This window comes from Drosophila guanche, unplaced genomic scaffold, assembly GCF_900245975.1.
Source record: "Drosophila guanche unplaced genomic scaffold, DGUA_6, whole genome shotgun sequence".
Classification (NCBI taxonomy): domain Eukaryota; kingdom Metazoa; phylum Arthropoda; class Insecta; order Diptera; family Drosophilidae; genus Drosophila; species Drosophila guanche.
Window position 1 is genome coordinate 4,994,397 of NW_022995749.1, and position 113,519 is coordinate 5,107,915.

General features: G+C 40.6%; 9 protein-coding genes across 9 annotated transcripts; 2 read left to right on the top strand and 7 right to left on the bottom strand.

Moving 5' to 3' along the window:
- Window positions 1-10,875: 10,875 nt before the first annotated feature.
- LOC117584911 (BUD13 homolog) lies at window positions 10,876-12,629 on the bottom strand. The gene has a single exon (XM_034274058.1). It carries the CDS (start codon window positions 12,551-12,553, stop codon window positions 10,922-10,924), a length of 1,632 nt encoding a protein of 543 aa, XP_034129949.1. The 5' UTR covers window positions 12,554-12,629; the 3' UTR covers window positions 10,876-10,921.
- Window positions 12,630-24,572: 11,943 nt separating this feature from the next.
- On the bottom strand, window positions 24,573-26,325 carry LOC117585585. Its single transcript, XM_034275123.1, has one exon. It carries the CDS (start codon window positions 26,215-26,217, stop codon window positions 24,727-24,729), a length of 1,491 nt encoding a protein of 496 aa, XP_034131014.1. The 5' UTR covers window positions 26,218-26,325; the 3' UTR covers window positions 24,573-24,726.
- A 3,265-nt stretch (window positions 26,326-29,590) lies between these two features.
- LOC117585086 (intraflagellar transport protein 56) lies at window positions 29,591-31,654 on the bottom strand. Its single transcript, XM_034274354.1, has 5 exons — window positions 31,563-31,654; window positions 31,337-31,507; window positions 30,369-31,271; window positions 29,851-30,311; window positions 29,591-29,791 (listed from the first exon to the last, which is right to left on the bottom strand). The coding sequence occupies exons 1-5, from the start codon at window positions 31,563-31,565 to the stop codon at window positions 29,593-29,595; spliced, it is 1,737 nt and encodes a 578-aa protein (XP_034130245.1). The 5' UTR covers window positions 31,566-31,654; the 3' UTR covers window positions 29,591-29,592.
- Window positions 31,655-40,700: 9,046 nt separating this feature from the next.
- On the top strand, window positions 40,701-41,848 carry LOC117585048. Its single transcript, XM_034274307.1, has 2 exons — window positions 40,701-40,806; window positions 40,871-41,848. Exons 1-2 carry the CDS (start codon window positions 40,729-40,731, stop codon window positions 41,636-41,638), a joined length of 846 nt encoding a protein of 281 aa, XP_034130198.1. The 5' UTR covers window positions 40,701-40,728; the 3' UTR covers window positions 41,639-41,848.
- A 25,931-nt stretch (window positions 41,849-67,779) lies between these two features.
- LOC117585045 (mitochondrial import receptor subunit TOM40-1) lies at window positions 67,780-69,086 on the bottom strand. Its single transcript, XM_034274301.1, has 4 exons — window positions 68,706-69,086; window positions 68,312-68,637; window positions 68,020-68,244; window positions 67,780-67,960 (listed from the first exon to the last, which is right to left on the bottom strand). The coding sequence occupies exons 1-4, from the start codon at window positions 69,000-69,002 to the stop codon at window positions 67,840-67,842; spliced, it is 969 nt and encodes a 322-aa protein (XP_034130192.1). The 5' UTR covers window positions 69,003-69,086; the 3' UTR covers window positions 67,780-67,839.
- Window positions 69,087-69,872: 786 nt separating this feature from the next.
- On the bottom strand, window positions 69,873-70,925 carry LOC117585052 (allergen Tab y 5.0101-like). Its single transcript, XM_034274310.1, has 3 exons — window positions 70,757-70,925; window positions 70,280-70,680; window positions 69,873-70,220 (listed from the first exon to the last, which is right to left on the bottom strand). The coding sequence occupies exons 1-3, from the start codon at window positions 70,898-70,900 to the stop codon at window positions 69,935-69,937; spliced, it is 831 nt and encodes a 276-aa protein (XP_034130201.1). The 5' UTR covers window positions 70,901-70,925; the 3' UTR covers window positions 69,873-69,934.
- Window positions 70,926-72,898: 1,973 nt separating this feature from the next.
- Window positions 72,899-95,930, bottom strand: LOC117585422 (sentrin-specific protease-like). The gene is made up of 5 exons (XM_034274895.1): window positions 95,796-95,930; window positions 95,113-95,717; window positions 91,798-91,804; window positions 74,882-74,889; window positions 72,899-72,913 (listed from the first exon to the last, which is right to left on the bottom strand). Exons 1-5 carry the CDS (start codon window positions 95,928-95,930, stop codon window positions 72,910-72,912), a joined length of 759 nt encoding a protein of 252 aa, XP_034130786.1. The 3' UTR covers window positions 72,899-72,909.
- On the bottom strand, window positions 80,572-81,476 carry LOC117585584 (tetratricopeptide repeat protein 12). Its single transcript, XM_034275122.1, has 3 exons — window positions 81,295-81,476; window positions 80,876-81,226; window positions 80,572-80,819 (listed from the first exon to the last, which is right to left on the bottom strand). The coding sequence occupies exons 1-3, from the start codon at window positions 81,459-81,461 to the stop codon at window positions 80,603-80,605; spliced, it is 735 nt and encodes a 244-aa protein (XP_034131013.1). The 5' UTR covers window positions 81,462-81,476; the 3' UTR covers window positions 80,572-80,602.
- A 7,876-nt stretch (window positions 95,931-103,806) lies between the features above and the next one.
- On the top strand, window positions 103,807-104,701 carry LOC117585258 (tetratricopeptide repeat protein 12). Its single transcript, XM_034274673.1, has 4 exons — window positions 103,807-103,901; window positions 103,969-104,208; window positions 104,264-104,386; window positions 104,440-104,701. The coding sequence occupies exons 1-4, from the start codon at window positions 103,807-103,809 to the stop codon at window positions 104,660-104,662; spliced, it is 681 nt and encodes a 226-aa protein (XP_034130564.1). The 3' UTR covers window positions 104,663-104,701.
- Window positions 104,702-113,519: the final 8,818 nt, after the last annotated feature.

The following is a 113,519-nucleotide window of genomic DNA, read 5'->3' on the forward strand; positions in this document are numbered from 1 at the left end:
CGCTTTAATTCTGATTTCGGATTTCTTCTGTTTTTCGCAAAATGTAAAAATAAAACTTGTTTACAGCATTAGAATGAATACAACAATAATACAACAACTGCACATAGTATTTATGGGAATGAAAAGTGCAAGATAGAACAGATTCTAGCGAAAAGCGAACGTTTTTAGACGCTGACGTTGCACTTTTTGTTGTTCCCTCTCTCTTTCAGTCTGAATTCTTTATTTTATTAGTTTGTTTATAAACAACAAATGCTCAACAATCAACAAGACAAGAAATGATGACAGCAACAAGAGTTCGCGCCCAACAATATCAATTCGTTTTATCGGTTTGGTTTGGTTTGGTTTGGTTTGATTTCTCCTCTTCATATTTATATTCGCATTCGTATTCGTTTTTGTATATTTTGCCTATTCTTCCTCCATTTTGAGTTGTTTTCTTTTCTTTTTTTTCGGATTGGCTGATGCAATATATCAGTTTTAGAGTGTCATCCAACACTATGAAGAGCAAGCTTGCATTAAATGATAAATGGGGGAGCCCCTTTGGACATGGATGTGGATACAAGCACTTCCTCTTGGAAACTACAAGAAAAATTGCTCATAGATTTCATATTTATCTGAATATAGGAGCAGCTATGCAAAATAACTCTTTACTGCTAAGCTACTCTGTGTTAAAGCGTGAGCGAGGCGCAGAGGGAAATAGATTCGGCTCCAGGAGTAAAGTCTTTTTGTCGCTGGGTATAATAATGATCCGATAGCAACCAGAAAAAATAATTCTATTGATTATAATCGAACAATTTATTGTTTAAACAATTTATAAGTGATCCCTAAATAAAGTGATAAAATATGAAAATAAGTTATTCCCACAAATAATAAACAGGAAAAATACACAACAGGGTCAAGCAGTAGTAGAGGACTAACACCAATCAAATCGAGGGGAAAGTAACCAACTGACGCACGGAATTTCTCCTCTTTTTTTTTATGTTATTTTCTCTCCCCCTAGTTGTCACGGAAAATCACGACAATGTCCTTGAATGCGAAATTGCGACATAAGCAATATACAGAAGCAAAAGGCCATGTCCATGGACGGTCTTTTCAGGGATATATAGGGAGCCACAAGGATAACAGTCAAATCCCACGCGCTCAACCCACTCAAAAACAGTCATGACAACCCAAGCAAAGCACCAACATGCATACATATGTACGAGTATGTATTGGGAGGGAGAAATGTGTTAAATGATTGTCAAGGACGTGGGTGGCTCTTAGCTTACTTATTTACAAAATATTCCCAACATGCCCGACAGCGTCAGCGTGGGTGTGTTACATCTAATACACTGTAGCAAAATAAAAATGATATAGGATCCAAATTATGAAATAGAAGTTGCATATTCGTGGTATTTGTTCACTCAGACGTGACACAAAAACAGGTACCACATGTGGCGCGTATTTACAACATTTTCCAGTGTACTTTACATACACAACCATCGAGACTACGTAGGCGTCTCGAACGGCCCAGAGACAGTTTGGGTTTCATAGGGCTTGGCCCTGAACTGCGCTGCTCTCTCAGCAACCCATCACCTCATCACCCCACCCTGCCATCGACGCACTTTCGCTTTCTCTTTGGGTGGAAGTTCAAGGCAGTGCAAAGCTTGCCAAGACCTTGAATAACAAGCGCTCTGCCTATTTGTGGGCGTTGTCCTTCGCAGGCGCTTGTCCTGTGGGCGTTGCCTACAGTCCCGTTTATTTTATGCTAAGGCGCGACTTTCTTTTCTGTTTGTTCTTTCTTAATTTGCTGGCGTGGCATTGCATAAATATAAATTAATTAATTAGAATACAGGGACAGCCAGCCAGGGAGCACTTTCTTTTTAATCACAAACATCTGGCAACCCAATTAAAGCTCCTCTTTGCGGGAGCTTTTCTTCGTAAGCCTTTCCCTAAGCTTGCTTGGGTTTGTGCGTATTTGCTGCCACTCTCGTTGGCTGATTTTCGATGCTCATTTTGTTTTTGTTATGAAAGTGCAGAAGCATAACAAAATGCCAATCATAGCAGGCAGACACTCAAGGACACTCTGCGAAGTGGCGCACCGAGAGAGCGCGACAGATAGGGAGCGAGAGGATCCATCGTTTGCTTAGGCATACATATCCAGCCTAGCGTAAATTCTGCGTCGTAATTTTCTATCATGGCTGGCGCTCTCTCTCTCTCTCTCTCTCTCTCTCTCTATCTTTGGTGGCGCTTTGCGTGGGGGCCAACCGGCGAATGTGTACACAAAGCTCGTTAGTCTATATACTGATGCCGCCGCAGTCCTTCCAAGTCTCTCTCTCTCTCTCTCCTTTTTTCCACTTTATAGACGTTGTTGTGACGCGTATCGATTTGTTTATGTTTATCATAAGGAAATTGGCACAAGAGGCCCCCCCCCAGACGTGCCCCAAGAGGTGCCGTACCTAAGAGGGGTGCGGATAGGCTTTGGATTTTAACAATAGAAATATATTTACACTATCCATAGCTTGCTCCCTCCCTCCTTCAGCTTTCATTTTGTTTTGTGAAAATAGGTAAAGCACCCCCTTCAGTTTTTCACATCATAATTCTTAGAACTTGGCGTCTATCAGGTAATATGAAGCCCCGGCTAGGGATGAGCTCGGTAAAGATGTAAGGGGTCTTTTTTCTCATTAGTTCGCAGTATTTTGCTTTGATATTTGAATCAGGGGAATTTTATGAATTTCTTATTCAACTTTAAGTTACAAAAATATACAGAAAATGACAACAACAAATTCTGTTGAAGGAAAATGAAACTTGAGAATTTTATAAACCTATTTTTAGGCTACATGTATGGAATCTCTGGTTAAGATTTAAATAACATTTTTGCTCAAAATTAAAGTGCAGTAAATAATTTCTGTGAGAACAATTAAAAAGTCCACATTTTATGGAATTTCGTAGGTTATGCGGCAGATCCCCTCGGTCGATCTGCGACTTCCCTTAGTATCTGTTAAATTTACCTCTTAAAAATTTTATAACTGTAAGAAGTCTTAAATTTCAGCCTCAAAATAAATATATTTACTATTCTAATTGCATTTCCCTCTAATACATAGAGAGGTCTTATAGAGGCCAAACGTTTATAGAACACTTAGGAAGCCCATAATGTATCTGCTTATTATTTTTTCTGTGCTAGATTATAAATAGACAACATATTTGGCACGTCATAGTATGAATATACCATACATTGGTCAACATGCTCCATTAAAAACAGGCCGGAAACATTTTTAGTGGCACAACTGGCTCAAAAATAAGTTTCTATATATTGACATTAAAAATATATATTAAATATAACATTTTATAAGAAAGATGAAGTCAAAGTCTCACCGACATGGAGCTTCTTTTTGGCTATTCACATTTAATTCATACGATTTTAATACCCCCTTTTCCTTATCTCTTTGCCTACCGCTGATCCATTTCCCTTGTTACTCAAACCCCTCCAAAACGATGGAATGCTCACATGCACTTTGCATGTGATAGGAAAAACAAGAATAAAACAAAAACAAAAACATTTAACCATTTTGCTAGCTCATATAAACAATTTTTTCTTGATTTTCGCATTGTGCTTTTCCAACCCGAACCGCAACACTTTTTGCTGATTTGCCGTTCATTGGCCCCAACAAAGTGGCAACAACAAAAAAGAATCTGATAAAATAAAGCAGCACAATATTTTCAGCAACTAAGCATTTATTATTAATATCGGACCATAGAGCTGTGGAGGCATTGACTTTCTTACCCACCAAAAAGCGCCACTCAAGTCAAGTTCAGGGCCAATTGCCAGAGGCTACTACTTATTTCTTTATGGTCATTTTTTGTGGCTGCTTTGTTGCTATTTTTTTGGTGTTGCAGTGAGGCATGGCTGGGAATTATCATTATCTAATAACGCACGTCATTGCGAGGCAGAAATTGGACAAAGCTCAAGTCTAAATATAATCAATTGATGAAAATTAAATGTGTGTGCAATTGGGATGGAAATGTTTTAAGGAATTTGTGGGAAATGGTGGGCTTAAGTTTTAGTGCACTTATCAGCAAAATTTTAGAAAACAATTATTTATTTATTTGCATATGCTTTGGACATATTTTATCTCTACTACTTCCTAGAAATTAGCATTACGCGAGGATGACTGTAATAAACCCAAGCCATTCGAAAATGAATAAAGTTTCGGACTAATCATTGAGATGAAATAATAACTAAACCGAACTAAAAGTGTTAATAAAAATGTACCAAGTACAAATATATTTTTATTTATGAATTCAGGAAGAGATGCGATAATGTTCGTAGAATAAAATCAATAACAATAAATTTCTTTCAATCCCCTCACACATAAAATAAATTTGTGTACCAAAACTATTTTTGTGTGTGCCTTTCCACACTCAAACAAAAACTTACCTCTCTAACAAAAATTACTTTTTGTAATTCTTTCGAAATGTGTTGGTAAATTATTCAATGCCAGACCTGTAAATGGAATAGGCAAAACAGAGAACAAATTTTAATTTCAAAACCAAGTGGAACTTGGAAGTCTTACGTGTAAGAGTACAAAGTGCAAAATGAGTAGCCAAAATGCAACCAGAAATGTAGTTTTAAGTATAGAACTTTGTGTGGGTTTGGTTCATTGATGGCAGACGACGCCAGTATATATATTTGTGACAATGCGGAAGTTGTTGAAATTATAACAAATCCAAAGCGAAACAAAGAGAAACTGCACCCGACAGCTATACAAATTGCAGCACTCACTGCTGTCTGTGTGGATCGTTTATACTTATATACAGCAGATATATAGTTAAATACAGCGCCTGATATCTGCTTTTGTGTAATTAATGGGAAGCACTTGCAGCCCACTGACAAGGTGAAAGGCGGCACACGGAAGACAGCAACGGGGATTTACTCCTTTCAACTTACCCAAGCACAAAAATAAAGACTTTATTTATTGTTGTATACGAAATGCGATTAACGAGAACAAACGACGCGTAAAAGAAGACTTTTGATTAAATGCAACTCTATCCTAAGGATTAGGCAACAAAACAACAGAGAACACAACACGAACGACGAAGGCGACCGAAACCCTAACAAACCGGAATAAACGCGACGCGAGCAAGAAGGACGAAACGCGAACGAGAAGCGTACCGAACCGATGACACAACCGACCTGTCTGAATTTCAGTCATTAACTGTGTCAGCGTCTAGCGGCGGAATGCTTTGAGAGTCCCCGAGTCTCGATTCAGGCAGGAGATGTGCTCTCAGGTTGCTTGGTGGCGGCGTTTTGGCACAACAGAACAACCTTCTAACCCAGCAACTTCCACCACCAAAATATAGAAGGATGAACCATACACAAGAAAGGGTCTGTAGCGACTAGGGGATGACCCTTACTCTGAGTAGCAAAGTGGAATTGATGCACAAAATTGCTTGCAAATTCTCATATTTGATGTGCGCCTCATTGGTGTTGGACTCGCGATGCACAAGTGAATTTGGCTCAAGAGAATGCCTGAGAATGATAGAAATATCTATGATTATTTTACAGAAATATTCCCTCTACCAATCAGATATTTTTATGAATTTTTAGTAAAGTTTAAAGTGGATTTTTATGGCATGATCCTTGGGCAATTTTTGTTTTGTTTAAGAGCCTACTTGTACCCTCACGCTCTACGTTTACAGGATATTAGCACGCCAGTCAATGCGGGAGAGTCGCCGGCGTACACGAGAAATATCCAGCCAAAAACCGTATCCTCGAAGATAACCACCGGCCGTAGGGTGGGGGAAACCCTCACAAAAACTAACCCTGATGCCACAAGGAATATTCTCATTCGCAAGTCTCTTCTCTCTTCTTATTTTTTTTTCCTCGATTTAACTTTTTGTTTGGCCATCAAACGACGCGGGGTGGAAAAAGCGCCGGCGGGCGAAGGCAAGAAGCAGAAATCTATGAATGAAGTGGAGTAGTCGGGTTTTCCCTTGCCCTAAACATTGAGTAATGCTTGAAAAAACGTGGAAAATGCAGCCCAAAATAGAAGGAAATAGCGAGCAAAAAAGTACAGTAAAGCTTGCAAATTTTTATGGGCTCTCTGTGGGTGGATAGAAGGTTTGGGATGGGGAATTTACATTAGATGTAGTTCGCTGAATCTTAAATATGATTATGTTTAGCTGAAAAAGGAGTGGGGAAATTAATGGGAAATGAAAGTTGGAAGATTTGTGAACTTTTTTTTTTTTTTTTTTTCTCTCTGTTTATATTTACAATCTGTTTTTAAACATTAAGTAAATTGTATAATTAATATTTAATTAACAGAAATAGCAGTTTTCCAATGAGCCCTGCTATTATATTTGTGAACTTGAAATGTAAATTAATTAATTTAAATGTTAAAGGGTTTTATTTATGTCGAAAGTCCATTAATAAAACTCTTCTAAAAACTCGTATTGTTATCCCTCATTTAGGGCCTGTTTGAGGTATTAAATTAAGTGCTATACGAAAATTAACAAGAATAAGGCCTAGATTTTTCCCTTTCTTTCCCCATTTTTCCAGCTCCAATCGCTTAACATTAACCCAAGTACAGTTGACACTCCTTAAGGAGTCACTTCAATTACATTTTCTCCGCGGCTGTTCCCCCTTTTCAATGCATTTTCCACGCTTTTGAACGCTCAATTACTGTTTAGAATCGATTGAGAATGTTTACCGAAACTGAAATTTAAATTTAAATGTGAAATCGTGGCGACAAGCGGCGTCGTTGCAGACGATTAAAAAACAGTTTATAAATCATCGAGTTGTCAGGGGCAGTTCTCCATGGAAATGGAAACCCTCCGTGGAATCTGCATATGGCTTGGCAGAAAATTACATACTTAACTGTGGGTTGCCGCATGCAGTTTTTTCTGGGATAGCAACAACCCCTCTTCTCTTGCGAGGAAAATTCATTTCAATTATTATTAAAATTTCGTATTTACATTTGCAAAGCAACAAAAGGACGGTAAAGGGGGAAAAGGAAAAGCTACAAACAAAACAAACGCAAGAAAAATGTAATGAAAAGAAAAATCGGGAACTGTTTTTATAGCCGTAACGTGAAAAATTGGGAAAACATAAAAGTAACATTAAATCGAAAAAACTATGGCTAAGGGTAGCATAGCGCAGGCGCTTCCATATCATTGTCCTTTGCTCCCTAGTTATTGTTATTGTCCTGATTCCTGCTCAGCAGATCTCTTCCCCTGCTCCTGTTGCTCCTCGAGTTGTCTTTCGCCTAATGCCTTTTGATCCAAATGTGTGTTCCCCGCGTGTGCTTTTGTTCTGCACAAACTGGAAATTGAATTTTTTCGAACGGAATCCTCTATCAGACTTCAGGATGCTTTTCATGCTTATCTAGGCCAGCGCCGCTGTCTGTCTGTCGGTCTGTCGGTCTGTCTGTATCTCCTTCAGTCTTTATCCAACTCCCAGTCCATTGTCTGCTGCCTTACACAGTTCTGTAAGCAGTTTGGCAAGTAGAACAATCTAAGCGGGAACAATGGGCACAACCCATGATTTATGGCTGAAAGCTACGAATTTCATTGGATTCAAGGCTATGGGGACCACAGATTGATCCCTAAAATTCAGCAAGTTTTAGGTCAGTTTTGGGTTTACATTTCTGATGTGTTCTTGTGCAGCTTCTATGGAGATTTTTTAAGGTACCTTTAAGGTAAGACTTCTAATTCTATCCAAGAAACGATACAAATAAACACGATCCAGCAGCCATGGCTGTCATCTTTCCTGTGCCTTAAATTTCTTATAGATCCTGAAACTTGTAGCTATGCCGTGGCCAGCTAACTAAATATTTATCACTAAATTCTGTAAATACTCAAAATAAACCCCGTCGTTCCATAGCTATTGAAAGTAGCTTCCATTTAATCCCAGCTCTCATTATAACCCTCACCCGATTGATCTGCTTTTCTCACTTGAACTCCAGCTTAAATTCTCATTTATAATCATCCAATTTTCTCATATATGATATACAATAATGCTGCCTCATCGCGACACCACTTGAACCCCCCAGAAATGTCTTGAAAAAATGCCCAAATTATACCAAAGACAAATGAGGCAAGAAAAATGTATTTTTTACATGAAAACTTTTGCGTATATTTTGATGAATTAACCTTAATTTGCCGTGTCAATGGCCCGGCGGCGTTTTGAACCCAACACTTTCACTTTGTCTCGAGGAAGTAAGAACCAAAGCAAACCAAACGAGTTCCTGTCTAAAGGATCTCGAATCTTTTGTGTAAGGAAGGATTTGCACGTGTGCACAAATTAGCGAAAACTGGTTACAAGGCAAATAAATGCCTTCTGTTTTTCCCCTAGAAAAAGAAAAGAAAAATCGAGGGGAGTGGAAACTAGTTTCCAGCAGGGCGCCGGGTGGGCATTGTTCTAAGATGCAGCCCTAAGGACACAGCATGGAAAAACCAGATGGGCAGGAAGGAAAATTATGAAAATTTGATTGTTTTTTTGGCCTTAGCGGGGTGTACATATTAGGGGGTTCTACCTTTGTCTTGCTCCCAGTTTGAGTTTCCCTTTTGAGGTAATAATTAAGGAATTAAGGAGCGTCCATTCGAATGGGAACAACTGATTGGAAGAGAGTTCCCATTGAAATTCCAGTTTGAAGCGGAATTCCTGCATGGCAACAGGCGCAGGCAGTCAGTTCCCCTTTGTGACTCATTAGAAATCCCAAAATCTAAGCACGTGGTGCCTCAGAGAGAGACGAAATTCCAGAGAAATGAGCTTCCCTCCCCATACGAACATTCAACAGAGTTGAACAAAGGGAATTTGAATACTCTTTGGCCATGTAAAGGAATTAAAAAACGCTTTAAAGAACTGGCGTTGCCACTCCACACAATGGCTCGACCCGAAACCACCCCTCAGTGAAGAAGATGGTAGCCAGCCAAGGGGTGCAGCACACACCCCTCCATCCCAACCGTACACTCTGCGTGAGATGTGTGTAAATTTCTATTACAAACCATTACAATGTCATGTCAGTGGGTCCTTGGAAGCACCCCCAAAAAAAATGAGAAGCGTCTCGGGAAAGCCAAGGAAATGCACGTCGAAATGCCAAGGACAAGGGTTGAGCTTCCGCCTTGGGGGATGTTTCTGGACCGGCGAAGGTTCGTGCTTGGGGTGCCATTTCCATAAAGTTTTCGTCTTTTTTGGGGGCCCGTGATGGAAAAACCCCAGTGATCTGTGCATCTCTGTCGCACCCACTTGAACAGGGCGATCTTTGAGGTGGCACAGATCCCCAGCGGAACCAAAAAGTTGAAGGAACTTTCTCATGGCCAAAAGAACACGGCACAGAGGCAAAAGTGGAAAAGCCGAAGCATAGATGCCCTTAAAAAATAGTTAACTACACGTTTAAGGAGCGATATTGCGTTTAATTTAATTAAATGACACCAAATAATAACCGTAAAATTGAGTGGAACTAACTGGCATGAGGCCATAAGGCTTCTATGGTAAAAGCAAGCAGTGTGAGCGAGAGAAATATATGCAGCGGCCGAATTGTACTTGGTGTGGGTTAACTTCGTCTTGGCACAAAAATTGCCACAACTCTACCGCGAAAAACACAAGATAGACGACTACCAACACTAATTTTTTAAATTCTGTTTCTCTCTCTTAATAACCGTTTAGAATGCACTTAAAAAGTGCCTGTAATATGACCCACAAAAACTAATAATTTCCCATTGAATTCGAACTAAATTGATTTATGTATTTACATATCTTCCACCCGACGACCGCCTCAACCTAACCTACATATCTTCCATCCACTGCTTATTATGCTCCTCAATTTTCGCTGAATTCCATGCGTCAAAAGCATGGTTATTTTTTTTGCAAAGTCAAACAAACACAAAGCGGAGCAGCAGCAGCATAGGAATAGGAAGAGAGAGAGCCGTGGTAGGGGGGAGTAAGCAAGCAGTGCCATGAATGAAGACATGTGCGGAAGTTTATGTATGCCAAAAAGCAAGGCACAGAGAGAGAGAGAGAGCAAAAGAGACTGACAAAGGAGAGCAAAGTGGAGGGGGTAATATACAGTTGAATGCAAAGCATGCATCTTTCGCACACACACACACCCACAAAGAGAGAGATGGAAATTGAGACAACGACAATGCATGCGCCTGCTGGCTGATTGCCTGACTGACACATTTTTCTGCAGCTGGAAAAGTTTTCGCGCCAATTTTTGGTTTTTGCACAGGCCATGGAAATTGTAGACTGCCCCAAACAACATAATCACAACAAGCAGCAGCAGCAGCAAATAAACAGGTTTCCAACGGCTGACCGACAATGGGTGAAGGCGAAGGGCAGGCAGGCAGAGCAGCAGCGAGGCGAAGCAGCAGCTGAAGCCACGGGTGCCTCCTCGCGTGTGCGTTTGGAAAATGCAAGCAACAACACGTTTCTAGCATTGTTGTTGGTGCTGTTGCTTGCTTGCTGCTGACTTTTGTGGTTACGAGCCTTTTATGCTAATTATCGGGGGCGGGGCAGACACTCAACACACACACACACACACGCACTTACATCTGGTTCTGTTACGCTTTGTTCGCTGCTGCCACAAACAGAAACAAAGCCAGCAGCAATATTTACATACACCAAATACAACTGCTTTAATTTCATTTACAACGCAACTTACCCTATTCAATTTTATGGCCAGCGGCAAACGCACACTTTCAGCACATTAATTAAATTAAATTTGAAACAAATCAAAGACTTTTCGGTGTACAAAGCAGGTCGCAGGTGAAGACTATGTATTTATTATTTTCTTTTGCTTTGCTATTCTACACACAGGGTTGCAATGGGCCAGCAGTGTTGCAGGTGTACCGCGCCAGTGCTGCAAAGACAGCTGTGGATTCAAAATAAACAATCGTCTATCGGCGGTATAAGTTGCAAATTTTATTACAAAAATTCTCTTTTTTTTTACATATCCTCCACGCTGTACTTGTACGCCTCATCCTGCAGCGCCTTGCGCTCGTTCTGCTTGTCAAACCAACGCTGCTCGTAGCCATTAGAACGATCCACGCCATCCCAGCGATAGCCAGGCCGAATGCCATAGCGATTTTCCGGAAAACTTCCCTCATACTTGGGCATCACGGGCTTGTTGTCCAGCTTATCCTGCTTCTTGCGCTTCTGTCGCATATACTCCAGCATGGGATCGTCCGCGTGCTCCTGCTCCCGCAAATGCCGATCCAAATCCTCGTCGTTGGCATAGCGCGCCACCGGCTTGGCCGCCTCATGCGCCATTTCCTCGTGGCGCACCTTCAGATCCTCAATTTGCTTCAAGCCCTTGCCCCAGCGATCGTACAGCTCCTTCTTCTTCTTCTCGTGCTCCTCCTTGCGCCGCTGCTCCGCAGGATCCTCCTCGGCCGCCTCGCGCGCCCTGCGTCCACGTCTGCCCGTGCTGCGCATTTGAATTTCCGCATCGCGGCCGGACACCTCGCTGGACATTTGCTCAAACAACTTGTGCTCTCGTCGCCGTCGCTCGTCCGACTCCTGTTTCAGCGAGTGCGCATCCTGCAGACCCGCACGCTTGCCATCTAAAGTCCTGGACGAAGTCTTCGGCTTGTGCGTGGGCGGTGGCGATGGCGAGGGCGTGCCCTTGGCCCAGCGGCTCTTGCGTCGCGCGGGCGGGGATTCCACTTTGAGGCTGCCCGAGCGACGTCTCCTAGGTGGACTCTGATCGGAGTTGCGGCGCCTGCGTGGTGGGCTCTGATCCGCGTCTCTTCTTCTGCGGCGGGGCGGACTCTGGTCCGGGTTGGGACTTCGGCGACTCCTTCTGGGCGGGCTTTGATCGATGTTGGGGCTTCTGCGACGTCGGGGCGGACTCTGATCGGAGTCGCGACGTCTCCTAGGTGGACTTTGATCCGAGTTGAGGCGCTTCCTTCGCGGTGGCGACTGATCTTCCTCTCGCTTGCGTCTGGGTGGACTCTGGTCGGGGCTGCGCCGCCTCCTGCGTGGTGGACTCTGATCTGTACTGCCGCGCCTTCTCCTGGGTGGACTCTCATCTGGCTCCCGTTTCCTCCTCTGCGGACTCTTCCCCGCAGCTGCAACCCGCTTCAAGCCTCTCCTTGGACTCAAATCCCTTGAGCTGCTGCGTTTTTCCTGCTTGATTTTAATGGCCAGCGGTGAGCGTTCCTGCTTGGTGGCCTTGCGACCCCACAGCGACTCCTCAGGCTGCTCATCCGCCGGCTCCTGTTTGATGTGCACCGCAGACACAGACGCCGCCGCCGCAGCCACAGCCTCACCCTCGTCCTGCTGCTGCTCCTCTTTGAGCTCATCCTTGACGGCAATGTTGCGCCACTTGCTGCGCACAGCCTCCGGATTGTCCTCAATGTACTCGCCCACTATTTGCGGTGCATCTTCGCCGCCCAGCAACAGATCTTCGTCCATTTGCAGGCCAACATCTTCGTAGGCATCGTCGTCGATGATTTTCACTTTTGCCGACTTTTTGTGCTTTTTGTCCTTCTTTTTCTTCTTCTTTTCCTTGTCGCCGGACAGGTACTTCTTGAGGTATGCCTTCTGGTCGATTATTTTGCCATTTTGCATGGACATTTCTATTAATTTGTTCAAAAATTAACTAAACTTGGAGTTGTTTACGTTTTTAGAATGTGCTAGGAATGGTGAAATATCGCAGTTGCGATATATCGATATTATTTTGTATGAATATTTTTGTGCGATAAGCGCAACGAGCTCGGCGGCTACCCACACACATTTATTTTGCATATAACATTTCGAGTGTTGATATAAGTTAAGATATTTATTTTCTGAAACTATAAACATTTAATTTAGATGTTTTTGTGCTAGAAATTCTATATTTCATGTAGGGAATGGAAACACAAATGTAACAAAAATGTAATAGCGCTGCCAGCTCGCTGGAAAAAGAAACAGCAGTTAGAGCTGCCATACTGTCATAAAAAGAACCAGTTTGTGGTTCCTCTTTCGACCTCTTTCTGTTAAATAATTTAAACCATTAAATCGTTGGAATGGCTTTCCACGAACACCGCCGGGTGCTTATGTCCCTGAAAATATGACTTTTGTAATATTTTTAATAACATATACGATTTACCTTCTAGGTATTTCCATTCCACAATGTATTTCAAGTATATTACTTGAACCATGCCAAGATCTTTGGAAAGGCAATATTTATATATGTATGTATATGTGTGAATGGAATAGTAAGATAAAAGTAATAACAAGCAATAGAAATTTAAAAAAGTGCGGCGAAATCCGCGCCATCTTTCTGTCCGAAAGTGGAGAGCATTGAAATCTTAAACTGTGCTTGCATGTGGGAGAGTGCGCACACAACGGGGAAGTGCAAAAGTATGCGTGTACATGTGCAAAGCAGCAAAGTTGGCAACCAAAAACATTTTACAAATTTCATCTTTTTCAAAAATTATGTTTTATCTAATATGCATTATATATGGACTTATTAAATCATTTAAACACACTTTCGCAATTAGATTTCATCACTAAGTAAACAAGTTTGCAAACGAGTTGTTTGCTTAGGGATTTCATTCAACGTAGAAGTGGCAGAGGAAGAGGAGTAGAGAGATTCGATCTTTGTCAGTAGGAAAGAGAGAGGTGTCGAGGTACCGCAACTTTCGTTTTCACTTTGCAGTAGAAGAGCAATAAAAACAAGAGCCGTTGAAATGGCAGAGCGTAGGCCAAAGAGAGCCACTTAAACACACCTCCCAACAACAAGTACGATACGGGGGCTATGCATCTGCTTTAACACCTTCCCCTCTCCAACCCACCCCCACCAAAAAAAAAAAAAACAGATCTACACACTTTTGATCTGCCTTCGTGGTGGAAGATGAAAACAGCACAGCGTTGCCGAGTGCAAGAGAGCATCAAGTACAAGAAGCATGAAGAGATCATCTACCTTAATATATTCCACTTCACCCCCTCTCGACAGAAGAGGAGCAAAGAGGTTCCATATCAAAGAGGTGGCGAGGTACCGCAACTTTCGGTTTTACATTAGGAGAGCAATAAGAACCCGAGCCATTGCAATTGCGGAGCAAAGCCGAAATAGAGCCACACTAACACGCTCCCCCCTCACCGACCGTCATCCGTAAAACACTTTCATGTATATGTGCCCACACTCTTGATCTGCCATTTTTCGTATGAGAAGAATAAAAAGAGTACAGGTCGTGGGCGAGTGTGAGAGAGCAATAAGAACAAGAAAAACGAGTGTAAAGCCGGCGGCGCATCGGCGTCGCGCTCAGAATTTTTTGACCGCTTGACCCATGGAGGTTAGTCCGCGTGTCGGTTCGCGAAAATCGCGAAAAATCGGGAAAAATCGGTCAAATTCGGGAAATCAAACGGAAAAGTTGTCGCGCAGTGAAGTGTAGTGTAGTGGTGCAATGTTTAAACATTGCAATTGGGCAAAAAAAAAGTGTTTTAGTGTAAAAAAAGTGCATGTTCCAGCGCAGCGGCAGTCCACAAGCAAAATGGCAGGCGAAGTGGCATACCAATGGCGGCAGATCGGCGATTTAAAAAAAGAGGCAATATGTGATAGTGAAGTGAAGTGTAGTGTAGTGCAGTGATAAAATATAAAAAACTGGACAAAAAAAAGTGTTTTAGTGTAAAAAAAAAATGCGGGATCCAGCTGCGGAGGCGTCGCAGTACCCACTGCAGAGGCAGTCCACGAGGTAAAATGGCGGCGAAATTGAAGGCAAATTGGCATGAGAAAATCGGCAAAGTATAAAAAATGCGTGATCCAGCGTGGAGGCGGAGCAGTACCCACTGCAGAGGCGGTACACTATGCGAAAGGGCGGCGAAATTTAAGGCGAATTGGCATGAAAAAAGCGGCAGATCAGCGATGGAAAAAAGAGGCAATATGTGAAAGTGTAGTGTAGTGCAGTGATAAAATATAAAAAACTGGACAAAAAAAAGTGTTAGTGTAAAAAAATGCGGGATCCAGCTGCGGTGGCGGCGCAGTACCCACTGCAGAGGCAGTCCACGAGGTAAAACGGCGGCGAAATTGAAGGCGAATTGGCATGAGAAAATCGGCAAAGTGTAAAAAATGCGTGATCCAGCGCGGAGGTGGCGCAGTACCCACTGCCGAGGCGGTACACTAGGCGAAAGGGAGGCGAAATTCAAGGCGAATTGGCATGAAAAAAGCGGCAGATCAGCGATGGAAAAAAGAGGCAATATGTGAAAGTGACGTGAAGTGTAGTGTAGTGCAGTGATAAAATATAAAAAACTGGACAAAAAAAGTGTTTTAGTGTAAAAAAATGCGGGATCCAGCTGCGGAGGCGTCGCAGTACCCACTGCAGAGGCAGTCCACGAGGTAAAATGGCGGCGAAATTGAAGGCAAATTGGCATGAGAAAATCGGCAAAGTATAAAAAATGCGTGATCCAGCGCGGAGGTGGAGCAGTACCCACTGCAGAGGCGGTACACTAGGCGAAAGGGCGGCGAAATTTAAGGCGAATTGGCATGAAAAAAGCGGCAGATCAGCGATGGGAAGTGAAAATGAAGTGTAGTGAAGTGAAAGTGGTGTTGTGATTAAACATACAAAATTGACCAATAAAAGTGTTTTAGTGTACAAAATTGCGTAATCCAGGGCAGAGGCGGCAAAATTTCAGGCGAATTGGCTTACAAAAGTCGGCAGATCAGCGATGGAAAAAGGCGGCAATTTGTGAAAGTGAAATGTAAAAAGTGTTTTTATTTTCTTTTTTTATTATGTATCATCTATACACAAAATATTATGTGCATAAATTATTCTTTGTATGTGCAAAAATCAGTGGAGCAACCAGCGAGTCCAGCGTCCCACGAGATGTCTCATTTTTTAAAAGAAAAAGTTAAAAAAAAAAAATGATGAGTGTGAAAAGTGTAACAAGTGGTCATGTTTTATTTTAAAGCATGCAAAAAATAAATTTTTGAGTGCGTCTTTCCTTCGTCCGTAACCTAAAAATCGTCGTTCGTCTTATTCGAATCGTAATCGCTTAAGCATACATACATATGAACGTGCATGTGTGTGTTTGTGCGATCGAACAATTTGTTTTTTCTGAATTCAGTTGTATGTCTTGCGTGGGTAAGTGTTCCTACTAACTGTTATTAGCTGTTGCTTTTTTTGTTTTTGGATTTCATAAAATATTTGCGTTTGTCCAAATTCCGTTTCCCCGTGCACACACAAACGCACAGTGGCTCTCCTTTCCCATTGCCACCACTTGCGGGTTCTTCTCTACTATGCTTCCCACTCGCCATCTCTCGTTCTTACATGCACTCATGCATTCATGTCCAATGCATACAAATTGAATTGATATTAGTGTATGAAATATTTGGGCGTGCAAAACGGGAATATATGTGGGTGTGTGTGAAGCTGTGCAAGGGCTTATGCGCATGGTGTGTTTATTAAAGGTGAGGCATACGTTCATTACATTACGCTCTCTCTCTATCTTTTTTGATCTCATTTCCCCACGCAACTAAAATAAAACGCAGTTATATGAAGAGCGATTATTCGCAGTGCCTCACCTTATCCAAATACATCTTGCTTTTGGCAGTTGCTTTCCCATCAACATCTTATGTTTCTAAGAGAGCACAAGAGAGTGACATTTCTCTTCAATGAAGTAACATAACCTATACTTTACCGATACTCGCGGTATAAAAGCGTAGGGTATTTTCCGCTACTCTAGGCGGAAACTTAATTTGAGCGTCAGTCAGCGCTTCAGCATCATAAATTTGTCCTTGGGCTGACACTTCTACTCTGGTCATGACATCATTCTCTTTCGGTCTTTAATACAGGTAGGATTTGGGTGGCCCCTACGATTGTCCGAAGGTAACCGTGGAACACAAAATGCCGTCGGGAATTGATGCAACACGAAATATTTAATTCGTGAAAATCATTAAGATCTCGGCGGCTCTAGAATTAATCTATAAGGCTTAATAATAACTAAAGTTGTACTATTTCTATGCTTCCTGAAAACCCAACAATTTTCTCATTAGTTTTGGTGTCTCAACCAAAAATTTCTCTTCAATACCAAAACGACTGCACTCTGAACTTTGTTGTTTGCCGAAAATTTGTCCCACATTTAACTGGTCTCATAAATTAGACACAAAACACAGACACGTACTCGTACTCGTACTCATACCAGCGTATTCATACTCGTAGAATTTCGTATATGTTCATCAGCCCAAAAACCGAAAACTTTTGCTTGCTGGAGAGCTAACCAGCATATAAATTTGACAGAAACGGGGAAAAGCAACGCAAAATTAACAAACCAAACGCAATTTTCCCAAGCACACACACGCACACACATGGACATGGACATGGATGGAGAAAAAGCCTCAGAACTGGCGCACATACATATACACCTTGGCATAAACAAAGAATTTTCATAAACTTGCTGCATACTATTCCGTAGCCACCACCACCGGCGCGCAGTTTTCCACAGGCAAAAAGAGGGAACCACACGAAATATTTCGTCAAGGCAGGCAGGAAGTCAGGAGGCAGCAGCCAAGAAAACGAGGCTACTGCCAGAAAATTTATCTTACGCCTCGCCGCGCTTTTGTGGAGGGAAATGGGTTGAAGACCTACCGGAGAATATTTTTTTTGTTCCTTTCGGTTTTAGCATATGAGTAATTTTTAATTAAAATTTTAGTTTGGTTTCGACTGGCGGAGGCAAAAAAAAAAGAGCGAGCAAACCACTAAAACAAACGCGCACAAAAAAAGCTGTTAAAAATATGACAAATTATTGAATTCCTTGGGATAGATAATATTTATTTATTTTAAATTTATATTGCACATTTTTAAATGTGCATAAAATATGATGTGCTAATTAGATGCCATAAACTACTTTTAAATAATGGTACGAGTGGTGGAATTTATTAGTTATTGAGAGATCCTGCAGCTCTCCTTAACTAGAAAAAGTATAATTTCCTTTTAGTCATTGTCATTTGATAACCACAACTTCAAAAATAACTTTCAGACGTTCATTTTAGGGTACATTTCTTCTTTCTAGTACGTTCAAATGTTTCATTTTTCATGCAACTCTTGAATCAGTTCAAAGTTCAGTGGGAAATTGCCTTAAAGTGGTACACGGCCCCTCCCTGCTTCATTTCCAGCATATGCCCATTTGAGGTAGTAGTTCTCGTAATTGCATGTTCGGTGTCTTGTCTGGAGTTTAGGGCCAAAAATTAAATGTAAATTTGCAAAACACAGATACTCGTGTATGTGTACGTTTGTGTGTGTGTGTGTGCCTGTGCGGTAGTGTATTGGCACTTGTCTGAAGATGCTCTCGAGAGAGGGGGCTCTGGGTGGGTGTGACTCATCGTGACAGTTGTGGACAGGTTTATAGGTACGGTGTTGGGTTATTGGCAATCGAAAATTGGGAATTTATTTGCTGATAGTTAGGGGAGTAAGTAAACAAATAAATCGAACATGTGGAATATATATTAAAGTTGGAAAAAACTTGAAAAATATATAAAATATACCGTAATCAATTAGTTCAAAGTATATTTAAATAATTCTTAGTAAATCCATTCCAACTGTATAAAATATTTAATAAATATTTGTTTTATTTTGCAAAAATCTATTTGTAATTTATATCTTCTAGATACATGGAACATTGACATAATAATCTGCGAATTGTTAACTCATTTTCACTCTCTTCTATTTGTTTTTCCATAAAGGTATCGATAAATACATATACATTTATGTCAAAAATATATTCCGCAAAGCTCTGCAATATACATTTTATATAAAAAGATCCCTAGTCTGCCAATAATATATCCTTTTATAAAATCATTCCCAAGTGTCGTACACCCCACACTTGCAACTCTGTTGGTTCATGCCACAAACACCTCAACAATGTATTGGCCAACACAAAATTAAACTCGAAAATTGTTTTTAACTGTGAAGCAAACAAGGAAAAGTGGGCCAGAAGGAAGGAGACGAATATACGGCAGAAGAGTTGACAACCATGATGAGAAGGCATCATCCCACAGAGAGGGGAGCAACCGCATACTCATTTTCATCATCTGCCATGTCTGTCTGGCAACAAATATCTGAAGGAAGAGCCATGTTGCTCCAAAGCAGAGCTTTCCCCTCTCTAGAAGCAGTATTGAAGGGACCAACAATGTTATTGATACCCTCAGCCTCAGCCAAACCCCCCCGAACAAACACTGGGAACCCTTTTGGCAAGCATTCCCTCGAGCATATTGTCTTTCTCTCACTCTCCTCCCTCCCTGATGTTTATTTCTAGAGAGGGGCAGAGAGTTTTGCTCTGATGACAATAAACCAAAACTTCCCAGCTGTTTATTAACATGTTTCTTCTGTGTGTTCCATTTTATATATAGACATGCATATCTAATGCCAAATTGACAATGATGATAGGACTTGGGTTTGGGTAGTGGAGAGTGGGGGGTGGGGGGTGGGAAGTGAGGCACCAAGTATCGCTTTACAAGTGGAAAAATTCCTTTAGGCCAAAGTGTGCATTAAGAAGATTGTTTTACTATTGTTGCAAGACACCCAAATATCTATACACAAATATCTATACACAAGCATAACATGTCTACGTATATACCACCTTAACTACATGAATATTGGATAGGACACTGAGAGAAATTAAGGGAAAAAAATCTAGAAAAAGTAGGGATAGGTTGAAGTTTTTCTTTAGTTATCGAAAGGAAAGTTCTGGTAATGTTTTGGAGTAACTTTTGAACTTTAAAAAATTCAAATTTTACAAATTAAACTAATTAAATCGATTAAATAAATTGAAAGTTTAATGATAAACTAAATGAACGTAAAGTAATATAATACATAAAACAACAGCTCCAACAACAGATTCATTAAATACAAATAAATAAATTTATTTAACAACAAAATACAAAATAAAATAAAAAATTCAAATAAAAAATACTTTTAAAAAATATCTTAAAAATTCTAAAACTTTTTAAAAGCACTTTTTCAACTTCTTATCCCATCATCAATAATCGCAAAAATTAACAACTAAATCCTTTATTTTTTCAAGTGCAGTCTACACAAAACTTGCCCACAGGCAGGATGCTGGCTCCATCGTTGTCTACTTTGGCTGTGTCTTGCTTCCTGCTACTTCGCCATGTTCCTGCAGCTCCTTCTGCCTCCGCTGCTTGGGTTTTCTCAGGCAGCTTCCTTGCTGTTGTCATTCCACTCAACAAAAGGATTCAAATTTCATTAAATCTCATACAAAAGTATCAAAATGCCATTGTTGTCATGGCACTACCCCCCACACTCACACACTCACGCTGCATTTGCCAGGGACCCCTGCCACACATAGTAGAACCTCCTTTCACACACTCTGTGAGGGAATGGAAGGCTTGAAGTCTTTAGCTATTGGTAACTGCTTTTACTTCGGGGGGCCTGCTTTTATTCGATTTACGTTTGAAGTTGCGTCCCATATGCGTGTATCCCTGGAACACAGAGAAAGGCGTCATGTGTCCTGATCGGTATCTCCCTTAATGGGAAACTTAATAGACAGGCAGGAAAGCTGAAACAATGTTTGGTTTTTTTTTTGTTCCTGCACTTTGTTTGACGTTAATCGAGGGACAGCAATTGCAATTGCTGATTATGATGCCTGCTCTCCTGTCCCTTTAGATAATCCCCTACTAAATCGAATGTATATTACTTCCACTGAGCGTGTGTGGATGGCACCTTTGCCTCTTTGGATTTGTGGGAAAATCACACCTGTCTGGTGAATATTTACGGGGTAAGCGGATTACTTTCATTTGATTGGGTTCCACAGATTTTGCGGGGCAACTGAAGATTCGATTTAAGTTTTTGGGGGCGTCTGATGATTATTGACATATGAATTTGTGGTAAAATGTATTTGGATTCATGGGGGAAATTATAGGAAATTTAATTGGAGTGCTTGGAATATGGAGAATGGAAATAGATTTCTCATAAGCCACAAGAAATTGTCACAAATCATAAAATCTACTAGGAAAAGTGTTGAAAAATCATCTGTCACAGTTTCTTAAAGCTTTTCCCCTTCTCCTTCACAGCTTGTCCCGCTCCTCCCTCACAGCTTCGCCCTCTCCCCATTTATATTTATAGTGAAACTTAATAAAACCACTTCCCTGCCATTCCCTTCCACCTGTCACCACCAGTCTGTGCGTGTCTTTTGCATTTATTTCTCAATTTACACATTTGCCGATTCATAAGCCTATTTAGCGAATGGAATTTGCCGTTTTTCCCCTCTCACATTCGCGCCACAGCGTCCACAATTATTTCAATCAACTCCAAACAGACGACAGACAGCCTCAAGAATGTTTGTGGGGTGTGGTCGGTGCCAAAGTAAAGTGGGTGAAAGCCTAATACCTAATCAGCCACCCACTTAAGCACCACTCACTCCACCGCCTACGCCATGGACAGCTCCAAAAGAACATCAACCCAACCCAACCCAAAGTTTTTTGGGCTGTTTGAAGGGAAAACTTTTCAAATTGCTTTCGCATTAAAAATCACTAAAATACGTTTTTCCGCTTCAATGACAATGTGCGGCTCTGTCGTTATGTCGCAGACTGTACATATGATTAGGTCCCTATTTCTTTGATGGCTCGTGTTTGATTTTGTTTGATGAATATTCCGACCAGTCATTGGTGTTTTTTCCTACAAAAGATTCGAGGCTACAGCAAGAATAAAACAAATATAAAATACGCTTCCAACCAAACATAAAATTTAACCAATAAAATCTCAAATCCTCAGAGAAAACTCAACAAAACTATTCCCATTAAATCTTCATCAGTCATAAACATTTAAAATAATCTTTAAATAACTAAAACCCTCTTAAAATAAACTCCAACTAAATCGAATTAAGAATTTACTCCAATTTACAAAATGTAAGCCAAAGACCGTAAATAAATTCAATAAATTAAGGCCACTCTTCATTCGTTTATTTTGAACCTTTTTCCAGCAAATAAAATTAACCCCTTCTCACAAGGCATTTTCCAACAATAAAATAAAATAATCTCATTTAAAAGTCAATCTCTTGTTAAGGCATTAGATGACCATCAAAACTTGAGTACATTTCCGCAAAAATTATTCACTTTTAAATGAACTTCGAGAGCGTATTACTGCCAAAAGCTGGGATTGAACTGCTACCCACATGGCGTATGTGTAATGTTTGTACGAGTCAATGATTTGCGGTTTATTCGTAGGGTTTTGCACAGTTGAGATTTGTTTACAGCAATTTTCTTTGTGTGGCCAAACATTTTTGGGAGCCATCATTTTGTGGTTACATTTTGGAACTGAAACTAAAAATGGCCAAGGATAATCGGTTGGGAAATTAATTCAAGTGTCTAGAACGTGTATTTGTGTAAAATGTGTGTTAAATGTGTATTATGTTAAACAATTTGTGTGTTTATTTAAAAAGATTTCGTTCTTTTCCAATAGTTCTCCCTTGAAGCAATTAAAATTGTTTTATGAACCATCTATCCGTTTACGTAAGATAATGATACCCACAATCAGATTCCAACTGATTGTCCCTTTGTGGCATTTGCTTCAATCTTCAATCATCTGCCGCCGCTTGACAATCATTATTGCGTTTGAATCCCAATAAGAAATCACGTTCCACATGTCAGCGATTGAGGAGGGAAGAGGAGAGCTAGTAGAAAGAGCCACAGAGATGCCACCAATGCGCCACGCATGCCACTAATGAGGCTCGTTAGCGTGGTCATCATCCAGCAGGTTGCCTGCCAGCTTGCCAACTCCCACCTCCCACCATTCATTCGCTCATTCAGCGGGTAATGTATGCAACAAGCCAAATTGTACAAAATGTACCAGGCAAATCGATAAAGTAATTTGGACATAGCCCTCTGTGGCAACCAGAGTGTGTCCACTGTGCCACCCACTGCTTGTCCCACGCTGCCTGCCCCACGGTGGCAGTGCCAGGCGACTGCCTTGCGTCATTCTCCTCAACCGGAATCCGCGAACATTTGGCCACATAATTTTGTTTGGCAGAGCAGCACGTAGTCGATGACGGAGTGACTGAAGCAAGAGAAGAGTGATCAGAGAGAGAAGGAGACTGCCAGAGTGAGTGGAGAAGACTGCCGCAGAGTGTGACCAGAGGAGGAGTGCTGCCACTGCCTGATGTGTACTCGTTTCGCCTAATTGCAGCGCCATCTTGTGGTTATGCCTTCTACGTGCGTTTGTCGCACGTTTGGCTAATTAAAATTGCATTTTTCCTACGTTTGCGTGGGTGGAGAGGAGGAGGAGGAAATGCCACAGACAGGTTATTGATATGACATGGTTATGTGTATGTACATGCCGCACACATACATAAACATATTTTATATATAAAGTACTCTCACGCACAGTATTTATCGTGGCACCAGTTGGCTAACGTTTATACCCGGGCAATCAGTCGCCCAGTCAGGTTTCTGTCATATTTTTGAGTGCCTCTTCGGTGGTGCTTAATGAAGTCTGCTGCAATCTTCAACTCTTAATTCCAGTTCTCTTGCAGTTTCTCAAACTTCAACTTGTATTTCCCAACTCCATGCAGATAACCCTTGGTACGAGCAGAACTGCTCATTTCACATGTCGAACACAAGCAACTGGGGTCTCTCAGCTTTCCCCCAGTTGTTCAGCTGCCCATCCACACGTCTCACTGTGATAGAGCCCCCCAGGGCGCAACTTCCTCCTTTCAACGTGTGCCTGCTCAAAATCAATCGAATTTAGTGAAATGCTTAAAAGGTTCAGGAGCTACCCCAGCACCAGTCGGTAGGCCTAATTAATTGATGGAAGATGTCCCTGGTGTTGTGCTCCAGCTCCAGCTCCAACTTAAACTCCAACTCCAGACATGGAAGCCTGCCCCACTTCTGTGGCTTGTTGCAACTGTTGCAACTGTCATAATATTGACTCATTGCTGGATGTAATTAATGGTGTTAAGATTCGCACGCCATTTTAATGCAATCCCATTGACAGGCAGCGTCCGTTTTGCGTTACTGCATTTCCTCCCGGCCAATCGCCCAGCGCCCAGCGCCCATCCCTCCCGCCACCCTTCAATCATTGTTGCCATCTGGGGGATATTGATTTCAATTATAATGATGTAACACAATGGCCAGTGGAGCCCTCCATCTCCATTGACCCCCAAAGGCATGTTTACTAATTGTTAACCTTCTGGTTTGCTGTTGCGAATATTAAATAGTAGAAGCAGTTTCCTAAAGGAAACTCCACACCATATAAATTAATTGAATCGAAAGGAAATAGACTATTATGGCCAGGCGATTATTGGTGAGTGGCAGCGTAAAAGGGGCAGAACTTGTAGCTTAATTGTTGGGGAAATAGTTGCAGAATTAAATGAGTGAGATTCGAGAGATACTTTCACTGAGATATCATGTTATTTTGATGGTAATTAGAAGAAGGAAAAAATATCAGAAAATACAAGAATATTCCACAAGTTTAAAGAAACTATTAAATAACTGAACAAGACTAGAAAATATCTGATTACTGGAAGAAAGTGCTAGGAAAATGCTTAAACATACTAAAAATGCAACGAAAATATCTGATAAATATTAATTAAAAACTACAGAATCCTCAATCATCTCTAACTATCTATAACTTCCAGAAATATGCCAGATAAGTATGTGAAAAAATCTAGCTAAAAACCATTTAATAAATTTGCTTGTGGATAAAAACATTTTACATTTTACATTCCAAAAATTACATAAATCTCGAAAATCAATTGAAAAATTTGGAATCAAAGAGAATTTGGCCATCGTTGGATATCTGCCCCAAAGATCTCCATCATTACTGGTTCTCATCATCGCTAGACTCGTCTTCGCTGTGATAGCCATCGGCCACATTCTTCTCATAACCAGATTCGCTGCTTTCTGAGCTGCTGTCCAGTTGAATGCCCCTGATGTGTGTTTCCGGACACGGTGGCTTGCTGACTGGCAGATTTGGTTCATCCTCATCGACCTCAATCTTATTCCAGAGTGGACTCTTCTTGGGTGTGATCTGAGCAGAGGAGAGCCTATTTTTGGAGCTCATCAACTTATTCAGATTCAGATTTAGACCGTCGCGGACATTCATCGGGTAATTATTCTCCGGTGGCGATGTGACAAAGACCTCGGGAACTTCAAAGGATTTTCGTTTCACAGCTAATTTGTTTGTGAATGTTAGCGATTGTTTGCTCAATGGTGGCTGCTTGGCAGTCATCGATTTCTGTTGGCTACTGGCCTTGCGTTTCTCCTGCTGATACCGCTGAAGGAGCGTCTCGGCCTTGACCTGCTTGGCATTGTAGGGCCCCTCCTCGCCATGTCCGGGCGCGTATTCGACCTCTGGTGGTTCCTGCTCAACGTAATAGTGTCTATCGGGAATATCGGAAGAGGCATCGCTATGTTCATCATAACTTGGCAGCTCATCGGACTCAGAACTATTCACAGGCGGCCTACTCTCCGGCGACTCTTTTGTTAGAGAATGAAAAAATGCCTTTGGATTCTCTTTCATTTGGGACTTGACAATGGTGGCTCTTTTCGCATGACTTTCAATCTTTTTATCGATGAGTTTTCGATTGTTTTGAACCAATTTGGGCACAGGGGTAGTCCAGTCCGTTTTGGCTGTTTCCTTGAGGGTACGCAGCGTCTCGAGACGCTCTTTGAGTCTGGTGCAACGTTCGGGTATGGAATTTTCTGGTACTTGGAGCATACGGGCAGATTTTTCTATAGATTTTTGGTTTCTTGTGGATTTCTGTGGTTCAGCGAGCTTCATGGATTTCTCTGGCAGTGGGAACTTCATCGACTTCTCTGGCAGTGGCAGCTTCACTACCTTCTTTGGTGCCACCTTCAGGGTCTTCCTTAGACAGTCCTTGGGATCCGGAGCACTGCCCTGTTGCCTTAATATTAATTGCACCAAAAGAGGCACATCCCTCAGGGGGAAATCCAGGGCAAGTGTCTGTTCAATCTCCTCGCGGCATGCAACCTTCTGACCCGTCTCCAACTTTAAAGTTTCCAGCGTATGCCTATAGCCGAACCATTCTAAGTACTCCATCATCAGTTGATTGATGAGTGGCGACAAACCGCGATCTTTGATCGAATTGTGTCCCGGAGCTACTTCAGGTCCCGCCAAAGGCTCAGCTGTGCTGCCACCTAGATTTCCCTTGACCAACTTCAGGATTTCCACATGGACTCCACTGCTAAGGGCTGCCAATGTGCCATTTCTCTCCAACTGCCGCTTCATGCTGTGATGTGTCAGCTCCTCGTAAACGCTGGGCATCAATTTGCATTTGTCCGCACTCATTGTTCGGCTCTTTCGTTTGTTCACTTAGAAAATTTATTTATTTCGGAAAATATGTAAAGAATTTTTAACTAGATCAATTTGACTTGGTATGTTTCAATAGAATTGTGATTAGAGAATGTTTTGTAGATTTTTTAAGAGTACTTTGACAAGGCTAAAGCAGAGAGTTGAATGTCAAAACATTTAATTTAGAAAATTATACAGGAAACTCATTTAATCAGGTGTTTAATTTCTGTTTTTGAGAGCCACAACAATCGCATGTATAATTCTCTTTCTTCACGCTCGAAATACTTCTTATATCGTATTCCATTCTGGCCTTTGGCCAGATTTTCTAGTAATGTCTGGAAAGTTTATTTAATTCTTTTGCCACCGCAACCACGAAACTCGTTAATCATGCAGATAACCTTGGGGTTTTTAGGCATCCATTCGGTCCATGCATACATTAGCCCCGTACAGGTTAAGGTTGAGGTTAGGGTTGAGCGTCGTCTGGGAGCATTGTTTTTTGTGCGTCTGTCCCGTCTAGCTCTGATTTTGGTTTGGTTTTCTTTTTGCAGCTGGGTCTAAAGTTAAAGTTCAAACTTAATGAAGACTGATTTAGGCGTTGTTTAACTTGGTTAAACTTTGACTTGAGGTTGTTTTTGTGTGGGTGGAAATTTTGAATTGATTTTAATATTTAATTGGGGACAATGCTTGTCGTGTTTATGTCTCCAATCTGAGAGACGTTGCAGTTGCATTTTCTTGAAATTTTCCTGCATTTGCTTTCTTTGCTTTTGGCTTTTCCTTTACGCTTTTCCCTTTTCCATTTCTCTTTCTGTAAACTATCTTTAGATCTCTTCTACTCATAACTTTCAGGCAAAATAACCTTTGGAACACCTTAATTAGCTGCTGCGCCTAATTAAACACCTCAAGCTATAGCTTTAAGTTGCTTGGATGGCCAGCAAATGACCGCCATAGGGCGACTGCGTTTGGCTATATCAGCTGCAAAATTTATTGGCACTTAATGGAATTTAAAAGTTTGTTGGCTCAGCAAAAGGCGTGGGCAAGGCAAAGGAAAAGCCGAATGGTCTGGAGTATCTGTCTGCCCTTTGACTATCTTTTTGGGCGTATCGCAGGGTCCCTAGATCCTTTTGTTTGTGTGCACAAAAGAGTTTAAGCTTAACTTAAATGCTGAAACGATAAGCATGCTAATGAAAAGTTTAACAAAAACTACAGAAAATTCATGAAAAAATGCAGAAGAAATTCTAAAAGAAAGGCTTGGTTTTAGGGCGAGAATGGCCATACCCTGCACCCTGATATTTTCACTTGATTTGAAGTTACATGAATTCATCTAAATCCCAATGAATTTTGGTTAAAAGATCTTGAAACAATTATAATATTCTTATCTGCAAACAAATATTAAATATATTTTTATTCACTTTACACAAAAACACTTTCAGGATCAGAATAACCTTTTTCTTGTCTTTCTGGAAGCGTTTCTTTCTTTTGGTTGGCAATTTTTCTTTTCATTTGTTCGTAGGTGCTGGCTGGCTCTGTCTGTCTGTGCTAAAAGTTTGCTCAGCAATTGAGCCAAAGAAATATTTAATAACTATTTTCTTTGCATCGTTTTTTATCTTTCGAGCTGGAAAAAGTTATCTTTCTTTTTCTATCTTTCTTTGCATTTGCTTTTAATTTTTGTAATGGAATCGTTGAGAGCGGAGAGAAAAGCCGAAGAGCCCGTAGCCATCGCAGCAGCTGATTTATAGCCTAGCCAAAAGTTTTTGTTTGAGTGCAAGAAAAAGAATTTGCATCAGATGCCTCAAACTTTTCCTACTCATCGCAAAACGACTAATTAGCAAAAGTGTTACAGGAGAAATCTATACATATATTTAACACTCGAATGCTGCGCCATTTCCGGTTTATCTTTCGCTCTCTCGACTAAGCAGCCAAAGCCAATTAGACAAAATGGTTGCGACACATTTCCGCTGGTCTACGGAGGAGCAATTGCCCAGGCTCCAACTGAACTAACAGAACGAATGACCCCTGCGAACCCCTAAATGTTAGTATCATGCATTGTTTTACGTAAGGGAAAAATTAGAGTAGGATTTGGGGTAGGTCGAATGTGTCATTCATTTGGAAAACATTAAACTTATATGATATTATTTTTCAAAAAATTAGAACAGATGAGTAATTGGAAAAAGAAGAACCTGGAGATTTAAAAACATATTAAGATATCTAGTAAGTTGATTTTTATTCGTTTATTGGCTCAGACAGCTTCGGGGACAGCTCACACCCTTGAGTACAAGAGAATATATCCGCTACTGCTAAGCCACACTGGGAAAATGTTCTTTATTTGTGCATGAAAAAGTATCCGATTGCCTTGATTTTTTGTAGTCCGGGTAGAAAAGACTCTTAATTATGATTCTGCTTTGTTGTATTATCCTTTTACAACATTTTCACTCGGAAAAACTCTATAAATGAATTTGTTCAGAAAAGAGTATCCCTAATTCTCTGAATCAAATTAAAGTGTCTCCTTTGTTGCTATTATCATAGTCCGTATTGTTGTTATTGCTGTCACACTTTCGCATTTTGCTAATCGCATTAATTATGCGTTTCTCTCATTTGCTGCTGGGCCGTTGGTACTCGTTTTGGCTCGGGTTCTGTGTCTCTGGTGTTGGCCCAAAGCCTGCAGGCCAGCAAATGGCCAGCAAATTGAACAAAAGCAAAACTGCAGGCAAAGAAAGAAGCAAGGCCAGAGAGAGAGAGAGACAAAGGGAGGGATAGAGAACTATAAGGATGGGGCTACATTTCAAGCATAATTGCCTCTCAAGGGAATTAAATTGAGCAGAGAATTTTGTTGGCAGGCAGCCTCAGCAGCAGCAGCAGCAGCAAAAGATGAAGATGGAATTTTATTTCATTAATTATCAATTAGTTTTTGAAAGATGTTGGCCCAGATTTATTAAGTGGACTGAGCGGACATAACTTTTGCAACATTTTCTCCCCACTGACAAATTTTCGATTAAATTAATTAGACAAAGTGTTTTTGCGGTTGCCACATTTGACTGTATTATGCATGTGCCACAAATTAATCACTAATGATGAGAAAATTTATGCCTGGCAACATTTTGCCAATAAATTAATATAATTTTTGTGCTGCTAATGACTTAATCAATTTCGGAAATGAACACGAAACACTCAAAATCAATTTGGTTTTCACTTCGAGCAGCGGTTGTGGCTATTGAAATTGGATTACCAAATATTTAGGGTTGAATGCGAAATGATTTTCGCTTCACTTAAATTATGAAAATATGTGAAACTTATTTAAATTGATTTACGAGAAGCTTAGTAAGAATATTTCTTGACTTTGATCATTTCATCTGCAGTGGACACATTTATTAATATTTATTTAAAATTACTTATATGTTTACGTATAGTTTTGATCATGGCTTCTGCCTGAGAATTGGATGATTCCCTCAGAATGCCAATGACCTCTGATATGCCACCGCCTGGGCGTCCGCGATGTGCCTTTGTGGCCATGGCATACAAGACACCCGCACAGGCACCACGTTTGCCCTCCCAATTCTCTGGACTAGGATCGAGTCTATGCAAAAAATACAATCATAGATTAATTGTGGGTAAATAAACCGAAACTAGACTCACTTTTCGAGCATATCGAATGCCTTGGCAGCCACCCAGAACTCTTCGCATTTGTAGCACTCATTGGCAATCAGCTGGAGTAGAAGAAATGCCTCTGCATTTGTGTCCCGCGTGATGAAAACATTCCAAGCGAGTTCCGGATGTGAGCAATGAATGTGGCACTTGGCCAGGATCATGCAGTATGTGTGCTGATTCTTGATATCCATATCCGTGATTTGCATAAGCAACTCCTCGGCCTCCTTGTAGTAGCCCGTGGCGCATTTGGCCTGTGCAAAATTATAGTTGAAAACATCATCGTTGACAAAGTAACTTCTTATGGAGTTCATGTACACGAGAACCTCCTCAAATTGGTGGTACAAAAAGAAGGCAGAGGCCATGCTCTGACGTCCCGGTATTGTGTCACATTCTGTGGCCGAGCTGCCAACCAAATGGAGATTCTGTTGAGCTGTTTTGATGTGTTCTTTCTGCAAAAAGAATAAGACAGAAATGAAGATGTAAAGATTGAACATTGTATGCCATACCGAACCCAATTGCTGCCCCAAAGCGGCATGCACCACACCCTTGAGTATGTATTCATGTGGGGATGTGGGTTGCAGTTCTTTCATCAAGGCATGTGCCTCCTGCACATCTCCCTGTTTTAGATAATAGATAGCCAGATTTAGTCTCGCTTCTGGCACAATATTAAGCAGTGCTGGCAGGACTCTCAGGGCTCCCTCGCCATTCCGAAACACCACCAGATTGTGACGCAAGAGATCCGCGCCAAAAGTGCCATTATCTGCGATATTTTTAATCTCCTGTTCGGCCACACGACCATTGAATAAACGAAAGCGATTGCAGGCCTTCAGATTGATGGCAATGGTACTGTCCGGATGCTGACTGAGATACACATCGAGCACCTCCTGGGACATGTCGTAGTAGTCCAATTTGTAGAAACACAACGCCAGATACACATTGATGGCCATGTAGTCCTTGTTGTCGACCAGCACGCGCTTATACACATCGATGGCCTCCTGGTAGTGTGCCCGCAGGTAATGCATCGAAGCGAGACTGAGTTGCTGCTCCACACTCGAGGAATTCTCCAGATCATCGTGCAGCTCGGCCCACTCTTCAACGCTGCCCAATTTGTGTACCAAATGGAAGAGTAATCGCTGCTTGAGTGGATTATTCTCCTCGGTTATATGCGACACTAGTTGATGGGCCTCCTCGTAGAGGCCCAAATAGAACATGCAAACGGCCAGATTGAGTTCCACATTCGTCTTTTCACTCTTTTGTATGGCTTTGTATTGCGTGAGCGCCTGTTGATAGTCCCCCAAATGGAAATTACAAAAGGCAATCCATTGATCCACTTGTCGTTGCTTTAAACCAGTTGCCGCTGCTCCCTCTCCGCCCTCATTCTCTCCCTCGTCATCGTCGTCGTTGGTGTACTACACAGGGTATTCGCAATAATAATCTTATATTTATTTAGATTAAAGTGTAATCCTGTACGTACTTCGAGGAATGCCCTGGCTCCCGTGTAGTCCCTTTTGATGATGAAATCCTCGAGCGTGGCCGGTGCTGGGGTCTTACGTTGCTTACCAGCGCCGCCTCGGCCACCGCTGGTGCTGCTCTGGCTGGTAGCATTTCTGGAGCTAGCCGAGTCAGTTTTTCCACGTGAAAGTATCTGTGTGGCAAAACGCATAAGTATCTGACAACATTTTTCAAGCGACATTTCTTACCATTTTTTGCAGAGTTTTTCAGTTTTTTCTACTACGAGTTTTTACGGTTTCCTTTTTTTTTTAGCAGCGTTCTCTGAGTTTTTTACCAGAGTTTTTCTTTCCTTTCTTTCTTGTGTTTTGGATTTTCTGCTTGAAGCAAACGCTTTGGTTACGGTCGCTTGGCAACCTACACCGCGTCGATAAAGCAGTTCTCCAGTTGCTGTTGCTGTTGCTGTTGCTGACGCTGTCCTTTGCTCTGTCTGGCCATGCCTCAATGCGTTCTGTCTGTAACTGTAGTGGCATAACCAACTGTTGATCTCCCGACAGTGAGCAACCCTTAATTCTGGGGATATATATTTTTTTCTCAATGCTTTTTGTTGTTGCTGTCCTGCTGATGTCAGCAAATGTGTTTAAGATATCTTCGTCGGGACTCGGAGAAAAGGGAGCCCAGAAAATTTGAATATTTACACTTAGATTTATAAATGTGTGAAGAGAAATTAACAAAAATTTGATTTTAATATATTTTATACACAAATTTAGATACAAAATAAATATATTATAAATAAAATTAAATTATTTAAAATATAAAAATACATAAAAAAGTAAAAATAAATACTTTTGGGCCACACAACAAATCTTTAAAATAATCTAAAGATTAAATCAGAGTGAATAATGTTTAAATTTATTATTTTCTTAATTAATTAGGCTTTATATGCATCTTTTCTCCGAGTGTGCTCCATCAAGTGAACGGGTTACGTTTTCTACCCTTATTTCGTTCGCTTGGCATGCCAGCTCTTGAACACTTCCGTAAGAAGGACTATGAAGTCCAAAGAAGGTACATTCCTCCATCCATGCAAATAACACACAGGTGATGGGAATGCGAGCGAGTGGAGTAATGTGCCTTATGGCACGCATTGTTGACACAGTTTCAGATGTTCCTGCCTGGATCGTGTAGCCTGTATTCTGGATGCAGTTGCATTTCCATTTTGCCATTTGCTTTATTTATAAGACACACACACACACACACACAAGAATCATAAATATGCGCAGCCTCCGCCTCAAGAGATATGCAATGCGTCAATCCGAGAACTCCTTCTGCAATGCTTTGGGAATTTTCTGTCCCTCTCTCTTATTTTTCTCCTTCATTGCTGACACTGCATAATGGATACTACACACAATCACAATCACGCTCGTATTTCGCATTCGCATTCATATTCACATTTCCCATTCGCATCCTGAGTTGATGGACACGTCTAGAGGTATTTTTGTTATTTTCAGTGCAAAGTTTTGTATGGCCGCCCGCCCATGGAGTGGAAAAACAAGTGCACGAAAGCAACAATCACAATAACAAATAACAAATGGGTGGTAAAATTTTTTGGAATTGCAAATAAATGTATTAGAAAGCATAAGAAAAATCAAAGACATGGGAAATAAAATGGAATTAATATTTTGCATAATTGTAATCATGGAAAATATTGAAAAAAAAAAACAAATGGTAGAACTACAATGAAAAATAATGAAAAATATTGAGATTCTTAGAATTTTGAAAAATAACACACATTAAAAATTAACGCAAAAATGATCACAAGAAAATAAATTGAAAGTGGAATTTTCGTGGGAAAATATTGAGTTTTATTTTAAATAAAATTTGTCAAATAATATTCTTCAATAATACTACAATATCTGCAGCAAATATTGCAATTTATTTCACATTAAATATTAAATAAATATTTTAAAATTCAAATCTTACAGCTAAAATAAAGAATTTGGGAGTCAACAATATTTGTCCATTTCCGTTTATATTACATGCCCAAACACGTAAAATCTTCTCTCTGAAACTCTGTCAGAGAAATTCCCATCTGACAGACAGATACATTTCTAGAAGATGCAACAATCTAAGCAACACACCGAGCTTCACCTCTCTAAAACACACAAAAGCTGCCATAAAAAACACCCATTCTGATGTGTGTGTAAGAATTCTCGTTGACTGCTTGGCACCATTTTGAACCAAAATGTAAGCAAGAAATGGCTTAGAAAAACGTAATATCCATAGCATAAATATACGTACATGTATCTAGTATATATCTATGTGTGCACGTATAGTGCACACGATGAGGCGCAACAGACCGGCAGATACTAACTTTATTCAATATTGTAGCCTCTGACATTGCCCCCCTCTCCTCACCAGCTTCCTCCACGCCTGTTTCTTGTCTTGTGTTTTATTTATTTTAAGTTTTTTCCTTGCTCAGTTTTACTTTTTTTATATCTTGTGCTTTTTTTTACACCTCGATTGCTGCCACGACATGCACTTTGCATACATTTTGCTTTTACGATCTGACGGTGCGTTTAAATATTTAGTAGATACTAAACTAGTATCTGCTCTAGCCATGTATGTGCAGGTGAATGTGGATAGTGGCTAGCTGAGGTGTTGCTTTATGTGTGGCTGTTGAAACATTTTTTAAAATAAACCAAAACGTATGCCAAAGCATCGAACAGCGGCCAAAGAGTTGAGAGAGGTGAGTGCTTGCTGCTGCAGCTGAAGAAAATGCTAAGGAAAAGCGACAAGATAGTGAATGTTTGACAGCAAAATTGGTAACTTTATTTGGGATATGTTTTTTAGTCGATATATGCTCTGAAATGGTGTTTAAAGATAGTTAAAAGTGGCACAAAAAATGAGCCTGGAAGCAGGTTTAAAGACTCAAAGAATATTGATCAATATATAACTCAAAGCAGGATTGTGTGGAAAAAACTCGCTACCCAAAAGAGCTTTCAGCTTCAATTCCCGTGATTGTGTGTGGTCACACCCATTGCTAATCAATCTGCACACACGAAATATGCAAAATATTCTCTCTGGCTTTTCACACACTAAACTAAAACCGATATTTGGCGATGGCGATGGCGATGGCTTGGCTAACACACAAAATTTATGTTTTAATTAAAATATGTAAATGCGACAAATCGTGTAGAATCTACCCAAATCCGGTCAAGAGGGGTCTCTCGAGAGAGACAGCCAAAAATACATACATTTCACACATTTACTCATACCAGAATAATGCAATTGCTACAAAAATGAAGAGCAGCACGCTTGAGTGCGTATGCATCTGTGTGTGTGTGTGAGTGGTTTGCTGCCATGCATGTGTGACTGCGCTCTAAACAAATTTGAAAATGGTTCTCTTCGGTCTAAAGCTACGGGAACCACGAAACAATTTAGTTTATTTGCTTCTAATTGCAAACAACAGTTTGTCTGATTTGTATACTCTTTTTTCTTTCAGAGAGACGCACATGCAACGACCAGGAACCATGGTTGGGTAAGTACAAAAAATATCAAAAATTCCTAATAAAATTATAACAAAATACTTATAAAAAAATACTTTTGTTTTTTTTGCTATATCTTCAACAAAAAGGGTTAAAAAAAAATGCTACAACTACTAGGGGAAAAAAAAAACAATAACATCGGAAATATAAAACTGAAATTTCGGGCCAAAAATTATGGAAAAAATACTGCAAATGTTCGCTTGTATGCCTATGTTCCCTGTAAGGGCATACAAAGTTCGTTTTGTCACAAACCTCAACAATTATTTTCCTATTTTTGGGATCACACATACAAATGTACACATGTTCCCGCATTCGCGCTCCCGTTGCTTTCTCTCTCAATCTACTATTTGCATTTTTATTCCCACCACCAAGCAGCTAACGAATTTATTTTGGACCAGCCTGTGGGGAGTGTTTGCTTTAGTGAAAGTGCTGCATGCTGCATGCTGCATATTTTTCTCTCTCAAGGTTAAAAGTGCATGAAAAGTTTATAAAAATGGAACTCGAAGCCAACACAAATCTTTAACAAATTCCCCTCCCCTCCCCACGCAACTCTTTTTTTATGCCTGTCCGAAAACCCAATTTGAAGTTGGAAAAGTGGAGGTTCAGTGGCCCATTATTATGCATGCTTCAGTGGCATTCAACATTTGTGCTAAGTCCTTGTGGACTGGACCATCATCATCATCATCATGACCAATAAATTCGCCCAAGATGTCCACTCTTTTTTTTATTTATTTTCGCATTTCAAGTGTTTAGTTTACGCTTGAGAAAATCGCCATTTTCTCAACTTCATTTTGTAGAAATATTTATATATATTCCACTATAAATATATACGTATATATTTGGCCCTACAGGATAAAGCCAAAGTCCGACAGAGCCTTATCGACAGGAAAAGGCTCTGGCTCTGGCTCTGAGTGGGGGGAAAAGGGAAATCTTGGGTGCAAAAAAGCAGCATTAGAGCGATAGAGAGAAGGACTCTGTCATTGCCATTTCAATTTCCGTTTGAATTTTGCACTTCATTTCGCAAGTTCGCAATTTTCTTCTCAGAAAAAATACACACAATAAAAAAGAGTAAGGAAAAAAGTGGGAGTGGATATAAAAAATGGTAACGAATCGGGAGATACCTTAGAAACTTTCTAAGAAGAAATATTTCTCCTAAATATAATCAATAAATAATCAAATTAAGTGCTAAATTAATTAGGAAAATAAAGAAACAATTTTATTTTGTAGAAGAAAATACTAGATTTAAAATTCTTTAAAAATTTGACAATTTCTGGACATTTTTCTACTGCAATTTTTGGATATGAGAATCTTATTTAACCACAAATTTTGTGTTTAAATAATGCTCTTATCCCTTAGTGGAAATTCCCCTCACAATGCAGAATAAAATCCATACCAAATCTTCCTTCTTTATGCTATCTGTTGAGCCAATTCAATCCCACATGCCCATCACTAATATACCCCACACTCTCAACGAATAAAATACACAAAAGCAGGGGGGGGGGGAGGGAGGGTGGGAGAACAGAAGGCAATGCAAATACGAAAGTGTATAAACAAAACAAAACAAAACAAGCGTGCGTGGAGATGGAGATGGAGGAGAAGGCAACACTCGAAATGAAAGAGACGATGACAATAAATTGTCACAGTAAAAAAAAAAAAAAGCGATGGAAGATACCCAAAGAACTCAGCTTCTGCTCTTCTCTCTCTTCATGATAATGATGGAAAATCATGGAGCCCAAGCCGGAGACAATTGCACGTAACAGTGACTCCTGTCGTTCTGCCGTGCCGTCTTGCCCTTCGTCAATGGAGGGCCTGTCCTGGCCCTGGCCTGGCCTGGCCTGCTGTTTATTTGTTTGACAAATAACGAGGAAAGCCCCATAATGAAGGAGGTGCAAATGATGTTGGCATTGTTTATTCGACTGCGAAATGTAATAGGCGCCTTCCAAGAAGACTCCTTGGCAGTCCTGTGGGGCGGGGTCTTGACTCCAAGATCTGCGATGCTCTGCTCTACGCTGCTTTGCTTTGCTTTGGGCTGCTTTTTTATGGCTGATTTGACAGGAAACGGAAACGCGAAATTGCAAAAGCGCAATAAAGTGTAGCATAAACAAAGGCGCACGAATGCTGAATGAATCTACCATTCAGATAGAGGCTAGGATATAGGGGCCTAGAGACAGAGATAGAAGAGAACAAGTGGAATGTTTCAACTTGAAAGTAAATTTGTTTGCCCCTCTCTTTGCTGCTTGTTTTTTTGCCGCACATTTGGCATTATGCTTTATCTGGTTTTCCCGTATTTTTGTTGGCCGCCACTCGAAACAGATTGTTGTTCGTTCTTCCATCTTTTATCTACATTTTTATATTCAATTTGTTGCGTGATTTTTGTGTGGTTTCCGATTGTACAGATTGTTATATGCATTGAAATGTCACCAAAAGTTTGAGTTGCAAATGGGAGTGGAATATGCATGTCGTGGGGTACAAACTAGATTGTAAAATATTGCAAAAATATAAGCAGTGGATAAGGGAAAAGATAGTTAAAGCATTCTTGTTCTCTGGTTACTATACCTTTTTTTTAAGGGAATTCCTCTCCTTCCCGAATCAACCAATGCCCAACTAGAACATTCAAATTAACGCTTATCGGCGGCGGCACAGAGACTGTACATACGCAATGCATACGATGATGCCATGCAAACATGTAGAGGACACACAAAATTTCTTAATTTCCACTCGCTAGCTCCTATATTTTTACCGCCCCACTCTTATAGTCGTTGCCTGTGCCCAGTCGATGCTTTTTGGCAGAGATGTGTGCAAAATAAATGGCACAAAAGTGGCAAAGCCGCAATGTGTCTGGGTGGTACTTGGTCTTTCGCTCACACAAGCAACCTCACTCGCTCGCACTCACTGTATGCGACCACGTCCATACAATCAGGCGCCCATTTATGCACTAATTAAAATTTTATCGTTAAATCTTGTTTGCATGCATTGGCTTCGAGTAGAGAGGAGCAGCGAGCGAGGCAGAATCGAGTGGAGCAGCGAGGAGTATTGCCAGCGAAGAGTTCCATTGCTGCTGCTGTTGGGGAGGAAGTTCTGGGAGTCCTACCAAAGCAGGAGCCACAGCATTGCATGCATGGAAAATTGCAGAACCCAACCCAACCCAACCCCTGCCGAAAATGTATGCAATGCGAATATTTTTCGTTTCCAAAATGTTTGGCAACAGTTATTTGCACTTGCCCTTCCGAAGGATGCTGCCCAGTGCCTTGTACCAAAGCGCATTTTCATTGCATTTTCATATTTTATCCCTCGATAAGTGCCCCCCCTCCCCACAGTACGTTCCGCATGGATGGCTGGCATAGAACGGCTGATTCATGGTTTGACCTTTGAGCAGCATTTAAAATCGTGAATGTGAATTGCATGCTAAAACAGCTATCACTACACAAAAATCACTGTCATTGCCATTTTGTCAAGCATTTTCAACAAATTACATGCCCCTCCCCCACCGCACCCACAGCTACCAGATTTCATCTAACGCCAACGGGCAATGGAAACCGAAATTCAATTTTGCCGAAACCAAATTTTGTGAAACCAAAATCCAAAAAGTCGGAACACAACTTTTTCCCCAGCATCTCCTCTGCCTCTCTCTCTCTCTCGCTGATAACTTTTTTAATTTAATATATATACTACACTGCGTATGCGTAATTTTTGTGGCTTTAAGCGGCAGCTGTCTGTCGCCTATTGCCACGGCGCAAATGCCACAAAAAGTAAGGAAGCAACAAAAAAAATTTAATTAAAACGTTGCATAAATGAAATAGAAATTCAAAACTCGAAATTGCACGCAAAATGAATAATTGAATGGACACACGACAGTTGGTAGTCACCAACAGTCACCGACAGTCAGAACTAGTCGACTGTTATTATACCCGGTAATCAAAGAGTAAATAGGGTATATTGTATTTGTGGGGAATAACGGTTGTATGTAACGCACAGAAGGAAACGACCATATTCTTGATCAGCATCAATAGACGAGTCAATAGAGCCATGTCTGTCTGTCCGTCCGTCCGTCCGTCCGTCTGTCCGTCTGTCCGTCTTGTTTGTCGGCTAGTTCTCAAAGACTATAAGAGCTAGAGCCACCAAATTTTGCATCCAGACTGCTATATGCTCACACTGAAACCAGTGTATTTAAAAAATGAGCCACGCCCCCTTACGCCCCCACAAAAGGGCGAAAACCTCCCAAATGCACAATTTTGAATATAAAAGAATATAATTAATTAGCGTAAGAAGCGTCTCACACGTCCCTTCTCGTTTTTAGTTAATTTTTCGTCAACGCATTTCGGTTGATTGATCCCCAACATTGATTCCGTGTGGACGAGTCGAAATCTATGCTCTTGATAGTTTTTGCTGCTATATATCATTACAGTGACGCAGTTAGGGAATAAAAAGAGGGAATATAGATTAGATATTACACGGAAATTTTCCTGGATATGCATGAAATGGAGAGCAGAGAATACTGAGAACTTTTTGCACGTTGAATAATCCAAAAATTGATGGAAAAAATAAGAGAAATGCTGAGCATGCGGCAGACTATTATTCCGATATTATTCCCGGAATATTATTCCGCACCATTCACTGCGTGTCATCCCACTGTACACAGCATTAGCTGTTCATTTTCTAGTCAGTAAACAAATCAACCGCAAAAACAAATTACTAATTTAATTTTCATTGCACTTTCAGTATATTTGTTTGTGTACTTTTTTGTACAGCCCCATGTATATGTAAATATATTCTTGGTGGTGGTTTGTTGGTTTATAAATCTCCTTTATGGCTGGTCGCAAATGTACCCGAGATTCCAGAGATGACTTTTTCAAGTTTATGTGCTTAAGAGCTAAGCAGTTGGCAGGCCCACAGGAAGGGCATTGCTGGCTCACAAAAAAATAAGAATAAAGGGAAAGGTTCAAGTTTATGTTTCGGCTTAAGAAATACTCTGCAAATAAGTTAATTTCTGATGGAACTAAGAAGAAAATTATCTAATTGGTATTTAAAAGCCTCACAACTCTGAAAGGTTAATTTTTGGCTTAGAGAATATTATTTTTCTCAAGAATTGATTTACTTTTTCCTGTCAATAATGCCTCACCGACAGCTAGAACAAATTGTACAAAATCGTTATAATTGTGGACTAATCTCCTTAGTTCTCCCCAAGTGCAACTTGCCCTTACACCCTTACATTCACGGGGTATCATGCTAAAATAAAGACAAACTTATTTATTACCTTTGTTTGGAGACTTTATATGACACAAACGCGCCGCCTCACCGCACCGCACCGCACCTCTCCTCACCACACCACCCGCGACAGAGGATGGCACTTGAGAGCAAATGACATTAGCATTGTCTTTGCCTCTAACCCCCCTACAATCTCAGCACCCTCTGTACACCCTATAGATATAGGAATATCCTCATATCTTGCCCATATAGTTGTTGCTTCTGTGGGGGTCGTCTGTTGCTTCTTTGTGGCCTCTTGGAAAGTCTGCCCAACTTTCTTATCGCGTACAAAATGTTTTTATTCTCTTTTCGTTGGGTGTATTTTGCAACTGATTTTGTTTTTTTTGTGGCTGATGTGGAGTATGTGTGTGGGAGCTGGAAGCCAGTGTCTCGTTTAATCCATGGTAATGCTGCCTTCACTTGAGTTACTTTAACTTTTTTGAGGGGGCAGACGATGGCCTCTGTCCTTTCTTTTATGAATTAATTTCGGTTCACTTTTTATTGGCCAATTTTGTGGTGATTAATAGATTTTGCGTATATGAAGTGGGGTTTTGGGCTGAATTCCTAGAACCATCTGTCATTTTCCATTAATATTTCTTCCTAAAATTTCAAGTAAAAATTGTACAAAATGTGTGAAATCCCTGAAAACTTTGTTACCTACGATATGGTTCACAATTTACGCGGCGATAAAAGTAAATTTAAAAAGGTAACCACTCAAAAAAACCTCCAATAAAAATCGAAAAATATCTCTAAACTGCGATCCCCCATAGCATCGCGATCTGCGACCCACAAAATACTGGCCTGGTGCGCGTTTTATGGTTGTCTGCAAAAATGGGGATCTGAATACGGCCACCTATGCCGTGGCTGGCTTCATGCAGGAGCCCTTTCAACTATTTCCCTTGGCCACGGTGGCCGTGCATAGGTCGATACGCGATGAGTTTATTGCGATGGTCAGGAGTCGTTTCAGGCAGCTGAAGCCGCATGTGGCCAATCATCCGAACTATGAGAGATCGCTGAATCTATTGCAAGATGGCCACAATCCGGTGGACTATATAATTGCCGATGAGAAGGATGCTCCTGCGTGTGCAAGTCCCGTTTTGGTGACGGGTGGCGTTACACATTTATATTTTCCCAGCGGTGCCACGGGCGTCACCACGTTGCACACCTTCGAAACGATACACGAGGCGGCGGAAATCTTTTGCAAGGAGCAGCCCAACTTTGATGCCGTTTACTATTTCGATGAGAGTATTGCTAGTGTCTATACACTGGCGAAGCACATCAAGTGCGTGCAGATTTATGTGAACTGTTTGGATGCCTGTCTGCTGGCCATTATGCCGTACTACACGTCCAAGGTGCAGACGGTGCTGTACAAGAATGGTTTCCACTACGAAGTGCTCAATATCGGTGGCAGTTGGAAAATTATTGTATTTCCCTATAGTTCGAGTATCCTGCGACCCTGCTGCTGTCCTTTGGGCTACTGCCGCTGCTATGCCATGCATACGGTGTGCTGTCAGGATCATTTGAATACACAGTTTTGAAGAGTCCTCTAACTTCCGCTGCTGATGTCTGCCGTTTCCAATGACTACTTTTGCGGGAGACTGTGGGCCACACATGTGTGCCATAATTTTCGCGGTAGTTGGCTTTTGGATTGCCACAACTCAGTCTATCCTGCTGCTTTGCCTCACTCCTTTTTTGGCCAACAGACTGTCGCCGTTTCGTGGCTTTTAATAAAAGTTGCTGAGCACAGACGCCGCCAAGTATTTGCCAACAAAAAAATAGCCCAACTGTGGATAAAACTCTTTCAGAGTGGAGTTAAGATGAGGCCAGAGATGGTAGATGGAGTTGAGAGAAGTTCGGGGCTGAGCTGGATGAGAAGTTGCCCTCGAAATTAGGGGATGAGACTTCTGCCCAAAACGAAGAAAAGTCTGAACAGCCATTAGTTGCGGCTGCTTCTGAATGATTGCGGCATGCGACTTTGCCCGCTTTTCGGGGCTATAGCCAAGTTTGTGTATGCCAACTTGTTAATGAGTTTGCTAGGCAAAATGCGCCGGGAAAGTATTGGGGGGCAGACAGTCGAAAGAGGCCTCTATTCAGCACTTACTTACCTTCACAGAGATTTATATTTTTGGCAATGAAATGTTGCAATCACTGTGGCATCTGTCCTGTCTGCCTGCCTGTCTGTCATTCGTGGCTGCAGTGCAGAAATCCTTTTTGCCCTTGCCCCTGAAAGCGTGACAGAATAACTGACTGAAGGACTGACTGCCGTCGTGGCTGACTGACTGACTGACTGTTTATTTGTCAGTCTTGTCTGCAATTTTGATCCCCAGACTGACATATTTTGGCCGCACTTTGCAACCATTTTCGTTTTGCGCGACTAGAAGTAGTTTTATTGTGGCAATAAAAAATGTGAGGATGCCAAAAGGATGTTCCACAGACGATTTATGGAATTAGTTTGCTCTTTTATTTCTTTCTTTTCTTGACTGATGGTGGAATATGTATGTTAAGAAACTTAAAATAAAAGAAGAAACAAACAAAAAAGTGCGCAAAGGCACTGTGGACCAGAAGGTACAATGGGATATGCAAATTGGATTAAAACTATACAGAAATGTAGGTTTTTGTATTAAGTTTTTTATTAAATTGTATTGTATAACGTTTAATTGCTTAAGTAAATGTAAATAAGCAAATAATAGCCAACAAAATTTTATTTAAACTGATAAATATTAAAAAAAAAGATGTTCTCATTTTCCAACGTTTACATCTTTTTTTAAACGATTTTTTTAAGAAATAGTTGTCCAAAATACGATGACAGGCCATTCAAATGGCTGCCGCTGCCACTGTTACACCCGTCTGTCCTTTCTGCCCAAAAACAAACTAAAAAAAATAAAATAAATAAATACCTCCTCATGGCTGCCGACTTGAGTTATTTGTTTCACCCGTCCATCTGTCTGTCTGTCTGTCTGGGGCGTCAACACGACATAAGTTCTGATTTATGATCCGGGCACGCCCACTTGTTGACCGCTTGCGGTGCGGTGCCATTCACAGCAGCAGCTGCTAGACGCTCTAGGACTCTATTGAATTCAAGGGCCAACAAAAAAATACTTGAGGTTTTTTCTATGTACTCGTGTTGCAACATTCTCTGTGTGGCAGTCACCCTCGAACATAACATTTTCGTGTTCGTGTTCGTTTATGTTTATCAAAAATTTGTGTGAACAATCAAGTGGGTAACCAGGCTGCCCCCCAGCGGTTATGTTCCCCGTAACAAAATGTCTCTCAAAAAGTGACCGCAACAATTTGAAAAACATTACCCATACGACATGTATGACATACCGGAGGGGGCACAGCGCAGGGTGTGGGTGGGAAAACCAACTCAACCATAGAGACAGAGACAGAGCCAGTGCGCCAGTGTATTTTCAACACCTGCTGCTGGTCAAACAAATCGTGTTCATTTCGGTACAAACACTAATTTCGACAAGGTGCAAACAAGCTGACGATACAGTGGGAGAGAGAGGGGGAGAGCGCCAAGCTTTGGGAACACAAACCATACACGGACAATGGCAGGAGGAGGAGTACAGTTACACATAGAGAAAAAAGCGCGCTGAAATGAGAATATTTGCACTTAAATTTTAATATTCTTATTTAGATTTGAATATTTAAACCAACAGATTTGCATCCCAGTGCAAAAATTGTAAAAAGAAAGTGTTTTAAATCTATTTCCAACATCAAATAAAATTTTTTTATGGATATAAAAATATATATAATATTTAAAATATTCAAATAAAAATGGGAAACAAAAAATTAAATATATAATAATAAATTTAAGGTACTTTTAAAAGGTTTTTAATAAATTGATATATGAACAAAAGTGAATTTATTTTAGTTTAACTATTTTTTGTATTTAAAAACCAAATATTAATTTAGTTGCACTATTTTTTTTTATTTTTAAAAATATTTTAAGTTTTTGTGTTACTTAAAACATTTTTCTCTGAGTGTAGAAACAGCCACAGAGGAACAGAGGTACAGGAACAGAGACAACGGCACATGCATGTCACGTGCAGTGACTGTACAGGTTTTCGGGGGTCCCATATTGGGGCAGAAGCTGAAGGTGGTGGCGTCTCACAGTAGTCACAGCGGCGGAGTAGAGCAGCAAACTCTCGAAGCTGCTCTGTGCCTGGTCGACGACAGATAAAATGCTTTTTACCCTGTGTGAAAAATGTAAAATTGCATTTGTAACCGCATTTCATTAGAGAGGAAGAAAGTCAACCGTCAGGTGGCAGGGCAGACACAACGCGCGTTCTCACAGGACAGGACAGAGTTTCCACCGGTGAAAAGTTTCGGGAAAACTATAGACGTGGCAGGGAGGGGTGTGGAGTAGGGTACAAAGTGGCAACAAAGTTAGCAGCCGCGTTCCGACGAAACAAGCGTCACGGTCAATGGTGGCAACAACGATGCAGGAGACAAAACGGAAAGCAAACTATGCATTCCCTGCCAAAAAGGGTGTTGGAAATCGAGGACCCTGTCCTGTCCCTGTTCTGGCATTGCATTTGTGCCGGGACATAAACATGGATTCTGTCTCCGTCTGTCTGTCTCTCTGTCTGTGCTGCGGCGGCGGGCCTGTCTGCCCTGCTGCATCTGCATTTGCCTGCTGCATGTGCCTCATCCCCCTCATTGTCTGCTTGTTTAGGCCTTTAAATGTCCCGACAGAGTCCGCCTGAATGTTGATACGAGTGCCCAAGTTCTGGGTTATCGATATGGCAACACATTTCAGGGATATAAATACATAATGGGCCCGGGCTTTGAACAGGGAAAACTACTGTATATGACATGGGGAGAGGTGTGTTTGGATTGATTGGGTTTCAGATATTCCAACAGCAAAAAGGGTGCCCAAAAATAGTGATACATTGCATAGAAATTTATAGAAAAAAATAAGCTCAAAACAGGCGCGTAAGAAGCCCACAAACACTGCCAGAATTTCATCTTTAGTCATGGATTTCCCGACATTAAAATCGAAACAAATCCGTAAGCGGTCTGTAGTCTTATTTCCCAACCCTTGATCTGCCATTTATTGTTGTAGAAAACGCATGGAATTTCGTAGGTTTTATTTATTGCGAAATCATTTTTACAGTTCTGATGATGGGCTCATCCATAAATATAATTTGTACACTCGTTTTTTTGTCGCTTTGTTCGACCCGTAAAGCACAGCAAAGCATCTTTGTGAAATCTCTAAATGGTTTGCAAAACTTTATGTCAGCGACAGACGACAGAGATAGCACATCGGGAAAAGCCTGCTGCTGCTGCCGTGACCGTGCTTGTGCCCGTGACAACTTGACAAATGAATGATCGGGGCCGCCGCATAGCGGCCAACCTCAGACATCAGGCTGCGATGCTGGACTGCTGGACAGAGGCCGTTGCAGCCAGGAAAACGAATGAGGGTTGGGGCCCTGACGCGTCGACAAACCGCAAAAAGCGAAACGACGGCAATCGACCAACCGACCCAACCAACAACATCAACAAAGGGCAAAAATGAACCACCGCCAAAAACATTTGCAGTGCAAAAGCACCGATTACCGATCGAGGGGGAAGCCATGGAGGAACGACCCATAGGCCCGCTGAAAGTGCTTTCTTTTTTTGCTGTGTCTGTGTCTGGCTGTTGGTTGGTGTCTGGTGCATAAATTCCATCATATGATATCAATTAGTGATAGTGCGGTGCGACTGCAAATGTCATTTGCAGAAAATGCGCATATTTTAAAGCGTGACAGACAGGCAGAAGGACCTCTTTTTGGGGAACACCAAACCTGCTGCCCAACGCTAACAGAGCGAGAGCTCTTTTGAATGCGCTATTACGGGTGTAAGGGGGTGTTACGGCTACGGGAAGAGATATGAGGAAAAAAGGAATCTTCGAATGAATACAACAAAATCGAATGAAGAGAATGAGAGAGTAAATCGGAATGTGTGTTTAAAAGCGGCAGAAGGCTAGCTTCTATAGGGCCTTAGAAATGTTGCTTTGACATCTGCGGGGATAAGGAAAGATCTATTGCCCATACTTGAATATTCTAAGAATTTTCACCCCTCCAAAAGGGCATTCAAATATCACCTTAAACGACTCCCCACTCAAAATATTGTCTCACTTGATTTTGTTGTTTTTTGTGTTTCATGGAGACCATAAAAACCAAACAGAAAATGGCCAAACGTGTACCAAAAAACCTGCCCTGCCTGAATGCGCCGCGCTGCTTGGTCAGCCACATAAAAATCAGCTCTTGCCCGCATCAACTGCATGAAACAATGGGAGGGCAAGTGGTGGCAGTAAAGGCAAAGGGATGGGGACACAGTGTGGCATATGAATATGCAACGAAGCTCAGCGATGATGACCACGAAATGAGGGTGTGGAGGGGGAACAGGAAGAAGGCCTGCAACGGATATGGCATGCAGGTGCAATCTCAAACAGAACTTACCACGAGAGGAGATGCCACAAAAAGGGTGGAAACAAAGGTTGAGCGAAGCTAGAGATGCACTAAAAAATATACAGAAAGCTGAGCTACACTGGGAGAGAGGCAGATCAGTCATAAAAAGAGGAATCTTCTGGCGAAAATTGTAGATTAAAAGTTAAGCCACAAAAAAAAAAACCCACCCATAGCTCAAAACTGCTTCCTTTTCTATCTGCCACACAAACACATCAAAAATCTTAAGACCTCCATTAAAAAAAGTGTATCAAAATGAATGGTTTGAAGGGTAAGGAGAACATGTCACCGTGTAACCAGAAAACGGATAGCCAAGGCCAATAAAACGGCAGCCGCAGCTGCAGCTTGATGCATTCAGGCTGAAACGACGACGATTTTGGTGGCTGGTGCCTGGCCACACAAATTGCATTTTCAGTTTTTTATCTCTCTCGGAAATTTAATTTCAGTTTTCTCATCTGCTTTTTTTTCTGTATGATTTTTCCCGAAAATGCCATCGAGTGCATTATTGCTGGCTTATTGACACTCGTGGGAAAATGAGGGAAGTGGGCAGTGGGAAATGGGATATTAATGCCAGTACAAATGTGAAAATTTGCTGCCAAAAAGTGTTGTTGCCATTTGACATTTTTGCGGGGTCGGTTCGTGTTGATAAGCCAAGTTTTGCAATTGTTTTTACCGGATTTTTGTGCGGCTTTTGTTGTGCAGTTGTTTGGCCCATATAAACCTAGTATAAATCGACGCAAATTAGACGGCGCTGACCAACATTTGGCAATGGTCCCGAAACCAAACAAACCGGAAACTATCTGCCGTGTTTTTCCAGTGCCATTTCCTGTAGAGAAATTGGTGGAAGGAAGAGTTTGTGGGACAATGTTGACTGGTTTTTATATGGGGAATATTTTTGGGGAGCAAATTTGAGCATTGGCATTGGTCTTAGAAGCAGCGGACTCAGTTTTATAGTAGTTCTCGCAGAGATTTTCTTTCCACTTGCTAATGAATTTGAAGAGGTATTCAAATACTAAACTAGCCCCTAATTTTCATACCAATTAAAGCTTCAACTTTTGAGTTTTCCCACGAATTACTTTCCACAAATTTCACTTAGAATTACTTACAGTTTTCGGCTTAAACTTGGTTTATTTATTTCCCATTTTATTTCATTTTTTCCTTTAAATGTCGCCGCCCCTCAAATGATTTGCAAGCTTAAGCGTCAAGTGGCCTTTCCATTAGCCTCCTTCTGGTGGGCTGACCTTCAACCTTTGCGGGGTACATTGCTAGCGCTTACTCATAAAGCAAACTCCTGGAACTGCCCCCGCCCCGAGGCCACTGTGCAACCTCTGACCGTTTTGCTTCGTTAAATATTTCAGTAATTTTTTCTTGATTTTTTATTATTTGCTGTTCGCGAAAATCTATGGAGTGAGAAATGAACATAGGCTTTGGGGCATTTTATTGTGTGGCTTAAAAATTGAGTGCTTGGAATAACGCCTTTTTTAAGGGTCACAGGTCATAATGGAGATGGAAGTACTGAGTGTTTTTTGTGGTCAGTAGATGGAAAAATAATATTTTTAGATAAAATAAAAAGTTTGAAAAATGTTTGATTAGTTTTTGAAAATTTGTACTTTTTAGTTTTTGATTTGTATTACTGCTAAGCCACATTGGAAGAGAGGTTGAGCGTTTGTCCGGGTTCTCACGCTGCCATCTCTAGAATGGAAAACCTTTCAAGGTTTCTTCTATAGCTAAAAGGTGTAAATAGAAATGAAAAGCTTTATGTAATTTTTTGTATTTTTGCTATTGACATTTTTGTATTGGTTGGAGCATTTCATTTCAATTCATTCAACGAAATGCGAGAAATTAATCAGGCATGGCTTAGGGGCGAGCGGCATTGCCACAGCCATACGGCTACTTGCCCCAGCCACCTGCCAATGGCTTATTGGTGTTGCACAATTCAAAGTTCCATTCAAATCTCAATCAATTGGCAATAAAATTGAAATTAACTTTGCTACAAAGGCATAACTCTGTGGTGCTGCTGGCTTTCCGCTGGCTTCTGTTCTTTCTTTTTTTCTCTCTTTTTTATGTGCCACCTTCTCGCTGCCACTCGTTTGACATAAACTTAATTTGCTGCAGAAAAAAGTGTTGCCTGATTGCTCCCAAGGTGGGCAAGGGGGAAATGTGGATTGGTTGATGGCTAGAAGACTTTAAGCCACAGGTAGAAACGGCAAAACAGTTGATGAAGTTTTCGTTCAGAGAAGTAGCACAAAAAAACACAGCAACAAAAACGTGCGAATGAAGGAAAAAATGCAGGGAAAAATGAGTTTGTGGTGCAGAAAATGTGGATACCCTTAAAATACGCTGACTGCTAAGCCACACTGGGATAAAAAGAGAGTGAGCGCAAAGTGACATATTGAGATGATAGTGATTTTGACACCGATTAATATGCATAGGTTCTAGGTCTTCAAAAGTGTAAGAACTTTTGTGTGTTTTCGATGGAAAGTCCCACTGGAATAGAGATAGAGCTGGCATTGTTCATTGTTCATTTTCAAAACTTTCTTTAAACTTCTTTAAAAGAGCTAAGTAGAAATACTCGACGCCTCGGCTATTGTGCCTTTTTTCATGCTAATTCTTCTTATAAAGTTACCGAAAACCACTTAAAAATCAGCATACACTCTCCCCTAAAAAGTGTATACCGAAATGCAGGAACAAATAGAGGTACCACCACACACTACACACGCACACATCGGAACGAAATAAATTGAAAATCGAGTGAGCGGCAACCACAACAACAACAAACAACACAACTTGCCAGGGTTGTCAACTGCATAGAAGGAAGGACAACAACAAAATACATACAAAAAAAACTCTGAAAAATGTGGTCTGAATAAAAAACAACAAAAAGTAGCAGAAGAAAAAAAATGCTGATGAAAAATAAAAGAAAAAATCTAAGCTCTGGCATTCCTTTTGCTTAACAGCAAAAGTTTTTCCATTATTTGAAGATTATAGACTCTAAACCCGCCCCCGTACTCACTCCACCCCTACCAAAAAAAACTTGATATGAGATGAGGGTAAAGGGAGAGCGCATGTGGCAAGGTATGATGATGATGTCTCTCCCTCTGCACCCCTATTCGCCCTTAGATATCATTGTTGCTGGATGATGTCTTTGCATTTTTTTCCCCCAACTCTCTCTTTCATGGATGATGACGTAGCTGCAAATGTTCCACACTTTTTATGACAGCGCCCAGCGTTGATAAGAAGTGTCGAGGGGCACACAATCTCTGATAGAAAGTACAAAAAAAAAAGAAATGTTCAACTTTTGCTTTTGTTTTAGACTCGACTCGACTGCCATTTGTGTGTGGCATTTCTGTCTTCTGAATGTGGAGGGTTGCATATCCTGATTATTATTATTATTATTGTCCTTTGCTGGAATTGTTGTTCAATGATTCAATGTGCTTTTTCCATGTGGCATGTGGCAAACAGTTGTGGGGACATGCACAAAGTGCAGGTGGCAAATGTGTGAATAGGAAAACTAGGAGGAAAAGGGTTAAAAAAAAATGTGAAAAAGAAATTTATTTCGATGCAGAAATCAACCCTTTTCTAAAAAGTTATTTTCTTATGATAAAACTTGATCAATCCTTTTTATTTCTGCCTTTAACTGTATATCGAATTTTTGCCAGTGTATTTTTTCTCCCACAAAATATTTATGAATTTGTCTTGTTTTCTGTTTCTTTTTTTTGTTTTTTGCATGTCAGGAATTGTGCTTCTATCTACTGCTCTTTTGCTGATTTTCGCTTTGTTCTCACAATACCCAATCAATAAATTCGTAGAAATGCAGCCAAATAATTCCACAAAAATACACTTCAAAACAGAAAGAACTCAGAACTCAGAAGCTCCATCCTTTTGGCAGGATGTGAGACTTACTCCCCTGTGAAGAGTTAGATGAATGTTTGAGGTAGAAAACTCTCTTCAGCTGCTACGCCGCAACCAATATGGCATTGGTGAAAAGTCAGCTTTTCACAGACAATGGTAAACATAAAACGACAGTTGTGGGGGTGGCGGGAAAATATGCAAAAGAAACTTTTCCGGCTACTAAAATATGGAAATTTCGAAAAGTTTTGCAGGCCAAATCAAGCGCGTTCATGCCAGGGGACAGACAGACAGACATACGGACAGGCAGGTGTCATTTCAATGTCTGGGGGGGGTTGTCCATGATTTTGGATTATTGTGTTTCGCATTTTGGTACTGAAAAGTGCTGGTCAGCTCAGGGATCCAACGAGTAGTGTGTGTGTAAAAATCACCTAAAACTTACTTTACGTTTTAGCCGACAGCCAACAAGGCAGATGAAGTATGAAAAGGATGTTGGAAAAGTTTTACCGCCCACCTTTTCCATTTTGTTCTGCATTATTTGTAATATTATATGAAAAGTTTTTCATATTTTTTTGTTGAGCGCACTTGAACATAATAATATACAAATTGATGGTAATTTTCATTTCATTTAATACAAAATATTATTGGTTGAAAAGTTTTTACTGTTCATTTGAAAAGTTCGTTTTGGTTTCGCAATGACTGAGGAAGTGCAATCTTTTGGGCGGAAGATAATTAATTAGGAGAACGCTGGTTTCGGTTTTATTAGATGGCTAAAATTGTTGATAAAAGTTGAGTCGTAAAAATTAAATGGTATACAAAAATTCGAGCAAATAACAGGCACAACAATAGAAGGATTTTTGATAAAGAAATGTGCGTAAAGAAATATATTCTTAAGTATTTCTTAATAACATTTATGTTGTGTTTTTTAAATTTAGTTTTTTATTCGAATTAAATAAATATTTAAATATTTGATTTAATCTTAAAAAACCGAAACGCCATAGACTCAAGCCAAGAGTTTTGCGTTCCATTCTTTCGCCTTTGAATTCTCTCATATCCCAGAATGTTTTGTGGTAAAAATGTCTTACGGAAAAATACTGCACTTCGCATCCTTAGGATTGGCCTCGTATCTCCTTTGTAGACAGCCACTGCCTCTGCAATTGTCTCTTTATCCCATTCACCATTCATCCCCTTCCTACTTGCTCCACACTCTGTGGGAAAAAGTTCTTTCCCTCTTCTTTCGCCAGAGTTGCCAAAACAAGTGAAGCGCATTAAAATGCAAATTTCTGTTGCCTTTTCCTATGCTCTCTCCCTCTCCTCTTTTTTCGGTTGTGATTTGTGTGTGTGGATTGCTGTCTGCCGTTTTTTGTACCATTTAGTTGTGGGCGTGGCAGAAGGCAAAACGCCAGAATGAATGCAGCAGGCAACAGCAGAGATCCGATCCGATTTTTCCGCCATGCATAATCAGGTTTGAATTTTTTTGTTGTATTCATTTATATTTACGCGCTTTTCATTTTGCCATTTTTGTACGGTCCTCGGCCTGTGCCTTTTTCTCTCTGTCTCTCTTCATTTCTCTCGCCTCATGTCTCTGTCTCTCTCTACTCTCTCTGCCTGTCTTTTTCGCTGCACTCTTTCTTATTTCGTTTGTGATTTCGCTGTGTGGGATTCCCCTTTTATTTTTCCTGCCGCTGCTTTTTGAATACCCTGTAATTGTACAGCACGAGGGTGTGTTGTATTTGAGTAACAGAAGAGATAGTGAGTGGGTGGGTAGCCTTTCCTTGTGCTCTTTTCTACCTCAGCAGCTAAGACACACTGTGAGAGGGAATATCCCAATAATCTAATCTTTAGATCTGTATAAAAAGCGCAATAATTTTGGCATCTTACTTACTCCATAAAAATACTGAGTACACCATGCTTCGACTCCACACATCTCTGTCTTCCTCTCTTCCCCTTATTTTTATTTTTTTCCTCTGCTGTGTTTTGGCAGCACATAAAGTAATTTATTTCACTTGAACACATTTTCCTTTTCCGCCTCCGCCTCCGCCTGTTTTTGTTTTTTGCCTGCGACTTAACATTCAAATGGTAGAAACAAAAAAAAAGTGGAAAAACTAACAAACGATTTTTGACTGAACATTTCTTTCTTGTTTCTCGTTTACGTATTTTCCGTGTTCATTGAGTTATACATTTTTAAGGCATTCATTTGTGTGATTTTTTTGTTTTTAGTTTTTTATACTATTTTCTATGGACCTTTTGGAATTGTGCATTTTTCATTTGTGTTTCAACCGCATAACTAGAATTTGTTGTACCACCAACGAGTTTTTGACAGGCATTCGTTGTAGGTATTCAAGCGTGAGAGACGAAGAAACAAAATGTATTTAAAACAGATGAATGGTCATGAGCAATAGAGAACAATTTTTATATATTATGTTTTAATTAAAATTGTAAACTAAAAATAAATATTACTAATTCATACAATTTTCTTAAGCTTTATGGAATATTTTTCTTTTACTCCTTTGTAAGTTTGGAATTTTTCTTGTATTTTGAGTCAATATCATCCAAAAATGAGCATTTAAATTGCTTAAATAATCCTACAGTCTAAAGATATAAAAGGTTATAATTAAAATAAAACGGAAAAACAATATTTCTCTTTTAACTCGTGTCTCATTCTTGGTTTTATTTGTGAGAAAAATCAAAATCCTACATTGCATTTTCTCCATGAAATATTAATTTTTAATCTCTGAACGTGTTTAATGCAATTTAAAATTTCACACATTTAAGTGTTAAATATTTGTGCCACCCCCGCCCGGCTCCAAAACAGTTGTCATTGTCAATCATTGGCACCTTCTTAATTCATTTGATTGAGAAATCAATGCTAGATGCCAAGCATCAATTATCCAATCATTATACCTCTCAGCTCTCTCGGCAACTATCAATAAATGCCAAACTCAAATAGCCATAAGCCTCGAAACTAATCAGCAAACGGCAGCATCAACTCATCGTGCCACAAGAAACTTGCCTCTTGGGGCCAACTTCATCTCTACTTAGTTTTGGCTATGAACTTTCAGTCGACGAATGTCAATGGCAGTCAAAACTTTGCCTAAGAACCCAGACAGGGGGCTGTGACGCGTTCTGGATTTGAATTTAGACGAACATTTATTGGACTGGGAAATAAATTCTTAACAGCTGTTTCAAGAACATTTTCTTACACCTGAATCGGTTTTATTTTTAAATTAATTTGATAGACAGTCGAAGTGCAGCTTCACATTTATTTTGGACCACCAATAGCCGCCAGGCAGCATCAACTTTTCAAAGATTATTCTGTCTTTCCATTTCTCTCACTTATGCCCTATTGAAGTCCTTGCTACAGTAATGGAAATTCTTGGCAAAATAATTGTGTACGCTTTGCGGTTTGCTACACTTTTGGCAAATGTTTAAATAAAATTCGAAAATAGAATTGACCCAATTACAGAGGCTAAACGGATGGCAATTTCACAAATCAGCTAACACAGACAGACACAGACACAGAGCCAGAGATACACTAAAAGCCGCGACCACCTTTGGCTGGAGGCCAACAGCAGAAGAATTCGACATTTCTGCGCTGCACTGAGAGGGAAAAATGTGTGGAAAAAATTCGTAAAAATATTTTTTTTTTTTTTAAACTTTTCTGCAGCAAAAACCTTTTTGTTTTTAGATTTTTCATACCAAAAAGAAAGTCCTTGCTTTGACTGAAAGACGCTCATATTAGTCGTCTTTTTATCAATTTTTGCTCATAAAACCCACTTCAGCCATGGATTTCCAACTTATTTATTTGATTTTGCATAATAATCCCATAATAATTTCCAACTGACTTTGAAGATAATGGCAAAACATTTTTGAGTATTATCTTATTCAGGGCGTACTTTCGTGTGTCTTTTATGGTCATTTAACTTGATAACTCACTCAGCGAGAGACGGGGTTAAGGGATGGAGAGAACAACAGGATCCACAAAGTCTTCTTATTCGCCTTCAACTCTGTGACACAATCCCAACCCTCCGCCCCGCTTCAACCATTTTTCAAACCATCTTTACGCCCCAGTGTCGTGTCCTCAATGATGCCTCGCCAGTAAAGTGTTTGTTAGCGCATTATGCTGACTTAGGATGCTGGGATTCACACCCAGCCATGGCACAGCCATTCCTCTGCTGAGCCCAGCGCTGCCAGCTTCCCTAGAACCACTTTTACTTACTACTGACTACTGGTCGTGTCCTCCTGCTTGAAGGTCCTCTCCAGCTCGTCGTTGTCTTGGCTCGCTCGCTGGATCGTCTCCAGTTCTGGCTCCTTGTGTGCCAAGTGGCGTGCTGACAGCCAAAAAGGATTTTCGCTTGGCGTTGCCAAAAAAAAAAAATAAAAATAAAAGAAAACGGAGCGCCCTAAGCCTTTTAAAGCCAAAAGCTAATTTTCCTTAAAGATTTCCACGTCGCAGGGAGAATGCATTTCGGGACATTATCCGTTTGTGATTAGATGTGTTTGTGTGTGTCCTGACATGCAAATGTATGTTTTGGGGATAAAGTCCTAAAGCCAAGCTATCAGTAGACCATAAACCCTACCCCGCAGAAGTGGGCCATGTCTTCGTGCAATTTATATGCACCAACCAACCAACCGACCGACCGACCGACCCACCGACCAAATTTTACGTTTTAGCCAATTGCCAAACAAAAAAATAAAAAATGTTTGCCCAACTTTTGTCGCCTTTTGTCGCTGCTGGCTGGCGTGTCTTCGAGCAGTCAGGCACCTGCGCTCCTCTCGAGACGTAGCCAAAGTAATGAAAACTTTTCCCTCCAAAATAATAAGTATCATAATTTTCCAAGGGGGTTTTTGTCAGGGCAACAAAAAAAAGAACTCTTTTAATTTATGTTTTGCCATTTCCCGAACCGAGAGTCCAAGTCCAAGCACAAAAGTCCCTGGCTAGAAAATCAACATAAATAAGCCAAAAGTTGTTCAGGCTACAACCTCTTTATGCACTAGGTAGGAGAGAGTACTACCTAAGCCTTGTAGGAAGCCCACTCCAGCCGCTTAAACTCCATCAGCAAGGACCAAGTTTGTTTGTGGGATACCCTGGAAGAAGAGGGTGTTTAGGCTAATTTGGAGAGGGTATAAGCAGGAAATGCAGAAAACCAAGCGATGGGAGATGCTGCTTAACGCGTTTTCTGAGCTCGAAAATGATAAACAGAAGATCAGAGAGCAGCTGAAATGATTCAGAGCTCATTTAGAACACATTTTTAAAGTACAGTTCAGCAATTCAATCGCTCAAATTATAGTTTTTTTTATGATTTCAATTGCATTTATATTTATTCCTACTTAAAGTTGAAAAATAAAGTGTTTTTTAGAGTAAAAGTGACTTCAAAAATATCTATTCGTGATAAATTATTGAATAGCTTAATGGATCTGTTCGTAGCTTTCCTGGAACTAATCTATAAATATTCCTGTTAGGGTATCTCTACATTCGACACCCAAAAGCTGTTTGCTCTCGCCCCTCTGTGGCATTGCCGTTCGTTGTGTTTATGGGGCAACTGTGTTGGCAACTCTCTTACAATTGTGCCTAATTTCATGCTTTACTTTTGGGCTGGCAAACAAATGTTGCTGCCACACCACCCCACTCCTAACTTTCAGGTAAATAACTTTATTAAAATAATGACAAGCCAGCAATGGAGCCAGTGCCAGCAGCCATTGCCAGTGCCAATGCCAGTGCCAGTCTGTTGCTTGTGGCAGGAAGAATGGTTGCGAGGTTTTTTTTTTGGGGGGTTTTGGGGTTTTTGCTGCTTTTTGAGCGGGTTTTGCTGTTGTCGTTGGCTTGCGGTGAGAGGTGATCTGTGTGTGACATTGACTGTTACTGTTATGTGGCCAGGGGCGTATGTGAACGTGGGGGTAAACAGCTTTGTTAAAGAGAGAATGTTATGGGTGTTTTCTGTGGCTAAGTGGGGTTTATTTTTATGAAATTCTTCAATTAAAAAGGTCTTGACACAGCCAATTGTCATTTTGGGCTCAAAATAGGTTCATAAATGTGCAGAAAGTGCTTGAGAAAATCCTTTATCAGTGTACCTTAAGCATTCAGAATTATGTTTCCCCATTCCATGCACTTTTCTTGAAGACTACACCTCTGTGCTGATTCTCTTGGTGCATTCATTGTAGCAGCAGGCAGCATCAACAGGGGGAAAACTTGCAACTTTAACTGCTGCTGCTGCTGCTGTTGGCCAGGTTCTGTCTGTCTGCCTTTTGGGGCATAATGCACAGCGAGTTAAAATGTTGTCTCCTCCGAAAATGTGACGCTTCTAATTATGAAACTAAGCAGCTTGTGATTTGTTGAAGCGTGAAAATGGCTGTCGACAACAGACAGAGAAATTGGGTGATCCAAAAAGGGGGCAGCAAGGCAGTGCAAAGGCAAAGGGTACCAAAAGGGGCGGCGGCAGCAGTAAAGGGAAAAGTTGTGATGGCGAACGAGGAGCGAGGGTCGAACTTTGTCTCGGGGCATGCAAAATATGATGGCAACTTGTAAATAAGCCGCAGCTGCCGACAACGCTGCCTGCCGACTCCCAAAGTCCTGGATGGCATACAACACAGCAGAACAGGACACACAGCCAAAGCCTCTGCAGGTCAGAACGCGGCCATGGTCTAGCTCGAGCAGCAACATCAGCGAACAAGAAGTTAATTTTGGATATGAGTAGCGAAGCAATTGATACCCTTTTAAGGGAGATTTTTGTAAAGAAAATGGAAGGAAATCCTCTTATTTTTTTTTATGCAAATTAGGTGTTATTTGTGGTGATATTTGGAATATTTTTGATGAAATATTCAAACTGGTTTGAACATTTAGAGGAATAAGAAGTTTTTTCCCCACTGAAACTAGTCCTTTGAACGGTTGTTCCGTCAGGAACTCAATTGCAAGCATTTTTGGAACAGTAAAATAAGTTTTTACATTTTAAGGATTATTCCACCATAAAAAGAGACAACTGTGGATGCTTCACTAGACCTTTTCCATTCCCAAAATCTATTCAAAATCATGCTACCTTCGCTGACACAGGGTATAGCCGAAAAACCAGCAAAGCCAAAAGCAAATTTCCCACCCAAAATTTATGCAAAATTATTTCGTAAAGTTTTTTTGTTTTTTTTTTTGGGGTATGGTAGACTGCGACTGAGATGCTGCTTAAGCCTTTTGATGATGGCTCTCTACACTCCGCTCTTGATTTTCTGGTCTACGCCTCAGAAACCCAACTGTCGGCTCTCTCTTGCTCTCTCTTTTTAGCACTGCCGTGGCTCTCTGGCTCTCTCTTTCTAGCACTGCTGTGGTGCGCCTTCTTTCATCATATTTCTGGCTGCTTGTTCGTGGGGTTCAGCGTCATCGTTGGGGCTTGTGGCGGCGTGGCGGAGCTGAGCGCCTGTCGACGTCGAGAAAGTTTAGCATTTTGCGCGACAAAGTGGCAAACAGTTTAGCAGAGTTTACGACAACACAGAGAGAGTAGAGGCGCTGCTTGCCTTCGCGCTGCTCTGCTGCTCTGCTGCCTGGTGCCTGGTCCCTGGCACTGGCATTGCGTATACGCCACAGCGGTCGCAGCCACCGCTCTCCTACTCCGACTCCTTTGAGTGTGGACTATTTAATAGCAGCTGCCAGGAGGCGGCCATGATGCTAATTACAGTTGCCATTTAAGTGGTTGCAACAAAATGACGGCCCATTTTTTTTTTTGTGTAAGCCACCCCTTTTGCCGAGCTGTGTGTGTGTGGCGGCGCCTCCAGTGGTGGCAGTGGTGTGGGGTTTTAGGTGCGGAAATTGTTAGACGAGGTGACAGGTTGGCCACAACTTTGAGAGTAGCGAGGAGATTCAGCTGGCGAGGGGAAGGGAACGGAGGAGATACTGCTTGTTAGATTAAAGAGATGACACGTTATTATATCTGCTTCAAAATTGTTTGCAGGCTTTGATGGCGCAGTGCTTTTAGCAGTTTGAGTGTTTTAAAATGGCTTAAAGCAAGTTTATAAGCAACGCTCAGCCACACTGGGAGAGTTGGGCAACGGTTAATAATGCGCAGATTGTCTAGAGAAAAGCAGAAACAAGACAACAATACAGAAATTAAATAAATAATAACATTAAAAAATAAAAATATAAATAATAATTACAATAACAATATAAATATTAAAAAAAACAATAATAGGAAAAATATTAAAAATAGTAATACAAATATTTAAAAAAAAAAATAATAAAAAAAATAAAATAAAATAAAATAAAAAAATTAACAAAATAAAATAAAATAAAAAAATTAACAAAATAACAAAAATAAAAAAAATAAAAAAAATAAATAAAAAATAAAATAAAAACTAAACAATTTAAGAAAATGAATAAAAATAAGGCAATGTATACAAATAGTAATACCGGCAAGACTGTGGGTCGATCAGTTGCAAGTTTTCTGTGGCTCGTCATGCAAACTACATGTATTTTGTTTCTTAGTTAAATAAATCTCGTAGCAGTGGTAGCAGCTGGTAGCACAAATAAATCCTAAACTGTGTACAATTTTCTACAATTTTACTTTTTATTGAAAACAAAATGTTGCCCGCACAGAAAGCGAGAGAGTGGGAGAGTGGGAGAGTGGGAGAGTAGGAGAGGGGGAGAGATGAAGAGATTTAACGCATTTCTCTGTCAACTTCAATTACCAGAAATCTCGTTTGTTGGTGGCAAAAGGACCACTCACAGTGAGGATTCTCCTACGTTCCATGAGATCCAATCAAAATCGAATGTTTATTGTTGGCTTAATCGAAAAAGGGTGCTCCCCTCCTGCTCCTGCTCCTGCCCCTTCTCTGTGCTGCCTGGTCTCATGCATCAAACATACCAAAGCATCGTCGCATTTCGTTTCGTTTACGTTTCAGGCTACAATTTCTCAACAGTTGCCTCTCCCCGTGAGACATGCCCCATGCACACCCAAAATCGTTGGATCCAATCTTTGCCGCATTCCCTAAGTCGCTTCAGCCCCGTGTAATGCGCGTTTAAAAAGTTTACAAAACTTTTGCCAAGTTTTTCGCTCTCTTTTCTCTCTCGTCAAGCAGCGACTGCTGCGGCACAGCATTTTTTCCTTTTTGTGCAACTTTGTGGCAGAGGCTGGCGCCCCAACCCGCCTTATGCAACACGCGCCTGTTTACACTTTTCGCGCCCTGGCTTTGATGTGTTTTTCAGGTGCCATGCCTCGTGCCGTGTGGCGCTTAAACTGAAAAACGTGACCATTTAAAAATGCGCCAGCGAAAACCCGCTGCTGGAAAAGCGACCGAGAAAAACTTTTTGCCAATGCGTCTCGAACTTTGCCAACCCGAAAAAGGGGGTGGTGCGCAAGAAAGTGGCAAGAACTTCGTGACGAAAGGTGAAAAGAGCAACAACGCAGGGGCCAGTCACATGCAACTGCTGCCCTTGCCGATTGCCTGCCGCTGAATGTAATATTTATGAAATTGATTTTTCTCCAAAAACGGACAACTTAATGCCAAAAAAAAAAAAAACGGGAGGAAGGAAAGGAAAGGAGCACAGAAATCCTCTTAATGACATTTTGACTTCGAAACGTGCCAGACAATTTTAATAGAAGCATCAACGTGGAGTTTGTGATGTTTTCTGGTGGCTACCGAGCACCGCCTCTACGTGAGTGTCACGCACGCGTGTTGCGAGTAGAGAGAGAGACTCGGTTGATGATGAATCGCGAAGGGGGAGTTTTTGTTTAAAGAACGAAAGACGGTTCCAGTTTACGGATAAAACCTAAATTTTTAAGTTTTACCCTACTAAAATAAATATTTTTTTGAAGTATTTATGACTAAGAAATACTTTTTGTAAATGGTTTGGAGATTTATTGTGCTCTAAAAATAAACATTTTCCATATTTCCAAACCACAGAAACCTATTTTTAATGACCTTTTGTTTTCTTGGTTGACTAATGAAGAGTTTTTATCTTAAAAGCATTCCCAGATATTTATTTTTTATAGGCACGCTTCAAGATTGGATTTCCACTATTTTGTAGGTCCAATTTCAGAGAAAACAAGAAACAAATGCTGCCTAAATCCTTTCTCTATTTCTATTTAATTTCTTTGAAATTGTTCACTGCAATTTATTTTATTTTCTCATTTAAGTATTTGCCGTCTCTTCTTCTAAATTTACTTTAATGTCAATTGAATTTCGATTGGAAGAGCAATATTTTGCCACCTTACCAAATTGCCAGAACATCTCGTAATGTTTTTGTGTATTACTTGGCGATAAAACAGTTGGCATCAAACTACGTGACGAAAAGAACAAAAAAAAAAAAAAAGAATATGAGGGCCTTTACAGGAGGTTCATGGATTGCTGCTGGTCCTGCTGGTCTGTCTGCTGCTTCTGCTATTCCATCTGCAGCCATTCCCCTGTCTCCCGCTGCTGGTCAAGTTAATTTTCTATAGCACGTTGTTGTCATTCAGCGCTTTTATTGGTGGCACCTCCCATGCCATTTGGTGCTCGCTTTAATTGAAAGGAAAACATCGACAGTGGGAAAACGCGTTGCGGTGTACGTTGGCTGGGGCTAATTCGGTAATTTGCACGCAATTGCATGAGTTGTTGTTGACCATATCTATAGGAAGAGTGGATTTGTGGCAGCAGGAGCTAGGGAGACAGGCGACGACCACCTCTACGCACCTCTCTATGTACATTTTACTGGGGTGAAGCTGTGTCTGTGTGTTGGGGTTTGTTGACTTCTGGCAATTGACTTAAATGACAGGCAGGGCAGGGCAGAACAGGACGGTGGGCAGTGGCAGCGGCAGTCAGCCTTTGTTGTCCACAGGCATGACATGCGGGGCCATGCATGGCGTATGCGTAATGTTCATTTGATGTGCGTGTAGGCTGTAGGCATCCAAACTGATGAGGCAAGCCGTTTATTGGAGTTGCCAAAATGTGTTTTACGAGATGTATAGACTATTGGATACATTTATAGTTTTGTTGCACGGAGGTAGCCAAGAGGAGGAGGGAACTTAAATGATGTTTATTACTTGTAAAGGATAAGAGAAGAGAATTCGGTAGCATTTGCCAGGCAAAAATTGAACATAAGTACCCTCAGAGCATGTAAAGAGTTTGTAAACATTTTAAAATTAATTTTTGCTGAAAGAACAATAAAATTGTCATCAAAATTCCACCATAATAAAGTACGGTGCACTCTTTTTGTTGCAACTTTTTCAATTGCCAAATGAAAATGCTGATGGAATAACGAAGTAGCTTTTTGGCCGGGATTCGTTTAAGGGCTTGCTGCAGATAGGGGCGGTTGCCTGATACGCCCAGTCAACTTTTTGCGCACTTTGCCACTTGTTTATTTAACGCTCCGCCTGGTTGGCTCTCCCCCTAGCAATGGCAGCACCCATAGGGTATCCTGGCATGCCCCTGCAATCCCCCCTCTCTCGCTCTACTGTGCACTGCTCTGCTCTCATCTCAGTTGCGGTTGCAGCTCATAAACGTTTCGCACTACATTAAATTTTATTTAGCACTTTTACCCCGCCCGTCTCCCAGCCAGCCTGGCGATGGCACATCTAACGTCTCTCGCTCTCATGCCCGTCGCCCGTCTCTTGGCTCTTGGCTCGTGTGTCTCCCGTGGTCGTGCCCGCATTCATATTCATTTGTGTTAAACGCAGCGTATCCTAGACACACACACACACACACACACACCCATAGTCAGGACCCTCGCCCTGCCCTACCTCTGTCTTTTGCATCTTTTTACCCCTGGAATTTTATTTTTAAGAGCATTTCAAAAGTTTTTGATTTTGAGCGAAGAACTTTAAGCTGAAACTTCATTTCCAAGTTGCTTGGATCATCGAAATTCGAATTTTGATTACATATGCACTCTCAAGGGGAATTTAAAGGGGTTTTCCAGAAACTTAAGCGATCAGAAAAGGTATTGGAATTCATTAGAAAATTGTGCTTAAGTTGTAAGAAATCTTACAACTTTGGGGGAACACCTAGAGGAATAGTTTTTAAAATTTCTACCAAAAGGTTGTTCCGAGAATGCAAGTTGTTCGATTAAAATACATTTCTTAACCAAAAGAAACATTTTTATATTTACATCAAAACGATTTGCTACAAATTAAATATTTTTTAGCTAATTTAAAGTGTTTTTTATCAAGATAAAATATATTTAAAAGACTTTTAAATCAACTTTTGTTATTTTCAATTTATTTCCTAATTTGTTTGTATTCAAATTACGATTATTATAGAAATATGCTATTAAACATGGCTAATTACGATGGATCCAGAAATTGTATCACAAATTTAATATCATTCAAGTGAATATCTTCCAGAACTTACGCTAGATCAGATCAAAAAGTCCGCATATTTGGGTGGAATAACTGCACTTGGCAGGCCTCGAACAGCACCTCCGTAAAAGTTGATTGAATTTAATTGAAATATTTGGAGATCTGCACAGAACATAACTCTCTCTCTCACTCTATGTAGTTTGCACTTCAATTGCACAACAGACAGAAACGCCACAGAGGGAGAGAGAGAGAGAGAGAGAGAAGCGAGCGCCTGCAGCCCCCCCATACTCCGCTTCAAACGCTGTTTGATTTTCAATTTAAATATGGTACAAAAAAATTGTATGCTGCATATCAACTGCATTTGGCATTGCCATTGCCTCCTCCTTTTTTTTTTGCTTTTATTTTCGCCTCTGGAAATTGGAGAGAAGCGGGAAAAGTCTGCTTTTCTGCGGGTAATTGACGGGTGGCGCCCCTCATGACATTTAAATTATTTTTTATGCTGCGGTTAATCACAAAAAATATGTTGAAATGCAGGCTTAACCTTTTTCTTTTATTAATATTTGCGCTGCAGTTGCCGAAGGTGGAATCCGAAGGCCAACCCGAATATGTTCTGGATTTTATGGAGTTCCAAAAGTTCATGGGAAATACCTCAAAGAAAGGAATGGGGAACGTATAAACATTTCAGATCTCTCCCCATCCTTACAAGTGCCAACAGCCCATCCAGACATGCCACTTAAACTGTCCAACTGTTCGTACCATTTCCCTTACAACATCAATATCGGGGGGCAAAAAACGCGCCTAACAAAGGGAAAACTTTTACACACGAACACACACAAACGCGCTGCGTAGGCCTGTAAGAAACCGAAAGCAGAAAAACGGCACGGAACCCATAGACAATTTCCGTTTCCTGTTGTAAGATGAACAGCTGCTGCCAGCCAGCCTGCGGGCTTTCTCTCTGTGTCTCTGTTTCTGTGGCAAGGACTGCCGCTACTTTCTCACGTTTTTTGCGTGTTAGTAGAACAGAAAGTAGAGGCCTTCTGTTGCTTTTGCTGTTATTTAGGACAGGAGCCAAAGGTAATAGAGCCAATAAAGGTGGTCAGCAAATTGGCCAGCGCATGTGGCTAAAACTTTGGCGAATTCTTGGAAGAGTTACGTGCTGCTAAGACATACTGGTTAAAATATGGAGTATGAGCTGCTTCTGCTGCTTAAAGTGTCTCAGTTTTGAGTCTTAAAAACGATAAACTTCTATGATTTTCCCATCATCTTGAGCTCATCTTTACGCAACTGATTGAAACCCACTCTCAGACTCTCCCAATCCCTCACACATTATCCCACATATTATGACGTAAAAACCAAAGCTAAGCAGCCTTAGTCAGGCACTTAGTGTACGCTACCTTCATATGAGCCACCTTTATAGCACAGGCAAACATCCTTATGCGATGGTCAAGCATTTTGCCTGCCTTTTAATGCGTTTAAGCGCATTTACTTGGCCTAAAGAGACAGAGAGAGAGCTACTTACTTACTTGGAATTCAAGTTGAAAATTGTGCCAGAGTGCCACAGACACTCAGACCATGGCCACTCTGCCATACTCTGTGCTGTGCCAAGCTGCCACTACCATCCCACACTTTTCCCCCACTTGTTGCCTGACTTTCTCTCGCCTTAAGACACACTAGCACCCACAGCCGCACCGTTGCCCCTTCAACCACCCACATGTGAGAGCTGATTATGTTAATGCGTGGACCCGTTTAATGCGATGCCAAGTCAAATGGCATTTTGTGGTGGCTGGAAAATTGAATTAAAACAGAAAAAACAACAAGCAGAAAGGGAAAATGTAAGATTACCACTGACGGGACGGTTCGGTGTTAAAAGTTCACTCGCATCTCGCAATTAAATTAAAAGTTGGCCAATTTTATTACGATTTTATGACTTTCACTTCAATTTAAAGAAAGCAAAATACAAAATAAACGAAAAGGTGAGTGAAATTACCATCAGGTCGAGAGATATACTCCAGCTCCAGCTCCAGCTGTGTGCTTGTGGGCGTATGTCTGTGCTCATTACATGGCATTTGCTTTTAAGGTTTTCCTTTCTGTCTTAATGAAGTCCAGTAAAAAAGGTATACTGAGGATTTTTCAGGTGTTTTGGCTGGTAAAATCAAATGAATTACAAAGAGATTATGTTTTATGTATTTAAAATTCCGTTTTTAGTGCTAAGACACACTGTGAGAGAGCAAGAAATGCTTCTGCAGGATTCTAGTTCGCATTCTGAAGCAGAAATCCATTGCAAAAATTATACAAAAATCTATTGTACCTCTCTCTCACTGTAACTTACCAGCGAAGTCTGGATAATGCTTCAAAGAGCATTCAATCTTCGTACACAGCACAGTCTGCCTTTAGTCGGCCTTTTCTTCTCTTGTTTCCCACCAGCAGGTCCTTAATTTTTACTTTACCTTTCCTTTTGTTTGCTTTAATTTCCACTTTTGGCCTTCTTATCACGAGTAAATGAAAAGCCCCGAGTTGACCCGCATTTTAAAGCTGCTTAAAAGGCTGCTCGGCTCTGCTCTGCCCCGCATTGAAATGAATGAATATTTTGTCTTGCGGGGATCGACTAAAGGGGGATGAAGTGGGGTAAATTGGGCGGCAATTTGCGGGCAGGGCAGCAAACAAAAATTCATTAAAATTTTGCATATTTATAAAACTTGAGAGTGACCGGAGCCCGAGCCCGAGCCCGAGCCCCAACTCCACTACTTGTTGGCGCCTTGGGGCACTTTTTGTTGTTTAAAGCTCTTGCAACCAGTTCAGGGTCCAACAAAAAGATATATTTTTATTAACAGGAGAGAAGTATGATGAGCAGGGGAAGTAATTTAATAGAAACAAATACTTCTAACAAAGGCAATAATAAATAGGTTAAAATAAATAAAATAATTCACTGATACAATACAGAATATTGCCATTAAAGCTGTGAACTTTCCAGAGGGTATCTAAAGTTTCGTTACCTGAAAAAAATGTATGTCTGGCCATTCATGTTTATGCCTCGTAATGTGGCAAAGCTTAAGAGTTTGCTAGCCGAAAAGTATGCTGCAAAAACGAGAGAGCGAAAAAAACTTCCTACCCTCCCCCAGGCAGCCACTCGAGAGTTGGGTGGCTGACTGGCGAGTGGGTGGGAAAAGTTTTTAATATGCGGATAGCTTTAATTAAATATGTTTTCCACTCGGCGAACCCAAAAACGCAAAAGAAAAACAAAAGAAAAACAACAGCCCAACATTTTGTATGTGTTTGTTGCTTTTTTCGAGGTTTTCCGCATTTTTTCCCTGTACTCAAAACATAAACATAAATGTTGGCTGATGTGGGCAAGCAAACAAGTTTTTTTCCCCTTATTTTTTTGCTATTTATTTTCATCTTTTTCGTTTGCGTTTTTTCCTGCTTTTGCTATTTAAGCAGAAAAACTTCTTGCCCGAAGGATAATTTGTATGTTTATGTATATATTTTGTGCTGCTGCTGCTTCTTGTTTACGCAACTTGTTTTACTTTAGTCGCTTCTAATTTTGCTGTTGACTTACTTTTCCCTTGGTTTTTGGCATACATTTTCTTTTGTTTTGTTTTCTATGCATATTTATGCTTAAATGTGGGAAATGGCTTTATGATGGGAATCTATTTACAGCAGAAATTCTATCGGAATTTTAGTAAAATATTTTCGAGTAATTAAACATCAATAAATTCCTCAAATTTTGATTATTTTTGATAAAACCAAGCTCTAACAAATTTTGCAAGTAAAATGTCTTTAATTTGTGCCATCATATGTTATGGTGCTTGTAAGAGTAACTAAGAGACTGTTTAATCAACGAATTGTTCAAGTTTAAAGCAGGAAAATTACTCTTTCAACTTGTTCCTCCCTATTTTCCTCTACCATTCAGCGAGCTCTTTCCGTTTATTAATTCCATTCAACCCGAACCGAAACGCCTTTCCATATAATTTATTTAATATGAAATTTCTTTCTTTCTTTCAATTTTTTCCTTTGTTCTTTTTGCCTCTCCTTCCCATTGTTCGACGATGATTTTTCCGCCTACAAAGTGAAGTTTAAATAAACATAAAATGGGCGACGACACGTTCTGGGGAATATATCCTTTGCATATGCATGACTTCCCTCCTTTCCACCCCATTCCTCACACTGAAAGGACGAAAACAAAACAAACAAATTGACATGTCGGCGGCCGAGTTTCTTTATTTATTTTTGGATGCTGCTACCAAAAATTGTTGTAGAATTCATCGGATATGAAAATCTAATGATTTGTAAAGGCGTCGATAAGCGGCACAGAGTGGGGGTGGTGTGGTCGGTGCCCCAGGGCCTTGTTGAGAAAACTTTTACCCCCTTGTTGGAGGGAGGGGTGCAAAAAAAGGATTTGCAACATTTATTGAAATATTAATATTTACTCAACTCGTGTGTTGGAAACTTTTTGGGAGGGACACAGGACACACACAGCCATGTAAATTTAAAGGCAGAACAAATGTTTGTCCAAGAATTTTCCATTGGCCAAAGAAGGACCCAATCTGAGACCCTTTTTTTGGACAAACATCAATTGAAAGTTATGGCTGCTTGGGCTTTTGTGGTTACAGTTTTTAGTGGTTATGGAGTTTCCGATTTTTTATTTTAAATATAAAATAAATTCAATTCAAAAATCTACAGCTAACTTTCGCTTGGTTTATGGGTCATGTGTCAGTGGAGAACCATCTGTGTTCGCAGATTTTCCAACTCCATGCTGGATTAACAGCCATTATCTTTTTGTTGTAAAAGACTCTCTGCTCCAAATGGAGTGTAAATTTATTGTGTAAATTGTATTTATATAAGATTTATAGATGGCATACAGAAATGTGTGTGTGCGGTGTGTGTGGTGTGTGCTTCTTGAGAGCTGAGATTTCTGTTGGCATTAAAAAATATTTACAGTGTCTAGACTTTGCGGAGCATAAATCAAATGCATTCGAGTGGGGAAAAACTTATGCGTGTGTGTGTGTGTGTGTGTGCAACGTGTGGCAAACAAAAATTGAAGCCAGAAAAACTCAAAATAAAACTTTAATTTTTGGCATAAAGTTGAACTAGTTTTAATGTCTTTTGAACTACAAACTCGATTGGTAATTTGGTTAATTAAAATTTAAAATTTAAAAGAAATACATGTAAACAATACATAAAGAATTATTCGCTAGAGCGATAGCCACTCGGATCGACAACGAAACGCATGCCAAATGCAAAACGATCTGTCGGTACGCTCAAGACCACACTCAAGCCCATTTCTAGCGGAAAATTGCTGAGATATCTGTAAGGAAAAACATGACAGAGAGAAAGAAAAGAAAATTCCTGAACTCTGAAACCCACTTGGTCCACATAACGCCCACAGATGCATCCGAATCGATCATGCCATGCACGGCAGCATCCCAAAAGTTCCATTGATAGCCAATTGTGGCTATGGCCTTGTTTGTGATATAATTATAGGCCAACACATTGGCCATCTGTATCTGTGGATAGATGCGCTGCCAGTAGCTAATATCCACGCCATTACGCGACGCAGTGGCCGACAGAGCATAATTGTGATGCGAATAACTAAGAGGGAATAAGGACAGGGATTAACCTAGAATTAAATGCTCACTGGCAATGAAATATATCTTACCGCGCTGCTAAAGCATAGTCTGTGGATAGTTTCTGTGGCGCATTCCACTCCAATAGCATCTCGCCGCCCAGGGCCACATGTGTGGTGATGGCGCGCATCAAGGACAATGTACAGCGGCCGGTCTGCTTGCGAACACTATAGAAATTAGCAGACCAAGTGTCACAGGGGCGTGTCAATTCGACGGTCAGTTGACTGTCCACGGGCGTATTGTCCCTGCCCTTTTGCAGGGAGGCCTCCATGCGAAGGCACTCGAATGGGTAGTAGAGTATATTCAGATTGGCAGCTTGCGTTGAGGGATGTATATCACCAATAATTGTGGGTGTGCGCTAAGACAACACACACAGAGGAGAGGTAGGGAGTTATCTATGGGAAATGGAGAGGGTCTTCCACTTACCATGACATCATTTGTGAGGCGAAATGTATAGAGACCGCCAAAGCGAAAGCCCGCCGCCTTCATGTGACTCAACACCCATGAGGCTGTGACATACTTGTGCGGTGCCAGGCGATGCACATAGTCCAGTTCGAGGCCATCAAAAAATTTGGGCATCACTTGCTGTGCCAAGCTGTGAATACTTGCCACATTGCCGGGATTCTTTTTGGTGCAGGCACCGCGTACCCACTGAAAGCAGCGTGGAAAATTTATGCCAGATTTATCATGTTCATCATAAGGCGGACAACCTTTGCAAGACATGGCAATAGAAGATCAGAGAAATATCTAAAATCTGAACTGTAACGTTTGTAGAATTTGGTGGAGTTTTGATCTGTTTTGTTGCTGAGTTGGAGAGGATTGAATTTCGTTCTCCAATGGAAAAATGACAGGCCATGCAAATGCTACATATATTCGGTGTGATTTTGTGTGTTTCTGTGGAGTTTCTATGAAATATTTATGATATTCGGGGAATGGTTAAAGGGGAACCCAACCCACTCAAGTGAAAATATCATCAGCTGTCAATTGTCATTTTATGCGCCATTTCATATGGCTCCTCCAGCCGGTTGTGGTTTCTGTTTCTCTTCTTGGCACACCATTAGGCGCATTTCACACTTTTTACATTATTTATATGCGCTCCAACGTCCTTTTTGGTTTTTATTCCAACTGTCTGTCGTTCTGTCTTTCGGCGATGCCACTGTTGCTTCTGTTTCTGCTGCTCCGTTTCATGAAATATTTAAACATTAAGTCCAAGAGTCATGGCTTTTAAAGGATAAAGCGACGACAGCAACAACGACGACGACAAGGACGATAAAGATGATGATGATGATGATGCATGAAGACACGCTATACGCGTGTCCATTGAGGTTCTTTTTAGGGTTTGAGGCGATTTATAGTTGGAGCTGATTCCAGACGACAAATCATTGAATGGGCAAGATGCTGAATTGTAATTTAAATGAAATTTGTAAGAACGAAAATTTAAGATATAATATTGGAAGCTGTGTTGAAATTTAAAAAAAGAAATTGGTAAACTTTTCTTTTTGAAAATTGGCTCCCAGCTTTCGGCAATGCATAGAAAAATCTCTAAATACTCCATCTAAACGAAAATTAATCGGCAAAAATACTCAAAAATAATTCCAAATTATTATTCCATTGTCTTATTTATTTATTAATTATTTAAAGAACCAGAAGAATTTTCACATTGTATCAATGGGTTCTATGTGTAATGATAGATTTTTGACGGGCATATCATTGCCATAACGCTCTCCCTCAGCACACAGATTCTTGTACTGTTTATCCTGTCTGTAGCAGTCCTGTCCGGGCCTTAAGCTCCACTTGTAGATGGGTCGTTCGGGTATATTCATGGTGGCAAAGGAGCAGCAGAATAAAAAATACTTGTAGCCCGTGTACTGGAACGTTATGGCAGCACAACCAAAATGGGAATTCTTCTCATTGATCAGCAATGTGCTGCGCAAGGTATTACTATGCGGCAGAGTAGAGACAATGGATTAGGTCTTTTGATTTGTATTTCTTTTACTTACACTTTCGCATAGGAACTGGGCAATCGGAGTGTATCGGAACGCGGTATGCCAGTCACCTGACTGTGCCACGACTCCACCATGGACTTCATATGGGATAATTCGGGTATTACCGATTGGCCCAAGGGTCTGATCACCTCATCGCCCATACTGCCAATATAATAGAAGTATGGAGAATTCATGCATTGCTGAAAGCGTAAACGGCAATGGGTTAACTGGAGTTTGGCGAACCAGGCCAACTCCTCGGACCACACCATGCGGGCCATGCGACCGGCCACTGGTAGGTTTCGATATCCACCTCTGGCCACCTTATTTCGCACCGTATTGAACATGTCGTCGAGCGCTTTTTTGTACGGTTTCATTTCTATAAACTTTGAGCTATGATGGCAATCGTGGCTGAGGGTCTATCGAAATATATAATATGGAATATAATTTGGGTTTTCGATAACAGTTTTTAGCTTTTAAAGGTCCGAAACTCACTCCGTTGTTATGGCACGCTATATTATCGGTTTTGCAATACTTTGAGGTGCAATATCGATTATCCTTTTCTCGGCTTTTTCTACACTCAGCCAACGTGACAGTGGCTGCCAACAAAATTAGTAGTCTCTGCACACCGATCCTCATTCTGGCTGCGACTCTACAACGACTATGAAGCGTACACCTGAGGTGGCTGCAATTTATAGAAATTTTCTAAACTGAAAACTCGCCAAAGCTTTCAAACACTTGTGTATAAAGGCAGCACCCAAACAGCTGTTTTGCAACTTAATGGAATGCACTTGATATCGAATTGTGATTGTTTTTGCATGTGGGGATTGCCTTCCCATTCTTTGTTCTACTTTTGAGATTTCAAAATAATTGTGGGTAACTTAAGAACACATTTCTATGTTGATTTTTCTAAGAAATGTATTAAATATTTACAGATGGCTCGAAAGCTGTTCTATTGGCTGTGATTAGAGTGGTAGAAGAGCACCATAAAAACCCCTCAAATCGGTCTAGAATGGCATTATATTTTAATGATTTTAATTAAATGATTTGCTTTAGAATTTTGTCTGGAAAAATGTTGGGAAAAGTCAGTTAAGTTGAATTTAAAACTTTTTACATTTACATTTCACTTTTTTAATATCCATTTTCATTTTTTATTATTTTTTTTAGAATTGATTTTTTTATTAGATCTAAATTTCTTGCAACGTATACCTTTGACTCTAGCACTAATCTTCTATTAAAGTTTTGTTCTTTGTTAAAGAGGTTTTATTTTATTTAAGAACAAAAAACACGTTATACTCTCTCCAAGAAAGAGCATAAATTACAAATGGCAATGACGTTTTGCCAGATGTCTAAGCCGATTTCCACAGCTGTGGAGTTTTCATCAGAAAGCGAATGCAAAAATGTGTTTATTCAGCAGCTCAGTCCGCGGGCTTTGTGCGCTTGTGCTCCTCGAAATTCTAAGCCCCCCGCACCGTAAACTCACTCTCTCTCTCTCTCTTCGTCTCTCTTGTTTCAAGCCACACAGAAATCACCATTCTCTTTCGAGTTGCCAGCCTCAAACATCACTTATTTAGACGGCAGCACTTAGAGTTATCACCCAACCAGCAGCAGAAGCAGCAGAAGCAGCAGCAGAAAAAGGAAGAAGGAGTAGGAGAAGGAGAAGGAGGAGCAGCAGCTGGGCCTTCAAAGCCATTTGCTTTAATTTAATATGCTAAAATATAAGGGGGCGAGCGGATGGGGATGGGAAGAGGGAGCCGCCACCCGCATTCGTATTCGCAAATCAAAGCTCGCGAAGCGACCACAGACAGAACTTCTGCCGTAAAACCACATAAAGCTCAAAGGGAAAACAAATGGATTGGGTGCGGGGCAAAGAGGGTTTTCCCGATGGGTAGATGGAAATGGCAGATTAGACATGATAATCATAAGTAAACAAAGAAAAGTAACACGAAAAGAACTTGTTGAAGGCTAATAGGTGGGGTGGCAGATTACACTTCGCCCTAAAATGATTTCCCAATGAAAATGGAGAGCAACCAATGACTGAAAAAATCAATCAATATTTATGCGGAAATTCCACAACAAACTGTTGCACGGGGGTAAACAATGTTGACCCAGTTCTAAAAATGGTTTAAACCGGATCAACATTACAAAGTAATAAACAAACAAACACACGAAAAAAATTGAATTTTGAAGTGCAGTTGCATTTGCAGTTTTAAAGCCAATTGCAGGGCAAAGCTCGACTCTCCATTAACTTATGAGCCAAAAAAGTATTTTGGGAGGGATTGCAATCTCTCGTCCCAACGCAATGCAAATATTCAAATGAATATAAATTAAAATTGAAATATAAATGATACGATACAAATGGAAAACAAGGCAAGGAAAATAAAGGCAACATACAATTCAGAGAGAGAGAGAGCAAAAAGCTTGACAACATTTAAAATATTTACTGTCCTGTTTCGGGCCATTGTGGAAATTGTAAAACATCGAAGAGAAATGCACAAAAAATCAACAGGAAAACAAAAATAAATGGTGGGTAGACAAAACGAAGCTTTCGATACCCTTTAAATGTGATTGCCAAAGATATAAATTCCACTATAATTTTAGTTTTCACATTGGAAACTTCTTAACTTTGTCCCGCATGGCACACATTTTTATCTTCAAGCCTCTTATACCCTCATACCTAAACTTCTGTTCACAGGGTATTGTCGAAAAAGATTCAATCGCGTTTTCATCCACAAAAATGTATTTATTTATCTGCTCTTTTATGTAGTTTTTTCTTTGTGTATAAAAATGCTTACAAACGTGTTTATTTTTTTAATTGCTCACCAGTTTTTCTGCCTCTTGCATATAATTTAATTTTATTTATTACGTCCTTACGAAAAAACGCAACAAAACAGGAACAATAAAAAGGAGTGGAAGCTCGCAATAAATTTTAAATATTTCAACTATTTCTTTGGTTTTTTTTTGAGGATATGTGAAGGGGCGCACTCTTTGCAAATTCGTTATCAATAAAAGTTATTTGTTTTTTCTACAGAATTGAGTGTGTGTTTGAGAGGGCGTTGATCAGCTTCCGGGCTAAATGAAAATGCAATTCCACTACAAAGAAAATAAAATGCACCATGCAAAATAATGGAGTACTCTTTTCAATAAACAAATATTTTTGTGGAGTACTCGTATACGAAATGCACAAAAATCGCTAAATTTAATAGAGCTTGGATTTACTAATATTTGATAAATTCAATTATCGTTTGTTTTTACAGAAAAGAAATAATTGATGGAGTGGCCAACGGCAAAGTAAATATTTGATGCAGAAATTTGTAGAGGTACATTCTGTGGAATAAATTAGTTTTAAAGCGAATTTGTTCATTTGTTAGTTGAAATTTGTTATGTGTTCTGCAAATTGTTTTTCGCTGCTCTTTTTTCTTAATGCCTAATCTGTCGATTTTCATTCATTCCGCTCTTAATTCCAATTATTCTCTCTCGGCGACTACATCGATCAATCTCTCTCTCTCTCTCTGACGATCTTCACCTTAAGTACTAGTTTTGCGCCCTCCCCTTGTACGAAATACACAACTTCCACTCAAGAAAGAATTATCTCCCTAAAATTCTTTGCAACAACAACATTACAGCGCATTCGGCTGAAACTTTGTCATCAGCGTCGTTGCCGTATGCGCAATGCAAGCTAAACTTAGTGCGTGGATGTTTGCGTGAGTAAGTCTTCGACGCCTGCATTAACTTAGGTACCCCTCGCGTTCTTCTCATTTGCGCTTTGTGCTGTGGGTCCGCTCTGGGTTATTGAAGAAGCTTGAGCTGGTCCACGGCCCTAGCTGGTGCTAAGTTTTGGACGCCTGCATTAGTTCAGGTACCGCGCGCATTCTTCTCATTTGCGCTTTGTGTTGTGGGTCCGCTCTGCTGCTGCGCGGCGGCAGAGGGCTATTGAAGATGCTTGAGCTACTCCACGGCTCTAGCTGGTGCGAAGTCTTTGACGCCTGCATTAGTTCAGTTCCCGCGCGCATTCTTCTCATTTGTGCTTTGTGTTGTGGGTCCGCTCTGCTGCTGCGCGGCGGCAGAGGGCTATTGAAGATGCTTGAGCTACTCCACGGCTCTAGCTGGTGCGAAGTCTTTGACGCCTGCATTAGTTCAGTTCCCGCGCGCATTCTTCTCATTTGCGCTTTGTGTTGTGGGTCCGCTCTGCTGCTGCGCGGCGGCAGAGACACAACCCTGAGGTGGTCCAAGGCTCGAGCTGTTGCTGATACCGCGCGCCTTCTTGTTATTTCCGTTTTGTGTTCTGGGTCCCCTTTTGTTGATGCGCAGCGCGAAGATCACTTCTACATTTCTGGTCTTCAGAAGACAATAGTTACATGCCATGATCACAAATCAATATTAAATTTTTTTCGTTTCAGGTACATAAAAAAACAATTTTATTCAAAAGCATATTAAAAACAGTTGTTCTTTACTCGCAAAGCAGTATTTACGAGTGATCTAAAATCTCATAGAACTTAAAAGTAGCACAAACTGTAGACAGTGGGAGAGCTTTCTGTACTCTTGCTAGGCGATAGCTCCTTGCCGTCCTTTTTGTTGGTGGTTGGCTTAGGTGGCTGCTTCTCCTGCCAATATTCGGACTCTGTTTCGGATTCTATTGCCGGCTCCACGGGCAGCAGGTGGCGACGCATCGGCACGGGTTTTGGCCCTCCAACGACACCATTGGTAGGCATGTCCTCCCTGATGTCCTCGGTCTCGCGAAACAGTCGACGCAGCCTCACTTGTCGCATCTTCATATCGATGGCGCGGTCATTGATTCTCTGCATGCGCGCGTACTGTTCGCGTAGACACTGCAGCTTGTCATTTCGCTTGCTGTACATGTTGTACACGTACGGCGACGATTTATCCTTGCAGAACATGGATTGGGGCTTAAAATAATTTAGATTTTAAAATGAAACTTGAAATTTTGTCTTTGCAGCTTAAAAGTTTAGAGCAAAACTGACTTATGGTTTGATTTAAGGTTAAAATATTGAATGACTTGGCCTTCAGGGCCTACCTATTGTAAAAATCAAGGAAATTGTTAGATGTTTATAGGAGGGCATTGTTATTGTCAAGTAATTTGCGCATTCCGACCTTCTTGGCAGCAGCTCTGCTGTCTGGGGCTACCTTCTTCATTCAATGACAACTCTTTTGCACTTATTTCTGGTCCATTAAATATTTACAATGAGGCAAACAAATCAAAGTGACAGCAAACAGAGAAAGAGAGTGAGAGAGGCTTTTACTTTTACTGATTTTCGCTTTACCAAATATTTGCATACCGTTCCAACCCTCCCACCCCCACGCTCACTTTCTCTCTGTGTCTCTGGAGAGACTACTTTCCTTTGACTGGAAGTGAAGGAGTTGTCGAATCCAAAAGAAGAACGGGGTGAAGGGCGGGGCACTTGGCACGATTTGCATTAAGCCTTTGCCTCTCCACAAAATGTTCTACCATCAAAGTGGCTAAAAAGTCTCGCCTGTGCCCCTTGGCAATGCCCATTATCTTGTAATTATTTAAGTGCCTTCAATGAGGCACCTTATTGATGATGACAGGCAACCCAAGAACCCAAGAGCCTCTGTCCAGAAACACCGCCCAACGCCCAACGCCCCATCGTCATCATCAACACATCCTTCAGGACGGACCCCCTCTAGCGATGGCAATAAGTGAAAAAAATCAAAAAGCCATAAAAACTTTACACAATCGAAACGTGCAAAAGTTGATTTTTGCCAACGCCAGCAGCAAAAGCCAAAGAAGAGTCCTACCCGCCCCCATCCTCCTACTCTGCTGCTCAACAAATGGAATCGAAGGGAAAATAAAAAGAAAAAACCAGACAACAAAAAAAAATCAAAGTGTGGCCAGGCCGACGGAGTATGTGAAAGTAAAGTTTTCCTTTCCTTGCTGCTCCCCAGTTTTGTTGGAGTGGGTAGCTAATACGAGGACACAGTACAGTACAGGACGACGACCAGCCCAGCCAGGAAAGTGTGGAGTGTGGAGCGTAGAGTGGACAGCATTCAGAGCTGGGGAAAATCGAACCATAAAAAACGAGAGCAAATAAAAAGCGCAAGAAAATTACTTTCCGCTCTACAAAATTTTCTGCAAAAGCACAGTGGTGCGAAAGAGCATTAAAAAAGCATTTGATAATTTTACAATTAGCTTAAGAAAAGATCTTTGTAGATGGATTTATGGGAAGTTTGTTAATCAATTGTTTGCCTTGTAATTTCGTTAAAAAAATTTCTTAAATTTCCCTTATATTTTCCCATGCCCGTTTGCCAATCATACACTGGCACCACTGTGTGTGTGGCAACATTCAGCATCACCAATCGTTGGTGCCGCCGTCCGTCCTCAAAGTCAAGCGTGTAAAAGTAAGTAAAGTTGCGAACAAAAACCTTTTCCGCCTTTTCGGCTTTGGCCATCGGCCTTTATTTTCTTTTTTTGAGGCATTATGTACTGACAATTTTCATGATTATGCGCTTACGGGTTACCAGATAGAGAGTGTCCAGTAGGACACTGCCTGCCTGCCTGCCAATCCGTTCTCCCTTCATCATCATCATCATCATCATCATCATCGTCTCTCAGTGTCCGGTTGAGCGCAGCTGTTAAGCCTTTTCCGTTTCCGTTGGCGTTTATTTTTTTGTTCCTTTTTTGTGTTGCCCCACTAAGAGATTTCTTTTCTATTTCACGACTTGACTTTGGCGCCTAGTATTGATAGGATTGAGATACCATTGACAGCGAGCAGCGAGTAGAGTGGCGAGGCCAAAGGCAGTTTCCTGGTTATGGCCATCAAAACGGATATGAACATGAGCGGAGGGACGGAACGGTACGGTGATGCCATTCAATTGGAATTGGCGGATGGATACTGAATGTGTAGCCCGACATTTTACGGGTAATTATCGAAAATGTACTCTGGGGGTAGTACAAGGGAATGAAAGATTAAAGATAGGCGGTGGTCGGGGTGGTCAAATAAATGAAACAAAATAGAGATGTGAAATAGATTGAAGTGATGGAAAGATTGTATCGAAAAGGGGAATGAATTAAGGCAAGTAGTAATAGGGGTGGCCAGAGAGGGGCTACAGCTGAAGCTGGGTGCACAAATGAAACAAAAACTGCTGTAAAAAATCCAACCTACAGCTGATTTAATGGCAAGTCTGGACTCTCCCACCTAAATGGCAAATTAATAAAGAAGTTCTCTTCCACAAAACTTTCATTAGCTCTCTCCCCCACTGCTACACAATTCGATCCTCATGCCCCTAAGGAATTTCAATTATCCTCGCGAAATCGGTTATGGAATCCGCGCTCAGGCAAACATCTTTTTGGTCATAAAATTGTCATAACTGCAAAGTTATTGTGACATTTCCAATAAACGCGGGCACAAAATTGCCAGCTGTGGCTCAGACTCCAACTCCACAGCTCCTGCCCGTGGGGGATTGGAGTTCTGATGGTTAATTTACTACAATGCCGCGCCAATATGCAACATAAATAATGTTGAGCACTTGACATAAATAACCGAAGAATGCTAAAATTGGCAGGCAAAAGGGAAGGGAGAGAGAGTAGGATAGGAGTAGAAGTAGAAGCCAAAAGGAAGCAGGAGGAAATGCTAAAGGTCTGGCAGCTGCTACTGCTGCTGCAGTCAATTTCAGTTTCAGTTTTCGTCTCTGGAACTGTAACAATTAATTACTAACTAACAAAGTTCCACTTGCCAGGCGCTAAACTTGTACAAGTCGAAGTCCTCCCCTAAGGTCTACAGGAGCCAAGCCCAACCGAACCGAAACGAATCGAAGGCGACGTCCAAGTCGTTGACTGTCGCGCACATAAAGCGCTTTTAATTGATTTTCTTCCTGTTACGTGCGTTGGGCGAATTGGAAATCCCATGCTTGGGTTCTTCGGGCATCCTTCTGCCTGCTCCTTGTGCCATTCGTAATCGTTCATTCATTCATTCGAAATTGTAGTTAATTAATAAATTATTCCATGCGATTGAACTAACAATGTTGGACTGTGAAAACTTTCACTATGACATGGAGAGTGGAGTGTCCATCCAGCTGCCAGCTTTAATTAGCTTTTTTCTTTGTGATAGAACTTTTTGTATGCTTTTTGAGGAGGGTATTACGAGTGCATACAACATTTTGGTGGCCAGAATAAGCATTTTTGAATATAAATTCTTTGAAATTAAACAACAGCTGCTGACAGATTTAGTTTTTCCACCATTTTTTCTTGCCAAATCTCCAGCTTTCATGAGATCTCTATATCCTGAGGGGTATCTCCTGTTTCGTAGGATTTTGTTCTGTTTTTGTCTTACTTTTTGTCTCTCATTTCACTTTTATTTATTCCCAATTTTTTTTTTTGTGTTTGCCTCTTTTTGGGGGCCACTGCAATTAAACACAATTTAATGTGTCGAATGTTTATGTTGCCTGCATGTTGCGTATACGCAATGTGTTCGCCTTGTTTCGTGTACGTAACTGCTGGTAATGCGTGTGCGCCCTCTTAGCCACGATCTCGTAAATGGCGCGCGTGGCTCATTCGACAATGCCCATATTTCTTTTTTAAAGATACGACCTGAACATAAACATTTGGGATTTAGGACAGGTCCAGAACAGAGAGCGACTAAGGAGAGGCTGCTGCTTGTCCAGAGATGGGCAGAGTAGGCTCTGGTCCTCAATTAAATTTCGTTCTATTTTATGTCCATCCAGCGCGGGACAATCTTCTTTTGGCTCAGGTGTGTGTTGCCGCCTATTTGGGGAAGTAATTTTGGGCAAAGAAAAAGTACCTGGAAATCCTCAATTAAATATAAGAAACTGAAAAACTCAATTTAAAACTATATTGCATGTCAATTAACGAACAGCAATATGGCCTATCATTTGCACAAAATTTAAGCTCTGAAAATTGAGAACAAATAAATAAAACATAGAATAGAAATAAAAAAAGATTTTACAATTTCCAAATTGATTTTCAAGTACTATAAAAACCCTTGAAAATTCTCCGTTTCATCAAAAGATTTTCTTCAGAGAAAAGTATGAAAATATATTTGTTTGCACAGCAAAAAAATAACATTTCTTCAACTACAATTCAGATTATTTCCTCTTCAGCAAAAGATTTCTTTTTGCTCTGCTGACGCTGCACAATTTTCTATAAAAATATAATAAAATATGAAATAAAATATATATGCAAAAAAAAAAGCAAACATATTTCATAAATCCAAAAAGGCAAACCGGAATGGTAAATACAATTTTCATAAAAACTAATTGAATAAACAAACCAGAAAGGCAGGACATGGATACAGAGGCAGAACGCAGAGAGAGAGAGAGAGACACCCAAAAGGCATTAGCAGCAGATTACTGTCCAAAGGAGGAGCAGCAGCAGGAGGCTGCCACACATACAGTGCTCACTCGTTCTGCCTCTCTTCACGTGCTTGCAACTGCATCTCGAAGAGTCATTAGCAATGTGACCCAGAAATGGAACGGACCTTCCTAACCACATAAAATTTTATGCTGTTTGCCATAATAAATTTAATTAAAAAATCAAATTGACTGAGAGTGAGACAGAAAGCGAGAGAGAGAGAGAGAGAGAGGCAGCAAAAGTGGGTAAAGTCAGCTACTGGAGACGGAAGAACATTAGCCACAGTCGTAGTTTCAGCCTCGAGCCCTAGTCCATAGTCCTTGTACAATTTTTGTTGCCTACGAAATGTGCAACTGCTGCTGCTGGGAGTAATATTTGGGTCAACTTCTGGTCGACATTTGATCCACTTAATGGCCAGCAGCAGGCAGAAGGCACAGCCCACAGGCGCACAAGTCAAATGGAATTAACGGACTTTATAAAATTGCTTTTTCTTAGATTTTGGAGTGCAGTTTTGAAGACAGAGAAAATATCCACCTCAGAGTCACGTTAAAACCTTTTTTCAATTAATTTTTTCAATGACTTTTCCTTGGCTTTCCGTTTGCTCTCATCCTTTTTTATCAATTTGTTGAAGATTTTTCTCTCTGTTTTTATGAGCGGGCAGTTAATTACGGGGCGAAGAAAATGAGTGAAAGAAAATGCCCGGCTAATCAACTGAAAAGTTGTTGAAACATCATCGCCGCGAAAGGTGTTGGCTTTCGCCTTCAATACCAAAGCGGAAATGAGGAAAATTCAGTGCAAAAAGGGAGTTTTTTTTTCTTGGCACTGATTGGCATCATAATGAAAGCTGAGATGAGGATAAAGAGCAGGGAATAATGGATTGAAGAAGCAAAACGATGTGTGTAAGATCTTTGGGGAAAGATTTTTACAAGAATTTTAAAGATTCTTTAATTTGTGTCTATATTTGTTGCTGAATATTTTCTCTCATGCTCTCTCGCTCAAAGGTGCGATCGCATCTTGTCCAAAAAGTTGTCAATAAATTCATCTTCGTTGTGATTCGAACGCCGGGCCATATAGACACTCAGTTGGTAATGACTTTCATCGTTCAAGCGCTTATTGGCGGCTGCCTTGTACAGCCAGGCACGCAGATATTTCGGATCCAAATAGGTTAAAATATGATCACAATCCATGATGGCACGCTTAAACTCACGACGTCTACAAAAGGAGGGACTTGAAGATAAATTTATAGAGAAATTAATGTGGAAACCCACTTTATATAGCACAGCGCACGATTCACATAAAGCACCGGGGTATCATTGATGGTGGCCAGACCTCTGGTGTACTGCTGTATGGCCAATTGGTAGTTCTCCTTGCGATACTCATGATTACCCAAACGTCGAAAATTGTCAGCCACACGCTCCCGTTCAATACGCACCAGTTGGCGGCTCCTTAGATCCAGATCGACTTGACGCATAAATGTAAACTGATTGGTGTTGGCCGTGACTTTGGTCTTCGATCTGCTACGCTTATAGTTGCTGCCATAGATCGAACGACTTGTGACCACATAGTTTTGATCTGTTAGTTTTTCACTATAGTTTTTCTTTTCCTTGGAAGTGGCGGCACTTTAGGCAAGGGAAGAAGGTAAAAAGGTTATTGAAGGTAAAAGAGAATGCTTAAAAAGGTTAGTTACTCCGCTTTGTTGGCATCGCCAATGGCTTCCATAAGCTGCAGCACATCATCGACCGTTGATTGGCCGTGTATGAATTCCTCGTCCGTGTGGGGATGCTGATATATGATGTATTCTGGTATATCCTCTGGATTGGGTTTCTTCTCCGATGCGCGCTTTGTGTGTGCCATTTTTAATGGGTTTGAGTGTTTAATTCTATCTCTATTTTGTCGTATAGTGTGAGACGTTGGAAATTGTATAAATGATTTGGAAATTGACAGGAAACACGAAGGCCTATTTTGTGTATTAAATATTACAGATTAAACTGTATCTATATTTATTTTAATGATTAAAATATTGAATTAAAATCGGTCTTGGCTTCTACTCTCTTTCAAACTTTATCTCTTCCTTCTTTTGCCTTTGCTGCTTGTCCCATTCCCCTCTTTCTGTTGGTGCCTTCTCGTAATTATATATTCTTCTCAAATTAATTGACTTTTTTGCATCAGCAAATGAAATTTAAGAAATCTTTTACGCTTCACCACAGCAACCCACAGAAACCCGCAACCCCACGCCAAATCCTATTCCCCTCTCTCTACTCTAAACCAATGGCAAATTTCCTTATGGTTTTATGGGGCCTGATTTTTGCATACAATTTGCACGCGCTACTGGCGATTTTTAATTTGAATTAAAAATGCATCATTGCGTTTGCGATTTTAATGCACACACAATTAAAAGCGGCAAGCGGCAAGTCCAGGAAATTGCCAAGCGAAAAATGCATTTAAAAATCCATGGTGCAAAATCCCAAATTCAAATGCAAAAATCAATGAGCAATTGGGAATGTAAATTGTGCAGAAAAAGAAAGCGAAAAAGTTCCCTGGCGACAGAGCGGGTTGCTGCGACAAGCAAAAGAAAAAGCTTGAAAGTCAAGCAAAAGGAATCGAGAATTAAATGAAGTGAATGCAAATCAAACTAATGTCAGTGTGGGAGAATGTACGACGAGGATTGACAACATACGCAATGCGGCGTCTGTCTTACGATGGAGAGCCTTTGGTGTGCCCTTTGATCATCCGAAAGGAGGCATGATATTTCTTTATATAAGTTTTTGATGAAAAAAGATATCTTTTAGTTTTATTTATATGTAAATAATTTTTAATATTTTACAAACTTTTAAATTGGTGAAAAAATATATCTTTCGACGGTAAAATATTTATTATTATGAATTTTGGTTATATATATGATAAAATATTAATATTTTTATGAAAAAAGATCACGTGAAAATTGCAGAACTGTGCGAAAAAAAATCTTTATGGATACGCAATTTTTATAAAAAAAAAAAAAAATTTAATTAAATTTAAATTTAATTTTTTTTTTTTTTTTACATATATTATGGTAGTTCTACAGTGTTCACACTTATTCAATGTGTCTTCTAGGGTATCATAAGGCTTCTAAATAATCTATTTCTGTCTCTCTCTCTCTTCCTCTTTCAATCCTCCGCCTCCTTTGCTCATTGAGACATTGCTGAAAAGCTGAAAAGTTTCGCATGCTAATCGCTAATTGCTTTTAAAGACACTGCTGTGGTGTGGGGTGCAGGGAAAAACAGAGGAAAACACTCGAAAAGAGGAAAACATACGATAGTGTGAGGGAAAACAGAGGTTTTTCCGAATGGAAAATTGTAGGATTTAGGTAGATTGAAAGGGGATTGTGGCTTGAGGAGATGAGAGTATCGGCGAGGACACCCTGTGCGTGTGAGCTGTAATTGTCGCGCTTTTCAAAATGCGCAATTTGCAATGCAAATGTCGAGGCAGCGAGAATTGAGAGCATTAGTTTAGCAACAAAACCCCACAAATCTCACACCCCGAACCACCAACGCCCAACACAGACTGTCAACAGATGGTGGCGCCACCGCGTTAAATGAAAATACTTTTATGGAACCCCCCTCCGCCATCGCTCCAGGGTGTGGGTGGGTGGTAACGATTGGCAAGGTTTGGCAACAGCTTAGCGCACAATCAATTAAACTGTTTTATTGACACTTTTCCTTGACACACACACACACACACACACTTGAGGCATAGATATACACACACACACACACAAACACAGACAATACATTCTTGACTCACAGACAGACCTTGGGTATAGTACAAAAAGAAGCTAAAGAAAAGCAAACGGATAAGGAAAGGGGGTGGCAAGAGGGTAAAAGTCAGGGTAAATGCCTTGACACAAGAGCAAGATAACGAATTTTTGTTGCACTGAAAGAAAAGCCAGCAAGCCAGAGCAGAGAGGAGTCGAAAAACAGAGCTTGGTTGCTTGATTTTTATTTGATTTTATTTAGTTTAGAATTTTTTTTACTGATCATTTTTCATTGATATTTTGAGGAATTCCTAATAAATATATTCCCTATTTATTTTTCAGACTTTCGACTAGAACATAACTCTCCCGACAGCACTCCCCATCAGTGAATTAAGGTAAGCTTTCAACCGCATAAATCAAATCAAAGAATGGAATGGAAATGCTAAAAAAAAACTCATCTCTTTTATATGTTCTGAATCTTTCTCTAAAATAATTATATACCCTTTACCCCATACCCTGCAATCGCTTGAGTAGCATTTACTTGTCTATCGAAAAAAAGAAAGTAAACTGTGCAATTAGTTGACTTAACTTCTATGACACACAATTGCCAATTTATTGGGCAGCACAGCAAAGCATTCTTTGCCATTCCCCTGCACTCCGCCCGCACTTCAGAACTCAAGCAAACGGAAATTGAGTGTCCTTGCAGAAGGGATTTATTTATGGTTCATAGATTAAATACTAATTAACACCCAACCACCCAGAGAAAACATTGCCATTTGATTTATGTCCCACATCGTACTGCCGCTGCCGCTGCCCTGCCCTGCCCTATGGTGCGTGTGTTGTGTCCTGTAAGGATTAGAGATGAGAGACACTACAGAAGAAAAAAAAGAATAACAGCGGCTGCCACAGCAGAGACCAAACATTTGCCTGGACCATTGACCAAGGACCCATTATGCGTATCTTTTGTTGGGATGTGCCCAACGCCGCCGCCGCTTAATGCCATAAATTCTGCTTAAATTATTGGGGTTGGTTAACACGCTTCGGTTTTGGTTTCTGTTTCAGTTTCGCATTTACTTTTATGCTCTGCATTTGTTCTTCTTTTTGTGTGTTTTTTGTGGCGTGGCTGGGCAGAACCTTAAAGGTCCTTTGCCTCTCGAGACGCAAATTACCATAAAAATATTGATAGAAAGAGGCTGCCAAAAGAGAGCAGGGGCGGGAGTTAGTTGTGGGTAATAAAAAGAGTATAAGGCAAGGCATTTCTTGTGTGTGTTTTAAGGGGCAGACAGCTGTGTTTGGCCTCGCGAGAAGGAAAGAATATGCTTCTCGATTGATTTTTTAATTTTTTTGTATTATTTCTACCAATTGCAAGTGCCAAATTAATTTACTTAGGGTATCTTTTAGTCTAAATGTAGACTCTAACATACCTACTTTGATTTTTTTTTGTGTGCCCCCGCAGCAACAATCTCCCAGGCATTGTTTCCGCGCATTGCCAGTCACTCGCCAAAAGAATGGCCTGAGGTGTTGCTGGGGCTTCAGTTCTTTGGGGGGGGCGAGCGGCTGGCTGGGGCTGGAATTTGTTGGTGCTGGCTCTCTCTTGCTATTTGAGTTTGAGTTTGGGGGTTTACCCTGTTAAATTTATGTGTCTGCATGTCGCGGGGACGCATAAAAAACCTGCATAAGAATCAGATGCGTTCCTGCGTTTTGGGGGAATCGTGAATCGTATGGGGAGCAGCATAATCAAGCGGAGAGACAATGCCCATAAAGTCGGCTCTCGATTCTGTTGATTAACGAGTGTCCAGAGCCCCCGTCGTACTCCCCCATTACCATGCTTCGTTTACACTGCCACCACCCCCCAACTGATTATGGTATTTATCGGCCTATGCAAATGAGTGCCTGAAAAATTCGTCTCTGTTGCAATTCTGCACTGCTCTTTTTTTGAGTTGGTTTTATTTTTAAGCCTTGCCTCATTTGAATGCACTAATTAAATGTTCTTTAACGGGAAAATCGTTTAAAAATCGCTTGCAATCAAAATGTGCGTTTCATGATGACAACAAATGCAGCGAAGAGCAACAGAGAGAGTGATTTTGCATGTGATGGGGGGATAATGCAAGCCTGTACGGATCAATTCATTCATAGTATAAAGGCTAAAGGGAAAATGGCTAAAAGCAAAGAATATTTTAAATTAATTAATATTTTTGAATGCTTGTGAATATTTAAATCATTTAAAAACCGCTTACCATTGTGAAGTACATAAAAAATGAGCATTAATAGCAATGATTTGTTTTTTTTTTACCTTTACAGAAATAATTAATTAAATAAGTAATTAAATAAACACAATAACAATTATTGTAAAGAAATGAATAAAAAAAATTAAATTGTAGTTTTTAGTATTATATTTAGTATTATTTAGTATTATTTAAAAAGTATTTATAATAATAAAATAGACAAATTATAGACACTTGTCATTGATCATTCAATTAATATTCCGTGATTATGTTTGCTGATTTTTTAATACTTATATTTTATATCAAACTTTATGATCCGGAAATAAAATTGTATCTAAGGAACATAGAAATGAATGCATTTGATAGAATGTGTGAATGATTTTATAGTTATGTGCAACACAATCTGGCAATCAAATATAAATTATACGATTACTGGTCGATCTCTCCCCCCGTCTCCCTGTGTGACTTTCTTTCACTCTTATTCCCATTACCATTTTGCATTTGGCTGCTGATTAAAGCATTGTTGCATTACGTATGCATTTTGTTAGTGGAAAATCGGCTACTTAATCGAATTAATTAAAATTTCATAACAACAAGCAGAGTAGTAGAGGAAATGCCAGCCAAAAACCGTGGAAAAGTGCCCGCAAAAAGACTGAAACAATTTCAAGTTGAGCGCGCACAAAAGCCAACCGCATATCAAAAATGCATCTAGGTGGAGTAGAGAGGGGATGCGTGGGGGGTGTACACATGTATCTGTGTGCATCATTAAATGCAAATTTATTTAAATTTCATTATAGAACATAATCAGAGTGCCAGGCCATGGAAATCGGTTACGGTAATCGCGGCCAGTGCAAAACGAGTTGAATGTTTTCACTTTGCACCAATTAAATACACAGATGTAATAAACGCACACAGCTACACATGCTAAATGGAAACAGTGGGGGAGCGGTGCGGAGGTGCATCTGTGTGTAAATGCAAATATCCGCAATTAAGCAATAATAATAAGCATCATTAATAAATCATTGCGAATGCAAGCGAGCAAGCGACCAACACCAACAAAAAGCGCATATGAAATGCATATGAATAAATTGAATGCCATGGGCATTCATTCATTTGGCTCAAAGTATAGCACTGCAATATGGTTTGGGGTTTGTGCTCATTGAAACCCATTGACAGTTGCGCTGTGTCATGTGGGGAGCATCCTTTTGTATTCCTTCCTCACTGAGTAGTGCAATTAACATTTTCTCTGCAGCTCAGTTTTATTTAAAAACTTGTGTGCCCAGAATGAAAGATCTGAATGAAATATCTGCTCACAGAGTGACGGAATGACATGAAAAGCTTTTTAGCTGCAGACAAACGATGGCTGCACTCTGCTACACAGATAAATGTCAGTTCAAACATTTGACTTTTGATGATTTTCTGTTTTAATTAAGGACATTTTTATGAGGCATGCATTTCAAGGGAACTCTCCTTTTAGTGGTAATGAAAGGAAATGAAATGAGACAGAATTTTAAGCATTTGAAAAATGTTAATTAAAACTCGTAAATGATTTGAATCGATTTACCATTAGGTTTGAATAGAAACATTTATCAAAAAGCCATAAAAAACGAAAATCTTAAAATATATTTTGATCCATTTCTAGCCACAGTTCCTTATGTTTTTACTCCCTGCAATCCAACCTTTGAATGACTCAACTCACTTGTTATCTACTCAAACACTCAATCTGTATATTTATTTCGACGTGTATCTCTCGAACTTTCTTAAATCCCACCTACAGACAGACAGACACTGAAACCTTCAAACAATTTTTAGTGGCAAAAAATTCAATTTTCCCTGCCGCCCCATAACTCATCGATCACGACAGTTGGCTTTGGGCTTTGGGTACGGCACGTTACGGCAAAGGAGCTTCCTGCCCAACAAACAAAAAGCAATTAAAACGTTTTCCTTTTCGGGGTTTTACAGGGGGCGGGCGTCCCACAAAACACTTGACACTACAAGTAACATTTTCCTGTCTCTCTCTCTCTCGCTCTTCTTGGTCTTTGAGCGGTTCGTGTCTCTCGCCGCTCCTTTGAGCGTATAAAAGTTTAGCGCATTCTTTTTGAACACTCTCGTAAATTTCGAAATGGACGTTTTTATGTGTACGTATGGAGCAGCGGGGCCACTTCAAATAATTTGCAGTGCACAAAAATTTATTGCAATTTTGGTAATGAGTGCTGCAGGCAGCATCGGCAGCGGCAGCGGCAGCGGCAGCGGCAGGACCTGGGCTAGAACCTTAATGTTGTTAGTGTTTGCCCTGGCGGTTTTCCTGTGTGTTTGTCTGTGCGTTTGTGTGTGTGTGTGTGTCTTGGGTTTCCTCTTTTGCTTGTTTGAACTTTGTGGCATTTCCGTTGCATTTCTTTGTGTGTGCGTCTGGGTTTTCGGTTTGCCAGCGGAAACGGAAGTTTTTAATGTTGCCCATTGGCCGTAAGTTCGTGAGCAGCGGCTTGCTCTTCCTACCTCTCTCTCTCTCTCTTTGGTCATTGTTTTCGCTTAAAATTAAACGCTTTCAAACTGCAAAAACTACGCAAAATACTTGAATGAGTGTACGAATGAGAACAAAGGCTTTAAAAACGCAACTCCTTCCACAGAACAGCGTAGCACACACAAAAGCGCATTTCGCTGTTTATGCGAGGTATGCGGTGGGGATTGTTGACCACAGGAGCAACTGGGCTTTGGCTGAAGAAGGGATATGATATTTCGAGATGGTATTTGGGCTTGAATATCGGATTTAAAGCTTTGCCTTTAGCTGCATTTTGTATGATGATTTTTTTTTTTAAATATTTATCAAAATTAATTGTTTTCTGAATATTTTTCAAACTTGAAAGGAATTAAATATGTTTCTATTACCATTGGCAAATAGGTAAAAATATTTATTATCTCCACATCCAGGATTCCATTAATCAAACAATTTCTATTTTTAGCTACTTTTACGAGATTTTTGCACACATTTACCTGTAACAGGTCATCCCTTAGTCGTCAGACCTATCCAGTTCTCCTTCCTCTTTTTGGGGAAAAAAGTTTTGTGCAAGCGGCAGCCCGCATTTTTGTTGTTTTCCTCTTAGGGCCGAAAAGGCCTATCCGCGGCACAAAAGTCCGCTGCCGCACGCCGCAACAGAGAGCCACAGTCCAAGATAAACATACTCAAACAGAGAGCCAACAAACACAACCACACACACACACACACACACACACTGACATAGTGGGAGTGAAAGAGAGGCAGCTGTAGAGGGAGAGAGTGAGCGCATCAAGTGCGTTTACGTTGTAGCCCCAAAATGCACGTCGCTCGTAAATCTCGGGCGTGAAAAACATCAGTTTTCGTTGTTGCCCTGAAGTCTGTCGGGCTGCTGAAGGGCAGCGAGCAAAAAAGTAGCACTAACGGGCAAAGCTAGAGGGGGGTGGTGGGGCGCTGGCCCTTGGGCTACTGGCAGCGGTTGGCGGTCTGCGTTTCGCGGTCGCGTGTCTGCCTTGGTGGTTGCTCACTCCAGCTCATGCTGCCCTGCAGCTCCACGCAGCACATATTCATGCAGAGTTTTAAAGCCGTGCAGCTGGCAAATCCTAGTCACAGACAAGGCGCACTCTCGGACTAAGTAGAACATAACAGAATGTTTCTAGCTAGGATGTGGCTTTGGCAGAAGTCTGCTTTGCAATATTTCGACTCATAAATTCTTTAGTCACATTAAAATAATTAATTTTGATTGAAATATAAACAATTATACTCTGAAAGCAAAACATATTTAGCTCAAACATAAAATTCTTAAAAATATAAATAAAATATTAATTTAAAGGGAATTATATTTCCATCAAATATTTGCATACTAAAAATTTATAAACACGTGTTTAGTGTACTGTTTTTTTTCTGTATTTACTGCTTCTATTTCCACTGCTCCTTGCTCTTATGCTGCCCTAAATCTAGTATCATTTTTCTACCTATGAGTTACTTGCACAAATCTCTTTTGAAGTTTTAACACTTGCCGCAATCCAATTCAGGCAACTTTTCACTTATCTTCGCTTCACTTTTATCTAGTTTTTTTTTGAAGCTTATTTCTCACTTTCTCTCCATCCTTAGTGGCCCTTTAAGCTCTATTTCTTCACTTTCTCTCTCTTTAGCCGCGTGTTAAGCTCTTTTTCCACTCATAGACTGGCAGTACGAAGCGGAGTGTAACCCACCATGAAACGGACCTTGGCAACTGTCATATACTTAACCGGAAACCGAGAGAACAGCTTAAAAATCAGACAGACCATGGCCTCCCGCACACATGTGTCTCCCCTGTGGGGATCGGTGGAGGCGGAGCAGGGTCCTCCGGATATTGCCCAGCAGCTGCCTTTTGTCGCGTCGGGCCACTCTGGACGGCGGCAGCTTTTGATGTTTGCTGTTTGTTCTGGTTTCATTTTTAATACTCATTCGTATTCCTACCCGCCGCCCCCAGTGCCGCGTGCCAGCAGCAACCCTTGTGTGGAATTTTTAACTCACACCTGAAACAGCGAGTAGCAGAACCAGAACCAGAACCATCAACAGAGGCCCCTATGCCTAGCCACACTGCCAAAGCACTTCAACTGCTCTCTGATACAGAAATTAATTGCGTGGATCGAGTGGCCAAAAAAACAGTTAGAGAGAGAGAGAGAGAGAGAGAGATGGACAGAGGGAGAGTGAGAGAGAGTGAGTGAGTGTGTTACCAAAATGTTGACGCTTTGCTAAGCCATGAAGCCCCGCTCCAAAAGAACCGCAGAGACCCACAAAAGTGACAAACGCAAACACATTTGCCATACCATTCGCCAGATACGACAAGTATCTATAGCTGTGAGGGGTGTGCGTTAGTGTGTGTGTGTGTGTGTGTGTGTGTGTTGCGTGGCACTTGACGAGATTTGTTTATTTGTCTATGCGAATAGGTCTGCCCCCGCGAGTCTGTCTGTGGCTGTCTGTGTTTGGATTTGACCGTCTGGACAGCAGCGACAAAACAATAAAATTAAAGAAAAATCTGTATATATGCATATGAGATCAGAGATATAGAGAGCAGAGCGTTGGGTTTGAGGTACAGCTCGAAAAATCTGTTGAAACAACAAATCTGTGAAATCTTTTTTGTCGTATTGTTTGTGAGGACCCGCAGGAAAATTCAATGTCCAATTCAATGGAGCAGCCAAATCGCTTTCAACAGCAAAGATAATCACAAAGAAAGAAGTCACACGCGCAATGAATAACAAAGAAATGTTTTTAAATATTGTTAGCTATTTTTTTTTAATACAAAAGGAAACAAATTCCTGGTTAAATCCTGCCCTGGAACATCACTAACGCACCTCTCACCACCCCAAGGAAAATAAGGTTGCCACTTTCTGTCGCTTATTTTAAATGCAATAAATGAAGCTGCAGACAGACGCTTTTCATTAAGTTATTCTGGTTTTTTTCTTCTCGAATGCAATTTGTAGAGTTTTGATTGAATTTCCCGTGGCAGACAAGGCCACAAACTCGCTTTGATTGAGTGCACAATTTGTTAATTCGATTTTTGTTTGAAGTTTCTCTATCGCGCTTGTACCCCTACGTCCCTTTTTTTTTGTGTATCAATCTGTTTAAGCAGGCACAATTTTGTAATCTCATTTAATTTGTTCAGCGAGTGACGTAATGTGAACTGATGTGAAACGCCTCGAATTTGCATGTTTTATTAATTATATTTCCCTGCATAAATTAATAGAAAATTGCATTCTGTGTGTGCACTCAATTATTTATGCTAAATCTTTAGCATGTTATATTTCACAGCAATTTTCTACGTATAGTTTCGACCCCTCTTTTTTTTGTCGACCAGCTGTAGGTATTTTTTTATTTGTAAGCATTTGTTTGTTTAGACTTCATTATTTTATAATCAGGCAACAAATTAAAAGGCTATAAAATATTGTGTGTTAAATTGGAGAAAATCGGCTTTGAGGTGTAAAAATGGTTTATTTTATTTTTTGTTTGTTTATTTACGCGATGTTTTTATAGGAATTTCATTAAAAATTGCAACGTAAAGGTGTTTTTTTTTTGCTTTATTTTTTGCTACCTCTTCCAGTGTGGCTTAGCAGCAAGTAGTGGGTTTTTGCTCTTTTTAAACTCTTCTCGCAATTTCTCAACTGCAAAAATATAGACTAAAATATATTTTAAGGTTTAGGACATTTCTAAGCTATTTCTACAAATAATTTCCATTTATTTCCACTAAAAATTCAGCTGCAAACCTTAAGCTTTACTGAAATTCTTGTCTAAATTCTTTGTCGTATTTTTCCCCCATTTTCCCCATAAGCTGTAAACATTAAGATAATTCCCATTTTATCTTTTACCCCCCAAAAGAAGCAGCTTTAACGATGACACCCTGTAAATGTATAGATAAATCCCAGTAAATGCAAGAGGGGAATCCTCTTCCTATCCTCTTTCTATGGATCCCTGCACCCGCTGTGGCATTGCATACAATTTTCATTGCTATTGTTGCAGGAGGGCCCAGTGTTTTGGCTGCGGTTTTGCGTTTTGAGTGCGTGTGCACAGAAAAACGATTAAAATTTTAAATTTACACGCAATTCAGCAGTGAAAATGCAGTAGGAAAATGGTTTGCTAGATAAAAGTAGGATGGCTGGCGGGCGGGCGGGCGGGGCTAGAGAGGGTCGATTGACCAAGCGGAAGTGGCGTTTATGATTTGGAACTAATTGCAGCAGGGCACGACCAATAAACACAGCGCAGAAGCGCAAAGCAGAGAGCAGTCCAAGTGGGAAAAGTATGGAAATAAACTGTCGATATAACGACTACAAAATGACATTTAAATATCGATAAGAAATACACCGAAAGTTGGAACAAAATTGAGAAATGAGCGCAGATAGTTCTCCATCTACCAGAGATTTTCTCCTTCTGTTGCATGCATCCGCACAAGTCGAATACACCCTTTGGTGGCCACGCATACCGGGTATAAAAATTAGGTAGATCCCTGGCCATGCCGAGATGGGAGGAACGAGGATGGACAGTGGGTGGAAATTTGGGTGCGGAAGCCATTCGGGGTAATTACAATTGCATTGCGGTTAACGGGCAAGGCCCACGCTAAATCACTCAGAAAGAGAGAGAGAGAGAGAGAGAGAGAGAAAACACAGCGGGGGAGTGCGACCATGCAGCAAGAGGAGATTTTCCAATTTTGAATAATGCAACTGCAACGCCGGAGGCATAACTCTACCTCTGTCTCTACGGGTGCCCGCTGCAGGTGGGAGCCAAGTGCCCTGCCCCCGTCACGCTCTAAGAAGAAGCCGTTCTGCTGCATAAATCAACAAACATACAAATACCCTGACGGGCAAATTGGCGACTCCCGTAGACTTTGACCACATGTCCTCCCCCCCCCCCCCCCCCCCCCCCCCCCCCCCTGCAATCCAATCCGTAGTCCAAAGCCCAAGCACAAGCCCCAATCCCCAGAGAAATCCTCGTCTCAGCTGGTGCCTCTTTGGCAGAAGGTGTTCCCATGCCCCTGCAGCCGTTCCATTGCGCCTCCCGGGCATTATGGAAATCTCTTGTTGACTTTCACAAATGAGCAAACGCACGATTCCCCCTCCCAGTCCCAGTCCCAGTCCCAGTTTCAGTCCCAGGCCCCAGACATATGCAATTTGTGTATCAATATTTACGCGGCTTTGGCCAAATTAATGGCCTCTCCCCAGCCTTCGTTTCGGCCACAACTGAGAAGGAGATTGAGGGATCCCTACTCTGTATATGATCCATGTTTAATAAATATTGTTTTTGGCTCAATTTTCCATAAACGAGAGAATTTATTTCTCATTTAATGCACTGACAAATACCATTTGGTTTTTGTTTGAATAAAACAGAAATATGATTGAGAGGCTTTGGCAAAATATAAACATAATTAATTGATGGAAAATATTAGAGCAAATGTTAGAAATTTAAGTGGAGCGAGACAATGGAGAAAACAGCTGTGAAACGTAGCGAAGCCGCACTGGGAGAGAAATTTGATTTTATGGCGAAACAAAGAAATGAAAAATGGGGGAGGAGCCCAGTCTTTTTCCAACTGGAGCTAAGCCACACTGGGTAAAACATGGAGAAAAGGCGCATGCGAGAGGCGAAAGATTCTGCTTTTTGCTGAACGATCAAATGCAATTTGTTTACCACAGTTTTTACAGAGACCAACCACCCAATACCCTTTCCATATTGAGTTAACCCGCGAATTCCATGTAATTTTTTGTCAACAGAAATTAAATTTGTGCCCGGCCACGTTTCGTCTTTACCCCCCTGCCCATTACTTTTGCTGGCACTGTAACTTCACTCCATTTTATCGAATGACTCACACTGCAATGCATTTGTTGGCATTGGCGTGTATATTGCGTATCTGTGAGGTGTATCTGTGTATTTATAATTTATATGCATTGTCAGCGAGCGAGCACGCAGGTTGCCTGCCCATTGGCCATCTCTCATGCAGCTCTCCCCCGGCCCCTTGCAAATGCAGTCAGGCAGTCGATTGTTTTATGCGTTTGCACACAGGGACACACAGGACCACACAGGGACACACAGGACCACACAGGACACAGATACAGCTACAGATGCAGACGCAATCACGCACACAGCAGCAGTCGATATTTGCATTGTTGCATATTTAGCAATAATAAAATATTTAGTGCCATTTCCATAAATTTATTATCGCCACGTTTTTTGGTTTGGGCGCAAGAGTTCGTTTCCCCATTGAACAAACATTGAGGTGGGTGGAGGTGTGTTTTATTTTACATTTTACAGTTTAAATATTGCGCTAAGAGGAGGTAAATAAATGGTTCGGGCATGCGTATGATAAATTTTGCATATTTTCAATTGTAATTGCAGCAAGATTGAAATTGTATTTAGTGCGTAAGGAAGACGTTCCAGTGAATAATCTGCCTAAAATTGCTTGTCTTTCCACAGATTTATTCTGTATTTTCTGCTGCATTTTTCCCTTGGATATATATTTTTTTCTGGGCATACGCTTTCCGTCGGTATTCATCGTACTACCAGCTATATTCCCTTATTCATTTAGCCATAAATATAATTGTTTTAACCCTAAGTTCCCTAAGTTAGCCATATAATTCCATACATATTCTCATTATTAAATCACTTCCATCCTTAAGTTATGCTCCTTCCCTTCAACTCAAAATCTGGTAGTCTGTCTGTCTCCCCGCCTCCCCAAAAATAGCAGTCTGCAATGCAAAATGGCTCTGGTCGAATGATAAATTACACACCTTGCTCATGCACTGGACAATCAGGTGAGAGTCAAGGGATGGTCAGTTGTTCAGGGGTCAGAGGTCGGTCTATTCAGCAATTTGTTGCATTCATGCATTGCGCAAATATTTCCCAGACATTTCAGGCATTTTCTTTGGGTGGCGCAATCAAAACAAAAGCCAAGGTCTGAGAGGAATTTATGACCATGCAATGTGATTGCAAAGGGCTTATCGACTGGTGGGACACACAAATGATGTATGATTTAATGTAAAATATGTATTTATTTTTGTATCTATTCAGGATGATGTTCCATCAGTTAGTTTTCCATTGGCGATCTCTAGAATCATTTTATAACGCAAATTCGGCATGTCCTTTTGCTGGAAGGTCAAAGGCTGGCAGCGTGTCACATATTCCGCCGCCATGCAGGTAAAAACACCGCAGTCATAATAGTTGCCTTGCTTTGGCATATCCTTTACATTTTCGATCACAAATTGCGATGTGTCGTACGGCACCTTGAACTTGTCCTTTGACTCTTGATCGAGGTAATTGGCGAGGGCATGGAGCAGCTCATCGTTTCCATTGTCAATCGAGTCATAAGATTTTATAGTTTTTTCTCTTAAATTAATAATTGCCACCCACCAATGGTTATTACCATCATTTTTCGGTACTAAAATGATGTCATACCCCAATAAGTTGGTTCCCTTAGTATAGCGTCTAACACTGTTATAGCCAGAATTCAGTAAACGATCTGGGAAAAAAGTGCTAAATGAGTAGACGCTCGGTAATTGTTGGTCTTGGCTTCTGGAGCGTTCGCTGATCAGTTGCATATATAAGTTGATGATTTCATCGTTGAGCCATGCATTGCCGTATAGAGTCTTTATATCTTTTACTTTAATGTTGTATCTCAATTTAGTGATGATAATCTAAAATATATAGAAATAAAGTGTTTAGCATTTTAGGGATCCCTTGTGGGATCATAAATGCAAAGCGTAGGTACTTACTTGTTCTTCATCCTTTCTACTGCATAATGTTTCAATAAATATGATCTGTTGTTCACTTGGCTGAAAAATCGATGGCATCTCAGGTTTCTCCTTCTTTGCCGTCTTGCGAGGAAACGGCACCTTCTTTGGAGACATTTCAGGCCTGTCAAATAACAAAGAAAGGTTTGAAATTAAGTTTCTACTTAATGAATAGAATGCCATTTCAACATACTGTTGGACGAGTATTCTTTCTTCACAAACGCATTTGCATCGCGAATGGCGTTTTCTTTTCTTTTCACTTCGTTTCTTCCTTTTAAGACTACAATTATTTCAAATTATTATTTTTTAAATTCATAGAATTTGGTGCTTAGACGTACATCTTTTTAGCCTTTTTAGTTTCTTCCTTAATCTGTTTCTTCATCTGTTTCCTCTCTTTCTGAATTTTCAACTCATGCTTAAATTCCGCAACGGAACTGAAAATTAAAAAATTTAGAGTACAAATTAGTGAAATTATAGAGTGCAGCTGGATTGGTTCAGTGTGCCAACTTTTTCAGTTCTTCAATTTCTTTTTTGTCTTCCCCTTTAGCCCGTTTAAGAGAATTCACGACTTCGCTCATGACTTCAATTTTATTGTTCATTTTATTGAGTTCCGCATTCGCCAGCCGCATCAGGGTGGAACCTTTTGCCAACCTTTAAATGGAGAAAATAATTAAGAAATTGAGTTCACTCGTCCTGGAGTTGCATAGATTTCACCTTCTAGTGGCGTACAACTTTTGCCAGATTTGTGTAGCGGAGCTCTTTTTTTTCATTGTCGTCTTCAGACGGGTCTTGACCGGGTCTCTTAAATGTATGTATATCACCGGTTTGGTACTTCTTGCCGACCTCCTAGGGATCTTATTCTTTTCCATTTCTTCGATCTTTCTGGCCGACCTCCGAGAAATCTCCTTCATCTTTTTATTATTTTCTGTCTTCTTTACCGTCTTTGGAGGAATCTTCTTGGTCTGCTTCTTTTTATTATTTTCTGTCTTCTTTACCGTCTTCCGAGGAATCTTCTTGGTCTGCTTCTTTTTATTAGTTTCTGTCTTCTTTACCGTCTTCCGAGGAATCTTCTTGGTCTGCTTCTTTTTATTAGTTTCTGTCTTCTTTACCGTCTTCCGAGGAATCAGCTCCTTCTTTTTAATATTTTTGGTCTTTTTTGCCACCTTCTTTTCATTATTTGTGGACTTCCTTGCCTTCTTGAGAGGAACAGCCTCCTCTTTTTCCCTATCTAGTTTGCGCTTCATTTTTCTTTGCCTTAGAAATGTAGCTGGCAATGGAAGAAAAAAATACAGCAAAATTGTACAGGTTAAATGGAAATAAAAATTGTTAATTATACCAAAGGGGGCAGTTTTCCCTTGGAAGAGAACGAGAGAGAGAGAGAAAGAGAGAGTGCCCAGCCGTATTAAAACTCTTTCCTTATTGGTAAGTCACACTGGGAGAGAGAGTTTTGGTACCCGATTTGTGTGCACGCGTCGGAATATGCTCTTCACTTTATAAGGTCTAAAAAGAAACGAACGAAAAGGAACGACTTGTCTCTGTCTCTTTGGGGCATAGAAAAAATTAAACTATGGTCAAAGTTTAAGCCGTATAGTTTTCGGCATCTGTGACATTATTGAGAATATACTTGTGTATGTACGTGGATGCGCACTCAGCCCCTAGCCTTGAGATTCTGCGCAATTCCCATTGAATTTATTACAACAATTTGTACCATAGACGAGCTGCACTCGCACACAATTGCCCGCGATGAACTGCACAAATTAAACTACCTTTGAGTTTGTTTTCAATGTTAAAAAGATCTTACTTGCAAAATATCACAAATTTTCGCACTGATTCTTGCCACACGGCAACTGAAAATGGTTTGAGTGATTTGCAATTGATGAGTTGTCATTTCATGAAAAGCATGGCCTGCTAACATAGGAAATATGGTGACCTTTAACAGCACTTTTTTGTTGTTTAACAATTTACAAAGAGGAACAGGCGCTGTTCGTTTTCCAACACTACCTTGAATGAAATTTACCATTCGATGTCTGTGCTGCTGTGTTATCGAATAAAAGACAGTTAAAGTAAATAATCAATGGCTATTTATTTATTTATCTGTTGTTGTCCATAAATTCTTGGTAAATGATAATCATAAACAATTTTGTCGCTTTCTGTCGATGCGTGGATAGGCGCGGTCGCCTATCGTCAGTGGGGGGGAATATTGTTTGATGATAAATGTGCTTAGGGTTCACGCCGCCGAGTGTCAATTGTGTGTTTGCGGATAAATAAAACACAGATTAAATCATATATTATGGTCAGCAGCGTGGCCGCAAACATAAGGGTGAATGTTTCTGTGGGCAAAATATGTTAAATTATTTAATTTTACATTAAGTTGATCAAATCAATGCAAAATCTTATTGGATTTGTTGGGTCAGCCAACTAAGACTCTTGTTTTAAACTTGTTCCTTCAAGTTATGCCTTAATTCAGCCTTCTCTTGCAACGGAATCCGTCAAGAACCAAACACAAGCGCAATTTTAAGCCCCAGAAATGGTTTCAGCTTCTGTTTTTTGGCCATAATTCGGGTGAAAGAACGTTTTAAAGTTGTATGCACATCAATTGCTTTGGCCAGACCTTTTGGTAGAGAAGAGTGAAGAGCAGAGTGGCGAGTTCTATCCAATAAGCAGCTCACGGAAGTAGCAGAGGGATGTGTCCCGGATGGGTCTGGGCACTGGGAGCGAGAACCCAGTGATGGATCAGACATTGTGGCCTCACTTTTGGTCAGAGCTGCAGCACGCAGTTCCTTTTGTTAATGATACTCTTGTTGGACATCAGCAAATGTCCCGACAGTAGCATCATGCCCATCATCATCATCATCATCATCATCATCAGCCAGAAAGGATGTGCTCCCAACCCCCCAGCCCATCCCACAAAAAAAAAAACATTATAAGAGGAAAGCGGTGAGCTGCTGCTGCTGCTGCTAGTGCTGCAGGAGATGGTTCTGAACCATTTTGTGGATTTATTGACATTCTGTGATGTTATTAAAGTTGATTGCCAGAGACTGTGCACGTTTTTGGCTTAGACGAAAAGGGCCACGGAGCCGCCTGTGGCCTGTGGCCCAAGCTGCCTGTCCCTCTCATGCAGTGCCTGTCCTGCAAGTGCTGCCTCCTATTCCCAATCCAGTAACTGTTGCACCAATTCAGCAAGTGCTGCCTCAACCTGCAATTGCATCCTTTTCCAGCACCGCCTCTCTCCACCTCTCTCTGTGTGGCGCATCAAAATGCAGCTTAGGCTTTCGGATCCTGTGTGCACACACAGAGATACAAACAGAATGCAACCGACGAAGAGCTCACTGCGGTCAATTCGAAGGAATCAATAGCCCCACCACCCCACAGGCAGGGGTAAAACAAAACAAAAAAAATATTCAGTGGGAAAAAATAAAAGCAGGAAAGGGTGTAGTGAAAAACGCAGCTGTTGGATGCCCTTACAGATTGGGATAGAAGATTTCCATGCCAAAAAGGAATGGGTTTTAGCATCTAAATGGGCATTCAAGTGCCTTTTGTTAGTGTATTAAAGCAGCCTGCTACATGGTCAAAGTTACCTTCGAATCCTGCTGCAAGTACAGTGCACCTTTTGGAGCAGAAGCTTCGTCGATGTCGTCGTCGCCGCATCATCATCAAGTCTAATATGCGCATTATTGGTTTTTGTCGTCCTGCCTTTTCGATTGTCCCCATTGCTGATCCTGTGCCCATGCAGCAGTTATCCTTAATATGCCTTGCATGTTAATACGCTTATTCCTTAGTCCTGGACAAAGACAAAACACACTCGACATGCAAATATGAAATGCAAATTCTAGTATGGCGCAATATTACAATTTACAGAAACAGAAAGAGAAACCGAAATGAAAAATGCTATGGCCAAAGCCTGTCACTCCCCCTGTTCCACGTGCCATGCCTCCTACGCATACAACAAAATCCTTTTGATCTTATTTTTTAATTTAGGATTTAATTTGGTTTTTCCTGGCAGCAGGAGGAGGCTCCTCTTCCTCAGCCTTTTCTGCGGCGCCACACATGGCCACCACCCCGTATACTTGATATTAATACGCCGCAGCCTTGCAGCCTGGCAGCCCCCTCCCACCGCAATTTTCTCAGTTAAACTTATTAAAATATAAATTTATATATGCAAAATGTATGCCAATTTTCTTTCTTGTTTCGGTTATTGTTTGTTGCATATTACATTTTGAGATACATTCTACATATAAAATTCAAATTGTATTTCATTTTTTTGCGGCTTTTGCGGCGTGTTTGTGAGTGGCTTTTCCACGGTCTGTGTGTGTTTGCGCGTTGGAAATTCAATGAAATTAAGTTTATTGGGAAAATGTTAAACAAGATAAAGAAATTTTCTGAGGTTTCAGAAACCGATTTAAAAAAGAATATAATTTTGTTGTGTTGTTATTTTTTGAGTAATTTTAAAAAACTTTACCTATATTTAAGTGTTTTATTTATAATAGTAGATCTTCAATCCCTTTGCACATGTTTGGAATAACGCTTTTTTTTCTTAAATACTTTTTTTGTAATCTTTTATTTTAAATTTTAGATGTGGAAATTTTTGGAATTTTTTTTACATATTTTTTTTGATAATTCTCTGTCTCGAATATAAACAGTGGATATTTTTTAATATTTTTTATAAATAATATTTTGTTGTACATATTTTTATAAATGTTATACATTTTTATATTGTTTTGTTTTATGAACAATTTTATATTTCCAAAACTTCTATCTCAAGTTTATGTTCGTTTGATTAATAATTTCTCCTTATTTTATTATATTTATCTTTTACCTATTACCCACAGCCTCAGCTGCAGCCCTTTTCCTGGTAAGTAATTTTCATAGATTTCCTCCGCTTTTCCATATCGCTTTTACACAGACATTTTCGCGCAGTTTGTCAACATGAAAAGGTTAACAAGGTAAATAAAGCACGACAAAGAGGAGGTAGATGAGAACATGTAGAGAGAGAGAGATAAAGAGTGAGAGGAGGTAACAAAGGATGCCAAAGGATACAAAAAGAAAGCATGGAAAAATCAAGAAATAAGGCCCACAAACAATGTGCCAAAAGGGAGTGCGGAGCGGAGCCACATGCAAATCTTTGTATGGTGTGTGGCACCAACAGGAAATGCTGCAGGAGGTTCTGAAGCGGCGCTACAGGACGGGTTACAGGAGGGATTTCGGCAGTGGGTTTTCGTGGGTACGGTAGTCCCCCTTCTGTGTGTTTTCTGTGTGTGAATAACAACATTTTAAACATGTTTGCCTTTTGGTGGACTTTTTTTGTTTTTTGTCTTTTTGCGGCCCGCTCGCGCCTTCAACGTTTATGCAATTTATTTCTCCCTTGTTCTGTCTCGCGACTCATGCCCCTGCAACTCTCGCTGTGTTACTTCTGCCAGATTTTTGTGTCTCTTGCTGCTCTCCTTTCTTATGTTGCGCCTTTTTTTTTTCTTGTTTTGTGTTTCTGTGCTGCTTCTCGGTTACAAAGCATGCCCCGCGGCTGGGCAATGTATAATCTTTTGCTTGTCTTTCGAAAGAGTGGGGCAGGGAGAGGCTGCCGCTGAAGTTGAACTCTTGACAGTCAGCCGTGCCCTTCGCCACATACAAAAAATGGAAAAGAAGGAGGTTAAAGTGCCTGGGAAGCGGAGTGGAAAAAGAGGAGGTCCTGGGAAACACAGAGTAGGAGGTTCCTGCTGGAAGATCGAGTTGCAAAATAACTTATGCTGGAAGGCAACAGCACAGAAAAGTAGTATCCAAAGTGGTTACAAAATTTGATGATAAAATAAACTGAAACTTACAAAAAAAATATATTTTAAAGCAAATAAAATGCGGCTATAAACTTTGCAAAATTGTTAAACAATTATTAACCTTTCGATCGCAGCAATCTTTCTACCGCTTTTCTTCCTCTGTTTTTCCCTTCTCCGGATGCCAAAACTCTGGGCAGTGTATGCACAAAATCCACTTCCCATTGAACTTTGACTTGCTGGGACACATTTTATTCTCGCTTCGGTTGTTTACAACATTCTTTTGTCGGTTGAAAAGGTGGAAAAAGGCGAGTTGAAAAGTCGCACAGCTTGAGGCGGCAGGTCAGCCACCCACCATCAGCCTCGACCTAAAAATGGCTTTAAGGAACGAGAAGCGCTGGCACAAAATAAGTTTTGGGCAACCATTTTTAGCCTGTCAACTGGCTTAAAACCTTTGCTTTAGCTTGTCAACTATTTTTTTTTTTTTAAGCGGAACTTTAACATAGTTTTGCGCATCTGGAGATGCCTTTTGCCACGCTGTGAACAAAACTTTAAAGCCCAAGAATGGCACATACCATGCCGTAGCGCCCTGTGCTGCCTGCCCCCTGCTTGCTTATGCAACTCAAGTCGCCACGCTTGACACATTTCTCCAGAGAGAGAGAGAGAGACGCCCGGGCACCCCGCACCACCCCGCACCACCCGCACGTGCCTCCTGTTGCGAGGAGTAGTCCAGCTGCCACAGGAGGAGTCGGGCAACTTGTCAACGCAGTCATCAATGTCGGCCGTGACAGCATCACACAGGCATCGCGCAGCATCGCCTGTAACTATGCCAAGCTTTTGCAATGTTCGCACATTTAGGTGGCCCACACCCGCCCACAGACGTGTTGCATGCACCCCCAAACATTCACACACCCACGCACACACCCACACACATTCTGTGTGTGTAGGTCACTGTGCCAGTGACCATCATAAATGGCAGAGAGAAAGCCAAAGGACGAGGGCAAGGGGTGGCGACTGCTAAGCAATATTAATGAGCATTTTGCTGTGTTCATCGGAAAATTGAAAATAATATGCGAGCCATAAAAAGTGATGAAACAATCCTGTGGGGGCAAAGATTATTGCTAAGAGTGTCACTGGGAAGTATTTTATAGCTAAAAATACGCTCCAAAAACAGCTTGAGCAAGTTCCAAATTAAATGCCCAATTCTCTGCACAGAGACAGCCCTTAAAATCCTTCTCTAACTTGCTGCCACATCCATCAATTAAAGTCCAGCGGCTGGCTGACTGCCTCTTGACCCAGTTTACTCTTCTATAGAAATATTTTCGTTAAAGCTTATGCTGTGTAAAAAAAGTTTAATTTCGCTTGCACCTTTCGAACTTTTTGAGCTGCAAGCTTTGCGATTTTTAAAACATTTTGCAATGCTCCAAAAAAGTGTGTCTAACAATTAAACTTATCTTTGGTAATTATCTAGCTGGATTCTCTGACTCTTTCTCTGCCCTAATCATATGCGTGATTTAATATGATTATTGTCGTTTGGATAATCCCTAGGAAAAAAGATGGAAAAACCCACAGAACTTGCGAAACTTTGGCAACTCTGTCATGCAGCACGTGCTGTGCCCCAAAGCGTTGCGCCCTCTCCCTTTGCGCCCTGCCAAAGGCGACAAATAAAGTTGTGACTGAATCACCACCATGAACAAAAAATAAAATAAAGCAAAATAAAAGAGAGCAAGCAAAACCTTAACGTCACGTGCACAAAAACTTTCTTAATTTAAAAGAAATTTTCCAAACAAACTCAATTAAATAATTTTCGGGGCGACAAACAGCAGAAAAAAAGTAGAGGCACAGGCAGGACTTTTTGTGGATCTTGTCTTTGGCTTATGTCTATTTTTATATTCAACAATTTTCTACACACTCCTTGTGGCAAGGATTCATGCTGCTGTCTGGGAAGACACTTTTAATGCCGCAAAATTTTTAATTGAGCTAATCCTAAAAACCACATGCTGCCTGCTGCCTCCAGCTGCCGTTGCTGCTGGCTAACGAGTCAGAAATGTCAGCGGCGGGCTGCTGCAACTGGGCCACACATGTTGCACAGTCAAAAGGCATTAGACTGTAGCTAATGATAATTGCTTAGACATGAAAAGATTAACCAAAGTTGGCTGTAGACAGCATAAGTTGATTTCCAAAAGAGGAGACACGCAGAAACAACTCAAAACTCAAACTAAAAAATAAAAATGGATCCCGAGGAAGCATTTCTAACTCAACGGAATCTAGTCGTGGAAACATTAAAGCAACTCGATGACATGGCCAACTCCAATAAGGCAGCAGAGTAAACGAAAACCAACCAAAAACTTTACTGAATATTCTCCCAACTAAGTCTGAAATTTCCCTAACAGACGTGGCAATGAGACCAAAACCCAGGAGAAGGACATTTCAGCGGGTGTAACAGATGACAATTACTTGGTGTTTGCACGCGTACTTCGGCAACAAAAATCGTCTGCTCGTAACACACTCAAAAAGATGATGAAGTCCGGGAATGTGAATTTAATGCCGTTTATGCGACAGATTGATATGACTCGCCAGGAGCGCATCAAAGCGCATGAGGAGCGGCAGATCGCTGCAGAGAATTTTCGCAGGTGAGGCAGAAGAGACCACTTATGCCATTGGATTTTAGATGCTCCTCCCCAACAGATTAGGCAATGAAGAGTTCCGCAAGGGCAACTACGACAAGTCCATTTATTTTTACTCCAAGGGTCTGCAATATGTGACGGATACGCCTGTGCTCTATTGCAATCGAGCCTTGGCAAAGATTAAGTTGGATTTCTAGACCCAAAAGCATGCGAAAACCTTAGCCATTTTCTTTGCAGGAAAAGGGAATTCAAGTCAGCTCTGCTAGATCTCGATATGGTGGTTTTTAAGCTGGATCCTGGTAATATGAGGGGCTGGCTTTATAGAGCTGGAGCGCTGGCACGCATCAACAATGAACCCGAGTCCCAGGTGGCCATACGCAATGCGTTTATTTTCAACAGAAATCCCAAGGATCAGCGCTACATTCAAATGTTTGTGGAAAAAATGCGCACCGAATTTTAGAACAATTCATTTTGTTCGTTTAGTTTATTTTAATTTGTATTTTATATTGTTTTTAGGGTAAATTCGCGGATATTCAGAATTCAATCAAATGCCAATCGAAATCGTTTCATTTACTCGTAATGTCAGTTGCAATTCACAAACGCAAAAAAAAACGACTCTGCCTGCCCCTGCTGCAACTTTTCCTAAACTTAAAAATTTAGTTGGAAAAAAATGGAAAAAAAACATATGGAAAATGTTTTTGATTTTTTTTTTTGCAAACGCTTTGCCGCTTGCCGATGAAATTTGCAATTTTCTAATACACTATGGAGAACTATGTGGGGTTGGCATGGGAAATTTGGATCATCGATTGGTTCATTTCTATGACGGAATTGATGCTTAGTTGTAGGAATAAGGAACGGAAATTATTATCAAATCTATCATATATCATATATCAAATATCATAAATATTTGTCTGCTTTAATGCGATTAAGAATTCGATTTTTAGTGATTTTTTAGCTCTATATCATGGCAATTTACTTTCAAAATATTTTTAAAAGTTTATTAGACCTGTTAGTTAGTTGTTATTGGTAAGAATTCAAATAAAAACCTTCAAAATAGTAGAATTGTGGACAGAAATACGTTCCAACTAATATCTGTCAGAAAACAGAAACAGAACCCAGAAAAAAGAGTTTATAATTTAAGAAAAAAACGAATGAAGTGTATCCCAACCCTCGACCACAGCCCTATCGCGAGCGCATCCTTTTCTTGTTTTGCATAAATTCAATAAAAATTCCTATTGTCATGAGAATATTTGCCAATACAATATACAGGCCACAGCTACAGCAGGAGTGGGGCGTGCACCACTTCAACTTCCCAGTGTGAGGGGCCACTTACACGCTTCGTTGGGGAGCAGCAGCCGCCCCTCTCATCGACCACAAAAGACTGACACTGCGGCTACAAAATGCGGGAGCAAATGGAAATTGTAGGAGTAAGGATCTACCGGGCATTAGAATGAGAATTTGGTGTGTGTGTGTGTGTGGGGGGGGGGGGGGGGGGGGGGGGGGGGGGGGGGGGGGGGGGGGGGGGGGAGCTTTCAATATGGCGCCAACACCATTTGCATTTGCCCCACAGCAGGCACTGCACACCAACTGCTAGCTGCTGCTGCTGCATGCCACCCGCTGCTGCCGCCCTGCCTCTTGCTGCAAGTCCAGAAGCAGCCGTCGTAGTCGTCGTCGTCGTCATCCTCCCCATAATGAAATGCAGTTCAAATGCTTGGGGTATAAACTTTTGCCACAACAGGCTTGCAACCAGTCGGGGGCATTGCTGTTGGTTGTAAACTAGCAAACAAAACGCAACGGAAGTGCCACAAAAAGGGTTTCACTGTTTGTCAATTGTGTGTGCAGCAGCAGCAGCAGCAGCAGCAACGCCAGCAACGGCGGTGGCCGCAGAGTTGACACCTAAACCAATTCCCGCAAAGCCTCAAACCCCAAGCCCCCAAGTCCTCTGCCAATCCCCGCTGCATGGGCCAAAACAATCCCTTGGCACTACTGACACGCTAACTGACTGCCAACTTTCTGGCTGGCTCTGCCTCTGCCTCTGCCTCTCCCCCCTCTGGCTGTCTGGATGCTGATGCTGCAAAGTCCGTGCCTTGAGAAATGCAAAAATGTTTGCGGCTTGCTGCGGCTCTAATCAACACTGCCTCAGCCACCATGCCTTCCAGCCTCTCTCTCTCTCTCTATCTCTGCAGCCAACGCCCTTTGCTTGTAATCAATGCTGTAAACACTTATTTTTGTGGTTGTCACCAAACACAGATCCAAACTACAATTTGTACCCCCACCCAAAAAACACACGAGACAGAAAGAGAACAAAGTTTTTGGCTGTCGTTTCTCGGTAACTGCTTTTTGCTGCAGAGGATTTTCGTTTCGTGTGTGTCTGTGCCACAGTTTTTGTGGTCACATTTTCGGCCAGAGAGGATTTTCAGTAGTAAAAGGTGGAGCCTTCAATGCTGGCTGGCCCTTTATAAGGTACCCCAAAAGGCAAATGATTATTGGAAAAGCTGGTTAAGGTTTTTTTGTGCGCCGCGTTTAAACGGAAAAGTTTGCTAAGTGGAAGGTGGGAAATCTTTGGCGAGTAATTAGAAGAAGCTTTTTACAATGTTTAAAGTGGGTTTTGGGGTGGAAAGTGTGAGAAGTTTTAGAGAGAGATTTATGACAATTTTTTGTGAGCAACTTTCCTGCAACTCCTTTAAACTACTGCAAATGTTTCTTACTTCTTTAAGGCCGCAAGGTAGCCCTTGCATAGGCCTTAAATCATTCGAATCAAATCTCATTGCCTTCCCCCTTTCTTTGCACACAAATTCCCATATTTGAGGCTGAAGCAAAATCCCTGTAAACTCTGCAAACCTTTGGGGATCTGTTATAGGTAGTTTTACGGTAGTTTCAACTCCAACCTCCCCGCAGTACGCAGTTAAGTGGCAGTCATAACCCTCTGTCTGTCTCACACTTTGGCCTCCAGTAGATCTTTATAAATCACACACACCACACACACCACACACACCGATACACAAGAGCCGAGCCAAACAGTCAGACAGAGAGCCAATCACCAATCAGCCGCCGTGTCTAAGGGATCCCAGGGGCAGGCTTCCAGCTGCTGTGCAAGCTTTCCCTGAAGGATCTCGACGGAGGCATTCAAACACTACAACTTGGTCGATGGGTGAGTGTGGGACTGAGGGGCTGATGCTGAAGTTTGTTGTTTGTCCGATGGTTTTCAAGTTGTGGTCCTTGTGGTTATGGGCTGCTTCTTGGCCAGAAAGTAATTTGGCCTTTATCTGTATTGCGGTTTGAACAGAGCACAGCAGAGAAGAGCTGAGCTGAGGGCCAACAGGCGGCAACATCTTTTCGTTTTGCTGTTGGATAATATTTTGTTGGTTTAGCTGGGAGCAGCGGCAACGGCAGCGGCAGCGGCAGCGGCAGCATCTTTGTTCTTACCACATCCGGGGACTCATTTTGGGTTTGAGTTTTCTTTGGTTTTCTGGTTTGAGGGTAAATTGCAGTGCCATCCTCTCACCACGCCTCCCTTCCGCCCAACTGCCACTGATATGGCCCGAAACTTTTCAGTTTTGTTGCTGTTTTTGGCCTGACATTTGCCCGCCCAAGTTTTTCATTAAACGGCGGAAAATATTTGGTTATTTTTTGTGTGTTTTGTTTTGCATCCATCACCGACACTGGCTGTCATTCTGTTGGCTGGCAGTTCATTTAAAGTTTATCCTATGCCAACCCCGTTTAATTAGCATTTTGAGAGGTTCCATCTATTGGGGTTTGCCGTCTCCCAAATTGACACTTTTTTGGCTGCTGGCTGCTGTTGCTGTTGCTTTTGCCTTATTGAATGTTTATTTGCTGCTTTGCTTGATTTCGATTTTCTCAACGACTGGGCAAAGGAATTTCCAAAGCAAACAGTTGGAACCCAAGAAAGGGACTTTGAGTTGACGTGACTCTACATAAAACAGAAAAAAAAAGATACAAAGAGGAAGTCACCAACGTTGAAGAAAACTCTCTGGGGGGACCGGGGCTGGCTGGAGCTGACTTGGCATCAGACAAAGGCACGGGGATAAAAAACTAGACTTTGGGACTCTGGAATTGGTGGGGAAGACCTCCGGCAGACTGCTCCTCCCGTGTTGAGAGTCTCTCTGTTGAGTGAATTAGCAATTGGCAACCTGCTGAGGATGAGGCTTGGGTATTGAAACACTGAAAGAAATAGAGATTGTTTTTTTTTTTTTGGCAGTGGCAAATTTTACGCTGAAAATGTATCAGTAATCATAGTCAAAGGAGAGGCTAAGATGTCTGATAATATTTTCTTTGGTAGAAAGAGATACAAATACTGAGAGCTTAAGCTTTGAAGTGATTTTTCTATTGATCAAAAGTATTTGTTACTAAAAAATATTGAGAATTAGGCATTTTTGTTCTCCTATATTTTTGTATACTAATTTAATTTTTTATACCATGTTTTTTCCCAGAGCATGAAACGAATTTGGACTCGATTTAATACAAAAAAATAATTTTTTTTATTAATTATTTAATTATTTTTGCATTTAATTTTATCAATTATTTTTTTTTTATAATTTTTTGCTATTTTAACATTGAATTTATTTTTAAATTAAAATATTTATTTTTTTCATCATTCTAAAAATCCGAAGCCACCCCTCGTACCCGTTCTTTCACTTCCTTTCGTTTTTTAAACATTAAGAACTCTTTTTTTTTTAATTACAGTTCTTCGAGTATCACAAGATTTCGTTCTGACAACCCCCCCTTATGACAACATCTTTCCTCTGTGTATTCTGCAATCTATTGCTGCCGCCAACAACCCCTCACCGCACCCCACCCGCTGCACTACCTAAGGAAATATATTCACGTTGCTTTTTCATTATTCATGACAACTTGTGCTCTTGGCCTTTGGTACGTACTACTCACTCGCTCAGTGACTGAAGTCGAGAGCAAATAACAGATACAGATACGGAAACGGGGCACACACGTGGCGTGTGTGGCATGACGTGGTGTGGTGTGTGGTGTGGTGTGGTGGGGGAGAGCCATAACAAATAACAAAAATGACAATAAAAAGCAGCAAAACAATTTCCCCATAGAACACAAAACAAAGCAAAAAAAAAAAAAAAACCAGTAAAGGGAGAAAAAGGGATCTAATATTTTAAGAAAACACGGGGACACACACAAAAAACGAGGGGAGAAACTTAATCGTATGTGTGTGTGTGGATAGACAGGGGGGTACTGGGGATGGGCTGGCTTTTCTTTGCTTCCAAGTGGCCGTCATCAAATTCAAGTGACATATTTAGACAGCTAAGCGACTCCCAAGGTGAAGCTGAAAGTGGAAACACCACCCAGAGCCAGAGCAGCGGAGCAGCGGCAAAAGTCAGGGGACCAAAGCCAGAAGCCATTGGCAATTTTGCAGCGTCTAGACTCTAGACGCTAGACCATAGAAGCAGCAATTTTACTCCACAAAAAGTGGGAGGGTGGACTGTGGCCAATCCCCCCACCGCCGAAAAAAGAGAGTGGAAATAAGTAACAATGGAAGAATCAAAGTTGAGACTAAAAGATGCCCAGTAGTAGGAAAATAACTGAAAGAATTTTACTAGAGTTTAAAGAAAGGTTAGGCAAATTTATTATTTATTTTTTTAATATTAATTTATTTTGTTCTTAAACTTGTAATTAGATTCCAAATTTATTTCTAATTGCATTTGTATGAAGTTATTATTAAAAAATTAAAAAAGGTTCAATAATATTATATTACTAAGTAAAATATGAAATATTAGTTTTTTATATTTCATGTGAATTAATTTTCCTTTTAACTTTATTTATTTATTTATTTTTAAAAATTGTGTTTTAGTTTTATCTTTTTCGTTTAAAAAGGTTTAATTCATTTTTTATTTATTTGTTTAATAAAGTTTTAATAGTTTTTACTAGTTTTACTAGTTTTTTAGTAAAAGTTTTTATTTATATATTTTTAACATTTTATTTTACTGTTTTTTTTTAACCTTTTAGTCATTTTCGTCTAAGCAATCGTAAAATACAATATACCCTCACACCCTGCAGCATACCTGGCATCAAAAAACGAACCCAAAACGAAGAGAGAGCGAAAACCCCTCAGTTGAGAGATGCGTTGGGGGGCGTGGGCATGGGCGAATCCCTGGCCCGGGACAAGTTGCTTTTAATAATAAAATCATTGAGCATCAAAGCATAAAACTCAGTCAAGTGCAACATAAGCTTAAAGACCAGATCGAGATGGAGGGGGAAGAGTGCGAGAGGGAGAGAGGGAGTGCTGCCTGCACAGCCACCTCAGCGGTTACCTTCAGTGCAACCCCAATATTCGTATCGCACCGTATGGGTATTTGATTTTGCAACTATCTATAGACACAGATTCTCCTTGAATGTGTGTGTGTGTGTGTTCGCTTGAATGTGATTTAATGTTATTTTTACAGCCAAATTAGTTGGCTTTTGATGTACGTTTAACTTTGGGCTCTCTATCTGGGCTTTAAGTTTGCAAAAGCCACAAAAGAAAATAAAGAGAAAAAAAAAACAATTTATGACAGATGTTGCAGCCAGCAGTCGTAAAGCCGCTCGACCACAGCTGGGTGCCATTAAACCGCACACACACACACCCACACACCCACACGCACACACATTGCGTATGCCACACGTTGGAGTGTCTGTTACAGCAGGCGTATCTTAAAGATACACACAAGTGTGTGCTCTATATATCTGCGTAATTCCAGGCATTTACTTTTATTTTTTAGGGCATATTTTGATTGCCGCACTTCTGTTTTCAAGTGAATTCTCTCTAAACTGAAACTCAAACTCAGAGCTCAAGTGCAATCATTTCAAGCTGTTGCTGTTGCATTTCATATTTTGTTGCTGCCGCATTATGTGCCAGATGTTAGGCCGTGTGTTGTCTCAAGTGTTGCCAAAAGATTCTGATTGCTTCTCTCGCTCGCTCTCACTCTCTCTCTCTCTCTCTCTCTCTCTCTCTCTCTGATTGGTGATTGAGTGTGTGGATGGGCCTGTGCTCTGGACTCACTTCTAATTGAAGTGCAAGCTCAAATGAAATTGCAAAAATGTATTGGCCCTTGCGGAGCACAGGCAGAAAAGAACTGTGTGTGTTTGCATTTAATTAAGTGCCTTATCAATAGGCAGGAAAAATTGGTTGTGTTTGCGCATGTTGCCCAAACAAATTGAGAGGATTTTGTTGAGGTCATTTCAGTTGGAAATTGGATTAATTGAATTTTGAATTGTGTTTTGTTGATTTAAAAAAAGGATTGCGGGGAGTGCGTTTTGAGCTAGAACTGTAGAAAGTATTATCGTAAATATACTTGTATAGAAGAGTGTAAATTTGCAAGAAAAAGAATCTGGGAACCATTTTCTTCTGTGTTTAAATAAAAACCTAGTTGAAATAAATAATGTACACTTTGATTTAAATATAAAAGTATTGAAAGCTAGTTTTCACATTGTCCATAATTTTTAAAATATTTATTCCAAATATGAACATTTTTCAAAAAAAAATTAAAATATTTAATTTAAATATGAAAATATTAAGTTAAAAAATTGAATTAAGTATATTTAAAAAATTAAATAATTGGTCATGCAATATTTTGATATTAATGAACCTGAAAATGATTTATTTTTTATTCTTTATTCATTTTAACTCACTCATAAATTATTTTTAAAGTTAATTCCAATGTTTTTTTCACTGTCTCTATTTTAAAGTGCATTTTCAGATGTTTAAGTGTTTCTTGGGGCAAAATCTTCCACAATCCCCTGCCAACCCTTAAGAATAAAACAACCAACCATTCCCCTTGCTTTTCACTCCCCCATCGTACACTTCGTATCAATCAAAAGTGTATGCCTTGATTTGCCTTGAACATAAATTGATTTGTAATTGAAATTAAATGTTTTCCCCTAACCCCACACAGTGCCCGCAGGCACTTGATTGGTTTGCTTGTCTGCAGACGTAAACGAAACCCTTTAAGCCAATGTTTTTTGGCACTAACTAAGGACAACCAGCTGCCCCTTCCATCTACTCCACAGATTTACTATAAACAGCTTTGCCGCTGAACTGTAGTTGCCCCCAAAACGTCTTTAGCCTCTGGCTCTCTTTTGTTGTTTTGTCTGTCTCAATGACATTGCTTTCAATTGGGAGGAACAAATTGTTAATTACGAGGAATATACACTACCAAAAAGAAGGTTGTAAGATAAAGGATTCATTTGTGGCTATTTAAAAAAATCAAAATGTTGTTTAATTTATTGGAATTACTGGATTAGTGAAATCCAATAGGTTTAGTGCTGCGAATTGATGTTTTTCACTGAAATTTAAGCACTCAACCGATAGTCCAGGGTATGCACAGCTTCGGCATACGAAAGTTGCCTTCATTTCTTGAAAGTTTCGCGTTTATTTCGCTCTCCTTGCAGGTCTGCCCACAGTTTTTGGAGCTCTTACCCCACCGATAGGACTACCCTCAGCATTAGTCCTACTTGGCTGTTGCTGTTGTTGTCTTTAAGGATTTCTGGCATTTAATTAGGCGGCAATCAAGTTGACATTTTAAACAATTTAAACAAGCAAACACGCGGCTCTCTCTGTTTGTCGCCGTCACTGTACTTTGACTACTTTAGCGCATATTAAAACGCTTTATGGCCAAAGGCCAATTGACATTGGACGGGGAAAGTGGAATTTAGGAGTCTCGGCTGGGGGGTCTTGCTCTTTAGGAAGCTGAAAATCGATAAATGAGACCAGCGTCTACTCAGCCCTTCCCCCCGAGTCGGGACTGCTATTAATTATGTCTTTTGCCGTTTTGTCGCATTGACGTAGGCGAAGCAATTAAGTTGCTGCTGGTTTGGCAAAGCAGGAAAATTCTGTTGAGAGCGGGAGCTGGTGGTGTATCAGCGGCAGGCAGTTGTGGGTGGAATTCAGGAAGAGAAAATGAAATTTTGGTCAGCCCTGTCCTTTTGGTCAGCCAGTCACATAATACCTATCAATGGTCAATTCCCTTCTGACACTTACACCCACCCAGCAGCTCCCAGCCACCACCTCGCACTACCTCCCTGATACACACTCCTGGCAAACACCCACCCTCCTCGCTTATTCAGCCTACGTGACCAGCAATATAATTCATATGAAAATTTAATTTGTATTATTTTTCTGTCGGTTGTACGTTACTATGTGCTATGTGTTTCTGTTTTTCTTTGGCTTTGAATGCATGGGAAATTGGCTAAAAAAATTTATATATAAAAATGCATACAGAAGTGGTCAAATTTATAGGATTTTTTCATGTTCAAATATATAAAATAAATATTTTTTAAGTTGCTAAATTACTTAAAGT

Excerpts from the sequence above, each read along its gene's own strand:
- LOC117584911 (XM_034274058.1), bottom strand. The coding sequence starts at position 12,553 with ATGTCCATGCAAAATGGCAAAATAATCGACCAGAAGGCATACCTCAAG.
- LOC117585585 (XM_034275123.1), bottom strand. The coding sequence starts at position 26,217 with ATGAGTGCGGACAAATGCAAATTGATGCCCAGCGTTTACGAGGAGCTG.
- LOC117585086 (XM_034274354.1), bottom strand. Across the intron at positions 31,272-31,336 it reads GAGCCAGGGCATTCCTCGAA|TACACCAACGACGACGATGA; the intron begins GTACGTACAGGA and ends TACCCTGTGTAG. Across the intron at positions 30,312-30,368 it reads TGGGGCAGCAATTGGGTTCG|AAAGAACACATCAAAACAGC; the intron begins GTATGGCATACA and ends TTCTTTTTGCAG.
- LOC117585048 (XM_034274307.1), top strand. The coding sequence starts at position 40,729 with ATGTGTGAAATCCCTGAAAACTTTGTTACCTACGATATGGTTCACAAT. Across the intron at positions 40,807-40,870 it reads ATAAAAGTAAATTTAAAAAG|CATCGCGATCTGCGACCCAC; the intron begins GTAACCACTCAA and ends GATCCCCCATAG.
- LOC117585045 (XM_034274301.1), bottom strand. The coding sequence starts at position 69,002 with ATGTCTTGCAAAGGTTGTCCGCCTTATGATGAACATGATAAATCTGGC. Across the intron at positions 68,638-68,705 it reads GCCTCACAAATGATGTCATG|CGCACACCCACAATTATTGG; the intron begins GTAAGTGGAAGA and ends GTGTTGTCTTAG. Across the intron at positions 67,961-68,019 it reads GTGGGCGTTATGTGGACCAA|ATATCTCAGCAATTTTCCGC; the intron begins GTGGGTTTCAGA and ends TTTTCCTTACAG.
- LOC117585052 (XM_034274310.1), bottom strand. The coding sequence starts at position 70,900 with ATGAGGATCGGTGTGCAGAGACTACTAATTTTGTTGGCAGCCACTGTC. Across the intron at positions 70,681-70,756 it reads TAGCGTGCCATAACAACGGA|ACCCTCAGCCACGATTGCCA; the intron begins GTGAGTTTCGGA and ends ATATTTCGATAG. Across the intron at positions 70,221-70,279 it reads CCCAGTTCCTATGCGAAAGT|TAATACCTTGCGCAGCACAT; the intron begins GTAAGTAAAAGA and ends TCTGCCGCATAG.
- LOC117585584 (XM_034275122.1), bottom strand. The coding sequence starts at position 81,461 with ATGGCACACACAAAGCGCGCATCGGAGAAGAAACCCAATCCAGAGGAT. Across the intron at positions 81,227-81,294 it reads GGCGATGCCAACAAAGCGGA|TGCCGCCACTTCCAAGGAAA; the intron begins GTAACTAACCTT and ends CCTTGCCTAAAG. Across the intron at positions 80,820-80,875 it reads CGTGCGCTGTGCTATATAAA|ACGTCGTGAGTTTAAGCGTG; the intron begins GTGGGTTTCCAC and ends CTCCTTTTGTAG.
- LOC117585422 (XM_034274895.1), bottom strand. The coding sequence starts at position 95,930 with ATGTCTCCAAAGAAGGTGCCGTTTCCTCGCAAGACGGCAAAGAAGGAG. Across the intron at positions 95,718-95,795 it reads GTAGAAAGGATGAAGAACAA|ATTATCATCACTAAATTGAG; the intron begins GTAAGTACCTAC and ends TATATATTTTAG.
- LOC117585258 (XM_034274673.1), top strand. The coding sequence starts at position 103,807 with ATGGATCCCGAGGAAGCATTTCTAACTCAACGGAATCTAGTCGTGGAA. Across the intron at positions 103,902-103,968 it reads AACTCCAATAAGGCAGCAGA|ACGTGGCAATGAGACCAAAA; the intron begins GTAAACGAAAAC and ends TTTCCCTAACAG. Across the intron at positions 104,387-104,439 it reads CGAGCCTTGGCAAAGATTAA|GAAAAGGGAATTCAAGTCAG; the intron begins GTTGGATTTCTA and ends TTTTCTTTGCAG.